Source organism: Panthera tigris, chromosome D1, assembly GCF_018350195.1.
Source record: "Panthera tigris isolate Pti1 chromosome D1, P.tigris_Pti1_mat1.1, whole genome shotgun sequence".
Classification (NCBI taxonomy): domain Eukaryota; kingdom Metazoa; phylum Chordata; class Mammalia; order Carnivora; family Felidae; genus Panthera; species Panthera tigris.
The window spans coordinates 102,283,504-102,427,682 of record NC_056669.1 but is presented as its reverse complement, the minus strand read 5'-3'; the positions used below and the strand labels follow the sequence as shown (position 1 = coordinate 102,427,682).

General features: G+C 38.7%; 8 protein-coding genes, 1 long non-coding RNA gene and 3 pseudogenes across 10 annotated transcripts; 6 read left to right on the top strand and 6 right to left on the bottom strand.

Moving 5' to 3' along the window:
* The first annotated feature begins 11,341 nt into the window (after window positions 1–11,341).
* On the top strand, window positions 11,342–12,283 carry LOC102952671 (olfactory receptor 5B2-like). The gene has a single exon (XM_007092673.2). It carries the CDS (start codon window positions 11,345–11,347, stop codon window positions 12,281–12,283), a length of 939 nt encoding a protein of 312 aa, XP_007092735.1. The 5' UTR covers window positions 11,342–11,344.
* Window positions 12,284–21,275: 8,992 nt separating this feature from the next.
* LOC102952392 lies at window positions 21,276–22,022 on the bottom strand (annotated as a pseudogene).
* An 11,208-nt stretch (window positions 22,023–33,230) lies between these two features.
* Window positions 33,231–34,159, bottom strand: LOC102952105 (olfactory receptor 5B3-like). Its single transcript, XM_015542258.2, is given in 2 exon segments — window positions 33,231–34,090; window positions 34,093–34,159. Coding segments are annotated over 2 exon segments (927 nt in total).
* Window positions 34,160–46,084: 11,925 nt separating this feature from the next.
* Window positions 46,085–47,023, bottom strand: LOC102951807 (olfactory receptor 5B3-like). Its single transcript, XM_007092672.2, has one exon. It carries the CDS (start codon window positions 47,021–47,023, stop codon window positions 46,085–46,087), a length of 939 nt encoding a protein of 312 aa, XP_007092734.2.
* A 5,256-nt stretch (window positions 47,024–52,279) lies between these two features.
* On the top strand, window positions 52,280–95,438 carry LOC102951528 (annotated as a pseudogene).
* LOC102968508 (olfactory receptor 5B2-like) lies at window positions 59,657–60,607 on the bottom strand. Its single transcript, XM_007092651.1, has one exon. It carries the CDS (start codon window positions 60,605–60,607, stop codon window positions 59,657–59,659), a length of 951 nt encoding a protein of 316 aa, XP_007092713.1.
* Window positions 76,584–77,531, bottom strand: LOC102968212 (olfactory receptor 5B2-like). The gene has a single exon (XM_007092650.2). The coding sequence runs from the start codon at window positions 77,526–77,528 to the stop codon at window positions 76,584–76,586; it is 945 nt and encodes a 314-aa protein (XP_007092712.2). The 5' UTR covers window positions 77,529–77,531.
* On the bottom strand, window positions 81,035–82,354 carry LOC102967922 (annotated as a pseudogene).
* Window positions 95,439–104,799: 9,361 nt separating the features above from the next.
* Window positions 104,800–120,440, top strand: LOC122231275. Of its 2 annotated transcripts, XR_006208462.1 has the most exons (7): window positions 104,800–104,981; window positions 105,333–105,406; window positions 106,213–106,341; window positions 117,957–118,014; window positions 119,214–119,275; window positions 119,791–119,863; window positions 120,240–120,440. It is a non-coding gene; the product is annotated as an uncharacterized LOC122231275 (long non-coding RNA). The 2 variants fall into 2 exon arrangements; XR_006208463.1 differs by lacking the exon at window positions 105,333–105,406.
* LOC102951225 (olfactory receptor 5B3-like) lies at window positions 114,676–115,614 on the top strand. Its single transcript, XM_007092671.2, has one exon. It carries the CDS (start codon window positions 114,676–114,678, stop codon window positions 115,612–115,614), a length of 939 nt encoding a protein of 312 aa, XP_007092733.2.
* A 7,345-nt stretch (window positions 120,441–127,785) lies between the features above and the next one.
* Window positions 127,786–128,739, top strand: LOC102950926 (olfactory receptor 5B2-like). The gene has a single exon (XM_007092670.2). It carries the CDS (start codon window positions 127,789–127,791, stop codon window positions 128,737–128,739), a length of 951 nt encoding a protein of 316 aa, XP_007092732.2. The 5' UTR covers window positions 127,786–127,788.
* Window positions 128,740–141,594: 12,855 nt separating this feature from the next.
* On the top strand, window positions 141,595–142,538 carry LOC102950621 (olfactory receptor 5B3-like). Its single transcript, XM_007092669.2, is given in 2 exon segments — window positions 141,595–142,276; window positions 142,279–142,538. Coding segments are annotated over 2 exon segments (942 nt in total).
* Window positions 142,539–144,179: the final 1,641 nt, after the last annotated feature.

Below are 144,179 nucleotides of genomic sequence, written 5' to 3'. Positions count from 1 at the left end.
TTAGGCATTCATCAGTCGATGGACATTTGGGCTCTTTCCATACTTTGGCTACTGTTGATGGCGTTGCTATAAACATTGGGGGGGTGCATGTGCCGCTTTGAAACAGCACACCTGTACCCTGTGGATTAATGCCTTGTAGTGCAATTGCTGGGTCATAGGGTAGCTCGATCTTTAAGTTTTGAGGAACCTCCATACTGTTTTCCAGAGTGGCTGCACCAGTTTGCATTCCCACCAACAGTGCAAAAGTATTCCTCTTTCTCCACATCCTCACCGACATCTGTTGTTTCCTGCGTTATTAATTTTAGCCATTCTAACAGGTGTGAGGTGGTAGCTCATTGTGGTTTTGATTTGTATTTCCCTGGTGATGAGTGATGCTGAGCATCTTTTCATGTGTCTGTTAGCCATTGGAATGTCTTCTTTTGCAAATGTCTGTTCCTGTCTTTTTCCTATTTCTTCACTGGATTACTTGATTTTTGGGTGTTGAGTTTGATAAGTTCTTTATAGATTTTGGATACTAATTGTTTATTTATTTTTTTTAGAAAGAGAGAGAAAGACAGACAGGAAGAGAGAGAGACTGAGAAAGAGCACGTGTGACAGGAGGGGCAGAGAGAGGGATATGAAGCGAACTCCCCACTGACAGCAGAGAGCCTAATGCAGGACTTGAACTCCCAAACTGTGAGATCATGACCTGAGCTGAAGGCCCACACTTAGCCAACTGAGCCACCCAGACACCCCTGCAGTGTCATCTTCTACAGGACAGTCATCTTCACATAACTTACAGTCAACCTCCAGGCATCCCATAGACACAGACAAGACAAAACTGCCTCCAGTGTTAGTGTTTTAATGATGTAGGATCCACAATAACCCGGCTTAAGTTCCTTTTTTTTTAAAGTAAATATTTATTTACTTTTGAAAGAGGGAGAGAGAGAAAGAGCGTGAGCAGAGGAGGGGCAGAGAGAGATGGAGACAGAGGATCTGAATCAGGCTCTGTGCTGACAGCAGACAGCCTGATGCAGGGTTTGAATTCATGAACCATATGATCATGGCCTGAGCCAAAGTTTGATGCTTAACCTACTGACCCATCCAGGCACCCCCATCCTCCCACCCTCCCTGCTAGTTTAACCTTCTTAGATCCTCCTGGCACAGTGTTCCCTGTCAGGGGCCACACTGTACTTTATTTCCTAGAATGATGTCTGCATCTCTTCAAAAGTATATTTTTGATTAAAGAGTAAATATTGTTAACATGAATGTAATAGCTTAACTGTAAGAGCTCACAGTGAACTTAGATATTTGGAAGACGTCATTTACAAATCAGTATTTTTTCTTTTTCAATAGTACTTTGGCTGTTCAGGGTCTCTTATGGTTTATATATACAATGGAATACTACTTGGCAACGAGAAAGGATGAATCATGCCATTTGCAGCAATGTGGATGGAACTGGAAGGTATTATGCTAAGTGAAGTAAGTCAGCCAGAGAAAGATATCAAATGTTTTCACTCATATGTGGATCTTGAGAAACTTAACAGAAGACCATGGAGGAAAGAAAAGGGGGAAAAATAGTTTCAGAGAGGGAAGGAAGCAAACCATGAGACTCTTAAATACAGAGAAGAAACTGAGGGTTGATAGGGGGGTGGTGGAGGAGAAGGGAAAATGAATGATGGGCACTGAAGAGGGCACTTGTTGGGATGGGCACTGGATGTTGTATGTCAGTGATGAACCACGGGAATCTACCCCAAAACCAAGAGCACGTTTTACACACTGTATGTTAGTCAATTCGGCAATAAATTACATTAAAATAAATAAATAAATAAATAAATAAATAAATAAATAAAATACATAAATAAATAAAAGTTACAAAACAGAAAAAAAATGAAAATTAATGAAACCGAAAGTAAAAAATAAATAAATGAAAATAAGTACTAAACAGATATGTCATCTGCAAATATCCTTTCCCATTCTGTAGGCTGCCTTTTAGTTTTGTTGATTGTTTCCTTCACTGTGCAGAAGCTTTTTATCTTGATGAGGTCCCAAGAGTTCACATTTGTTTTTGTGTCCTTGCCTCTGGCGATGTGTCTAATAAGGAGATGCTACAGCCAATGTCAAAGAGGTTGCTGCCTGTATTCTCCTCCAGGATTTTGATGGCTTCCTGTCTCACATTTAGGTCTTTCACCCATTTTGAATTTATTTTTGTGAATGGTGTAAGAAAGCGGTCTACTTTCATTCTTCTGCATGTTGCTGTCCAGTTTTCCCAACACCATTTGTTGAAGAGACTTTTTTTCCACTGGATATTCTTTCCTGCTTTGTTAAAGATGAGTTGACCATGTACTTGTGGGTCCATTTCTGGATTTTCTATCTGTTCCATTGATCAATGTGTCTGTTTATGTGCTAGTACCATCATGTCTTGATGACTACAGCTTTGCAGTATAACTTGAAGTCTGGAATTGTGATGCCTTCAGCTTTGCTTTTCTTTTTCCGGATTGCTTTGGCTATTCAGGGTCTTTCATGGCTCCATACAATTTTTAGAATTGTTTGTTCTAGATCTGTGAAATATGCTGGTGATATTTGATGGGGATTGCATTAAATGTGCAGATTTCTTTGAGTAATATAGACATTTTAACAATATTTCTTCTTCCAATCCATAAGCATGGAATGCTTTTCCATTTCTTTGTGTCTTCTTCAATTTCTTTCATAAGCTTTCTGTAGTTTTCAGTGTACAGATCTTTTACCTCTTTGGTTAGGTTTATTCCTCGGCATCTTATGGTTAATCACATTTGATTCATTCATATGTTCCATGTGCGTTATATAAACCTACATGCAACATAAACCTACATGAGAATGGGGGTGTACACAAGCCTGTGAATAAAAGTAACACAAGAGTTCCATTTACACACATGCATGTGGGAGGAGGAAATTTGTCAAAGAAGTATATATAGTGTGGCTAATGTTTGATGAAAAAAATAATCTAAAAAATCAATTGAGGTATCAGCATATAAATTTATGTCAAATCATATTATTTGTTGGCTTGAAAAATTGTTCTAAGAGTCCCAAATGCAGAAAAAAGTACTATAGTATTTTTTCAAATGAAGGTATGTATTTTTTAAGACATTACATTTTATGGAAAGCTACATAAGTATAGCATGTAAATGAATTGATATTTTCACCTTGACCGAGTCATTATGTAGAAACAGCATGTTCATATGATAATTTTCAAAAAGATAAATTGATCAGTGGAGAAGAACACTGAAGAGATAATACAGGTCTTGTTCCACTTATGTGTATATGACTACCAACTCCTCACATGTAATAAAAATAATGCACTAAGAATAACAAATCACACCTTCTCTGTCTGTAAATGCTTTGAAATGGTTATGGTCCCTCATTCATTTATACTTTAGTTGATCTGTACCATCTGGTATCACTCTCCCACTCATGGACTCCACATCATTAACACTGATTTTCTTGTTACTCCTTAACAACTCCACGCATGCTCCTACTTCAGGACCTTTGTGCTTGCTGTTTCCTTTGCTTGGAAGATTCCCTTGCTTCCTTCAGGCCTCTCCTTAAATGTTACCTATCCCATGGGTATGACTCCCTTTATAAAACGGCCACTTGGCTCCTCATGGACCTCACCTCAGCCTGGTCTCTTCTTCATAGTTCTTATTAACACTAATTTTTATCTGTTTGCCTGTTCATCTATATCTGCTAACTAAACTGTAAACTCCCCAAGAGTTCTGGTTTCATCTGCTATGTTCACAGCTCTATCCCCGGTACCTATTAATGTGTCTGGCTCAAGATATTTTTGTGAAATGGATGAACTAATTCTGTTGTGAGTACATTATGTCAATATGTTGGATCGTTGAGCCACTGATAATTATATCACATCACAAATAAATAATCATTCTAAGTATCATTTAGAACGCTTCAAGAGACATGGCTGCTTTCCTGCTGTGTGGAATATTTTTACCTATAATCTCACTCAGTGCTTGGACTCCCAATTTTGGATGAAAGGATGTTTTGGAACCCATTGCCATCCGAAACCGTCTCATATTTTTCCCTTAGGAATTGTCTTGTTAAGTGGCAGGTAACACAATAAAACAAATTCTATTTAGTAAACTGTAAAAACACCTAAAATAAGAAACTATTAAAATTTTAATATCTGATTTGATTTGGAAAATTACTTCACATATGCTGAATGTACAATTAACTCCAATGATTGTAAACATCTATTTTGAATGTAAACATAACCTGCATTCCATATCCCAGTGTGAAATGTAATTATTTGATTTTGGTTCTCCAGTTAGCTATAACAAAGTTACCCAAGGGTATTTGCATCTGTGTCTTCTCTTTCCATCTCTATGTAATCGGAAGCATTCAACATCTCAAGATTTATAAAACTGTGCTTGAATGCCTTAAGGTAATCATGCAGATAATAGTGGGATACTAATATACATTCCCGTCTGGCTCTGAGGGCTATGAAAACAGTAATGTGTCTCCTGCTGCAACCATTTTATTATTTTTTTTATTTTGAAATTTTTTTTGAATTCTAGAATATTCTAAATTTTCAAAAACTTAGACATATTCCTGTCAGTTCCTGTATACCCCATATATTCCTGCTTTAGTTTCACCTATTAATGTCTTGCTTTAGCCTGGTACTTTTTATCAAAACTAAGCGGCCAACTTGGGCATCACTGTTATCTAAACTTCAGATTTTACTTGGGTTTTACCATTTTTGTTTTTTCCAGTAACGTCCTTTTCTCTTCCAGGCTGTGATTCAGGATCGACATTGAATTGAGTTGTCATGGCTCCTTAGCTTCCTCTGGCCTGTGACAGCGTCTCAGTCTTCCCTCACCTCTCATGACTTGGACTGTTTTGAGGGGTACTAGTCAGATAATTTGTAGAGTGGCTTTCAATGTGCAGTTGTTTGGTTTTGGGTGTTTTGGGTCATGGTTAGGTAAGGAATATAGATTTTACGTCAAAATAGGAATTTCCCTTTCATCATGTTACGTCAGGGCTACGTGTTCACACCATGACTTGGCACACTGCCATTTATTACCTTCAATCACCTGGCCAAGAGAGTTTTGTCACGTTGCCAGCGTGAAGCCACTTTCTCCCTTTTTTATATTCTATTTCTTATAAGTAAGTCACGAAGACTACTTTAGACCCCAGCCAGTGGGGGGCTAAAGTTCACCTCCAGGAGTAGAGGGGAATATATAAATAAATTCTTTCAAACTCTTTGAAGGGAAAATCTGTCTCTCTTTTATCATTTATTTCAATCATTTGTGTATGTCAGTATGGGATCACATCTTTATTGTATACTTTGGGTTATAATTCAATGTTATGTTATTTTTTTTTTTTTTTGCTCAAATTGTTCCCTGTTTGGTCACTAGGAGCTCTCCCATTTGTCTTCTTTCCTTTTGACATGCCCCCATCCTTTTAGTTTTGAATACCTCTTTGTGTTGGAGCATTACAAGATTCCTCTTGCATTGACCCTGATCCAGTCATAGAATCAGTTATTTCTCCAAAGAGCCCTGCTTCCATTTATTAGAGAATAATATTTAGAAAATAAGATCCAGAAGCTGGGTAGGCTCATTGCTACTGAGATATCTCTTCTAGGTAATCTTAGAAGACAAAACCAGGATATATACACACATACGAATTTAGGTTTATTTACATATCTATATCCATTTATACCTGTAAGAAGCTAAATATGTCTGACTCTAATTTGGTTCTTTCCGGTCTTTCCCACTTGCTATGCGTGATTTGTTTTTCTTTATTCCTAGTTCACTGACAATTTTCATCATGAATGGATGTTGGATTTTGTCAGCTGCTTTTTCTGCAGCAATTGATATGATCATGTTTAATTTTATTCATTGGCATATTGATACGGTTGATTACATCGATTGATTTTCAAATGTTGGCTCAGCCTTGCATACCTGAAGTAATCACCACTTAGTCGTTGTGTATAATTCTTTTTATACACTGCTGGATTCAGCTTGGTAATATTTTGTTAAGGAATTTTGTATCTATGTTCATGAGAAATGTTTGTTTGTAGCGTTCCTTGCTGGTAATGAATTTATCTGGTGTTAGGATTAGGGTACTCTCCCTACCTCCGCTTATATTTTTTGTCATTTGCTGGTAAAATAACCTATTATAAGTTGTGTTTACATTTTGCTGAGTTGGCAAACCTGAGAACTGATCCAAATATGCTCCTCCTTCATGGCATTTATTTTTATTTTCACTCCCAGCCAAATGAGTTGGAATATTCCTCTGCTAGAACGAAGTTGATACAACACTGTTGAGTAAGTAGGCCAAGATAATAAGAGTAAGGAGAGACAAAGAAGCATGTCAGCTTTCCCCATTAGTTAACATATAACATCTGTAATTTAAGATTCTTGATGTTTGCCATGTTGTGTCAAGGGGTCTAGTCATGGTCCAGTTGGGAGTTAAAAGGTAAGACAATACAACTCAGGGGCTTGAACAAAAGTGGTAGTGGCTATCTGCTTTTCCTTGTTAGACTCCCTCCACAGTGACCATCCCGGCCTATCACATAGATATGGGTCGTATGTGGGGGAGAGAGATGATCTTGGATGTACACAATAGAAATCAACTCTGGTTCACTTAAGTATTAGAAAGATTTATTAGAAGAATAAAGGTGTGCTCACAAAACCAAGGGGAGTATTGGATAATTTAAGTCAAGAAAATCAGTGTTAAACATAGAAATCCAGAAGGCAGGAAACACAGGCAAGAGAAGACCCCTGGAACAGTTTCGTGAACATAGTTCCTCTTGAGCATCCACCCTTTCTGCCCTAGACACTACTCTCGATGGCTGCCATTATCACAACTGTTGAGCCCTTGCTAATGTCACATGCCACAACACCTACTGTAAATAAATTCTAACTATCCTAACTTCTTTCTGTACATTATTCATTGGATCCCTTTGGCTGAAATAAGTTCTTTTGCTACTGGCTGAGCAGTAAGCATGGTAAGTGAAATAACAATAACAGCTCTCAAATATACAGCTTCCGAGTACATTGACAGTGCTCTTAGTGCTTGGCTTATCTTAACAAATTTAAACCTCACGGCAACTTGATAAATAGGTACTAGTGTTATTCTCATATTACTTATGAGGACACTGATGCTTAGGAACCTTACTTAACTTGCCGAAGTTCCAGGAAAATTCGGGCAGAACCAGGATTTGCACGCATACCACCCTTTGGAGTCTTCTCTAGAAAGTCTCGTGAACATAGTGCTGTATAGTTTCCCACCACGTTTCACATTGTGGGCAGTTACCAAAAAATAGGAAGGTTTTGGGTAAAGGGCATCCAGGAAAATATCATATCTCAGCTTCCAGTGGCCATGTTATAGTTTCTATGTAGAAAGAGATCTGGTATTTTTTTGTTGAATCCCAGGTTATTCAACTTTGTCTGAAGTCAGTAGCCAAATTGAATATGCTACAGATGAATTCTTTGTTACCCTGCTTTGTCAGTTTAAGCAGCTATTTGAATTCCTCTATGTCTGACTTCTCAGTTTCCTAATTATTTACACACACTTCAATCCCGCTGTGGTAGTGTCTTTGGAATGAACTCACAGTGACTCCTAAGGCCTGTAAGGGATAAATTATGTCTTTTAGAGACAACGGATACTTTCAGAAATGAATGGAGGCTCCCTCACAAAAAAGTAAGACTTTGCAATTATTTTTTATAGTGTTTGGTGACGGTTTACTATGTACCAGGCTTTGTTTTTAAAACATGTAAATATTAATTTATATGCTTCTCATAACAAGTGTACGAAGTAAGCACTATTATCTCCATTATTTTTTATATTTTTATTTTTGTTTTTTAAATATTTATTTACTTTTGAGAGAGAGAGAGTGTGTGTATGAATGGGGGAGGGGCAGAGAGAGAGGGGGACAGAGGATCCAAAGTGGGTTCTGCGCTGACAGCAGTGAGCTGATACGTGGCTCCAACTCATCAACTGTGAGATCATGACCTGAGCCTAAGTTGGATGCTCAACCGACGGAGTCACCCAGGCGCCCCCATTGTCTCCATTTTATAAATGACGGAACTGAAGTGCAGAGGATTATATAACCTGTAATCCTCCTCACATGAATTTTAGGAAGTTGTGTGGCTCTGGGACAACACCAGCCCTGTAAGGCCCCACCCTGGTTTCCATGACCTCTCTCGTGAATCTGTCTGATTGCCATCAGGAAAGTTACTTCTGAATTCTCTTCTGAAGATGTTTACACTATCAAAAAGAAACAATCCCAAGTAATGTAAATACATATGCCTTAACAAAGTAGGCTGGGTCTCTAATTGCTTCTTATCCACATGAATTGAGTCAGAGGCTGTGTTTTCTCCCTTGGGTACCTATTCTCCTGAGAATTTCATGTATGTATAAATCCTTCTCGTTCTCCATCATTGACTTCTAACATCCCAACATTGCTCTATTGGCATCATTTTATTTTATTTTAAAAGCTTTTTTATTTATTTTGAGAGAGAGAGAGAGAGAGAGAGAGAGAGAACGTTCAGGGGAGGGACAGAGAGAGAAGGGGAGAGAGAATCCCAAGCTGGCTCCAAACTCGCTGCTGAGCCCAATGTGGGGCTCGATCCTACAACGGTGAGATCATGACCTGAGCCAAAATCAAGAGTTGGCTGCTCAACCCACTGAGCTACCCAGGCATCCCAACACCATTTTAGAGGGAACCATCTATGTGCCAAAGGCTCTTTGGTGCTCTTTTTATGAATCTGAATGTCAAAGTTTGTCCAAGTAAACTAAGTGGCCTTACTTCTCGGTCATATCACTCTGAGCCTGCAACAATGAGCAGGGATAACCCCCAAGCTAAAATGTTGTCTACAGTGGGTATGATGATTCTTTCTTGGAGTTGCTCAGTACTTGGTAGAGTCTGTTCAGAGACTTTTCCTATTTTTCCTCATGGCAGCCTCCCTGTGTGACAGGTTGGAGAATATTTTGTAATCCACCCCCCTCATAATTACCTGTTCTTTATATATCTCCCTGCCTCTAGAGAACTTCAATCTTTGTGACCAGACATTAAGAAAGGAGATCAACAAGATGCTTTCTTTCTTTTTGAGTGGCACTAGCAATGTGAAGATCATAAGTGAAGTTGTGTCACCTTCCTTGAAGGGCAAGGTAAATATTTAGCTCCATTCTTTGGTCTGCTTAGACTGTGGTATTAGAAGATTTGCTACGTAAAGTTACAAGGACAACACCTTCCCATGGATTTTTCAGAGTTTAACATCCCAGGTTTTAATATTCTCACACTTCCAGGCTGCTCATCTGGAGGCTAGATGTTACAACAACCTTCAGTGATTAGGAAAATGGCGATTTTTGCCAAATAGTAGCGGATGGTATTTTTCTCATCATTTAACATCCCTGCTTTTAGGAGAGCACTCAGACACTGGTGGACACTCAGTACGTGTTTGTTGAGGGGATAGGTGAAAATATTAATAAATGAATACAAGGATGAACGAGTGAATCTCGGAATGAACTGTTTATTGAGGCAGTTAACTATGCACGTATGTAGTACCTAGTCCTGTGCTCTTAAAACACAGTCTCATGTGCAACGTTGCACAGGCTATTCAGAGACCCTTGATCGAAGGTTTTAGACTTTTGTGGGCAAGTAGTGGTAGTGCCTGGCTACTCATTATTGCTGACATTATTGTTGTTAGCATTAAAAAGACATGGCCTACAGGACACATTTGCTATCTAATTGAAAAGACAAAATTTCAGCATCCTTTAGTATCTACTCCTTGGCTCTCATTGCCTTTCATCTCCTACATCTGCATCTCACCTCAGATTTCCTCTTCCTACCTTTCCCAGTGATCCACTGTGGGCCTGAGTTCTTAGCATGCATGACCTAAATGATGGCGTGGCCTAGAGCAGGTACATGGGAGACGGTGACAAGCACATGAATTAGGGATATATTTTGAAGGTAGAGATAACCAGTTGTGCTCATGGTCTACATGTGGAGTGTGAGGGAAAGAGAGCCAGGGCTGAATAATTCTGGCATTAAGGGATTCTTTGTCGAAGACTTTTTCAGGGTTGACCAGATAGATAGCTTGGATTCTGAGCATTGTGGAGCCTGTTTTATGATGAAATTATCCAGTTGGCTGAAATAATTGGTAGAACCTTCAGTAGATTCCTCTTGCAGAAGTCACGCCATGAAAGATGGCATCTCAACATTTGTACCTCTTATCATTCCTCATGGTCAGTCCCCAGTTTTTTGTTTTTAATATTTAAATTTTTTTAATGTTTATTTATTTTGAGAGAGAGAGAGAGAGAGCTTGAGAGGGGAAGGGCCAGATAGAGAGAAGGAGACACAGAATCTGAAGCAGGCTCCAGGCTCCAAGCTGTCAGCACAGAGCCTGATGCGGGGCTCGAACTCACGAACCACGAGATCATGACCTGAGCTGAAGTCAGACGCTTAACAGACTGAGCCACCCAGGTACCCCTGTTTTTAATATTTAAAAAAAATGGTATGTTTGTTTAAATAGATTTGAATTTAAGATATGAGGTCACTCACCCACATGTTTCTTTAGTAGTGTGATTCCAATTGTTCTGTTCTTTTTTCAACAGTCTTATATACATATTGCTAATAATATTATTATTTATTTAATAATGGTAAAACTTATGATGTATTGCACACTAACTATTAGGTGGTATTTTGGGTAATTCAACCATGTCAACTTGTTCAATTGTCCAAACAGCCTTGTGAAGTACTGTTATTGTCACTCTTGTTTGAAACTGACACACGGAAAGGCCATGACTTGCTCTGGGTTACCCGGCTGGCAAGTGGAAATGCCAGGATTTGAATACAAGACAGTTCACCCCAGAGACCACGTTCTTCACCAGCCCAATATACTGCCTCTTGAAATACTTGTGTTGTTTTCAAACTACCATTTTAAAAGAGTCTTGTAGTATAGTACAAGTTGGAAACACCATGCCCACTTAACTTTTTCAGATGAAGAAAATGAAGCTCAGAAACATTGATGTTGCTTTTCCAAGGGGTAGAATGAGGGTCACAAAAGACTTCAACCCACGTGAAAATAAGCAATGGCCATTTTGAAGATAACTGACTGGTCATTTGGAATATCTCAGTGGGGGTCAAGAGCTGATGAATATGTGTGTACCCTTACATATTGAAAGGTGGAGGTCAGAATATGCCAGTCTTGTGGTTGCTGGGAAGTCTGCACTGGTAATGGTATCATGGTCTGCTCATGTCATTTGGGTGACATGGGGGAGCTGTGAGCCATTTTCCATGCATAAGTATTTTATCCATCCTGCCTTCTTGTTTTCATAGGTGAACCACAATGTCAAAATAGTATCCATGGAGAACAGCACCAAGGTGAATGAGTTTAGACTCTTGGGACTGACTGACAACCCAGAACTGCAAATCTTTCTCTTCATAACATTTACTCTCATTTATCTCACCACTCTCATTGGAAATCTTGGGATGATCATGTTGATTCTGTTGGACTCCCGTCTCCACACTCCCATGTATATTTTTCTCAGTAACCTCTCTCTGGTAGACTGTGTTTACTCCTCAGCTGTTACTCCCAAGGTGATGGCTGGGTTTCTAACAGGGGATAAAATCATCTCCTATGGTGGATGTGCTGCTCAGATGTTCTTCTTTGTGGGTTTTGCTAGTGTAGACTGTTTCCTGCTAGCTGTCATGGCTTATGATCGGCATGCAGCGGTATGTAAGCCCTTACATTATACCACCACTGTGACCACCAGCTTGTGTGCTCAAATGGCAGTAGGCTGCTATGTCTGGGGTTTTATTGAATCTGCCATCCACACTGGATTCACCTTCAGCCTCTCCTTCTGCCATTCCAATGTGGTCCATCACTTTTTCTGTGATATCCCTCCAATCCTGGCGCTTTCTTGCTCTGATATCTACATAAATGAGATTGTGCTCTTTATCTTAGCAGCTTTCAATGTCTGTTTTGCCCTGATAGTAATCTTGACCTCCTATCTGTTAATATTCATTGCCATCCTGAGGATGTGCTCAGCCGAGGGACGGAAGAAAGCCTTCTCCACCTGTGCCTCACACCTCACTGCAGTCACCCTCTTCTATGGAGCTGTCACGTTCATGTACTTACAACCCAGTTCTAGTCATTCTATGGACAATGACCAAATGGCATCTGTGTTCTATACAATAATAGTCCCCATGTTGAACCCTATTGTCTACAGTCTAAGGAATAAAGAGGTAAATAATGCTTTCAGGAAAGTCACTAAGAAAATGAAGATTCTGTTCAACCCATAGACTAATTAGAAAGATTATAAAAATTGAATAGTTAATCAGTTATCTATTGTTGTGTAGCAAAATATTATAATGCCTAGTGGCTTAAAACAGTTTATTATTATGTCTCATAATGTTGTAGTTGGTGAGGCAGTTCTTTGCTGCTTTCACACAGGCTCATTCGTGAAGTTACAGGTCTTCTGGGTGGTCAGCTGAGCTGAAATGTTCAAAGATGACCTTACTCAAACGTTTCTAACTGTTGATTCTGGTTACTTTCTTCTCCTCATGCTCTTTCAGGATGTGAAAGCAGGATGGACCAGCTTTCTTACATAATATTTTCAGTGTAAAAATAAAGCTCAATGACTTCTTAAAGTTCAGACTCCTAACTCACTCATTTTCTCTACCACATTATCCTAATCAATGATGTCAAGGTTGGCCCCAATGCAAGCATGAAGAAAGACTCCACCTCTTGAAGAAAACAGCTGCAAAGAATTTGTGCCCAGAGTTAATCTACCACAACTAGAAATGAGGTTAAACTGCTACATCAAAATTTAGTGGCTTAAATACAATAGGAATTTATTCTCAAATAGTAATTTATTTGGAAACTAATGTAGCAGGTTGAAAATGAATCATCTGGACATGTTGCGTCTGGCTCATCTGGGGCCAAGTTCAGTCCACATAACCCTACTGTCTTCTAGAGTGTTCAAAGTCTGCCCTCATCACAACTATTTTATCTGCAGGAAAGGGGGAAGATATAAGTTGAAGGAAAAATAATTTGTTTTCAAGAAAGTGATATAGTAGGTGCCTGCATTATTTCTGAGTACATTCCATTCGCAAGGATTCAGTCATGAGGCCACAAAAACGACCAGCGAAGCCAACTTCAAAATTTAATCTCTAGCTGAAACTTAATGTGCTTAGCTGAAATCCCAATACTCTGGAAGAAGAAAAAATGTTTTTTGAGGAAAACCAACATTCCACCATGCACCTGTACCTGAATCTGAATGGCTAATTTTATCTTTTTTAAGAGTCCCTTTCTTTTTTAAAAAATAATTTTTTAACGTTTCATTTATTTTTGAGACAGAGAGAGACAGAGCATGAATGGGGGAGGGTCAGAGAGAGAGGGAGACACAGAATCTGAAACAGGCTCCAGGCTCTGAGCTGTTAGCACAGAGCCCAATGCGGGGCTCGAACTCACAGACTATGAGATCATGACCTGAGACAAAGTCAGATGCTCAACCAACTGAGCCACCCAGGCGCTCCCTTAAGAGTCCCTTTCTTGACCATGCCATCTAAAATAGTTTTTTATCTATTATCTGCTCTCGTCTTCTCCATAGATTTAAATAAATCTCTGAAATTATATTCTATTTGTTTAATTGCCTGTTTTGTTTTCTCCAAATGATACATTGTATCATATTCTTCCAAGTTGGCCAGATTGTTTGTATTATGTTTGAAATAATGAGATGGCATGATATGATGATGTGTTTAATGTGGAGGGTGAGAAAAATGGTAGCCTAGCTGCCTAAGCAACATGGATGAGAAGAGAGCATGAATTTCACTTGGGGCATAGAAAGCTTGAGATGCTTCTCAGATGTCCCCAGAAAGGCTTAGCACTGGAACGGAGATATAAATTTGAGTTTTTATCATGTGGATGGCATTTAGGCAGTAAGAATGAGAACATAGGTAAGAGAATGTAGGTTGAGAGAAACAAAGTGTTTCAAGGACGGACACCTGGAACTTTCTCAATGAAAGGACAAAGAAATGAGGAGCCAACAAAGGTGAGTGGTGTCCTGGAAACCAAGTGATGAGAAATGCATCAGTAGGGAACAGACGTGTCAAATCTGCTGGTAGATTAAACAATGTCAAGACTTAGAACTGGCAATACGTCATAGTGATATGAAGTTGATGGATGACTTTGAGTGGTTTTGGTTGGATGGTGGGGTGACAAATCTCATAATGGTGTACTCTACAATCTAGTCCATGATTTTTCTTTGCTTTACATAGTTTCTAAGTATTGTCCCAACCTGTATGATGGAGTAAATGCATATTGTCTTTTCCCAGAGCAGCTAGACAGATAGGCCTTTGACCTCTCAAATTTGAGAAGACAGAAGATGGACAGAGCTTAACAAGATGGCGGGAAGCCAAGGTTTTAGGAGAGAGTTGACTGGGAGATGTTTGACAGTAGATGATGCTTTATGAACCAGAGGGTCAGTTTTATCAAATCCTTACTTTGCAGCAGTTCATCATTCTGGGCTTCACTTCCCCTCCATGTTGTCTGAGTACAAGGTTACTGTGTATTTGGTTCTCTGGAAGAATGAAGGAGAATGAGTGGTGTATGTCACCTTGGGGAAAAGCAGTGTAGACACAGGAGGAGAGGAGGCATAGAAGGAGGTGTAGTGCTTGAAGTGTTGTAAACAAGTGAGACAAAGGCAAGGACTTGGAACAAGAACTGAGAGACACAAAGAAAACTTACGCGCACATAATCCCTACTCAAATATGCCTCAAAAATGTCTAGGAAGGTCCTTAGCCCCCTGCAGCTAGTTGTTATTTCATTTTCCAGTTAAAGGAAAGAAGGCTGGAGGATTTAGGGTCATTTGAGCTTCGATGGAGAGTGAAGTGGGCTCTTTTGGAGAAAGAGCTGACGACTGGATTCAGACTGGACTAGCACAAGAGGATCCTGGAGTGCCTTGTAGTCCCCGAAACTAAGAAGGAGCTCAGAAAATAGAAGGATTGAGCATCTCACAAGGAACCAAGAGTAAAACTGGAAGTGCCCTCAATGACCAAAGATGGAGCGATCTGAACAATAAAATAAATAATACAGTACAAATTGTACACCAAAGCACAAAGCAGATATATGTAAAGTCCATGCTGATGTATACAAACAACCAAATCTTTCTTATAAAAATAATCCCGAATAATATGGTCAGCCTTCCCCTAAGAGGTGGAGTGTAGTCCCTTCTACCATGAGTGTGGCCTGAACTTAGTGACTTGTTTCTAAAATATACAGAATGCAGGAGGAGAAAGGTAGCATTATACTGAAAAACCTGGCCAACATATCTTGTCTCAGTGACTAAGGTTAAGAACCTCAGTGACAAGTCATGTTAGTAATATGTGTCCCTTGATAGGATGTGATAAGAACGGCACTTCTTACTTTCTCAAACGCTGAACCTCTGTGTAACCATGACCCAAAAATCAGACAAACATAAATTGAAAGATCTTCTACAAAATCCCTGAGCAGTACTCAAACCTATTAAGGTTGTGAAAATCCAGGAAAGACTGAGACACTGTCACAGATCAGAGAAGACTAAGGGGACAGGACAATATATGCAATGTTATAGCCTGGATCAGACCCTGTAAGAGCAAAGTGACACTAGTTGAAAAGCAATAATCTAAATAAATCCTTGAATTTTAGATAAGATAATATATCAATGCTGGTTTCTTAGTTTTGACAAACGTATTAAGATAAAATAAGATGTTACCAATGGGAGAAACTGGGTGAGAGGTATATGGGACTTGTCTATAATATCTCAGCAAATATTTTGAAAATCTAAAATCGTTTTTGAAGTTGAAGATATTTACGTGGCACTTGCCAATCCCTCCAACCTCAAGGGATTTGGGCAGCTCCCCAGGCCTTTGTGGGAAGTCTAGGTTTGGCTCTTTTATATGCTAATTGCTCCTTTAAAAGAAGCTTTTTAATGGTGGGAATGCAAACTGGTGTAGCCACTCTGGAAAACAGTGTGGAGGTTTCTCAAAAAATTAAAAATAGAGCTATCCTATGACCCAGCAATAGCACTACTAGGAATTTATCCAAATGATACAGGAGTGCTGCTTCATAGGGGCACATGTACCCCAATGTTTATAGCAGCACTCTCAACAATAGCCAACTTATGGAAAGAGCCCTAATGTCCATCAGCCGATGAATGGATAAAGAAGATGTAGTTTATATATGCAATGGAATATTACTTGGCAATGAGAAAGAATGAAATCTTGCCATTTGCAACAACGTGGATGGAACTGTAGGGTATTATGCTAAGTGAAATGAGTCGGTCAGAGAAAGACAGATATCATATGATTTCACTCTTATGTGGAATTTGAGAAACTTAACAGAAGACCATGGGGGAAGGGAAGGGGAAGAAATAGTTTCAAGCAGAGAAGGAGGCAAACCATAAGAGAGTCTTAAATACAGAGAACAAACTGTGGGTTGACGGGGGAGGGGAGAGGGGAAAATGGGTGATGGGCATTGAGGAGGCCACTTGTTGGGATGAGCACTGGGTATTGTATGTAAGTGATGAATCATGAGAATCTACTCCCGAAGCCAAGAGCACACTATATACACTGTATATTAGCTAACTTGACAATACATTATATATTAAAAAAAAAAATGAAAGCCGCTTTTTTTTTTTCTGTGCCCAGGCATCCGGGCTGGTGTGGGCTCAGGTCCCGCTGAGGGGCAGTCCTGCTATGGCATCAGGACCCCGCTCTTGTCTGCGGTCTGAACTCGTGCTCACCAGCCTGTCTGACCAAGAGTTCCAGCAGCTCCCTTGCTATTTGGCAGGGCACTACAGCTAGAACGCCCATATTCTAGTTGCCCTTTTAAAGCACAGCTTTTTTTTTTAAGCTCCAGGGTTAATAAATATTCTCCTGGTCCCTCAGTGCCATCACTCCAAACCCCCACAGCAGTTCAAAGAATTGGGGTTGGGGGTTCTCTTCTTTACCATGTGATCCAATAATCCCACTAAGGATTTACCCCCAATAAATGGAAACACTAATTAGAAAAGATCTATGCACGTCTATGTTAAATGCGGCATTATTTACAATAACCAAGAAATGATAGCAACCCAAGCGTCTATGATAGAGAAATGGATAAAGAAGGTGTTGTATGTCCATACAATGGAGTATTACTCCCCCATAAAAAAGAATGAGATCTTACCACCTTTTTTAATTTTATTTTTTTTAAGTTTACATCCAAATTAGCGTACAGTGCAGCAATGATTTCAGGAGTAGATTCCTTAATGCCCCTTCCCCATTTAGCCCATCCCCCTTCACACCCCCTCCAGTAACCCTCTGTTTGTTCTCCATGTTTATGAGTCTTTTATGTTTTGTCCCCTCCCTGTTTTTATATTGTTTTTGCTTCCCTTTCCTTCTTCTTCAAAGGCTCATCTGTTTTGTCTCTTAAAGTATTCATATGAGTGAAGTCATCTGATATATTCTTTCTCTGACTAATTTCGCTTAGCATAATACCCTCCAGTTCCATCCACGTAGTTGCAAATGGCAAGATTTCATTTTTTTTTTTGATTGCCGAGTAATACTCCATCGTATATATATACCACATCCTCTTTATCTATTCATCCACCGATAGACATTTGGGCTCTTTCCATACTTTGGCTATTGTTGATAGCGCTGCTATAAACATGGGGGTGCATGTGCCCCTTCGAAACAGCACACCTGTATCCTGTGGATAAATACCTAGTAGTGCAATTGCTGGGTCATAGGGTAGTTCTATTTTGAGTTTTTTGAGGAACCTCCATACTGTTTTCCAGAGTGGCTGCACCAGCTTGCATTCCCAGTGATCTTACCACTTGTGACAACATGGATGGACCCAGAGGGTAGTATGTTAAGTGAAATAAATTAAATAGAGAAAGACAAATGTTATAAGATTTCACTTATATGTGGAATATGAAAAGCAAAACAAATCAATAAACAAACAAAAAGCAGAATCAAGCTGGGGCGCCTGGGTGGCTCAGTCGGTTAAGCGTCTGACTTTGGCTCAGGTCATGATCTCACGGTCTGTGAGTTCGAGCCCCGCGTCAGGCTCTGTGATGACAGCTCAGAGCCTGGAGCCTGTTTCAGATTCTGTGTCTCCCTCTCTCTCTGCCCCTCCCCTGTTCACTCTCTGTCTCTCTCTGTCTCAAAAATAAATAAACGTTAAAAAAAAAAGCAGAATCAAGCTTAAAAAATACAAAGAACAATCCGATGGTCGCCACAGGAAAGGAGGACGGGAGGGATGGGCAAACGGGTGGAGGGGAGTGGGAGATGCAGGCTCCCACTTACGGGATGAATAAGTCATGGGAATAAAAGGTACAGCATGGGACATACAGTCAATAGTATCATAAGAGCATTGCATGGTGACAGAATGTAGGTACACTTGTGAGCACAGCATAACATATGTAGTGGTTGAATCACTGTGTTGTACACCTGAAACGAATGTAACAATGTGTATCAACTATGCTCAAATAACAGAGCAAAAGAAAAAAAAATACATTTCAAATAACAATTGAGAAATGGCTCCAGAAGAGAAATCACCATTTTCATAGACTGTAGGGCCAGATATTTGTGAGACACTACTCTGTCCCACTAACACCAGCATGATCCTCATAGAACACTCAGACATGGTTTTGCAAGTCTTGAGAAGTTAAATACTTCTAATTATATAATGATAGGGTAGGCTTACAAGGATAAAAATTCCTTTGGGTACCTTTATAATAAAATCAAGCTCAACTGAAAGCCAAATAAAATACATAATTATTAGCATATTGAGGTAGTTTATATTTATTGTTGTAAAACATCTTTCTTACATTTTCAGTTGATGTTTCAAATCACTGGAGTTAGATGAATAATCATTATTTATTAAAGAATTTTTCAAATTGAATCAGGAAACTTCTTAAAAGGGTGCCCGGGTGGCTCAGTTGGTTAAGCGTCTGACTTTGGCTCAGGTCATGATCGCGTGGTTCATGGTTTCGAGCCCCACGTCGGGCTCTGTGCTGACAGTTTGGAGCCTGGAGCCTGCTTCAGATTCTGTGTCTACCTCTACCTCTGCCTCTCCCCTGCTCATATGCTCTCTCTCTCTCTCAAAAATAAAGATTAAAAAAAAAAAAGGACACTTCCATAGTCTCATCTTTTGTCTTTTTATGATGTACTAACTAGGTTTATTTCATGCGTTATTTTCCATTTGATGAGAAATTCCTAACAGAAAAGAATTAAGATGGTTTGATGTGATCCACCTGATAGTGTAATTTTTAAAAATTAATTTTTCCCGAAGTGTGAAATGCAGATACTGAGTGAAAGAATATAGGGGAAAAAAAAAGCCACATCTCATGAAATGCTCTAAAATTGCCTTCTAAAGAATTATCTAATGGGCAATAAACTATAATTATCAATGGTTCAAGTACATTTACTGTCAAATTCAAACAATTGTTTATTTTTTATTGCTTATTAATTTAATAAATGTTTTTTTGAGAAAGAACGAGCCAGGCCATAATTTATGTATTGGGGATGAAGTTGTTAGTAAAGAAGACAAAGCTGCTCTTTTTGTGCAACGTACCTTCTAGTAGATAGGTAAATGAATAAACAAATACACAAAAAAATAAATAAATAGAAATCGTTGAGTACTGATGAGAACCATGAAGAATAAAGTGAGTCGGAAACCATGTCCATGAGGGGTGGGGTGACAATGATATGGTAACATTTAAGCAAAGACCTGAGGGAAGTGAGGAAGCTTTTGGACCTTTGGCAACAGCTAGTACAAAGGCCCTGAGGTAGGAACGAGCTTGGTTTGTCCAGAGACAGCAGGGAACTCAGTGTGAGGGAAGGGGAGGGAGCAAGTAGGAGAGCCGCAGGACATGACACAGCTCATCTGAAACTAAAGTATCCTGGCGCGAGGGACACTAGTCATTTCATAGTATTTCCAGAGAGAAAAATAGCTCACATCATCATTACTCAGTGCGTTTATCTTACGCAGTTGAAAAGCTGGTAGTCCTACGCAGAAACATTGAGAAATTGCTTTATTGTCAATTGGTCCCCTTTTCTTATATCTGGTCTTCTCACTTTAAAAGTTACCAAGTGATAGGGGCCCGTGGGTGGCTCAGTCGTTAAGTGTCCGACTTCAGCTCAGGTCATGATCTCATAGTCTGTGAGTTCAAGCCCCGTGTCGGTCTCTGTGCTGACAGCTCAGAGCCTGGAGCCTGCTTCAGATTCTGTGGCTCCCTCTCTCTCTCTGCCCCTCCCCTGCTCATGCTCTGTCTCTCTCTGTCTCAAAAATAAATAAAAACATAAAAAAAAATTTTTTAAGTTACCACACGATCATACTTTTTTGTACCAAACGACTTATTCAAGACATAAATATTAGCACCTTTAGGATGTCATATCGCTCTGAAAAAAATATGCCAAGAAAAACCAAATATCTTTATTCAAAAGCTTTTCTTTTTCTTTCCTTTAATGTTTTTCTTCATTTTGGACCTTTAGAATGTTTTTTAAACTAGGGAAATAAAAACATGTTAGACAACAATTTATATTCTGATCCACAATTATTTTACCTTTTAAGTTAAAAACTAGCCATGCTCTAGGTACCTCCTTCAACAGATTTCCTGCTCTTATGTATATGTACACACAGGGGACCCTTACATGCACTTCACGGGTTTGAGCCACGTTTTACCGACACACTTGCATTGGCGTATGGTGGAAAAAATGTGAACCTATGAAAAAATCACATATAATTAATAGGGTTCACGGCATGCATGATCATTAAATATTTAATGTCCTCAGGGCTATTCTCATCCAGATATTATACAACTGAAGCAACTGGACATACTATCGTCTTTTTTAGTGACAGTTTTGAAGAGGAAAGTATCACAGCAGTAATTTACAGTGTGGGCTGCAAACTGTGAGTTAATGCTGGGAGAAGATCTGACAGGAGCGGATGACCATAGTATAGAGTGCAGATGTGATTTTGTCTGTGTCCATAGAATGATTGGACGGTGGGCTGGGAGTACATGAAAGGTGGCCATCCCACAGAAGATGGAGATGGTAGGGGCGCCTGGGTGGCTCAGTTGGTTAAGCGACCAGCTCTTGATTTTGACTCAGGTCATGATCTTGTGGTCTGTGGGATCGTGCCCTGTATCAGGCTCTGTGCTGACAGCTTGGAGCCTGTTTGAGATTCTCTCTCTCCCTCTCTCTCTGCCCCTCCCCCACTCATGCGCGCGCACTCTCACTCTCTCTCATTCTCTCTCAAAATAAATAAACTTTAAAAAAAGAAGACCGAGACTGTAGTGAGGTGAGAAGCACAGGTGGATACAGCCTTCAGGTGTCCCTCCGTTGAGGGGATCTTCAGGATAGTGATAAATATGAACAGGTAAGAAATCAAGAAAACCAGGAGAGCAAAAAGGAGGTTGAAGCTTACTACAAAGATAAGAGTCAACTCATCCACGTGTCTATCAGAGCAAGAGAGAGTCATGGCTACAGGAATAGCACAGAAAAAGTGATGGATCAGAGGGCGCACTTACAGACAGAAAATAGAACATGCCTCCAATGCCAAAAGAAGTATTCATAAAACTACAGATGTAGTAGTTATGGCCAGAAAAGCACACACACCTGTTATCAAGGTGGTGATGTAATGGAGGGTTCGTACACTGCTGTATAGGGGTCATAGGCCATTGAGGCCAAGAGGTCATTTTACACAGTAGGAAAGACTGCAAAAAAGAACATCTGGGCAGCACACGCATCATAGAGGACCTTGTCTTCCATAGGAGCCTAGCCATGACCTTGGGAGTGACTGTGGAGGGGTAACAAAAGTCCACCAGAGGCAGGTTACTGAGGAAAAAGTACATGGGAGTGTGGAGACAAGAGTCCAACAGGATCAATATGATCATCCCCAGATCCCAGTCAGAGTGATGAGGTAAACGAGGGTTAACAGAAAGAGAGGAACCTACAGTACTGGGTTATTGGTTAGTCCCAGGTGGATGAAATGAGTCACCTCTGTATTATTCTTCATGGATGTGATTTGAGAATCATGAACTGCTCTGCGGCAACAAGAGATTGACGAACAGAACGATCAACAAAGATAAGTTGCACAGAAATTGAAATGCATAAACATCATTTTATTAGAACTGTAACTTATTTTTGAATATTGTCCATTTCTTAGCATGGGAATGACAATGCAATTAAGTGATAACTTATCCGTACAAGAATAAACTTTTGTACAAGAAGGTTTATCACAGATCATCTTCCCAACTTCTTATTTTTGTATATGAGTACATTGAGTCACAGGAAGTGGTAAAGAGCTGTCCAAGGTCACATGCCAGAAATGGACTGAACTCCCAAATCAGACCTTTTGGGTCCACTAATAACTTCCACTTCAATAGTGTTTATGTGTATTCAATCCTCATTGATTGGTTGTTTTATCCATATATATCACAGGTATTTTGGCAACAAAGAGATTGAGTATTCAAGTTTACATGGTTATTGACAGAGTCATGTTTAGACTCATGCAGAATGGCTCCTCAGCTAAATGTCATCAATGAATTTGAATTTATTTTAATCTCATTCAATATACAGTTAATCATGGTGTCCATTCTTCCAAGCTTAATGCTTGGGGCTGCACAGTAGAGCAATCCACAAATACACGTGTATATATGCAGGGAGGTTAATGCAATATTAGAGACACATACAATAAACAAAGGCGAGAGAAGATACAGAATTGGGTGTAAAATATTGGGTTCTGGGCTCATGTGTATACATGCATTCACACAGAACTCCCACTTACCACCTGGGAGACGTTGGCCCTAAACCAAGTTTCCCAAGCCTCATTTTATCCACCAGTAAAGTGAAGGTGGTATTGGAACCTACCTCTGTGCTCCTGTGAGTGTTAGATGAAATAATCAGGACAAACAGTTCACGCGATATGGATACACAATATCAGCACCATCCTGATGAGTTCTATCCATAATATTACAATTAAGATGGAACAATGGGTATCTGTCGGTTTAGGAAGTTTGGTGGCAACGTGTGGGACTTCAAAGTGCAAGTGGGTTTTGACAGCTGACAGATTTACTCTGATTTGTATTTTGTCACACGCTATGTCTACTCAGATCTTTTGTTTCTTCCAGTACTTCTCACTCTGTCCTACGTCTCTCGTAGAGGTGGCTTTCTCACCCATTCTGTGTGAGAACACTTACACAGATCTCTTTTGCTTAATTTCTTCCTTTCAATCCACATTTTAGCTTGGGTCAAAAGATTCCTATTTTATCTTAGACTCATTCTTATTGTCATTATTGTCAGCTGTAGCCGGGTCGTAAATAATGAAGATCAAAAACCCATGTCTTGCGGGGTTGACCCTAGTCTGTAGATTGTATTTGAGGAAGCTCAATGTTTTAAATCTTTTTGTTTATATTTGAAGTCTTTGGAGGAATATCCACCATCTTCCTCTTGGGCCCTCCACACATTGCCATGTCTGGAGTTTATAATATTTTTGCTTGCAAACCCACAACTCGACAATAGTATAAGCCATAATTTCTTGTTTAGCATTTGTTATGTTTTGTGATGACTGGAATGTTCTTACTGGGCCCATGTAGATAATCCAGTATAAAATTGTTATCTCAAAATCCTTAACTTAGTACATACACAATACTTTTTACTATGTAAAAGAACATAATCCCAAATTCCAGGATGAGGATGTGGACGTACTGGGGAGCATTATTTTGACTGCCACAATGGGGATTAAAATAATATATAACAGGTAAATTGTCTAGAAAGTTAAAGATCGTTGAATCTGAGGGACCTTCACGTATCTCGTGGCCAATTTTCTGATTAAGTATAATGATCAGCAGAAGAGCAGAAAGAGTCATTACCTTGTCCAAGGTCACATATCTGGAATAAATCCATTTCCAAATCAGATTTCCAGGGTATAGCGACAGCCATAACACAGTGCTAAGGTGCTAGTTTATCTCATACATAGAGAGAAATCAGAAAAGACAACAGACAAAAAGGCAGGCAGACAGACATCACAGACAGAAAGATAGAAGATAGATGGATAACGAATGGAAGGAGGAATGAATGGGTGGATGGATAGATATAGTTAGGCAGACAGATATATATCAGAGGGTAGAGGAAGAGAGAGTATGTATACTCATGAGCACACACACACACACACACACACACAAATACCAGTTACAGTTAAGAAAATAGAGAATTCAAGAGGTTGTATGCTTTCCTCTTATTGTACATCTAGCATGGGATCGATTCAGATTCAAACCCATGTCTAACTTATCCCAATATCTATGGCTTTAGTCACCGCACTTGTCAGATTTTCCAGATGAGCAAGTCATGAGAGGGTAGGTTGTGGGAAAGTGATAGTGAAAATGGACTAGGAATCTTGGTAGCTTCGTAAAGATCCTTCTAGAATCTAAAGAAGTATCATTTCACCCTGTTTGGTTAGCTATCCCTTAAAGAACAAGTAAACACATAGTAAACAGGAGGAATTTACCACCTCCTCAATGAGAGTATCATCTATCATCAGGGTACTGTAAGCTCTGACAGTTGGTCTTTCTTTTTTTGTAACGCAAGGGCCTGATTTAGGCTTTGAGGCATCCACTTCAAAGACAGCTATCTCAATAAGCACATTGCCAGCCACTAGATAAAGAGCCAGCCTTCACCACCTCCCTGGCTCCTTGTTTTAAACATCTTGGTTGATTTAGATAAGCTACCAGTTGGAATTGGAAAAATAATTGTATTTTTCTCTTCCCATGCTCTAAATTCCCTCTCTCATAGTTTAAAAGAGTGAACGTGGAGAGGTGCCTAGGTGCCTCAGTCAGTTAAGCGTCCGGCTGTTGACTTTGGCTCAGGTTATGATCTCAGGTTCATGGGTTTGAGCCCCACATCGGGCTTTGTGCTGGCAGTGCAGAGTCTGCGAGGGATTCTCCCCCTCCCTCTCTACCTGCTCCTCTCCTGCTCACATGCTCTGTCTCTGAAAATAAATAAATAAACTTTAAAAAAATTATAGAAGAGTGAGTGAATCCAGGAAACCCAGGTTTCTACCCTCAACCACAATAAAAGCAGAACCCAGGTCTGCTCTCTCATTGTCTGTGACCCTGCTGTGTGGCCCCAGGTGTGCCATGTGATTTCTAGGACTTGAGAGTAATAAACCTTGTTTTTTATAGTTTCCTGAAGGTTACTGCTGAGCACATCTTGCAATCATTTGAAGAACCACAAGGGTCCATCCAGCCACAACATTTGGTTATCAATAGCCTGCAACCAGCACAAAACAATGGATTTTTGCTGTCCTTTTAGGGAAAGCAGCATGACATTTTATACATACTATACTCTCTGCTGACTAAAATCTTTTTGCATTTGAATCCTATACTTAAGCCAATGTTTCAGAAAAATTGTCCAAATAACTAGATACTCATGGAAGAGGTAGCTGCCATGCTGCTTCGGCATCAATTACGGTTTTCAGTAAAAGTATATATTAAATAGAGAAGCCTATCTTGTTCTTGAAAGGAAAGATACGACGATCCTGAACTGTGAATCTGAAATCAAAAATTCAGACCTAGAAGAATGTGTAAACAATTTTGGAGCATATCTCAAGTATCGGTCAAATGTTCCAAGGTACATGGAGAGATGAAGAAGGATCATGAACATGGAGCTAGGAAGCCTAAGTTCAAGTCCTACATCTACCATGGATTTTTCTGTGTTTATAGGAGTCATTTACCTTACCCTGAGCTCAGATTCCTTATTTGTGTATAGATAATGATAAAATTATTTCTCCCACAACTTCACGGAATTTTGTCTGTAAATAGTAAATGGAGATGGGTCTACAAAGACCTTAGTAAGGGTTATCCTTTCAACATAAAATAACATAATTATTATCTTAGGGTGCTTCCCCTGACTGTGGTTGCAGGGTCACTGCCAACACTCAGTTTGGGGAAAGACTGGTGTGTGTACTAAAAAACATTAGCATTCATTTTGCTAAATAGTGACCAAATCAGGGTCTGGTTCCTTTTACAATATTGTCATGTGGAGTCATGATATGATTTCAGATCCTAATTAATGGAAACCAGGAGAAAATTTGTAGGTGTGAAATTCCTAGGGGACAGGCCCGTATGAGGGCAATCACTTCTATCTAGGGAAGAAGCAATTAAACACAACATATAGTTTCTTCTGTTGAGTAACAAATAGTGCATTTGTGGTGATTTTTTTCTTCCCTCAACTTTATTAAGTTGTTATTCAGTACATGAGTAGTGGGTTCAATGCATTTATGTTTTCGTATTATTTATACTTGTAATATATTCTAAAAACATTTTCTTTTCTGTCTGCTATGATTATGCTCATTTCACTTTTCTCTTTTCTGTTTTTTTATTTCTGATAGTTAATTTAAGGCTACTGGATTTTTAGAGATTGATAAATAAAATCCTTGTTTTTCCTTCTTGTGCTTACAACAAACTGACAGTATGACACATAGGTCAGAAATATGGAGAGTAAAACGGACTTATTACTAACAACTTAATTCAAAAATTTGATTCTGATCTGTAGGCAGAGAGACCTTTTTTCTAACCTAAATTACTCTTTTCTGGCAACTATTATTGGTGCTCTATCCACATCCCCTTGGCACTCATCATCTATGTTCAGGCCAATCCTTATTATGAAAAAAATCAACATCTCTTAGACTAAAGGCTTTTACTGCAAAAGCATGTTCAGCCTGTGTGGGGAACATTTAATTTTTCTAGTGTCAGTGATCAATAACTGACACAGAAACAGAGTGATAAATACTCGATTCCTCATCTTTCATGTAGTATAACTCTGATGTAAGCTGTTTACAGTCTTCCAGTGGTTTCTAGTAGATCAAGCCTCTTCCACAGGTATCACCTATTGACTAATGAAGGTCTCTTCTTTCATCCATCCTTGACTCACTTTCCTACTACTTTATCAGTGCTTTCTGCTATTAACTCCCAAATAAACTATTTGAACTTAAATCACTGATTGTGGATCTTCTTCTGGGGAAGTTAATCTCATATGCATCTCAAGATTATAGGTATTTCTTACGAATGCTATTGCATTGTCTTTACCACATAAACAGAGCAGGAGAGGACAGAAGGTATCTGTCATGCAGATAAGCCAGTTCAAAAGAGAAAGCAAAAAGAACAAAATATGTTCTATTCCATTTTCCAAATTCCTTAATCAAGATAAATACTGCTGAAATGCTTTCACTATACAACTGCACATATATTTTTGTATATATACCAATGTCTGATTTTGCCATTAAACTCAAATCATAGTTCATCTAGGTATAAAAATCTGGACTCATATTTTTCCCTTGGAGTTTTGAAGCTATTAGTCCACTGTTTGCTAACTTTTGTTTCTTTCTGATGAGAAAATTGATATCAATATTATTATTACTTTGTATGTTTATCTCTCTGGCATCTGAAATGTTTTTCTTGTCTTTGTTTTTCTGCATAATAAAAGAATCAACAAAATGAAAAAGGAGCCTATAGAATGGGACAAACCATTTGCAAACTACATATCTGATAATGAGTTGGTATCCAAAATATATAAAGAACTCATACAACTCAATAGGAAAAAAATATAATTTTCCAATTAAAAGATGGTAAAGGAGCTAGACAACATTTTTCTAAAGAAAACATTAGAATGGTCAGTAGGTACACAAAAGTGTGGTCAACACAACTAATATAAAGAAAATGCAAATAAAAAACTCATTAGATATCACTTCACACCTGTCAGGATGGCTATTACGAAAAAGAAAAGAGATGACAAATATTGATGAGGACCTAAACAAAAAGGGAACACTTGTGCACTATTGCTGGTAATGCATTGGTACAGCCACAGTGGAAAACACTGTAGAAGTTTCTCAAAAAATTAAAAATAAAACTACCACATGATCCAATAATTCCCACTCTGGGTATATACTGAGAGGAAATGGATTCACTGCCTCATAGAGATGTCTGCATCGCCATGCTCACTCAGTATTATTTACAACAGCCAAAAAATGGGGTCATGGAAACAACCTAAGTGTCCTATGATGGATGAATGGATAAAGAAAATGTAGTATATATTTACTCAGTGGAATAGTATTCAGCCATAAAAAAGAAAAGAAATCCTGCCATTTGCAACAACATGCATGAAACTGGAGGGCATGATGTTAAGTGAAATATGTCACATAGAGAAAAACAAATACTGTATATCTGATTTATATGTGGAATCCAAGAAAACGGAACTCATAGAAACATAATAGATTGGTGGTTCCAGAGGTGGAGGTTGGGGAAGTCAGATGAATCCATGAAGGTTGTCAAAGGTACAAATATCCAATTATAAGATAAATAAGTACTAGGGATGTCATTTTCACTATGATAACTACAATTAACAATACTGTATTGAAGATTTGAAGGTTTCTAAGACATTAGAACTTCAAAGTTCTCATCACACAAAAAGAAATTTGTAACTATTTAAGGTGGTGGTTGTTAACCAAAATTATTGTGGCAATCATGCCCAATAATTATGTTGTACACTATAAACTTATATAATATAATATGTCAATTGTATCTAAATAAACTGGAAAAAACTGAAATCAGTCAAGGTAGTTAATCACTTTAATAGAACAGAGGGAAAAAACCACATAATTATCTGATTTATTAATTCAGAAAAAGTATTTGACAAAAATATCCAATGCCATCACCATAAAAACAACCAGAAATCTAATAATAGAAGTGAATGTCCTCAAAATTATAAAGAGAATTAATGAAAAACCCACTGCTAACATCTTGTGCAAATGTGAAACAGTGAAATCTTTCCCTGTAAGATCACATACTAGACAGGTATGCCTGCTTTCGCCACTTGTATTAAAAGTTGTACTGAAAGTTCTATCTAAAGCAATTACATAAGAATAAAAGAATTACATGATAAATGAATTGGAAAGGAAGAAGTAAAACCATGTAATTTTCAGATGTCATGATCTTACATAGAGAAAATCCTAAAAAATGTACAAGAAATTATTAGTCAATAAACTTATTCACTAAACAAGAATAAGTTGTGCTTACATACACTAGCAATAAATAATACCAGAAGAAAATTAAGGACAAAATTCCACTTACAATAGCATCCTTATGTTAAAATAAAAAGAAATTTAACCAAGGGTGAAACTGTTGTACACTGAAACTATGAAATGAATTGCTAAAATTCAAGGAGCCCTAAATAAATGGAAAGACATTCTGTGTTCATGAATTGGGTGATATGATACAGTTTACTGGCAATGCTTTCCAAAGTGATCTATAGCTTTGATGCAATCCCTGTCATACTTCTAATGAACACAAAGAGAAAGGCTATTACGAAAATTCAAATGGAATTTTAAGGGACCATCAACAGCCAAAACAATATTGAGAAGAAAGAACAAAGTGGGAGGACTCACCCTTCTGGATTTCAAAACAAATACAAATCTAAATTAATCAAAACAATTTGATACTGCCTCAAGGACGGAGACATAGATCAACTGAATAGAATTGAAAGACAAGATATAAACCCATATATCTATTGCTAATTGATTTTTAACAAAGGTGTCAAGTTCATTCAATGGGAAAAGAAATCTTCAACAAATGGGCTGGGACAGCTGGTTATCCACATGCAAGACTGAAGTTGAACTTCTTCTCACAGCATATATGAAACTCAACACAAAATGGTTGATGACTGAAATATGAGCGTTAACAACATAAAACCATTAGAAAATGTGAGAAAATTCCAGACCTTGGATTGGGCAATGGTTTCTTATGTATTACATCAAAAACACAAGCAACAAAAGAAAAAAGAGATGAGTTGAACTTCTTCCAAATTACAAATTTTTGTATATCAAAGTACACTTTCAAGAAAATGAAAAGAAAAGCTTAAGAATGGGAGAAAAATATTTGCAAATCACATTTCTGATAAAGGCGTAATATGCAGGCTATATAAAGGACTCTTACAACTCAACAACAGAGAAACCCATAGACTCGTTGAAAAATGGGTAAAGTACTTGAACAGACATTTCTCCAAAGACGATTTACTCAAAATCAATAAGCACATGGAAGTATGCTCAAAATCATTAGACATTAGGGAAAAATAAATCAAAACCATGAGATACCATTTCACACCCATTAGGATGGTGAAAACTAACAAATTGTGGCTAGAATGTGGATAAATGGGAACCCTTGTACATTACTGGTGGGAATGAAAAATGGAACATTTATGAAAAACAGTTTGATGTTCTTTGGGGTGCCTGGGTGGCTCAGTCGGTTAAGCGGCCTACTTTGGCTCAGGTCATGAACTCACAGTTCCTGGTTTCAAGCCCCACGTCGGGCTCTGTAGTGACGGCCTTTGTCCTGACAGCTCAGAGCCTGGAGCCTGCTTCAGATTCTGTGTTTCCCTCTCTCTCTGCCCCTCTCCCACTCATGATCTCTCTCTTTCTCTCTCTCTCTCTCTCAAAAATAAGTAAAAACATAAGAAAAATTTAAAAAAGAAGTCAGACATAAAAGATCACTTACCATATGATTCTATTTACATGAGATATCCATAATAGGTAAATTCATAGGTTATTGGTTCCTGGGGACAGGGATCCTTCATGGGTACAGGATCTTCTTTGCAAATAAAAAAAAAAATTCTTTTGGAATTAAATCGAGGTGATGGTTGCAGAATATTGTTAATGTGCTAAATACTACTGAGTTGCACAACTTAAAACACTAGATTTTGTTATGCTAATCTCACACACGTTAAAAAAGGCCAGGCAGAGGGAAATTAAACAGACAATAGGAGGAGAAAATAATGTGATCACAAAGGCAGAAACTGATGGAAATACCACTGAGGAATGCTGGCGGTCACCTGCAGATGAAATACACCAGGGACGGAGTCTCCCCTAGAGACTCCCAAGACTGAGATCTTTGTTTCATCCCAGTGAAACTGATTTCCAACAACTGGCCTCCAGAACTGAGAGAAAACAAATGTGTGTGGTTTTAAGGCCCCAGAGTGTGGTCATTTGTTACAGCAACCATAGGAAACTAATATAAAATCTTTATTGTCTTTGCTGTGTTCAACCACTGGGTTTTCAATTTAACGTGTTCCTGCAGCATGAGCTAGCTTACTTTGTTCTCTGTGTTCTGTTTTTACAAACAGATGATGAGTTTTTCTGTTCGGTGTCAGTTCCTCTTCTCATGCAGTTGTTCATTCCTTAAAATCTTTTACTGAGCCTCAGCTCTGAACTCTCAAGAGTCTTTGTTAGTGAACAAATCAGAAATTGTTCCCGGCTGCATAGAACTTTTATTCTAATAGAGAAAACAAATAAAATGAGTAAACACATAAAAATGAATAAACAATATTTTGACCACTGTTATGAAGAAGATGATAGAGATAAATATTTGTGCCCTTTTTTTCCCATGTAAATTTGTTCCTATACAGAATCACATTTCATTAGCTACTCTTGAGCTCTGTGGAATAAACATTAGTCTAGACTCTGAGAATACATATCTAGGTGAGATAACATCTGTGGGCTCAAAAGTCTTGCAATTCAGTGCTACAACTAAACCTATAAAAACAAAGCAATATAATTCGTAACTGTTTTAGTAGTTCTATGGAGAAGGTTGGCATTATAGATGATTGAAAGAGAGATAAGAAAAGGAGCAGAAGGGAAAGGATGCTCACATGTTTTGAGCAGCTACTCTGTTCCAGGCGCTGTGCTACAGTCTGGCTCATTCAGTGCCCGTTTAATAGAAGTCTGTGGGAGAGGCAGTAGTTTCCCCATTAGAAACTCAGAACACTTACATAACTTGCCCTACATCACAAAGTTTGGTTTGGAACAGAATTCACATTGGATTTGTTCTCTCTCCGAAACGTATGCTAAGTTGGCGCTAGCCATTTTGGTTACGATTTGGAGGCTGGTGAGTTTTCAAAAGAAATCATTGTAGAATCAAGTTATGTTGGAGAAATTTGATAGTTTTCTCAGCATAAATCCTCCCCACCCCCACAACATCGTCCAGATGATCTTCTGGGAAGCTCTCTGAATCTGTTAGGGTCAATAATACTAGCTGCCTAGCAAGCAAACTGCAAACAGCAGTGACATGACCATAGACGTCTTTCGTGCTTGCATATTGTTCCATTAGTTGTTCTGGGGGAACAGAGATTCAATTGACCTAGATTCTTTCCATTAGTGGTTTTGTCATTCTTGTGGTCTGAATCCTCTCCATCCAACTGGTAACAAAGAAAAAGAATGAACAGGACACAACCTGGGAAGTTTCATAGTCCAAACTTGGAATTAGCATATATGACCTGTACTCACATTCTGTAGTTAAGAACACAAGCACATGGTCACTACTAATTGTATGAAGGCAGAGGAATAAAGCCTATGCATTTTTCCAGGAGTAAAAAGGAAATAGTTTGGAAAAATAACTAACCAGTCTTTTCCACTGTAATGCTTATGATCATCAAATATCCATCTTATACTTCCTTCCACACAGGAAATTTATTATTCACCTCCACTAGGGAGATAACCTAATCCCAACCAACCAATATAGAAACACAATGTCCAAGAAGTTCATTCATTTTCTCCATCCAGTCCATGTGTGGCTCCTTGTTGCCTAGCAACTTATGCACTAAAAAGAAAACTTAGCTTGTTCCACATTCATACCCAATAAATAATGTTGGGTCTGAGTAAAGATAACCGGGGGAAAAGAAGCCTCCATTCAGAACATACAGTAATGGAAGACAAATAGGATTTCAGTTTAGAAACCTTATGGAATTGACATTACCAAGGCCCCTGATCCTGGTGATGGGATTTATTTCTCCATGAGACCCTGATTTTTTTTTCCTGGAGGAAACTCCATTATCCACTGTTTTCCTCAATACCCGGTCCAATATCTTAAATGTTTTTTTTTTCTTTTCCATTATTTTTTCTTACCATTTCTGAAGTACATCAAGGAAAAAAAAAAAAAACTATGTCCAATGCAATACTAACAAAGAAGTTTTCTTCATAAACTGCTTTGGTTAAAAAGAATTATCATATTTTTTCTGTATTTTGGATACCTGGATCTGTTACAAAATTAAAGAAATAAATAATATTAGAGTAAATTTTATGTTTTAATACCCTATATGGCCATGAACATTGAGTTATGGCATAGAGTAGATCTAAATGGGATAAAGTAACTTTTGTGGATTCTACATCACTACAAGACTAAACCTAGAGAATATTTTGCCCTCTCAACAACCTTCTTGATAGCATCTTGACCGCTTTGTTCCTCAAGCTGTTGACCACAGGGTTCAGCATGGGGATGACCATAGTATAGAACACAGATGCGATTTTGTCTGTATCCATGGAATGACTTGAACTTGGCTGTACATACATGATGATGACTGTCCCATAAAATATGGAAACTGCAACAAGATGAGAGGCACAGGTAGATAAAGCCTTTTGGTATCCCTCACCTGACTGTATCTTCAAAACGGTAATAAATATGAACATGTAGGAAATCAAGATAACTAGAACTGCAAAAAAGATATTAAAGCTTGAAATAAGAACAAGAATCAGCTCATTAGTGTCTTTATCTGAGCAAGTCAGGGTCATGACTGCTGGAATATCACAGAAAAAGTGATGGACTACATTGGACATACAGAAAGAGAGATAGAATGTGTCTCCAATGTCAATAGCAGCAGTCAGAAAAGCAAAGACATAGGAGCCTATGGCCAGACGAGCACACACACTCGTTGTCATGGTGGTGGTGTAATGCAGGGGTTTGCACACTGCTGCATAGTGGTCATAGGCCATTGAAGCTAAGAGGTAACTTTCCACAGTCGCAAAGAGAACAAAAAAGAACATCTGGGCGGCACACGCATTGTAGGAGATGACCTTGTCTCCTATAAGTAATCCAGCCATGACCTTAGGAGTGATTGTTGAGGAGTAACAAAAGTCTACCAGGGACAGGTTACTGAGAAAGAAGTACATGGGAATGTGGAGACGAGAGTCAAACAGGATCAGCACGATCACCCCCAGCTTCCCAATCAGAGTGACAAGGTAGATGAGGATGAACATTAGAAAGAGAGAACTTGCAGTTCCGTGTTATTGGTTAGTCCCAGCAGGACAAATCCTTTCACCTCTGTATTATTCTTCATGGATGTGATTTGCATATCACAAGATGCTCTGTGGCTCTGTGGCAAAGAAAAGGAACACAGTGATGAACAAAAACCAGTTGCACAATAATCGAAATGTACAAGCATTTTTTTTATTAGAGCAATATTTTTGTTCTTCAATATTCTTCATTTCTAAAGCATGGGCATGGCAACACAATTTAGTGATAACTTATCTCTAGACTAATACACTTTTGGATAGGATGGGTCCTTACAGATCATCTCCAACTTCTAGATTTTATAGATGAGTAAACTAAGTTACAGGAAAGGCTAACGAGTTGTCAAAGTTCATATGCCTGGAATCTCCTATTTCATATCTTTTAAAAAAATGTCTAATGTTTATTCAATTTTGAGAGAGAATGAGAGAGAGCAAGTGGGGGAGGGACAGAGAGAGGGGGACAGAGGATCCAAAGTGGGCTCTGTGCTGACAGCAGCAAACCTGACCTGGGGCTCGAACTCACAAACCACGAGATCATGACCTGAGCTGAAGTTGCATAATTCACAAATAAATACATAGTAGACACAGTGGACTAAATACAGCATTAGAAGCATGTACAGTCAACAAAGCCAATTCTGAACAGAAGGTATAGCATTGGATGTAAAGTATTTGACTCTGAGAAGCATGTGTGTGCAATCACATATCACCCCTACCATTTACTGGGAGACATTTATCCTAACTTAACTTCTCTAAATCTCTGTCCACCAGCAAAATGGCATTGGTAACTGCCTCAAGGGATTATCGTAAGAGTTAAAAGAAATGATGTATAGACAGAGTTAGCACAATGTGGGTGCTCAAGCCTGATGAGTACTAGCTATAATATTAGCATAGAACAATCATCTCCATGTTGATTTAGGAAAGTCAAGTGGCAGATGTCGGGGCTGGGTTTTAAAATCTGGTGGCCTTAACCTTTGATTTGCCATTTTTGCACATTCTGTCTATGAAAATATTTTGTTTCCCCCACATTTCTCACTCCGTGCTCATGGCTGGGTCAATCATTTTGTGTGAGAACCTGGGGATCTTCAAGTTTTCTTTTTCTTAATGTCTTTCTTGAGATCCACGTTTTACCTTGTGGTGGAGTACTCCCCTTTAACTTAGACTCATTCTTACCATCATTCCTATCAACACTTAGCTGGATCACAGACACTGAAGGGTGAAATTTCGTGGCACGGGGGTTAATACTAATCTGTAGATCTATTCATGAGGAAGCACAAATCTTTGTATTTTTAGTTGAAGCTTTGTGAAAGACATTCATTCTTTGGTAACCACTATTCTCTACCATCTTCCTCGTGGCTCCTAAACATATTCTTTTACAGATCTTCACCTTAAAGTATTTGTGTTTGTCAATACCTCATCCACATAGTAATATAATAGATTGTCATGATATCACACCTATATCTGTGGTCTATGATGACTAATAGTTCTCCTGAGGTTAGTAACAGCTTAAATTTCCTGCTTACATGTAGTGTATCTCATAGATCAAGAGACAAATATATGGATAATAGATTATACTGATGATGATGATGATGATGATGATGATAGGAAAATAGAAATAGAATAAGAGGAAGGGATATAATTGTGTAGGCATACTCATACACCATATACCTATAACTTTACATTTAAGAAAATGGAAGATTCGAGAAGTTATGTGTCTTCTTAAAATTCTACAGCTAGTATGAGATATTTAAGATACAGACCCATGTCTAACTGATCTTAATGCCTGTAGCTTTCATCACTGCCTTGTCAGATTTTCTAGATGAACAAATAGTAACAGAGTAAGTTGTAGGGAAATAATAGTGAAGAGTGTGTAAGGGTTTTGGTAGCTTCCTGATGATCTTTCTGGAGTCTAAAGAAGTATCATTTCACCTTGTCTGGTTAGTTATCCCTTCAGTGACAAGTCAACACATTACCACCTACTCAATCAGAATACCATCTATCACAGTTTTTTGCTATCCTCTTAAGAAATTACAATGCTGATGACAATGTTTTGCCTTTGACTCCTACACTTATGCCAATGTTCAGAAATAGTATCCAAGCAACCAGATAAGAGATCAATAACTCACAGAAGGTGTAGCCACCCTGCTGTTTCTGCATCAATCACATATTTCACTGCAAATGTATATTGAATCTAGAAGCTTACCTTGCTCTTGAAAAGAAGGGAAAGACAGTTCTGAATTGTGAGTCTGCAATCAGGAATTCAGCCCTAGAAGAATGTTATAAATAATGTAGGAGAAATTCTGTCTCATGTTCTGGTGAAGACATTCCAAGTTTCCTGAAGCATGAAGACATGCAGAAAGGAGCATTAACATGAGTCTCCTAGGAAGCCTGCATTTAACAATTGCATCTACCATGGATTTCTCTGGGTACGTGGAAATTATTTACCTTCTGCTCATCTCAGTTTCCTTCTTTGTGATAAAGAGATAATAAAGTGATCTCTCCCACATACTTTACAGAATTGTATCTGTGACCAGCAAGTGAGGGTGGGTGCATGAAAGACCTTAGTAAAGGCTTAACTTTTCAACATGTATCAATTTTGTTTTTATTTCAGGGTGTTCTCCCTGTCTGTCATTGCAGACTCACTGAAACTACCCAGTTGGGGCAGAAGCTGGTATCACCAACAGTTGTAGCTTTCAGTTCAATAAATTATGACCAAGTAGGCTGTGCTCAGAATCTGGTCCTTTTGAATAAGGGCTGGCAGAATCATGATGGGATTCCAGCATCTAATGAACAAGAACAAGTAGAAAATTATACAGGGATGGAACTCTTGGGCGAACCGAATCCCCATGAGGGCAATCACTTCTTTTCATTGTACTTACTAAGGAGGAAACAACTGAAGTGTGTGTAGGGACATAATTTGATATGTTGAGTAGCATATACGTTTATTGGCAGTCTTGCTGCCTTTTCTTCCTCTACCCCATTTAAACAATTCAAGTGCCTTTTACACACGTCAAGAGTAGCTTTGTCTAATCCATTTATAATTATTTTGATTTTTGATGTTTGACATGTATTTTTTTATTGAAGTATAATTGATAGACAATGTTAATTAGTTTCAGGTATACAACATAATGATTAACAACCCTACACATTATACTATGCTCACCACAAGTGTAGCTACAATGTGTCACCATACAACTATTACGATACCATCAACTACATTCCCTCTGATGTACCTTTTATCCCCATTTCTGAAAATTACTTTTGTTTTTTATCTGCCACATTTTGTATTATGTTTTTCGCCTTTCTGTTTTGGAGATGTGACCACTAAGTCTTAGAAATTGTAAATATTGATAAATAGCATCCAGGTTTTTTCCTTCTTGAGTTTACAAGGAACCAATATGGCACATGGGTCAAAGAGATGGAGATTAAATTCTGCCTTAATTCTGGGTGGTCAATTTGAAAGTTTGGTTCAAACCTGTAGGAAGATGGGTTGCTCTTCTCCAATTTACCCTTCTGTAGTCAGTGCTGATGGTGCTCTGCCCACATACCCTTGGTGCTCCTCACCGCTGTACAGGCCAACACTTACTGTGGGAAAAAAATGAATCTGACACTTGTATCTTTTTAAAGATTTATTTATTTAAATTCAAGTTAGTTAACATACAATGTAGTATTGGTTTGAGGAGTAGAACCCAATGATTCATACTTACATATAACACCGAGTGCTCATCCCAACAAGTGCCCTCCTTAATGCCCATCACCCAGTTAGCCCGTAACCCTACTCATCTGCCCTCCAGAAACCCTCAGTTTGTTCTCTGTATTTAAGAGTCTCTTATGGTTTGCCTCCCTCTCTGTTTTTATCTTATTTTTCATTCCCTTCCCCCATGTTCATCTGTTTTATTTCTTAAATTCCACATATGAGTAAATTCATTTGATATTTGTGTTTCCCTGACTGACTTATTTTGCTTAGTATAATACACTCTAGTTCCATCCACATTGTTGTCAATTGTAAGATTTCATTCCTTTAGATTGCTAAGTAGCATTCCACAGTATATATACACCACATCTTCTTTGTTCACTTGTCAGTCAATGGACATTTGGGCTTTTTCCATAATTTAGCTATCATCATAGCTCTGCTATAAACATTGGGGTGCAGGGGGCACCTGGGTGGCTCAGTTGGTTGAGCACCCTGCTTTGGTTCAGGTCATGATCTCGTGGTTCACGAGTTCGAGCCCCACATCTGGCTCACTGCTGTCAGCCTGTCAGTGCAGAGCCCACTTCAGATCCTCTGTCTTCCTCTCTCTGCCCCCCCCCCACTTGCACTTGCCCCAAAATAAGTAAATAAATACAAATTTAAGAAAAACATTGGGGTGCATGTGCCCCTTCAAATCAGCGGTTTTGTATTCTTTGGATAAAAACCTACTAGTGCAATTGCCGGGTCATAGGGTAGTTCTATTTTTAATTTCTTGAGGATCATCCATAACTGTTTTCCAGAGTAGTTGCACCAGTTTGTATTCCCACCAGCAATGCAGAAGGGTCTTTTTCTGCATCCTCACCAACATCTATTGTTGCCTGAGTTGTTAATTTTAGCCATTCTGACAGGTGTGAGGTGATATCTCATTTTGGTTTTGATTTGTATTTCCCTGATAAGGAGTGAAGTTGGGCATTTTTGCATGTGTCAGTTAGCCATCTGGATGTCTTCTTTGGAGAAGTGTCTATTCATGTCTTTTGCCCATTTCTTCACTGGATTATTTGTTTTTTGGGTGTTGAGTTTGATAAGGTCTTTATAGATTTTGGATACTAACCCTTTATCTGAAATGTCACTTGCAAATATCTTCTCCCATTCTGTCAGTCATCCTGCGACTTTGCTGAATTCCCATATCAGTTCTAGCAGTTTTCTGGTCGAGTCTTTCCAGTTTTCCATGTAGAGTATCATATCATCCGTGAAGAGTGAAAGTTTGACTTCTTTGCCAATTTATATGCCTTTTATCTCTTTTTGTTGTCTGATTGCTGAGGCTAGGACTTCCAGTACTATGTTGAACAACAGGGGTGAGAGTGGACATCCTTGTCATTCTCCTGACCTTAGGGGGAAAGCTTTCAGTTTTTCCCCAACAGGATGATATTAGCTGTGGACCTTTCATATACGGCCTTTATGATGTTGAGGTATGTACCTTTGTCCCTACTTTGTTGAGAGTTTTTATCAAGAATGGATGCTGTATTTTGTCAAATGCTTTTTCTGCATCTATTGAGAGGATCATGTGGTTCTTATCCTTTCTTTTATTAATATGGCGTATCACATTGATTGATTTGCAAATATTGAACCAGACCTGCATCCCAGGCATAAATCCCACTTGATTGTGGAGAATAATTCTTTTAATATACTGTTGAAATTGATTTGCTAGTATCTGGTTGAGAATTTTTGCATCCGTGTTCATCAGAGATATTGGCCTGTAATTCTCCTTTGGTCTTGGAATCAAGGTAATGTTGGCTTTGTAGAATGAGTTTGGAAGCTTTCCTCTCATTTCTATTTTTTGGAACAATTTGAGGAGAATAGGTATTAGCACTTCTTTAAATGTCTAGTTGAATTCCCCTGGGAAGCCATCTAACCCAGGTCTCTAGTTTGTTGGGAGATTTTAGATTACTGATTCAATTTCTTTGCTGGTTATGGGCCTATTCAAAACTTCTATTTCTTACTGTTTCAGTTTTGGTAGTGCATGAATTTCTAGGAATTTGTCCATTTCTTTCAGATTTCCCAGTTTGTCAGCATATAATTTTTCATAGTACTCTCTTATAATTGTTTATATTTCTGTGGTGTTGGTTGTGATATGTTCTCTTTCATTCATAATTTTATCTATTTGGGTCCTCTCCCTTGTCTTTTTGATAAGTCTGACAAAAGGGTTTATCGGTTTTGTTTATTCTTTCAGAGAAGCAGCACTTAGTTTCATCGATCTGTTCTACTGGGTTTTTTGTTTGTTTGTTTCTATATCATTTATTTCTGCTCTAATTCTGATCTAATCTTTATTATTTCCCTTCCCTTATTATTATTTGCTGTTCCTTTTCTAGCTCCTTTAGGTTAGGTTGTACATTTGAGACCTTTCTTACTTCTGGAGATAGGACTGAATTGCAATACACTTTCCTCTTAGGATTGCCTTTGCCGCATCCCAAAGGGTTTGGACTGCCTTTTTTTCTTTCATTTTTCTTTGCTTCCATATATATATTTTTAAGTTTATTTATTTATTTTGGAGAGAAAGATAGACACCTTACAGGAATGGCACAGAGAGAGAGAGAGAGAGAGAGAGAGAGAGAGAGAGGAGACTGATGTAGGGTAGAACTCCCAAACTGTGAGATCACGACATGAGCTGAAATCAAAAGCTGGACACTTAACTGACTGAGCCACCCAGGCACCCTGACTAGTATTTCTTTGTCTGGGTGTACCAGTTTAATAACCATTCATCCAATGAAGGACATCTTCATCACTTCAAGACTTACCCATTATGAATAAAGCAGCTATAAATATCTATGTGCAGATTTTGAGTAGATGGAAGTTTTCAGCTCTCTTGACTAAAGAACAAAGAGAAATTGCAAGATAATATGGTAAAAGTATGTTTACTGTTTTTTAAAATATTTATTTTTTATTTTTGAGAGACAGAGAGCAAGAGAGAGTGTGGGAGGTGCGGGGGCGGGGGGGGGGGGGGGGGGGGGGGAGGGAGGGGACAGAGGATCCAAAGCGGACTCTGTGCTGACAACAGAGAGCCCGATGCAGGGCTCGAATTCACAAATTGTGATATAATGACCTGAGCCGAAGTCGGACACTTAACCGACTGAGCTACCCAGGTGCCTCATATGTTTAGTTTTGTAAGAAACTGACAAACAGTCTTCCAAAGTAGCTGTACCATTTTGCTTTCCCACCAGCAGTGAATAAGAGTTCCTGTTGCTCTATATCCTCTCCAGCATTTGGTATTGTCAAGGTTCCAGATTCGGGCCATTCTGATAGGTGTGCGGTGGTATTTCACTGATTTTTTTTTAATGAGGTATAATTCACATACAACTTTAGCTTTAGGCATAGAACCTAATGATTCGATATCTGCATACATTGTAAAATGAGCATCACTAAAAACCTAGTGAACCTCCATCATTAAACATAGTTACAGATTTTTTTCTTGTTTTAAGTTATATTCCCTCATGACATATGCTGTGGATTATCTTTCCATATGCTTATTTGTCTTCTGTATGTCTTGTTTGGTAAGGTGTTTGTTACGGTCTTTGTCTTTTAATCAGCTTGTGTTTTTTTTGTTTTTTTGTTTTTTTTTTACTTATTGTTAAGTTTTAAAAGTTCTTTGTGTGGGTAACAATCTTTTATCAGATGTGGTTTTTGCCAATATTTCCGCCAGTCTGTGGTTTGCCTTGTCATTCTCTTGAAGATATCTTTCATAAGCAGAAGTTTTTAATTTTTATGAAGTCCAGGTACTCAATTGTTTTCGTTCATGGATCGTGCCTTTGGTGTCATCTCTAAAAAGTCATTGCCAAACCCAAGGTCATCTAGGCTTTCTTCTGTTGCCTTTCAGGAGTTTTATAATTTTGTATTTTATATTCAGGTCTATGATCCATTTTGAGTTAATTTTTGTGTAGGAGGTAAGATTTGTGTGTAGATTCACGTTTTTCCATGAGGATGTCCAGTTATTGTAGCATCATTTGTTGAAAACGTTATCTTTGCTCTTCATTGGATTGCCTTTGCTCCTTTATTACAAATTAGTTGAATATATTTATGTAAGTCTATTTCTGGGCTCTCTATTTTGTTCCACTGATCTATTGGTCTATTCTTTTGCCTATACCTCACTGTCTTTTTTTTTTTTTTTTTATTTATCATGATAAGTGTACTCTTAATCCCCATCACCTGTTTCACCCACTCTCCCCCCAACCTCATCTCTGGTAACCATCAGTTTGTTCTCTGTACTTAAGTGTCTGTTTCTTGGTTTGTTTCTCTATCTTTTTTCCCTTTGCTCATTTGTTTTGTTTCTTAAATTGCACATAAGAGTAAAAGCATATATTTGTTTTTCTCTGACTGACTTATTTCACTTAGCATAATACTTTTTAACTCCATACATGTTGTTGCAAGTGGGAAGTTTTCATTCTTTTCTATGGCTGAAAAAATATATATACATATACCAGTTTGTTGTTAACCACTCATCAGTCAATGAACATTTGGGTTGTTTCCATAATTTGGCTATTGTAAATAAAGCTGTAATACCTCATCATCTTGATTATTAAAATTTTATAGTAAGTCTTGAGGTTCAGTAGTGTCAATTTCTAATTTTGTTCTTTCCCTTTAATATTGTGTTAGCTCTTCTGGGTCTCTTACCTTTCTCTATAAACATCAGAATCAACTTGTTGATATTCACAAAATAACTTACTGGGATTTTGTTTGAGACTGCAATGAATCTATAGATAATATTGGGAGAAATGACATCTTGACAACGTTGCGTCTTCTTATCCATGAAAATGGAATATCTCTCCATTTACTTAGTTATTCTTTGGATTTACTCAACAACATCAGAGTTTTGTAGTTTTCTTCATTAGATTATGCATATATTTTCTGAGATTTATAACTAAGTATATCCTTTTTGGGGTGCTAATAGAAAAGGTTTTGTATTTTTTATTTCAACTTCCACTTGTTCCTTGTCAGTATATAGGAAAGTGATAGAATTTTGGGTATTAACCTGGCAGCATACAACCCTGCTATAATCAATTAGTACCAAGAGGGTTTTTTATTTGTCTATTATTTCAGATTTTTCTGCATAGACAATCATATCACCTGTGAACAAAGACAATATTTATTTCTTCCTTCCCAAAGCCTCCATATTGTGTGATTCCATCCATATAACATAGGGTTGGAAAACAAAAAAGCTCAGTGATTTCCAAGGGTTGGAGGAGTAAGAGTGGCTGTCTATAAAAGGAATGGAAATGGAAATTTTAGGATGATAATATATTCTTTAGGGTACTGAGCTGATGAACACATGACTCTGTACTTGTTAAAACCCATAGAACTGTACATAGCAAAGGTAAAATTTAATATATGTAAATCAGGAGAATCAGCCAGGAGCACAGGAGAATCCCAGAAGTGAATATAGACTGTGAAAAAAAAATCTAAATGTACTACAAATGTATGAGTTAACCTCACTGAAGGGAGACAAGGAAAGAAATGCATTAACTTAAGTAATGCTGGAAATCAGTGTGTTGATCAGAAACTGCAAAGCTAAAAATAAAGGAAACTATTTTAAAATGTTGTACTTTACTTACTATTGTATATGTGCATTTAGTAAAGTATATGTTTCTCATGGGGGGGATGGGCTAACAATTATGGAACTGCTCTACTTGTTAATTTGTCACACAAATAAATGGATAAATGAGATTGTTGAGACCCAAGTTTCTCACTATTATAAATGGAAATTATAGATAATACAGGGGAAATGTTAGATAAACAGATTAGAATCAGAGGCATCAGTATGCACTAATGTTCAGTTTAATATAGATACGAATGATAGGTAGGGGAAATAGTATAATTATGAATGGATACAGACTAATATGCTGCCTACTTCTGTCAACAAAAAGACCTAGAAGAAGTGGAACTCCAGTATCAGCAAGCACACTCAGCATCCAAGTCTTGGCTTTTAAATACCATTCTCTAGTAAAATAATTAAGGAGTCTTAATAGAAATCGTCAATTCTGTGTTAGGGGCAGAGAAAATACAAGATGAGCCCAGAGCATCATGTAATACCATAAAGTTAGGACGTGCTAAAAACACAAAAGAATGAACCGATGTCAAAGGGACACAGGAGTTAACTGAAAGAGTCTTGGATGGTGAAAGTGGAACAATTTGAACAAAAATAAGTAACCTTGTATTGGTTGTTATGTAACATATAAAGCCAATAAATGAGAACACATTCAGATAAATAAATGATTGGGCAAGTAAATAATTGAGGGAAAAGAAGCAAATATTGTTTTTTTTTAATTTTTAAAAAATGTTTATTTAGTTTTGAGACAGAGAGAGACAGAGCATGATTGGGGGAGGGCCAGAGAGAGAGGGAAACACAGAATCCGAAACAGGCTCCGGGCTCTGAGCTGTCAGCACAGAGCCTGACGAGGTGCTCAAACTCACAGACCATGAGATCATGACCTGAGCTGAAGTCGGACGCCCAACCGACTGAGCCACCCAGGGACCCCGCAAATATTGTTAACAGAAGAACTTCAAATAAGTTATTTAAATATTGCCCTCTCCAGTATGTGGAGCTTACTGCTCCAACACCTGGAGTGTGAGCTGAACTTTGTGACTTATTTCTTTAAAATAGACCTTAGAAAAAGGGAGGAAAAGTAACTCCACAAAGGAGAAACCTTGCAACCTTCATGGATGACATATGATCAAGGTTAATGTTATCAGGGATAAATCATCTTGATAGCATGCACCCTTGATACGATGTGATGAGAAGAACATTTCACCTTAGTGGTAGTACTCTATGAAAACTATAATCCCAATCTCATCATGAGAAAACATCAGAAAATCACTACTGAAGGACATTTTATGATATACCTGATGAGTACTCTTCAAAGCTGTCAAGACCATCGAAAACAGGGACAGAGAGTTTGTTATAGACCAGAAGAGACTAACGAGGTATGACAGCTAAATATAAGAGGAAAAGGATGCTACTAATGAAATCTGAATTAAAGTCTGAAATTTCAAAAATAATATGGTGTCACGCTTGGTTTCCTAGTTTTACAAATTTGCCAGGTAATATGAGATTACATTGTAGGGGAAACCAGCCAAGAGCTGTATTAGTTGCCTATGGTTGCTATAACAAATGACCGCAAACTTGGAGGCTTAAGTAATATGTATTCATTCTTTCACAGTCTAGAATCCAGAAATCCAAAACCAGTTTTCCTGGACAAAAGTCAGTGTATTAGAAGAGCCATGCTCCCTCCATAGGCTCTAAGACAAAATCTATTTCTTGCGTCTCCCATTTTCTGGGGACCACTGTCATCCACGGTTTGTGGTCACATTACTTCAATCTGTTTTCAAGGTCACATTGTCTACTCCTCTTTTACCTGTGGTCACATCTCTCTGACTCCCTATGTATACATGGCATTTCCTCTATGGTCCACACAGAAAATCTGGGATAAAATCCTTCAGTTAACCACATATGCACAGTCCTTTTAGAGCATATAAGGTAACTTTTGGAAGGTTCTAGGAATTAGGTTGTGAATGTCTTTGCAGGCCATTATCCGGACTGTCACAGAGTTATACTGAACATTCTACACTGTTTTGAAAATTTTCTGTAACTCTGAAATAGTTCTAAAATTAAATAATTATTCAAAATAATAATTAGAAATGTTTTCAATAGGAGAAGCCTCACCATAAACATAGAAGTGAATGTTTGTGTTATACTACACTGCCCTCACATAGTAGCATGAGAATATTAGTATATTCAAGCACAGTCTTACAAATACCAAAATAATAAAGCTTCCTAGGAGTCTTAGAGCATAATTCAAATAAAGAGGTGAAAAATATTGGACATAAATTTCTATTCTAATACATAAATTAAAATTTTAAATCATTATTATTAAAACCTAGCAACATTCCATTTAATTCTGGGAAATTTCCTACTCCAATGTGTGTGTATCCTCATGGGCACATGCATGCACTTCTGTTCACGGTCTCATTTGTGCCCCTATTTTATGTGTTTCTGCATTAATGTGGTAAGGAAAAAATGCATGTAGAGTAAGTGAATAAACCCATATCTTTACTAAGTTTTTGACAAGGAGGCCCCAAGTCATCTTAACCATTCTTGTTCAGTATTGTATTTCGTATATATATTTTCTTTTTTCAGGACAAGAGGTATTGAATAAGTAAGGATACAATTTCAGACTCTTAATTTCACTGTGGTCTTAACAAAACTAGATTCATTTACATTGTACAATGTTAAAAATCACAATCTTAAAGATAATTTTGCCTCTGAAATGACCTTCCTGAGTGCACTCTTAACCTCTTTGTTCCTCAGGCTATAGACCACAGGGTTCAGCATGGGGATGACCATGGTGTAGAACACAGATGCCATTTTGTCTGTGTCCATGGAATGGCTGGAACTGGGCTGTAAGTACATAAAAATGAGTGTCCCATAGAAGATGGAGACTGCAGAGAGGTGAGAAGCACAGGTAGATAAAGCCTTCTGATATCCTGTAGATGAGTGCATCTTTAGGATGGTGATAAATATGAATATGTAGGAAATCAAGATGACCATGAGAGCAAAAAAGCTGTTGAAGCTCACTACATAAACAAGAACCAGCTCACTGACACGTCTATCAGAGCAAGAAAGAACCATGACTGCAGGAACATCACAGAAAAAATGATGAATCACATTGGACATACAAAAGGAGAGACTGAACGTGTCTCCAGTGTGGATAGAGGCATTCAGGAAACCACAGGTGTAGGAACCTATGGCCAGACATGCACACACACCTGTCGTCATGGTGGTGGTGTAATGGAGGGGTCTGCACACTGCTGCATAGCGGTCATAGGCCATTGAAGCCAACAGGTAACTCTCCACAGTGGCAAAGGCTGCAAAAAAGAACATCTGAGCAGCACATGCATTGTAGGAGATGACCTTATCTCTTATAAGTAATCCAGCCATGACCTTGGGAGTGACAGCTGTAGAGTAACAAAGGTCCACCAGAGACAGGTTACTGAGGAAAAAGTACATGGGAGTGTGGAGACGAGAGTCCAACAGAATCAACGCTATTATCCCCAGGTTTCCAACCAGAGTGATGAGGTAGATGAGGGTGAACACGATAAAGAGGGGAACCTGCAGTTCTGGATCACTGGTTAGTCCCAGCAAGATGAACTGAGTCACTTCTGTCCTGTTATCCATCAGTGTTGAGAACCACAAACGCTATGGCAATGAGAAGGAAGAAATGGGTGATAAACCAAGAGACTTATATTGAAAAGTGTATACATACAGTATGTGTTATTTCATTAGAGCAGTAGCTTGTATATCAAGTTTCTCCAGATAAAAAAAAATTAGCTTGACAACAAAAGTCAGCGCATTAATGATGTGTAGATTTGCAAACTGTTGAATCTGAAGTATGGAGCATCTCTTCAATTCTGAAGTTTTAGAAATCTGTAAACTGAGACGTAGAGAATTAAATAACTTGATCAAGATGGCTCATCCAGAAGGAATGTCTGGCCGTTCACTTCCCCCAAGCCTAGTGAAAGCAGGTACTTGCCCATGACTCACCCACCAGGAACTGCTGCAGACCCTGTAGAGGTACAGACGGTCCCCAACCTACGATGATTCGATTTAATGATTCTTCCACTTTACGATGGTGCAACAGTGACACACGTGCGATAGAAACCATACTTCAGATGGTTATTTTTCCAGGTTAGCGATACCTGGTACAATCTTCTCTCCTGGCGCAGAGTAGGGGCAGTGAGCCAAGCTCCAGGTCGGCCAGGCAATCATGAGGGTCAACAACTGATGCATTTCCAACCATCCTGTACCGACACAGGCATTCCGTGTTTCACTTTCAGTACCATATTCAATAAATTACAAGAGATATTCAATGCTTCATTATTAAATAGGCTTTGTGTGAGATCATTTTTGCCCATTGGTGCACTAATGTAAGTGCCAGGAACATGTTTAAGGTAGAAAAGGCTAAGCTATAATGCTCAGTGGGTCATATGTAGTAAATGAATTTTCTCTCTTTTTTTTAAAGGACTAAGTGTTGTGTGATCCCATCTTTTTAGTTTTATCTATTTAAGTCATCTCCACACCCAACATGGGAACTCACAATCCCGAGATCAGGAATCTCATGGTCTTACAACCGAGCCTTCCAGGAGCCCCAGTGAATTTTCATCTTATGATATTTTCAATGTGCACTGGGTTTATTGGCATATCAGCAATTGGGACATAACGCCATTGTAAGTACAAGAGTTCTGTGTATTCGTTACATCTTCTCAAGAACATTATGAGTTTTATTTGTTATTCCTTGCATTTGACTTATGATACACAGAGGGGTGTCTGGCTGGCTCAGTCAGTAGAGCCTGTGACTCTTTCTCTCAGGGCAGTAAGTTTGAGCCCCTGGGTGTAGAGACTATTTTTTAAAAAATCTTAAAACAAGTGGAAAGAAAGTAAATTATGATGCACAGAGGTTGAGTAACTTTTTATATTTAAAATGAGTATTAATTGACAAGCCGTGCTTTGGACCCCAGCCAACTTTTGAACCCACACTATTCTTGAGGTGATAGTCTAAATCATGTTTAAATCAAGTTGAATTGAACTCAGTGCAATTGCTCATTGTCTCCATTCGTCCAAATGCATTGTTTGAGGTTCCCCAGTGAAGTATCAAGAGACACATGCATAGTGCATGAGGTGGTCTACCTGCAGCCCGAAGGGCCAGGACAGCCAGCAGAGGCAACCTGAGGGGAAGGCACAGAATCGCATGGACCTTGGGCTCTAGGATGAGGTGCATATCAGCCCTTGTAACACTTACTGACTCACGAATCCCAACTTACCTGAGCCTCCTATTTCCACCTGCAAACAAACAAGACAATAATGAGACCACATTATAAGAATTAGGAGCATTAATCCTTAGAATTAAATGAGGTAATGCCTAAAAATACAGTAAAATCAGGCGTGCATGATGTAAGAAGTCTCTTCAATTTGCCTTTTCTCACACATGAGGGCCTCGAAGATTTTCTGCGATCTCCAGGGTTTCTGTCTGTCTTTCCTTCATCCATGTGATTGGCTGCCCCAACAGTTCCATGCGAACCTTCTCGTGCCTCATCTCTTCCTTGAGATCCATACAGTACCTTGGATGAGAGTCCCTGTGGCTGTCACTCCGTCTCTCATGCCTGCCATCTCATAGCAGAATCAGAGATCAAGGGTTAGTGGTTCCTTGTTTGTGGTCTCTCTTCAACCTGCAGCTCTGTTTTGGTGGCAAGTACCACGTTGTAAAATATTTCATTTGAATCTTTTCTTCCATAAGAACAGTACTGTAAATCTGTTCACTTGACTTTGAAGCCTTGAAAGGGCGTCTCTCCTCTGCTATTAACATCTTCCTTCTAAACTTTGGCAATTTCCCTGTACAAGCCTGTGTCATGTGGACATTGTTTGCCAACCTTAACACACGTACCTACTTGGAGCCTGTACTACATTCTATAAGCAATAATAAAGGCTTTATATGTCAAATGTGTGTGCATACAGGAGCTAGTATTATTATGCCTCCTTCACCATTGTGGAGCGTGAGGATTTGAGAAGTTACGCGATGCTCTAAAATACACAGCTAGCATGGGAAAGAGTCAAGATTCAAGAGTTAAATCCACTTTCTGTGTAATCAAAAGGCTCTGCTTTTAGCCATTCGCTGTCAACATCTGTGGTTGTACTGCTGACGATAAGCTTGAAATTATAGGGAAAAGTTATAGGGAAATTATAGGGGATCTTGTTAATTCATATGAGGGATTTTGTAGTTTAAAGGTTATTTCACTCTTGCTCTTGCTTGTTTGTGTCCAATGAGAGGCCAGCATTGAGTGACCAGGATGAAATCACCACTCGATCAGAGAATCATCTGTGGCTCTTTCGTTCATATCTTTAGCAAAGCAGAACGATGTTCCTTAAGTATCAATAAACTCCCTTCTGAAGGAAATTTTGACATGTATATGCCAGTCTCACCTCTGTAGTTTGGAAAAACATTGAAAAGATCGATTTCTGTTCTCGAATAACTCGAAATAAGCAGAGCTGCCCTACTGCTTTGCATGGATTACACTTCTCATTAAAAATGTTTACGGAATATGGATACTTACCGTGGGCAGGAAGAGCCAATGTTGCGTAGTGGGTCTGAATCAGAATCTCAGCCGTAGAATAATGCATAAATCCTACTACAGGAGCTCTCTCAGGACATGGTCATAAGGCTCCAAGGTCTCCGAGGCAGGGAAAAATGGAGGAAGGAACATTAACGTGGTTAATTTCTGAACCTACCATGCATTCCTTCTGTGTCCTTAGAAAAATCACTGACTTTCTCCTTATTTGTAAAATAAAGATGATATGATTCCCTCTGACATAATTCAGACTTATGTCTGTAAATAACAAGCAGGGAGGGTCTGTAAAGCATCTGAGTAAGAAATTATCATTTTTAAAGTCAATCGATGTGATTTTTCTCTTGGGGTGTTTCCCCTGAATGTGGTTGCAGGCTGACAGAGAATTCCACGATAAGACTTCTGTGCACTAGCAAGTTTAACATTCACATGAATAAATGATCACCAAATGGGTTCAGCATGCAGACTGGTGCCTCTACAATGATGTCATATGGAGTCATCTTGGGATTTCATTGGCTAATGCATGGGGACATGGAAAGAATTATAGAGACACAGGGACTTCTGGGAATTTCCCCTGGGAGAACATTTCTGGCACCTCATCCCACTTTCCCAGGACAGAAGTAATTAAACTGCCTTTGGGGGCCATGCTGGTAATTTTCACTGAACACACATATTTTTGTATTACTTGTTAGTCCTTATTATTTTTGTAGGTTTATAATTATGTATTATTTTTCATGCAATAATATCCATAATCCCAGTGGGTAGTTGTAAGATTCTGTCAAATTTACGACAAGTGAGCACTAGCACCTAAAGAAATTCATGGGAACTGCTTTTGGTAAACCCATTCTCCTACCCACTGTCCCAGGCAACCTATAAACTGTTTTGTCTAAATAAATTTGCCTTGGCAAGCGTATCCTAACTGTAATTCTAAACTATGTACTCTTTGAGTCTATAATCTTTCACTTAGCATTTGAGACCCATCTCTGTTGCTACCTGTGACAAAGGGCAATATTTTTTACTGTAGAGTAGTATTTAACTGTATGGTCATTACCGATTGTTTATCCCTCTCTTCAACTGAGGTACATCTGTGTTGGTTCTAGTGTTTGGTGATTATGAATAAAGACGATCTATGAGTAGGCATTTTTCCAAAGAAGACCCATAGATGGCCAACAGACACAAGAAAAGATGTTCAACATCACTTTTCATCTGGGAAACGCAAGTCAAAACCACAATGAGCTACCACCTCACACCTGTCAGAATGGCTAAAAGTGACAACACAGAAAACAACAGGTGTTAGAGAGGATGCAGAGAAAGGGAAACCCTCTTACACTGTTGGTGGGAGGCAAACTGGCGCAGCCGCTCTGCAAAACAGTAGGGAGTTTCCTCGAAAAGTTAAAAAATAGAACTACCTTATGATTCAGCAATTGTACTACTAGCCATTTACCCAAAGATTACACAAATATGGACTTGAAGGGCCACAGGCACACCAATGTTTACAGCAGCCTTATCAACAATAGCCAAATTATGAAAAGAGCCCAAATGTCCATCGACTGGTGAATGGATAAAGAAGATGTGGCACATATATACAATAGGACATTACTCAGCCGCGTCAAAAAGAATGAAATCTTGCCATTTTCAATGATGTGGATGGAGCTAGAACGTATTAGGCTAAGCAAAATAAGTCAGAGAAAGACAAATACCATATGATTTCATTTATATGTGGAACTTAAGAAACAAAATATATGAACATAGGGGAAAAAAAGAGAGACGCAAACCATAAAACAGATTCTTAACGATAGAGAACAACCGGGGGCTGCCGGAGGGAGGTGGGTGAGGGATGGGCTGAATGGGTGATGGGTATTAAGGAGGGCACGTGTTGGGATGAGCCCTGGATGTTCTATACAAGTGACGAATCACTAAATTCTACTCCTGAAACTAATATCACACTGTAGGTGAACTAACTGGAATTTAAATAACTACTCAAAACAAAAACAAACAAGAGACATGATCTAAACCTTTACCTAACCTTTTTTCTTTCAATGAAGAAACACTCGTTTTATTTTTTATTGAAGCATAGGTGGTACCCAATGATACACTGGTTTCAGACCTACAATATTGTGATTTGACTGTGATTTGACATTATGCTCTGCCACAACTCTAGCTCCCATCCATCACCACGCCACCCTTGTAACACTGTTTACAATACCACTGACTGTATTCCCTACGTAGTAGCTTCCTTCTCCTGGTTTATTCATTTCCTAAGTGGAAGTCTGTATCTCCCATTTCCCCTTTGCTCACTTTGCCCTTCCCCCCCATGTGTCCCCGCAGGCAACCACCGGTGTGTTCTCTGGATTTATGGCCCTGTTTCAGCTTTTTGTTTGTATGTAACCTCTCTCTGGTGGACCCCGTTTACTTCCTAACTGTTACTACCAAGGCTGGGTTTCTCACAGAGGATAAAGTCAACTCCTCTGGTGACTGTGTTGCTCATGTGTTCTTCTGTGTGGCTTTTGCCAGTGTAGACTGTTTCTTGCTAGCGGTCTTGGCTTACGATCGGCCTGCAGCGGTACGTAAGCCCTTACATTATACCACCGCTGTGACCACCAGCTTGTGTGCTCAAATGGCAGTAGGCTGCTATGCCTGGCGTCACCCACCCTGGATTCACCTTCTGCCTCTTCTGCCATTCCAATGTGGTCCATCACTTTTTCTGTGATATCTCCCCAATCTAGGTTCCTTCCTGTTGTGAGGACTACATAAATGAGATCGTGCTTTTTATCTTAGTAGATTTCTAAGTTTGTTTTGCCCTGATAGTAATCTTGACCTCCTATCTGTTCATATTCATTGCCCTCCTGAGGATGCGCTCAGCTGACGGACAGAAGAAAGCCTTCTCCACCTGTGCCTCACACCTCACTGCAGTCACCCTCTTCTATGGAACTGTCAAGTTCGTGTACTTACAACCCAGTTCTAGTGATTCTACAGACAATGACCAAATGGCACCTGTGTTCTATGTAATTAGAGTCCTCATGTTGAGCCCTACTGTCTACAGTCTAAGGAATAAAGAGGTGAATAATGCTTTCAGGAAATCCACTAAGAAGATGAAGATTCCGTTCAGCCCATAGATTAATTAGAGAGATTATAAAACTGAATAGATAACCAGTTCTCTATTGTTGTGTAGCAAAATATCACAATGCCTAGTGACTTAAAACAACAGTTTATTATTTCTCATAGTTCTGTGGTTGGCAGGGCAGTTCCTTTGCTGCTTCCACACAGGCTCATTCACGTCTTATGCACAGTCAGCTGGGCTGAAAGGTTCAAGATGGCCTTACTCACGTTTCTAACTGTTGATTCTGTTTATGCCCTACCTCTTCTCCACAGAAGGATGGACCTTTCTTTCATCCTCCAGAGGATGGACCAGCTTTCTTACATAATATTCTCATTGTAAAAATAAAACAGAATGGTTCTCAAAACACAGACTCTTAACACACTATCCTCTATCATATACTAATTAGTGGTATCAAAAGGTTGGCCCCAATGCAAGCATGAAGAAAGACTCCACCTCTTGAAGAAAACAGCTGCAAAGGATTTGTGCCCAGAGTTAACCTACCACAATTAGAAATTAGGCTAAAGTACTGTAACAAAGAAAGCCAAACTACAGTGGCTTAAATACAAGAGCAACTTATTCTCAACTAGTGGATGCGAATCCAGCAGGATATATATGAATTATCTGGACATGACGTGTCTTGTTCATTCTGGGGCCAGGTTCAGTCCACATAGTCTCTATCTACCATCTCCCAGAATATTGAAAGTCTTTCCTCATCATAACTATTCTATCTGCAGGAAAAGAGGAAGAGATGGATTGAAGGAAAAACAATTTCTTTTCAAGAAAGTGATATAGTAGCTGTATGCAATACTTCTGAGTACATTCCATTGACAAGAATTCAGTCATAAGGCCACAAAAATGACCTGGAAAGCTAACTTCAAAATTTAATCTTTAGCTGAAAGTTAATGTACTTAGCTGAAATTCCCATACTTTTGAAGAAGAAAAGAAAGTTTTTTGAGGAAAACCAGCATCCCACCACACAACTTGTACCTGAATCTGAATGGCTAGCCTTGTCTCCAAAATTGGGTCTCTGGCTTGTGTTTGCCCTTAGTGTAAGGTCTTTTCCTAGACCTCACATTGCTTTATTAAGAGCCCTTTTCTTGACCACATCATCTAAGATAGCTTTTTATCTCTTATCGACTCTTACTTTTTTCATAATTTAAAATAAGTCTATGAAATTAATATTTTATTTGTTTGATGGCTTTTTTTGTTTCTTCCAAATCATATAAGGTATTTTATATTGATCTAAGCTGGTCGGGTTGTTTTTATTATGTTTAAAATAATGAGATGACATGATATGATGGTGTACTGGATGTGGAGTGGGAGGAAAATGGTAACCTAGCTACCTAAGCACTAGAAGGACTACTATGTGAGGTGTGACAGGCATGAAAGCAAGAAGTTTGGGTGAGAAGAGGGCATGAATTTCACTTGGGGCATACAAGATTTGAGATGCCTCTCAGATACCACAGGGAAGGTTTAGGACTGGAATCGTATAAATTTAGAGTTTTCAACATGAGAATGAGAACATAGGTAAGAGAATGTAGGTAGAGAGAAGCTAAATGTTTTCAAGGACTGGCATCTGGAACTTTCTTAATAAAATATCACCAAGATGAGGAGCCAGTGAAGGTGTCCTGGGAACCTAGTGGTGAGAAAAGCATCAAGAGGGAACGGCTGTGTCAAAGCTGTTGGTAGGTCAAGCAATATCAACACTTAGAACTGGCAATATGTCATAGTGATATGAAGTTGGTGGATGACTTTGAGTGGTTTTGGTGGGATGGTGGGGTTACAAATCTCATAAATGTTTACTCAACAATCTATTCCATGATTATTCTTTGCTTTACATAGTTTCTAAGTATTTTCCCAACCTGAATGATGGAGGAAATGCATGTTGTCTTTTCCCAGAGCATCTAGAAAGACAGGGTCTCGAGACTTTAAACTTTGAGAAGAGAGAAGATGGGTGGAACCTAACAACATGGTGGGAACAGAGGGTTTTAGGAGAGAGCTGGCTGGGAAGAGATGTTTGACAGTAGATGATGCTTCATGAACCTGAGGATAAGTTATATCAAATTCTTACTTTGCATCAGTTCATCATTCTGGGCTTCACTTCCTGTCCATTTTGTCTGAGTACCAGGTTACTATGTATTTTGTTCTCTGGAAGAATTAAGGAGAGTGGGTGGTTTATGTCACCCTGGGAAAAACAGTGTAGAGACAGGGAGAGAGGAGGCACAAGAAGTGGTGTGGTGCTTGAAGTGAGGAACAAGTGAGACAAAGGCAAGGACTTGGAACAGGAACTGAGAGACTAAAAGAGAAGTATGTGCACACAGTCTCTACTCAGAGATGCTTCAAAAACCATTTAGGAAGGTCCTCAGCCTCCTGTTATTTCATTTACCAGTTATAGGAAAGAAGGCTGGAGGGTTTGGGGTCATTTTGAGTTCCAATGGAGAGTGAACTGGGCTCTTTGGAGAAAGGGCTGATGACTGGGTTGGGACCAGAATAGCACAACAGGAGCCCAGAGTGCCTTACAGTTCCAGAAAGTAAGGAGGAGTTCAGAAAACAGAAGGATTGAGCATCTCACAAGGAACCAAGAGTAAAACTGGAAGTGCCCTCAATGACCAAAGATGGAGCGATCTGAACAATAAAATAAATAATAAAGTACAAATTGTACCCCAAAGCACAAAGCAGGTATATGTAACTCCACATAGATGTAAATAATAAACAAACAAAAAAATTTTTTTCCTGTAGAAAAATTCTAAATTACATGTTGAGACTTCCCCTAAGAGGTGGACAATCCACATTGACTGTGGCCTGAACTTAGTGACGTGATTCTAAAGTATAGAACTTGCTGGTGGAAAACGATAGCATTATACTGAAGAACCTGGAAAACATATCTTGTTTTGGTGATTAAGGCTACTATCCCCAGTGACAAGTCACGGTAATATGTGTCCCCTGATAAGGTGTGATGACAATGGCAATTCTTATTTTTCTGAAAACCTATAATCCTGACCACACACACGAAAAAATCAGACAAACACCGATTGGAAAACCTTCTAAAAAACAAAAATTGGAAGACCTTCTACTTCTGAGCTGTTAAGGTCGTGAAAATCCAAGAAGGACTGAGACACTGTCACCAATCAAAGGAGATTAAGGAAATGGGACAATATATTCAGTGCTGTATTCTGAATCTGTAAGAGCAAAATGACATGAGTTGAAAAATAATAATCTCAATGAATTTTTTAAGTTTAGATAACAGAACTGTATCAATGTTGGTTTCTTAGTTTTGACTAATGTATTATGATAAAATAAGATGTTAACAACAGGGGAAACTGGGTGAGAGGTGTAAAGGACATGTATTATATAATACCCCAGCTAATATTTTGAAAATCTAAAATCGTTTTCAAATTTCAGATATGTTTAAAGTAATTATTAAGAAATGGTTCCGATGGGGCGCCTGGGTGGCTCAGTCGGTTGAGCGTCCGACTTCGGCTCAGGTCATGATCTCGCGATTTGTGAGTTGGGGCCCCGCGTGGGGCTCTGTGCTGACAGCTCAGAGCCTGCAGCCTGCTTGAAATTCTTTGTCTCCCTCTCTCTCTGCCCCTCCCCTGCTCATACTCTGTCTCTCTCTGTCTCTCAAAATTAAATAAATGTTTAAAAAAATTTTTTTTAAAGAAATGGTTCCAGAAGAGAAACTATTTTCATAGACTTCAGAGCAGATACTTGTGTTGCCCCGCACAGACCCCACTAATGTCAACATATCCCTCTTAGGACATTTATGCACCGTTTTGCAAATCTTGAGAAGTTGCATGCTTTTAAAATTATAGAGATGGGAAAGGAAGATGGGTAAAAATTCCTTTGGAAGGCTTTGTTATAAAATTCAGCTCACTTCTAATTAAAATAAAATATGCACTGACCATAGATTATATTAGCATATTGAGGTAGGTTATGTTAATTGTAAAATATTGTCATGCTTACATTTTCTATGGATGTTTAGAATCATTGGAGTTGATTGAATAATCATTATTTATGAAGGAATTTTGCAAATTGAACAGTTAGGAAACTTTGCAGACTCATATTTTGTGTTATTATAATTTATTAAAAACAATTTATTTCATGCATTTTCATTTAATGAGAAATTCCTAATAAAAAAGAATTAAAATAGTTTTATATGATCTACTTGATAATGTGGTTTTCAAAAGGTTATTTGTGCAAAAGAGTGAAATGCAAATAGTGAGTGAGAGAATATAGAAAAAAAAGCAAGCACATATCCTAAAATGCTCTCAAATTCTTTTTTAAAGAATTACATAATGCATTACCAAGCTTAAATTAACAATTCAGGAAACAACAGATGCTGGCAAGGGTGTGGAGAAACGGGAACCCTCTTGCACTGCTGGTGGGAATGCAAACTGGTGCAGCCCTCTGGAAAACAGTGTGGAGTTTCCTCAAAAAATTAATAATAGAACTACCCTATGACCCAGCAATTGTACAACTAAGAAATTATCCAAAGGATATAGGAGTGCTGACTCATAGAGGCACTTGTACCCCAATGTTTATAGCAGCACTTTCAACAATAGCCAAATTATGGAAAGAACCTAAACGTCCATCAACTGATGAATGGATAAAGAAGATGTGGGACGTATATACAATGGAATACTACTTGGCAATGAGAAAGAATGAAATCTGGCCATTTGTAGCAACGTGGATGGAACTGGGAGGTATTATGCTAAGTGAAATACGTCAGTCAGAGAAAGACAGATAACATATGTTTTCACTCATATGTGGAACTTGAGAAACTTAACAGAAGACCATGGGGGAAGGGAAAGGGAAAAAAATAGTTACAAACAGAGAGGGAGTGAGGCAAACTATAAGAGACTCTTAAATACAGAGAATAAACTGAGGGTTGATGGGGTGGGAGAAGGAAAGGGGAAAAAGGATGATGGACACTGAGGGCGCTTGGAATGAGCACTGGGTGTTGTATGTAAGTGATATATCATGGGAATCTACCCTCCAAAACCAAGAGCACACTGTATACACTGTATTTTAGCCAACTTGACAATAAATTATATTTAAAAAAGAATTACATAATGAATTATTATCTATAATTATCAGTGGCTCAAATATATTGACTTCTGGGATCAAAGCTTAATTAATTTATTCATTAATTTAACAAATGTTTATTGAGAAATTATTATGAACAATTTAAGTATTGGGGATAACGTTGTTAATAAAGAAGATTCGCTGTCTTGTGTGGTGTATGTCCTAGCTGGACCAGTAAACAAGTAAACAAGCTAACAAACAAATAAATAGAAATTGTTGTATGGAAACCAATTTGACAATAAATTTCATATATTTCAAAAAAAAAAGAAATTGTTGAGTACTGATCAGGACTATGAAGAATAGAGCAAGTTGAGAACAGTGTCCATAGGAGGTGGGAGGGCTGTGATATGCTAATATTTAAACAAAGACCTGAGGGAAGTGAGGAAACTTTTTGAACATCAGCAAGTATAGCAAGTACAAAGGCCCTGAGGCAGGAGGGAGGTTGGATTGTCCAGGAACAGCAGGGAACTCAGTGTGAGGGGAGAGGAGGCAGGGTATAGGAGAGGGGCAAGACATGACATAGCTCATCTGAAACTAAAGTATCCCTGCCTGAGTGTCATTAGCCATCTCGTAGTATTTTCAGCAGGAAGATAGATAACATTATCCTTACTCAGTGCCTTTATTGTTTTACAAAACATAAGAAGAGATAAACAGAAAAATTGGAAAAATCTCTTGTAATATACAGACCGACTTTTCTTTTTCTGGTCTTTTTGCTTTTGAAAATTGCCCTGTGACAAATCTGTTTCTAACAAACACTAAAGACAGAAGTATTGATTCCTTTAAAATATTGTATGCATGTAGCTCTGAATAAAATGTGCCACAAACGTATATATTTTTATTTCAAAATTTATGTCATGTCTTACTTCATTTGGGACCTTTGTTTTGCCACCTTCAGTCATTTTTCTTCTTATTCAAGTATAATTAACATACAGTGTTATATTAGTTTCAAGTGTACAATGTAATGATTTGACAATTTTATACATTTCTCAGTGCTTATCAAGGTAAGTGTACTCTTAATCCCCATTTTGGACTCTTGAAAAAATTTCAACTACAGAAATAACGTCAGACATAAATTCATATTCTAATATTTAAATTGACTATTTTAACTTTTCTATTAAAAGCTAGCCACACTACATTTAACTCCTTTAACTAATTCCCCACTCCTGTGTGCATCTGCACATATGGGATTCTTCCATATGCTTCTATTCATGGATTTTTGTGTGCCATGGTTTACATATAGAGATGCATTGTTATATGGTAAGGAAAATAATGAACATATAATTAATAAGTTTTACTACAAGCAGGGCCCCCAAATTTTTAAGATTCCCATTGGCCATCCTCATTTGGATATCATGTATTTGGACATATACTTCTTTTTCCAGATGATAGACTTTTGAACAAGAGATCGTATTGCCTCAGTAATTTAGGTGGAGTGGGGGGCATTAAAATGTGGCTAACTGCATGTTGGAAATCTGAGAGGATTTACACAGATCATTGTGCATGCTACGACTTTAGTAGAAAGCCTAGAGACAGTTTTGCCTTCTCACCCACCGTCTTGAAAGCGGTTTTAACTTCCTCGTTTCTTAAGCTATAGACCAGGGGGTTCAGCATGGGAATAACCATAGTGTAGAACATGGATGCGATTTTGTCTGAGTCCATGGAATGGCTGGAGGTGGGCTGGGCGTACATAAAGATGGCTGTCCCATAGAAGATGGAGACTGTAGTGAGGTGGGAAGTGCACGTGGATAAAGCCTTCTGATAACCCTGAGTTGAGTGCATCTTCAGGATGGTGATAAATATGAGCAGGTAGGAAATCAAGATAACAAAGACAGCAAAAAAGATGTTGAAGCTTGCTACCACAATAAGAATCAGTTCACTGACATGTCTATCAGAGCAAGATAGAGCCATGACAGCTGGAACATCACAGAAAAAGTGATGGATCAGATTGGACTTGCAAAATGAGAGACTGAACGTGTCCCGAATGTGGATGGAGGCATTCAAGAAACCATAGATGTAGGAACCTATCGCCAGACATGCACACACCCTTGTCGTCATGGTGGTGGTGTAATGGAGGGGTTTGCACACTGCTGTGTAGCGGTCATAGGCCATTGAGGCCAAAAGGAAATTTTCCACAGTGGCCAAGGCTCCAAAAAAGAACATCTGGGCAGCACATGCATTGTAGGAGATGACTTTGTCTCCCATAAGGAGCCCAGCCATAACTTTGGGAGTGACAGCTGTAGAGTAACCAAAGTCCACCAGAGACAGGTTACCGAGGAAAAAGTACATGGGAGTGTGGAGATGAGCGTCTAAGAGAATCAAAACAATCATCCCTACGTTTCCAAACAGCGTGATGAGGTAAATGAGGGTGAACATGATAAATAGAAGGATCTGTAGCTTTGGATCATTGGTTAGTCCCAGCAGGATGAATTCAGCCCCTTCTGTGTTGTTCTTCATAATGTTGTTTGGGAACCACAATATGCCCTGTAGTGATGAAAATAAAGGAAGAGAGTCATAAACAAAAAAGCAAGTGAAGTGAAATTGAAAACAGATACATAGAAAGATAGATACACAGAAAGATAGATGATAGATGATAGATAGATAGATAATCTAGATAGATATCTCAATGGTAGATTGGTAGGTAGATAGATGATAGATGTGCATTATTTCTTTACAGCAGTAATTCTTCATATTATTCAGATCTCAAGTGTGAGCTTGACAATGAAATGTAATGCATGAATTCTCTATACAGTCACACATTGCTAAAACTGAAGGATCTTCATGGATCGAGTCTCACTTTCTAAATTTTGTAAATTTGTAAACTGAGATGTGAAGAGTAATGTCTTGATCAAGATGGCAAGTCTGAAATCAAATATATCTGTCATTTCAGTTCCATGGATCATTGAATGTTTATACCTGTATGTTGCTCTAGACAGAAACTACTCTAGACACTTTGTGTGTATTCATTCATTTTTTTCAACAACCCTATGGGATTGGCTAGTTCTTTATTACCCCCATTTAACTTGTGAAGCACAGAGATTAAATCATGTATTTAAGTTTACAAAATTATTACTGCCAAAGCCAAGTTTTGCACCCAAGATTGGTTCTTCAGTCCACTGGTCTTAATTTAAGTAAAATTGAACTTAACTCAATTTACACATACTCATTGACTTCATTATTCCAAACTCAGTGTTCGAGGCTTTCTACTTAAGTAACCGAGATGTACAAGCATAATGGATGTAGTGGGGTAACTTGAGCAGTAGGGCATGTATAGCCAGAAGAGGCAATTCTGAGGGCAAGGCACAATGTCAGGTGTAGAGCTGAGGCTCTAGGAAGTGGTGCCTATCAACCCTATCATTTACCACCCAAGAAACATTGATTCCAACGTCAGTACCAGGACCTGATTTCTTCCATACACACAGTGCAGATTGTAACGAGATCTACTCCAAGATATTGTTGAGTGATACAAATGAGATAATGCATTATAAACAAGGGGTAAAATGTTGGATGTTTAGCATGGCCTGACCAATGTTACTGTAGTATTATTTCTAGGACGGAATGATAACCTTTTTGTTTGGGAAAGGTGGGTGGTGATTTGAGGGATTCAGGTGTGGATGAGTTCTGAGGCCTTGTAGCCTCTCCTTGGTTTCCTTTTTCTCACACACTTGGTCCGCTGATTATTTTGTTCCTTCCAGTGTTCCTCAGTCTGTCCTCTGCCAGCTCAAGTTCTGTTCTAGTCATTCCAAATGAGCCATTCTTTTGCTTAATTTCTTTCTTAAAATCCACATTTTAGCAAGAGTCAAAAGAGTGTCTTTTCTTAAACTCCCTCTTTCTTCCATTACTATCATCTCATAGTTGAATCACCAAGATCAAGGGTTGAAAGGTCCCAGTTTTTGACTGCCTTGAGCCTGCAGGTCTGTTTTGGTGGGGCGCTCCACGTTTTTAATTTATGTGATATGTTCTTATGTAGGAACAGTGTCTTAAATCTTTTAACTTTGAATTTGAAGCCTTTAGAAAGACATCTGTCCTCAACTAATCACTCTCTACCATGCTCTCCTGATTCTATCACATCCTCACTCACCAAACCTAGACCCTGAGGTCATTGTGTCTGTCAAGCTTTGACAATCATAACATCTCAGAATAGGACATGTTCTACAAACAGTAAGAGCTATATGCATATACATTTCTATTCGTGCATGTGGACATATATTTATGCATGTGTTTGTATATATGTGTAAAAATGTATCATTTCATTTAAATTCACTGAGATGTTGTGAGGTCAGTGTAATTGTTATTCCCCCTTTATCTTTTGAGAGGTTATGTAAAGCTCTACAATTACATAGCTTGAATGAGGAAGATTCAAGATTCAAATGACCCTGTGACCAAGTCAAAAGCCTGTGCTTTTAGTGACCTTATCATTGGCCTCTGTAGATGTGCTAGCAATATTAATAAGGACCAGATAATGCTGGAGAGATTACAGCGGAGTACTAATCTTGTTAATTGAATTATAACACTTTGTAGTTTATAGAGAGGTTATTTCACTGTCTTCTGTTTTTTTTAACCTCCAGTGACAGAACAGAGATAGTAAATAAGATGAATTTAAAAGTTACTGAATCAGGGCATCACTTAACTTTTTTGTTTGGCTGATCTTTTTAAAGAAAAGAGTTGATGTTATTCCATAGATATCACTAAACTCCCCATTGATGGAAATTTTGATACTAAAATCCCAGCCTCAGCTCACTGCTTTAGGAATAATGTTCAAATCATCTATTTCGGTGCTCAAATAACCCATAGTAGGTAGAGCACCCCATGGATTTTGCATGAATTATACTTCTTACTAAAAAAAAAAATACACACAACATAGAAGCTTACTTCGCTGGCGGAAAAGAAGGGACAGGCAATCCTGAATAGTGAGTCTGAAATCAGACTTTTTGCTATGAAATAATGCATATATACTGTTGGAGATGTTCTCTATCAGGTACTAGTGAAAATTCCAAGACTTCTAAGACAGGTAAAATTGGAGGAAAGATCCCAACATGGAGTCACAAACATGATCCAAGTCCTAAACCCACCCTTAGTTCTGACTACGCTTTTGGAGCAGCCGCTTGTTCTCTCCCTATTTGTAAAATAAAGGATAAAATCACCTCTCCTACATAATTCACAGAATTGTGTGATGATGAGCAAAGGAGGGAAGCTCTAGAAAACACCTTGCTGAGGGGTTCTCACCTGGAACTCAATATCATTTCCATGAGGAGATGTTTTCCTTGGCCATGATCGCAGGCTGGAAACAAATTCTCAGGTCCAAGGTCAGGGAGGAAGGTCTGCATGTACCAGCAAGGATAACAGTCAGCTGCATAAATGATGGCCAGAGGGGCGTGGCACATGGCCTGGTCCCTCTGAAATGATGTCATGTTGAGTCCTACTGGGATTTCAGGGGCTATCTCATGGAATCAGGAGGGAGTGAGATAGACACGGAGTTCTCCGTGCATGTCCCCCAGGAGGGTGTCTGTAGATCTTATCCGCCTTCTTAGGGAGAAGCAATTAAACAGCCTGTGGGGACCTAATTGGATCTGATCAGGGTGCACACCTGGTTTTGTGTCACATGTTCTTATATTTCACCCCTTCTCCCACCTGCTGCCCCTGGAAACCACGTAACGGCTTGTCCATGTAATTTTGCCTTTGCAATAATGTCCTGTAAGTTGAGTCCTAGTGTGTGTAGCCTTTGTGTCTGGATTCCTTCACGTAAGATGTATCTGAGATTCATCCATATTGTTGCCTATATTAATTTCCTAAGACTGCTCTTAAAAAGTACCACAAAGGGGGCGCCTGGGTGGCTCAGTCGGTTGAGCGTCCGACTTCAGCTCAGGTCACGATCTCGCGGTCCGTGAGTTCGAGCCCCGCGTGGGGCTCTGGGCTGATGGCTCAGAGCCTGGAGCCTGTTTCAGATTCTGTGTCTCCCTCTCTCTCTGCCCCTCCCCTGTTCATGCTCTGTCTTTCTCTCTGTCTCAAAAATAAATAAACGTTAAAAAAAAATTAAAAAAAAAAAAGTACCACAAAGAAGGTGGCATTAACAACAGAAATGTATCGTCTCACATTTCTGGATACTAGAAATCTGAGGTCAATGTGTCAATGGGGTTGGTTTTGTTGGTTACTTGTGAAATCTGTAAGGAAGAATTTGTCTCATATCTGTCCCCGAGCATCAGGGTGATGTCCTGGCGTTCGTTTTCATTCCTTGGTCTGATGACCATTCTGACCTCTGTCTTCCTCTTCACTTGGTGTTCCACCTTTGTGCCTGCATCTGTCTAAATATTCCATTTTTTAAAGGGGCACGAGTCCTATTAGATTTGGGGCCTACTCTACCCCAGTGGGACCTCATCTTAAGTAAGTAAATCTGCAACAATCCTATTTCTATACAAGATCACATTTCGGAGTACTGAAGGTTAGGAATTCAACAGATGAGACACTGAACTGGACTTCGGACTTCTCAGAAGGGTATTTTGTTACTTAAATTGTTAAACCTGTGTTTCTATCAGGGGATGTAGATTTGGACTTTCTATTCCTTCTTCCTGCTAATCTTACTCTGCTCATTTATTTTTTGTATTTTGTTCATAAATACAGTAAATCCTTGGTTTGTGAGCATGATTCGTTCCAGAAACATGCTTGTAATCCAAAGCACTTGTCTGTCAAAGCAAATTTCCCCATAAGAAATAATGGAAACTCAGATGATTAGTTCTACAACCCAAAAATATTCACATAAAACTGATTGCAATACCATAATATAATACAAAATAATTTTTAAAAATACAAAATATAAGCATAAATAAAGAAATTAACCTGTGCTTACCTTTGAAAACCTTCGTGGCTGAGGGAGACATGAGAGAGGAGGATTATTGTATAGGACGACTTTCACGATCATTAACTGATGTTGACTACAGTACAGTATTAATAAACTCTTGTCATATACTGTATTTAATATAACTGGCAATAAGACAGCAGAGGAAAGGGTCTATACCTTCAAGCAGCCTGACCAAAACCAAGCAAAGCATTCCTAAGCTTACTCTTGTATGGAAAATCAAAGAACTGTCTATAGGTGCTTTGAAGTGACAAAAATTACACCAGTTTGGGGCACCTTCCAAAGTTCTGAAAAATAAATAATTTTTGCCAAACACCACAGCATGGGACCCAGCATCCAAGCATGAGAGACGATCACCCACAATCTCACAGCGGCGGGCGAGAGAGAGAGAGAGAGAGAGAGAGAAGAATCATTGGCTCAGTTGTGTGTGATGTTCGGCATCATGTACTACTCATATTGCAAGACGTCGTTCATTTACCAAGTTAAAATTTATTAGAAAGGTTTGTTCGTCTTGCAGAACACTTGGAGAACAAGTTACTTGCAATCCAAGGTTTTACTGTAGTATACTTTTTTACACCGAACAATAGTTGACACACAATGTTACACTAGTTTCAGGCATGCAACCAAGTGACTAGAAAAGTCTGTATGTTATGTGCTCACCACCAGTGTAGCTACCATCTGACCCCATACAATGCTATCACAACACCTTTGACTATATTCCCTATGCTGTAACTTTATTCCTTATGCTGTACCTTTTATACATTCCATAACTGGAAGCCTGTATCTCCCACTCCCCCTCACCCCTTTTTCCCATCCCTGCCTACCCCTTCCCTCTGGAAACCATCTATTTGTTTCTTGTATTTATGGGTCTGCTTCTTTTTTTGTTTGTTTGTTCATTTGTTTCTTTAGATTTCACATATAAGTGCAATTGTATGGTATTTGTCTTTCTTTGACTAACTTATTTCACTGAGTGTAATACCCTCTAGGTCAATCCATGTTGTCACAATGGCGAGATCCCATTTTTTTTTATGGATAAATAATATATATATATATATATATATATATATACATATATATACATATATATATATATCACTTCATCTTTATTCATTACTCTATCAGTGGACACCTGGATTGCTTCCAGATCTTGGCTATTATAAGCAATGCCACAACAAACATTTTTTTGAGGAAGTGCTATAGTTCCTGGAAGTGGGTGCACTAATTTGCATTCCCACAAATGGTATATGAGGGTCCTTTGTCTCCACATTCTTGCCAATACTTCTTATTTCCTGTCTTTTTTTTTAAATGAAAAATATTATTTATTGAGTTATAATGGACATATAATATATTAGTTTCAGGTGTATAACATAGTGACTTGACATTTGTATATATTGCAAACTGATTACCACACTAAGGCTAGATATTGTCTGTCACCATACAAGGCTAATACAATATTATTGACTATATCCCCCATGCTGCACATTATATTCCTATGACGTATTTATTTTATAACTGGAAATTTGTTTTTCTTGATCCCCTTCACCCTTTCCCCACTGATGCCCCCTAAGTCTTCTTTCTCTCTGTCAACCCCAATCTATTCTCTGCATGAGTCTGGGTTTTTTGTTGTTGTTTTACTTGTTTTGTTTTTAAAATTCCACATATAGGAGGATCCTGGGAAGATGGCGGCGTAGGAGGACGCCGGGCTCACCACATCCTGCTGATCACGTAGATCCCACCCACACCTGCCTAAATAACTCAGAAAACTGCCAGAAGACTAGCAGAATGGAGTCTCCGGAGCCAAGCGCAGACGAGAGGCTCACGGAAGAGGGTAGGAAGGGCGGAGAGGCGGTGCGTGCTGCACGGACTGGCGGGAGGGAGCCAGGGCGGAGGGGTGGCTCCCCGGCCAAGCAGAGCCCCTGAGTCTGGCTTGCAAGAGCGGAGGGGCCGGACAGAATGTGTTCCAACAGCAAGCGGGACTTAGCATCTGGGAGGTCATAAGCTAACCTCTCTGCTCAGAGAGCGGAGGGCTGGAGGACAATGGGAGGGAGAGTTGTTGAGCCCCAGACGACAGAGCTCAGCTTAGTGGGGAACAAAGGCGCTCGCCAGCACCATCTCCCTCGCCCATCCCCCAGCCAAAGTCCCAAAGGGAACCAGTTCCTGCCAGGAAACTTGCTTGCAGCCGCAAACACCCAACGCTGTGCTTCTGCGGATCCATCCCTCTGGCGGGTCTGACTCAATCCCCGTGCTGCAGGGCCCCTCCCCAAGTGGATCACTGAAGGATAAGCGAGCTGAGCCTGCTCCTCCCGCCCCCGTGCACCTTGCCGATCCACCCCAGCTAATATGCCAGATCCCCAGCACCACAAGCGTGGCAGTGTGCAAGTAGCCCAGACGGGCCACACCACCCCACAGTGAATCCCGCCCCTAGGAGAGGGGAAGAGAAGGCACACACCAGTCTGACTGTGGCCCCAGCGGTGGGCTGGGGGCAGACATCAGGTCTGACTGCGGCCCCGCCCACCAACTCCAGTTATTCAAGACAGCACAGGGGAAGTGCCCCGCAGTCCTGCACCACTCCAGGGGCTATCCAAAATGATGAAATGGAAGAATTCCTCTCAAAAAAATGTCCAGGAAATAACGACAGCTAACGAACTGATCAAAAACAATTTAAACAATATAACAGAAAGTGAATTTAGAATAATAGTCATAAAATTAATTGCTGGGCTTGAAAACAGTATAAAGGACAGCAGAGAATCTATTGCTACAGACATCAAGGGACTAAGGAACAGCCAGGAGGAGCTAAAAAATGCTATCAATGAGGTGCAAAATAAAATGGAGACAACCACGGCTTGGATTGAAGAGGCAGAGGAGAGAATAGGTGAACTAAAAGATAAAATTATGGAAAAAGAAGAAGCTGAGAAAAAGAGAGATAAAAAAATCCAGGAGTATGAGGGGAAAATTAGAGAACTAAGTGATGCACTAAAGAGAAATAATATAAGCATAATTGGTATTCCAGAGGAGGAAGAGAGAGGGAAAGTTGCTGAAGGGGTACTTGAAGAAATAATAGCTGAGAACTTCCCTGATCTGCAGAAGGAAAAAAGCATTGAAATCCAAGAGGCACAGAGAACTCCCTTCAGATGTAACTTGAATCGATCTTCTGCATGACATATCATAGTGAAACTGGCAAAACACAAGGATAAAGAGAAAATTCTGAAAGCAGCTAGAGATAAACGTACTCTAACATATAAAGGGAGACCTATAAGACTCGTGATCGATCTCTCTACTGAAACTTGGCAGGCCAGAAAGGAATGGCAGGAGATTTTTCAATGTGATGAACAGAAAAAGTATGCAGCCGAGAATCCTTTATCCAGCAAGTCTGTCATTTAGAATAGAAGGAGAGACAAAGGTCTTCCCAAACAAACAAAAACTGAAGGAATTTGTCACCACTAAACTAGCCCTACAAGAGATCCTAAGGGGGATCCTGTGAGACAAAGTACCAGAGACATCGCTACAAGCATGAAACCTATGGACATCACAATGACTCTAAACCCATATCGTTCTATAATAACACTGAATGTAAATGGACTAAATGCACCAACCAAAAGACATAGGGTATCAGAATGGATACAAAAACAAGACCCATCTATTTGCTGTCTACAAGAGACTCATTTTAGACCTGAGGACACCTTCAGATTGAGAGTGAGGGGATGGAGAACTATTTATCATGCCACTGGAAGTCAAAAGAAAGCTGGAGTAGCCATACTTATATCAGATAAACTAACTTTAAATTAAAGGCTGTAACAAGAGATGAAGAAGGGCATTATATAATAATTACAGGGTCTATCCATCAGGAAGAGCTAGCAATTATAAATTCTATGTGCCGAATACGGGAGCCCCCAAATATATAAAACAATTACTCACAAATATAAGCAACCTTATTGATAAGAATGTGGTAATTGCAGGGGACTTTAACACTCCACTTACAGAAATGGATAGATCATCTAGACACATGGTCAATAAAGAAACAAGGGCCCTGAATTATACATTGGATCAGATGGACTTGACAGATATATTTAGAACTCTGCATCCCAAAGCAACAGAATATACTTTCTTCTCGAGTGTACATGGAACATTCTCCAAGATCACATACTGGGTCACAAAATAGCCCTTCATAAGTATACAAGAATTGACATCATACCATGCATACTTTCAGACCACAATGCTATGAAGCTTGAAATCAACCACAGGAAAAAGTCTGGAAAACCTCCAAAAGCATGGAGGTTAAAGAACACCCTACTAAAGAATGAATGGGTCAATTAGGCAATTAGAGAAGAAATTAAAAAATATATGGAAACAAATGAAAATGAAAATACAACAATCCAAACGCTTTGGGATGCAGTGAAGGCAGTCTAGAGAGGAAAATACATTGCAATCCAGGCCTATCTCAAGAAACAAGAAAAATCCCAAATACAAAATCTAACAGCACACCTAAAGGAAATAGAAGCACAACAGCAAAGACAGCCTAAACCCAGAAGAAGAAGAGAAATAATAAAGATCAGAGCAGAAATAAACAATATAGAATCTAAAAAAACTGTAGAGCAGATCAACGAAACCAACAGTTGGTTTTTTGAAAAAATAAACAAAATTGATAAACCTCTAGCCAGGCTTCTCAAAAAGAAAAGGGAGATGACCCAAATAGATAAAATCATGAGTGAAAATGGAATTATTACAACCAATCCCTCAGAGATACAAGCAATTATCAGGGAATCCTATGAAAAATTATATGCCAACAAATTGGACAACCTGGAAGCAATGGACAAATTTGTAAACACCCACACGCTTCCAAAACTCAATCAGGAGGAAATAGAAAGCTTGAACAGACCCATAACCAGCGAAGAAATTGAATCAGTCATCAAAAATCTCCCAACAAATAAGAGTCCAGGACCAGATGGCTTCCCAGGGGAGTTCTACCAGACGTTTAAAGCAGAGATAATACCTATCCTTCTCAAGCTATTCCAAGAAATAGAAAGGGAAGGAAAACTTCCAGGCTCATTCTATGAAGCCAGTATTACTTTGATTCCTAAACCAGACAGAGACCCAGTAAAAAAAGAGAACTACAGGCCAATATCCCTGATGAATATGGATGCAAAAATTCTCAATAAGATACTAGCAAATCGAATTCAACAGCATATAAAAAGAATTATTCACCATGATCAAGTGGGATTCATTCCTGGGATGCAGGGCTGGTTCAACATTTGCAAATCAATCAACGTGATACATCACATTAATAAAAGAAAAGATAAGAACCATATGATCCTGTCAATTGATGCAGAAAAGGCATTTGACAAAATTCAGCAACCTTTCTTAAAAAAAACCCTCGAGAAAGTCGGGATAGAGGGAACATACTTAAACATCATAAAAGCCATTTACGAAAAGCCCACAGCTAACATCATCCTCAACGGGGAAAAACTGAGAGCTTTTTCCCTGAGATCAGGAACACGACAGGGATGTCCACTCTCACCGCTGCTGTTTAACATAGTGTTGGAAGTTCTAGCATCATCAATCAGACAACAAAAGGAAATCAAAGGCAAAAAAATTGGCAAAGATGAAGTTAAGCTTTCACTTTTTGCAGATGTCATATTATACATGGAAAATCCAATAGACTCCACCAGAAGTCTGCTAGAACTGATATATGAATTTAGCAAAGTTGCAGGATACAAAATCAACGTACAGAAATCAGTTGCATTCTTATACACTAATAATGAAGCAACAGAAAGACAAATAAAGAAACTGATCCCATTCACAATTGCACCAAGAAGCATAAAATACCTAGGAATAAATCTAACCAAAGATGTAAAAGATCTGTATGCTGAAAACTATAGAAAGCTTATGAAGGAAATTGAAGAAGATATAAAGAAATGGAAAGACATTCCCTGCTCATGGATTGGAAGAATAAATATTGTCAAAATGTCAATACTACCCAAAGCTATCTACACATTCAATGCAATCCCAATCAAAATTGCACCAGCATTCTTCTCGAAACTAGAACAAGCCATCCTAAAATTTATATGGAACCACAAAAGGCCCCGAATAGCCAAAGTAATTTTGAAGAAGAAGACCAAAGCAGGAGGCATCACAATCCCAGACTTTAGCCTCTACTACAAAGCTGTCATCATCAAGACAGCATGGTATTGGCACAAAAACAGACACATAGACCAATGGAATAGAATAGAAACCCCACACCTAGACCCACAAACGTATGGCCAACTAATCTTTGACAAAGTAGGAAAAAATATCCAATGGAAAAAAGACAGTCTTTTTAACAAATGCTGCTGGGAGAACTGGAGAGCAACATGCAGAAGGTTGAAACTAGACCACTTTCTCACACCATTCACAAAAATAAACTCAAAATGGATAAAGGACCTGAATCTGAGATAGGAAACCATCAAAACCCTAGAGGAGAAAGCAGGAAAAGACCTCTCTGACCTCAGCCACAGCAATTTCTTACTTGACACATCCCCAAAGGCAAGGGAATTAAAAGCAAAATGAACTACTGGGACCTTCTGAAGATAAAAAGCTTCTGCATAGCAAAGGAAACAACCAACAAAACTAAAAGGCAACCAACGGAATGGGAAAAGATATTTGCAAATGACATATTGGACAAAGGGCTAGTATCCGAAATCTGTAAAGAGCTCACCAAACTCCACACCCGAAAAACAAATAACCCAGTGAAGAAATGGGCAGAAAACATGAATAGACACTTCTCTAAAGAAGACATCCGGATGGCCAACAGGCACATGAAAAGATGTTCAACGTCGCTCCTCATCAGGGAAATACAAATCAAAACCACACTCAGATATCACCTCACGCCAGTCAGAGTGGCCAAAATGAACAAATCAGGAGACTATAGATGCTGGAGAGGATGTGGAGAAACGGGAACCCTCTTGCACTGTTGGTGGGAATGCAAATTGGTGCAGCCGCTCTGGAAAACAGTGTGGAGGTTCCTCAAAAAATTAAAAATAGACCTACCTTATGACCCAGCAATAGCACTGCTAGGAATTTACCTAAGGGATACAGGAGTACTGATGCATAGGGGCACTTGTACCCCAATGTTTATAGCAGCACTCTCAACAATAGCCAAATTATGGAAAGAGCCTAAATGTCCATCAACTGATGAATGGATAAAGAAATTGTGGTTTATATACACAAAGGAATACTACATGGCAATGAGAAAGAATGAAATATGGCCCTTTGTAGCAACATGGATGGAACTGGAGAGTGTGATGCTAAGTGAAATAAGCCATACAGAGAAAGACAGATACCATATGGTTTCACTCTTATGTGGATCCTGAGAAACTTAACAGAAACCCATGGGGGAGGGGAAGGAAAAAAAAAAAAGAGGCTAGAGTGGGAGAGAGCCAAAGCATAAGAGACTGTTAAAAACTGAGAACAAACGGAGGGTTGATGGGGGGTGGGAAGGAGGGGAGGGTGGGTGATGGGTATTGAGGAGGGCACCTTTTGGGATGAGCACTGGGTGTTGTATGGAAACCAATTTGACAATAAACTTCATATATTGGGGAAAAATTCCATATACAAATAAAGTCATACAGTATTTGTCTTTCTCTATCTGACTTATTTCACTTAGAATAATACCCGCAAGGTCTATCCATATTGTTGCAAATGGCAAAATTTCATGCTTTTTAATGGCTGAATAGTATTCCATTATATATAAATTACATATTATCCATACACATCCATACACACACACCCCACACACATCTTTACCTATTTATCCATTGGTGAACACTTAAGTTGTTTCCATATCTTGGCTATTGTAAATAACGCTGTTATGAAAAGATTTTTTTCAGGATAGTGTTTTTGTTTTGTTAGGATAAATAACCAGTAGTGGGATTCTGGGATCATATGGTAGTTCTATTTTTAATTTTGTTGAAGAACTTCCATACTGTTTTCCATAGTAGCTGCACCGATTTACGTTCCCGTAAACAATACACAAAACAAAAGTGGTTCACTTTTTTCCATACCCTCACCTACATGTGTTGTTTCTTGTCTTTTTGATAAAGCCAATTTAACAGCTAAAGATGTTATTTAATTATGGTTTGGGTTTGCTTTTCCCTGAAGATTGTGATGTTGAGCATCATTTTATGTGCCTGTTGGCCATCTGTATGTCTTCTTTGGAAAAATGTCTGTTAAGATCTTCTGCCCATTTTTTGATTGAATTGTTTATTTTTTGTCATTGAATTGTATAAGTTCTTTACGTACTTTGGATATTAAGCTTTTGTCAGATATATAATTTGTAAATATCTTCTCTCATTCAGTACATTGGCTTTTTGCTTTGTTGATGGTTTCTTTCACTTTTCAGAGCTTTATAGTTTGGTACATTTCTGTTTGTTTATTTTTACTTTTGTTCCCCTTCCCTGTGGAGTCAGATCCAAAGGAACATCACTAAGACTGATGTCAAGGAGCTTACTGCTTATGTTTTCTTTCTTTTTTTTTTTTAAAGGATAAAAGCATATTTATTCATAACATTATTTTAAAATATTTTGGAGTTCTTGATATGGGGCCTGATTAATATTTATGATTTAAAAGTTGTATTTTATAGTGGGGAGCAAACCTGGAGTGAGCAGAATGTTCTCCAAGTCAAATTCTTGGATAACTAGAGAATTCTAATATATTGATGTACATGCAAGTATATTTATTGAAAACTAATCATACCGTAGCTCTTGTCTTTGAGGCTCTAGTATATTTCTTTTTTTTAAATTTTATTTCTTATTTTTAAAAATTTACATCCAAATTAGTTAGCATATAGTGAAACAATTATTTCAGGAGTAGATTACTTAGTGCCCCTTACCCATTTAGCCCATCCCCCCTCCACACCCCCTCCAGTAACCCTCAGTTTGTTCTCCATATTTATGAGTCTCTTCTGTTTTGTCCCCCTCCCTGTTTTTATATTCTTTTTGTTTTCCTTCCTTTATGTTCATCTGTTTTGTCTCTTAAAGTCCTCATATGAGTGAAGTCATATGATTTTTGTCTTTCTCTGCCTGACTAATTTCACTTAGCATAATACCCTCCAGTTCCATCCACGTAGTTGCAAATGGCAAGATTTCATTCTTTTTGATTGCTGAGTAATACTCCTTTATATATATATATATATATATATATATATATATATATATATACCACATCTTCTTTATCCATTCATCCACTGATGGACAGTTGGGCTCTTTCCATCCTTTGGCTATTGTTGATAGTGCTGCTATAAACATGGGGGTGCATGTGCCCCTTCAAAACAGCACACCTGTATCCCGTGGATAAATACCTAGTAGTCCAAATGCTGGGTCATAGGGTAGTTCTATTTTTAGTTTTTTGAGGCACCTCCATACTGTTTTACAGAGTGGCTGCACCAGCTTGCATTCCCATCCTGTCTTTTTTGCTTTGAAAATATAATTTTCAACAAATAGTGCTGGAACAACTTGACAACCACATGCAAAACTGAATCTAGAAACCTACTTTACTTACACCCCACACAAAAATTAAGTCAAAATGGATCACAGGCCAAAATGCAAAATGTGAAACTAAAATTCCTAGAGGATAACATAGGGGAAAAAACCTAGATGTCCTTGGGTATGGTGAGTACTCTGTAGATACAACAATAAAGTCATAATTCATAAAAGAAATAATTAGTGCTCACTTTGGAAACACATATAAGAAAAGAAATAATTAATATACTGGACTTCACCAATGTTAAAAACTTTTGCTCTGTGACGAACAATGTCAAGAGAATGGGAGAACAATCTACAAACTGGGAGAAAATACTTGCAAAGGACACATCTGGTAAAGGACTATTATGCCAAATATAAAAGGGACTCTTAAAACTTAATAAGAAAACAAACAACTGGATTTTTAAATGGGCCAAAGCTTTAACAGACACTTCAACAAAGAAGATATACAGATGGTAAATAAGCATTTTAAGAGATGATCCACATCATATGTCATCAGAGAAATGCAAATTAAAACACCAATAGATCTCACTATACACCTATTAAAAATGGCCAAAATCCAGAACACCACAAACATCAGTGGTGGCGGAGCAAAAGGAACTTTCATTCATTGCTGGTCAAAATGAAAAGTGGGACAGCCACTTTGGAGGACAGTGTGGACATTTGTTAAAAACCTAAACATACTCTCACCATATGATGCAGCGATCATCGTTATTGGTATTTACCCAAACGAGTTGAAAACTTATGTTCACACAACAACTTGCACACGAATGTTTACAGCACCTTCATTCATGATTGCCCAAACTGGCAGCAACCAAGATGTCTTTCATTAGGTTAATGGATAAATGAAAGGAAAGACATGGAGGAATTTTAAATGCATACTACCGCATGAAAGAAGCCAATCTGAGAAGGCTGGTTTCCAACTATATGATTCCAACTATATTAAACTCTGGTAAAGGCAGAACCATGGAGACACCTGAAAGATCAGCAGTTGCCAGTGGTTTGGGGGTGGGGGTGGGGAGGATGACTAGGCAGAGAACAGGTGATTTTTAGAGCAGTGAAAACACCCTGTATGATGCTACAATGACAGATTCAATTCTTTATACATTTGCCTAAAGCCATAGCGTATATACCACCAAGACAGAACCCTAAGGTAAGTTATAGAATTTAGGTGATTCTTTTGTCTTTTTGAAAATTATAATGTGAACTTGTTGATTCTGCAAAATGACTCAGTCAAGACAGAGATTCATTTAGATTTGATATGTATGTACCTCCCAATGAAATGTGCCAAAACAGTACATACTTTCATTTAAAAGTACATGATTCTGCTTCTACTCAGAATCTTAAAACAGTTGTTCAATAAAAGAAATATTTACAATTAAATATGACTTTATATTTAATACCTCAATTAACTACTTAAATTATTTTTATTCAAAACTTGTCACACTCCATTTACCTCTGACAAAATTTCTACTCCAATGTGTATGTGCCTATATGGGGCATATACATGTGCTTTGTTCTTGGGCTTGTTTTGAACCCTACTTAACATGTATGTTTGCGTTGGGTAGAAAAAAATATAAGTACAACAAGCGAATAATTCAAATATCATTAGTCAAGTTTGACAAGTGGGTCCCCAAATTTTTAATGTTTTTATTAACATTCCCATTCAGGAATTACATTTCTGAACATGTTTTTTTTAAAGTTTATTTATTTATTTTGAGAGAGAGAGACTGCCTGAGAGAGAGAGAGAGAGAGAGCCAGCAGGGGAAGGGCAGAGAGAGAGAAGCAGAAGAGTGAGAAACGCAAACAGGCTCTGTGCTGACAGCAGAGGGCCTGAGACAGGGCTCAAACTCACGAACCGTGAGATGATCACCTGAGCCAAAGTCAAACACTTAACCAACTGAGCCATCTGGCATCCCTGAATATGTTTTCTTTTTGCCAAACAATAGACTTTTGAAGAGAGAAGGATGTCGCTTCAGAAGTTTAAATGCAGCATGGGTCTTAAAAAGTAGCTCATTGCATGGGGAAAGTCTGAGTGGAATTAAACAAGGTTATGCACGCTGTAATGTTAAATTCCCAATCCTGTAGAAAAATTTGCCTTCTCCACCACCTTCTTGAATGCACACTTGACCTCTTTGTTTCTCAGGCTATAGACCACAGGATTCAGCATGGGGATGACCGTAGAATAGAACACGGAAGCCATTTTGTCTGTGTCCATGGAATGGCTGGAACTGGGCTGTAAGTACATAAAGATGACTGTCCCGTAGAAGATGGAGACTGTAGTGAGGTGGGAAGCACAGGTGGACAAAGCCTTTTGGTGCCCCTGAGCTGACTGCATCTTCAAGATGGATATAAATATGAATAGGTAGGAAATCAATATAACCAGAAGAGCAAAAAGGGCATTAAAGCTTGACATAAAAACAAGAACCAGTTCACTAACGTGTTTATCAAAGCAAGAGAGAGCCATGACAGCTGGAACATCACAGAAAAAGTGATGGATCAGATTGGACTTACATAAAGACAGACTGAATATGTCCCCAACATGGAAAGAGGCATTCAGAAAACCACAGATGTAGGAGCCTATAGCTAGAGAAGCACACACACCTGTGGTCAAGGTGGTGGTATAATGGAGGGGTCTGCACACTGCTGTGTAGCGGTCATAGGCCATTGAGGCCAAGAGGTAATTTTCCACAGTGGCAAATGCTACAAAAAAGAACATCTGAGCAGCACATGCATTGTAGGAGATGACCTTGTCTCCCATAAGTAATCCAGCCATGACCTTGGGAGTGACAGCTGTAGAGTAACAAAGATCCACCAGAGACAGGTTACTGAGGAAAAAGTACATGGGAGTGTGGAGACGAGAGTCCAAGAGAATCAGCGCCATCATCCCCAGGTTCCCAACCACATTGATGAGGTAGATGAGGGTGAACATGATAAAAAGGGGGATCAGCAGTTCTGGGTCACTGGTTAGTCCCACCAGGATGAATTGTGTCTCTTCTGTCCTGTTATCCATCAATGTGATCAGGGAATTATGAGATGTCTTGTTAAAGAGAAATAAAGGAGAAAACAAAAAGAAATTCTAAAGACATTGAAATGTATAAATACCACGTGCATTATTTCATTAATAATTTGTACTTCAGAATGATCCTGGTCTAATGTTAAGGGATTTACATATAAATATGTGTGTTAGAGTGTGTGTGTGTGTGTGTGTGTGTGTGTGTACAATGGATAGTATTATTTTAATTTTACCATTGAAGGAATTAGGGATTTGAGGAATTATGTGATATTTTACAATGATATCACTAGTATGAAAAAGATTCAAGTTTGAAACTCAGTTTTGACCTAACCAGAATCTGTGCACTTTTAACTCCTTCACTTGGAATATTTAAAGGTGGCAATAACAATAAGGATGAGATTAGGGAGAAAAGGTTACACTGCAGTTTGATCTTACTAAATCACTCAATTCCCTTTGTAGCTTAAAGAAGAGTCACTTCACACTTTCTTTCACCTCCAATGAGAGACCATCTGATAGTGAACAAAATGAAATTACCATATACTCAAGTAGAGCATCAACTATCTTATTTTTTTAAGGGAAGCCACAGGGTATTTTATAAGTATCATTAAATCCCCTGCTAATGGAATTTTGAATTTATACTCCAGCTTCAACTTACTATTTTAGAAAAAATGTTTCAAAACATCAATTTCTCTGCTCAAACAACTCATAGCATGTTTAGCTTTCATACTCCTTTTGTGTGAATTACACTTTTCACTAATAATGTATATGGAATATAGTGGCTTACCTTGCTCCTTGAAGAGAAGAGACAGTCAGTCTTCAATAGTGAGTGTGAAATTCATGAGAAAATCATCCAAGAAATAACCCACACAAACTGTAGAGAAGCTATATGTTCGGTAGCGGTCAAAAGTTTCCAAGTTCTCCAAGGCAGCAAAAAATGAACTAAAACACACCAACAAGGACCCAGGAACCTGGGCTCAGATTCTGAATCTACCATTGATTCATGCTGTGCCCTTGGAGAAGTCACTTACCTTCTCCTTATTTGTAAAATAAACATAGTAAAAATACTTCTCCCACATATTTTACAGAATTGTGTCTGTAAATAGCAAATAAGGGAAGGTCTATAAAATAACTCAGTAAGGGGCTACCATTTTAAAGCCACTCAATACAACTTTTGTCTTGAGGTGCGTTCCTTGGTCATGGTTGCAGGCTGACAGCAACTCTTCAGGGAAGGAGAAGGCCTGAGGGCAATGATGCCCACTGACATTCAGATGAATGTAGGATGATCATGGAGCCCAGTGTGCAATCTGATCTCTCTAGAATGATGCTATGTGGACTGTTGTTGCTATTTCAGAGGCTGATATAAGGGCACCAAAAATGAGTTATTAAGATATGGGGCTCAGGGGAAGCTCTTTCAAGAGCATCTATGGCTCTTCATCCCACCTTCCTACGGAAGAAGCAATTAAACTACCTACGGGGACCTCGCCACATGTATTGAGTGGGTATGCACAGTTGTCATTACTTGGTATTTCTTTTTTCCCCTGAATATATGATTTAGCTATTTTCAGCCTACAATGGGTCATATGGGGACATTCCACACCATCTTTGAAGACTTTCTGTAACTCTAAAAAAATTATACATTCAAATAATTAGATTTCAACAAGAGAAACATCCCTATAAAGAAAAAAAGTGAGTCTTGTAATAGGCTACACTGTCCCACAAGTAGTAGCATGACATTTCTGTACATTGAAGAAAAATTTTACAAATATGGAGATGTTGCAGCCTGTAATTAGACAGAGACCAAAAAATGGAGCCATGAGTGCACATTCCCAGAGGTAGCTTCGGTATAGAATGGGGCTCCCTGTGGGACAAATTAAATGCATAAATGTTGCGCATTACTTTGGGACTTTGAAAGTACGTTATGTTTATTACTGACAGTTATTTTCTGGTTTATCTTCTATAAGGATATTTTGAACCATTTCAGTTAGGTGTATGTTCCAGAGTGCATGAAGTAATTTTCCAAATTAAATCATGTAGCAAATTTTATATAATCTCCTCTTAATGTATTTCTGTAATTTACTAAATAGCATTTATCTTGTGCTTCCTTGACACCTTGCAAGCCATACTTCTGAGTAAAAATTATAAAATGGTTTGAGGTCACACAGCTGTTGAGATTTCCAGGCGATCATGCCAAAAGTGACGGCTGCAAGCACTGAGTGAGAACGTAGATGAAAATATTTCAGCAAAGTGGAAAATAAGCTATAATACAGGAAATGCTCTAGGAGCATATCTAGACAGTTGCTACAGAGAATTCCCAAAGACTCAAGGACCTAACATATGGTCCAATTGGACTCAATTTATTCATTTGTTAGATAATTATTTATTGAGAATCTACAACGAGTCACATACTCATTTTGGTATTGGTGATCATGTGGTAAATACAACGGATAAAGTCACTGTTCTTATGGAGTTAGGTTCTAGTTAGGAGAGATAGTTCACAAAGTAAAAGGCCGATAACTATACAACAGGCAAGTGTTTGTAAGGGTGACAAAGAATAACGCAGGGTGAGAAGTTGGTGTATGCGGGAAGGAGAAAGTGACGAATTTTTAAAGGTAGGCAGAGAAGGCCTCTAAGATTAAGGAGACCCTGAATGGACTAAGAGAAGATTTCTTTCAGAAGGAACAGCAAGTACAAAGACCCTGAGGTGGAAGTGTATTTGAGTTGTCCAGAAATACCAAGGAAATCACTGTGGATGAAGTGAGGGAGAAGTCTGGGAGAGGGACAAGAGATGTCCTAACAACACTGCAGTATGAAAAATAGGAAACATTAGCCATTTCAAAGCATTTTTAGACAGAAAAGTGTGCATTCTTGATAGTCTCTGTTCATTTTTTTAGCATTATGAGAGTTTGAGGTTACATGTGAATAACGGAAAATGTGTTTATTTCCCTCCATTTTTTGTGTGTGTGGTCTAGATCTTTTGTCCTTTTAAAAAGTGTAATGTGAATATGTTGACTCTACAGAATGACTCAGTCAAGACAGAAATATAACTCTTTTTATTCTTTTAAAATTGTTAACATTTTTATTTGTTTTTGAGAGGCAGAGAGAGACAGAGCATAGGCAGAGGAGGGGCAGAGAGAGAGGGAGACACAGAATCCAAAGCAGGCTCCCGGCTCTGAGCTGTCAGCACAGAACCTGACGCAGGGCTCAAACCCATCAACTGTGAGATCATGACCCGAGCTGAAGTTGGACATTTAACTGACTGAGCCACCCAGGCGCCCCAATACGACTCCATTTAAATGCGATATCTATGTGTCTTTCAATAAAATGTGCCAACAAAGAAAATACTTCTATTTAGAATTACGTACTTTTTCTTCAGTTAAGATTTTACAACAGGAATTCAGCAAAAGAAACAAATATTATTAGACACAAATTTATATTCTAACCCCCAAATTATTTAAAATCATTTTATTCAAAACCACTGACACTTCGTTTACCTCTGCCAAATTTACCACTGTCATGTGTATATGTCCTCAGAGTCATAGAGGATGTGTGTATGTGTCTCTGCTCATAGACTCGTTTTTCCCACTGATTTACATGTATGTTTACACAGGCACGTGGTAAAGAAAATGCATGTGGAACAAGCGAATAAAACAAAAGCCATTAGTAAGTGTTTTGAGAAGCAGGACCCCTGGCTTTTCATGGCTTTTTTTGAGCCATACTAGTTCAAGTATTATATGTTAGACATACTTTATTTTTACAAGACAGCAGGCTTTTCAAGTGTTAGGGATATAACATGAGGAATTAAATGCAGGGTAAGTCTTAAAAATATGAATGGGATAAACCGAGAGAAATGAAACTAGATTATTGTGCATAATATAATATTAAAATCCCAGTATGAGAGATGATTTTGCCTTTTCCAAAACTTTCTTGAAAGCATTCTTGACCTCTTTGTTCCTCAGGCTGTAGACCACAGGGTTCAGCATGGGGATGAGCACAGTGTAGAACACGGATGCCATTTTGTCTGTGTCCACGGGATGGCTGGAACTGGGCTGTAAATACATAAAGATGACTGTCCCATAAAAGATGGAGACTGTAGTGAGGTGGGAAGCCCAGGTGGACAAAGCCTTTTGGTGCCCCTGAGCTGACTGCATCTTCAAGCTGGTTATAAATATGAATAGGTAGGATAGGATTATAACGAGAAGAGCAAAAAGACATTAAAGCTTGACACATACACAAGAACGACCTTACTAATGTGTTTATCAAAGCAAGAGAGAGCCATGACTGCTGGAATATCACAGGAAAAAGTGATGGACCACATTGGACTTACAGAAAGAAAGACTGAACGTATTCCCAACCTGAATGGATGCATTCAGGAGACTACAGATGTAGCAACCCATGGCCAGAAGAGCACACACACTCATCGTCATGGTGGTGGTGGGATGGAGGGGCTTCACACTGCTGCATAGAGGTCACGGGCCGCTGAGGATAAGAGATAACGTTCCACAGTTGCAAAGGCTGCAGAAGAGAACGTTTGAGCAGCACACGCATTATAGGAGATGACCTGGTCTCCTATAAGGAATCCAGCCATGACCCTGGGAGTGACAGCTGTAGAGTAACCAAAGTCCACCAGAGACAGGTTACTGAGGAAAAAGTACATGACAGAGTGGCAATGGGAGTCCAGTAGGATCAGTATGATCATCCCCAGGTTCCCCCAAACACTGATGAAGTAAATGAGGGGTGAACACAATAAAAAGTGGAATCTGAAGTTTTGGAGTATTGGTCAGATCCATCAGGATGAAATCTGTCACTTCTGTATTAGTGTCCATGGGAATTACTAAATTTTTTGTAGTAATGAGAAAGAAAGGAATATTTGGTAAACAGAAAATAGATGGCACTGAAATTTATTTATTTATTTATTTATTTATTTATTTATTTATTCATAAGTATGTTTATTTATTTGAGAGAGACAGAAACAGCACAAGCAGGGAAAGAGGCAGAGAGACAAGGAAAGAGAATCCCAAGCAGGCTGTAAGCTGCCAGCACAGAGCCCTACACAGGGCTCAAACTCAGAGAACTGTGAGAGCATGACCTGAGCTGAAACCAAGTCAGATGCTTAACCAACTGAGCCACCCGGCCCCCCTGCACTGAAATTTAAATATATAAATACACCATTTATTTCACCATTTAATTATGGCAATAATTTATTCTTCATGATTCTCTGATATAAAGCATAGATTTGAACAAAAAACTTAGGACTTAGATAAATGATCTATATGGTTACATACTGTTGAAGCCAAAAGATCCTTACAAGTCCCATAGCCAACTTCTTACTTGTGCAAATGCACAAAGAGAGGCGCAGAAAGAGGTTATGATTTATCCAAGGTCACATATTTGCTGTACCAACATTTCCTAAGTCAGATTTCCTGAGTTTATTGACAGCTAACATTTATACAGTGCTCACATCAAGTACACGCTTATGTCTAATGTTGAAATATGCTTAATCCTCTCAACAAACTCACAAATGACTAAGTGTTTGTGCAAGTCTACATCAGTATCAACCAATAGAGTCAAGCCTTGGACCCAAGCAAAGTGATTTCCTAGACCCAGGCTCTTAACTGAAGTTTAATTGAATTTATTTTAACTGAGTTCACATTTATTCATTGTGTCCATTAGGCCAAACTCAGTACTTGTAGGTGTTCAGTAGAATAGCTATGTATATACAAACTAGATGTACTGGGATAACAGCACAACTACAGTAGAGGCATGTACAACCAGGAATTCCAGTTGAATTCAATTCTGAAGAAGGTATGGTATTGGGTGTTAGAGCTTGGGCTCTGAGAAGAGGTTCATAAGCATTCAGAAAGCAGCCCTACCATTTTCAACCAAGGAGACATTGGTCCTAACATAACTTCCTTGAGCCTCATTTTCTTTATAAAATGAAGATGGTGGGGCACCTGCGTGGTCCAGTTGGTTAAGCCTCCAGCTCTTGATCTCAGCTCAGGTCTTGATCTCAGGATGGTGAGTTCAAGCCACGCTGGGCGTGGAACCCCCTTAAAAAAATAAATAAATAAAGATGGTAATGGGATGATTCAAAAGGGATTTTTTACAAAATCTAAATGAGGTAATTCATTTTTAAAAAGCACAATGTGGGCATTCATCACAATCCTGATGAATTACTACATTATTATTAGGATGGAACAATGGTCTCCATGTTGGTTAAGGACAGGTGGGGGTGGGATGCAGGGCTTTAAGATGTGGAGGCAGTATGAAGTCTGGCAGCCTCCAGCCTCTTGTACAGTCACAGAGATGGAGAGCTGAAGAGTCATGGACCAGGAATTTCATTCTAGTCTGCAGATCTGTTATGTGGTCAGCTCCATGGTTTTGCTTTTTAATTTTTAATTTGACCTTGGAGCTTTTGGTAGCATGTCCATTCTCTGGTAACTACTTTTCTCTATCTCCTCTCTACCTTCTATTTCCTCCTGGCCATTTTGCAACTTCACTTTACATTCCTGTCCCTAAAGGCACTTGTGTGTTTATAAATTTCTAACATACATGATAATATAACCTACAACTTTTAAAGCAAATAGAATGTGCTGCATTCTATGACCACTAATAAGGGAATGACATATTCAGATATAGATATGTTTCACTTTAATCTTCATGATAATATTAAACGTCAGTTGGCACTAGTATCCCTATTTTACAAATAAGAAAAGAGGATTTGAGAAGTTACTTCCTAAAATTACGTGTCTAAGAGGAAGCAGCTCTGAGAATCAAATGTATCTATGATCTATTTTACAACCTACGCACTGAATGACTGCTCTGTCGACTTTCCTAGACGTCAGGAAAAGGGTGAGCTTCGGGGGTAAAGAATATTAAAGTGGAGTACAGATCTAAATAATCTCATGAAGATCTGTCTGGCATCTAAAGAACTGTCCAATCAAACTTTGCTTGTGAACCTCCCCTACAATGACAGGAAAAGATAGAAAATGGGAGGAAATTACCTCCTGCTCAATCAGAGCATCATCCACCTTCCGTCTTTGCCCATCCTCTTTAGGAACATAACAACGTTTCATAAGTGCCACTGAGCTTCCTACTAACGGAAGTGGTTTTTAATTGGACATAAAGTCCCAAGCGTTTCAGAAAAGATGTTCATGGCATTTTATTTTGAGCTCAGATAACTCATAACATCAGCTTCACTACTACTTTTACATGTATTACACTTCTCACTAAAAATGTGCGTGAAATACAAAAGGTTACTTACCTGGTCCTTGAAAACAGGCGATGGAAATCCTGAATGTTTAGTCATTGATCTGAAACTCTGCGGGGGAAGAATGTAGCAATCCCATCAACAAAGCTCCCTCCCGGAAGCTAATCAAAAGGTGCCCTTAGAGTTGTCCCTTACCTGATGTCAAACTTAATTTCTTTATTTGTGAAATAGAGTGTTATTAACACATGGGCATGATTCGCAGGACTGTGGCTGTGAATAGCAAATAAAAAGGCTATAAAACAACTCAGTAAAGGGTTATCGCTTGGACTGCATTCAATACAATTTTCATGCTAGGGGTTTTCCTGATGATGGTTGCAGACTCACAGAAATTCCACAATTTGGGGGAAGATCAGCATGTGTACTAACAACCATTCGCATTCACACAAGTAAATAAATTACCCAGATGCCTTGGTATATAGTCTGTTCCTTTCAAAATGATGTCAGGCGGAAGAACCATGTTGGGATTCTAAAAGATAATAATGAATAAGAACCAGAAACCTGGAGATCTCAGGGGAACAGGCCCTTGTGAGGGCAGCTCTAGGACTTTCTCCTACTACTTAAGGGAGAGGCAATTAACCATCTGTGAATACCTAGCTTAACGTGTTGAGTGAACACACAGATGCATTTACATTATTATTATTTTTTTTTTTTTTGCCATTTCTTCCTCGTTTTCAGTTTAGGCATAATTCACTTACAGCAAATTTCATGCATTTTTGTGTATAGTCCTGAAAGTTGGTTAAATGCGTATGATCGTGAGCCACCAACACAATAAAAATAAAGACTAGTACCGTCTGTCCTCGAAGGTCCCTGTGTTCCTTTGTGGTGAAGCCCTCCTGCCACCCTCAGATCCTGAAACTGATTTTGTTCTTGAGACTTTTCCTCTGGAAAAAATGTCATATAAATGAGGTCATACACTATCTAATTTGTTGAGTCTGGCTTGTTTCACTCAGCATAAGGTGTATATGAGATTCATCCATTTCTTGCACATATCAGTGGTTTGTTCCTTTTTATTGTCAAGTAGTATTCTATTATGTGGACATAACCACACCGTCTATTTCTAGATTGTATTGATTACAGTTAGATCAGCTATAAACATTTGCATACAGAACTGTTGTATAAACATAGGTTTGAGTAAATACCTTGAAGTGAGATGGTTAGCAGATATGGTAGATTTATGTTTAACCTTATCAGACATTGCCAAATGATTTTTTAAAGTTTATTTTTATTTTTGACAGAGAGAGAAAGTGGGGGGGGGGGGCGGAGGGAGAGCACACAAGTGGCGGAGGGGCAGAGAGCGAAAGAGAGAGACAGAGAATCTGAAGCAGGGTCCAGGCTCTGAGCAGTCAGCACAAAGTCTAGCATGGGGCTCAAGCCCATGAACCATGAGATCATGCCTGAGCAGAACTCAGACACTTAATCTGCTGAGCCACCCAGGTGCCCAGCTGAACAATTTTTTTGAGTAATGTGCCATTTTGTATTTCCATTGGTAGTCCATGATAATCTCAATTTCCTCATGTCATTGCCAAACCTTAGTACTGTCTACCCCAGGGTAGAGTATTGCTGACAGAACAAAGAGCCTGAATGAAAATTCTAAGGCTGTGAGAAATTATGTTGGTTATGGAGCAAGAGAAGTCCATTAGCCTCACAACAGCATGTGGCAGAACTATTGCAGAAGGGAAAATCACAGCTGCCAAGAGCTGTGATACTGTTTGGGGAAAATAAGGGACAAGTCAAACATTAAAAAGGGATATTCAGGAAATGATACAGGGGCTTTGTAAAGCTCTGACATATTTCTGGGTATGCACATGTAGTATGCAGGTAAAAACAGAGCTGATGCCAGTTACTTATTCCTGGCTGATCTTATGGTTCCCCGCCAAGAAGAAAGCAAAAACCAGGGAAGATTTGTCAACTGCCCAAACTTTGAATAAATTACCCAAACCATTCCCAGAACCTTCCTTCAAAATGGGTCTAAGAAAAACTTCCGCTGACCACTGATACAGTGGCTACCCTTAAGAGCACAGGCTTATAAATAAGAACAAGGGTTGAAAAGATTGGGCTGAAACTTCAAAGGCTACACACAGAAGGGAAACAGACTCTAAAATCAGTGTAGTTCGATCAATGAAACAAGAATGAGTATCAAACAACAACTCTGGGAATGGTCAGAATTCAAAGTTTCTATACTATGTGATCTGAAGGGCCCATTTTTTCAGCCAAAAAAAAAATTGTAAGGCATGAAAATAAGGAGAAAAATGTGGTCCAAACAAAGGGGAGAACAGTCAATAGAAACTCTCTGAGGGAGGTCAGATATATTCAAAGAACTGAAGAAAACAAGGAGAGGAAAATATGATGCCAGTGATTCATCTAATAAAGAGTAGCAATAAACAAGATGAAAGTTATAAAAAAGGAAGAAGCTGTAATTTTGGAGTCCAAATTTTAACTGCATCAAAATTCAATTGTTTTTCCATATCAAGCAATGCCATGAATACAAGTTTTAAAAACACAAATCACAAATTGGAAGAAAGTGTTTGCAAATACAATAGCCAATTTAAAAGTTCATTTTGAGACTGTAGACATCTCGCAACTCAATTATGAGAAAACAAACATTTCGATTAAAAAGCGGGGAAAGGTTTGAAGAGATGTGCTAACAAAGAAAGCGTATGAGTGCTAAGAAGCACATGAAAAGATACAAAATATCAATAACCATAAATACGAAAACCAGAAGGAGACACCAGTTCACACACATTTGTATGGCTGCCATTGAGTAAACAGATAATAACAGATGCTTGTACAGCTGTGGTAAAGGAGAGTCCTCTTACCTCACTGGTAGTATTTGAAGTTGGGGTTACTGGAGAGGCTGGAAAATTGGGACAAACTCTTGGTAGAATAATGAGGTCGAATAAAATCCTCTGCGGTCTCATTATACAAAAAAAGCAAATAACTACTGGAGGAAGGAAGTCTGTTTCAGGCACAAAGACAATATCACTCACAAGATATATCTGTCTTTAGAAGGTAAAGGAGTGAGGTGCTAGGGCACTGCTCTGGAAACTTCTGAAGATATTAAGGACAGAAGACTTTTTATTTTAGTTTTTGTATATTTTTAGTGTTTACTTATTTTGAGGGAGAGAGAGAGAGCACAAGCAGGAGAAAGGCAGAAAGAGAGGGAGAGAGAGGATCCCAAGCAGGCTCCACACTGTCAGCACAGAGTCTGATGTGGGACTCAAACTCACTACCCACGAGACCATGACCCAAGCCAAAATCAAGAGTCAGATGCTTAACTGACTGACCCACCCAGGCACCCCCATGAAGACTTTTTAAAGTTCCAATCAAAATTCCTGGGAGGAAGCAGCTGAAATTCTAGTGATTATAACGACTCTAGAAGCTCAGTGTATCTAAGGGATAAATTTATCCTCTCCATCCACTGCAAGTGTGGGTCCTTTCAATCCAATAGCTTATGAACTAAGAAGAAAAGTTAGCTCATCCCGTATACACATCCAATATATAATATTGAACTAGGGTAAAGATAATAAGGAAAAAGCCACCAACTCATTCATAAAAGTGAACAAAGGAAGACAAAGTTAATTCCAGAATTTTGCTGAGTTGACAAAGGCCCTTCCACCATGAGGATGATAGATAATTCTTCATTATATCTTGATTCTTATTTTTGTGACGAACTCTATTTGCCATTCTTTTTCCTAGAACCTCGTTCAGTTTTTTGGAAATTGTTTTCTTACCCATTATTCTTTATTTACAACTTGTGAAGTGATTTTGAAGGGTCTGTTCTCCTTGAGGAACATCATTTGGCAGACTTACTTCCACCCATGCAATTTTTTAATTTCCACAGGTGGTTTAAGACTTTTCAATGAAGGCATAACCTTCTTAGAGATGCAGCTCCTTAAAAAACCTAGATGTTTCTTATCTGTTTGCTCCCATATTCTAGTCACCACACCCCAAATTATTTTCTAGATATAGCTCTCTAGATTATTTTATTTATTTTCCTCCTTACTCCTGTATCTTTCTCTCTTAACTTAATAATGCCTGTGATTTTAAGGGACACATGGATGCTGATGTTTATAGCAGTGCCATCAACAATAGCCAAATTATGGAAAGAGCTCAAATGTCCATTGACTGATGAATGGATAAAGAAGTTGTGGTGTTTATAATACCATGGAATATTATTCAGCCACAAAAAAGAATGAAATTTTGCCATTGGCAATGACATGGATGGAGCTAGAGAGTATTATGCTAAGCAATATAAGTCAGTCAGAGAAAGACAAATACCATATGATTTCTCTCATATGTGGAACTTAAGAAACAAAACATGAACATAACGGGGAAAAAGAGAGAGGCAAACCATAAAACAGACTCTTAACTAAAGAGAACAAGCTGAGGATTGCTGGAGGGGGGGGCAGGGAATGGGTTAAATGAGTGATGGGTATTAAGGGAACTTGTTGTGATGAGCACTGGGTGTTATATAGAAGTGATGAATCTCTAAATTCTACTCCTGAATCTAATATTATGCTATATGTTAACCAACTGGAATGTAAATAAAAACCCAAAACTACTAAAAATACTATAAAGAAAGGAAGAAAGAAGGAAAGACTATGGTTGACATATTGTTGGTGACTAATAGATTGTGGTTTAAAATTACAATGATTTTTACTTGCTTATGTGGTATCCAAAATTGGATGCTGACCAAAGGGGAGAAAGAAAGGACGTTATGGGAAAAAGTAGTAAAGTTTGAATAAACTCTGGACTTCACTTACCAGTAAAGTACCAACGTTGGATTCTTTGCCTTGAAAAATGCAACATGATAATGTAAGACAATAAAACTTTAGGTGCAAAGTTTTGAGGGAAACTAGGTGAGTGGATATCCAGGAGTTTTTGGTGCTACCTGTGAAACTTTTGTGTAAATCCAAAACAATTCCAACATTAAAAGTTTATGAGAGCTCTCTCCCCGGTCTCTCACCGCTGCGTTGGTGCAGGTAGGGGATTGAGCTCGAGCTAGCTCGAATAAAGGCTCTTTTGCTTTAAAAAAAAAAGCTTATGAGAAATAATTTAAACAGTGGGCTCTCTAGATGGCATACAAAGGGCTCAACAGAACTTCTCTTCAGTGAAACAACATCCTCACTGGTGGAAATTTTTTTTAACCCCAACAATTTGAAATCCTTTGAACCTGTCTTAAGGACATACAGCAAATGGAGAAACATGTGCTTGAGGAGATCTGCTCAGTCTCCTAAGAACAGCATTGTGGCATTTAGGCCATGATCCACTTCCATCACCTTCCCCAGCTCTGTGCGGTAGAAGTTACGTTACAGGCAAATGTGTCCAAGAAGGCAGGGGTACTTTCTAACTCCAGGTTCCATTGTGGGCTACAGTATCATTCTCTGCAGGGTGGGACACAGGCATCTCTCATTCTCTCCACGTCCACATTGCAGAAGCATGATTCCCAATGAGCAAGGCTGGGAGAGGGGGGCAGAGGCTGTCATCTCCCATCCAGTTAATAGGGTAAAAGCTTTGTCCAACATACAGAAGGCTGAGAGTTTAGGGACCCAATGGCCTCTGCCTCAATTTGTTTGTTGGGTAGTGATTTCACATTGGGAAGGACAGGCCAAGAAACCCAGGGCTATGGTCTTCCCCCTAGCACTTGCTTAAAGAAGAAGAGTAACATTCTGGGAGAGCTGGATCCTGTCTCCTCCTCCAGTCCTAGTACAATGGCACAGAGTTTCTATTCAGAGAGTAGGCAGTCAATGAAGACAAGAACTCTGAAGCTTTGCCTGAGGTGAATGACTTTATTTAGAGCAGGTGAGAAGTTCATGCCTAAGAGTATTATGGAAAACCATGGAGCATTTGGTGATAAGCAATTAAAAGAGGGTTGGAAAATTTCATGATACTGGTAGCAAAACATAAAATGGCAGAGCATCCAGTAGATTTCAAGAGAGAACAGGAGCAAGAGATAGTCAAGAAAAGTCCTCCTAAAATCATACTCATGCTTAAGGGTCCTGAGGGATGAATACATACCTTACATTGCATCCACTTAAGAGTCATAAAAGCAGGATGCAGAGAAAATGCAAAAGCTTTACCAAACCACACAGTAATCCATAAGCAAAGAGCCTTGAACCCTTAGCACACTTGAGCACAACCTTCGACTAAACACTGGATGAAGAATAAACTACTGTAATCCAGGTATAACTCTAAAGGAGTAGTGTCTGAAAAAAGTCATGCTTATCCCTGTTGATCTGGAAGACGTTGTGCATTCCCAAGGTCACACTCCCTGGAGAGTCATAGGAAGGAAAATTTCTAGTCCCTGGATGAACGTAGGGCAAAATTATAATGTCGCTGAACTGTGAAAGCCATATCCAACACACAGAAACATCCAATGGTAAAATGTGAAAATTGGTGTCTACCTGATTCAGGAGATTTAAGAACAATTTTTTATGTGGAAATGGTGCATGAGTCCCAAGAGTAATCCATAGGCAGGCAGGCTAAAAGATAAATAGGGGAAAAGGTAGGGTCAAGGACATCAGAACCCGCATACTTCAGGGGAAATAGATACACTTTGCTGAATTAGTTCTGCAAGTCATTAGCCACATAAATAAATGACTGGAGAGTGAGATTAGCAGGACAGAGGGATAGGAAATCAATATCCACGTTCCCTGACAGAAAAACAAATTTAACACTATAAGTAACGAAACACCCTTATGAGAAGTGCAAAGTCCAGATCGATGTCTTGTGTGTTGAAATCTCAACCCTGAGTACTTCAAAGTGTGTTCTTATTTGGAAGTAGGATTGTTGCAGATTTACTTATTTAAGATGAGGTTCCACTGGGGTAGGGTGGGCCCCAAATCTTATAGGAGTCTAATAGGACTCCCTTTAAAAAGGGAAAATTTAGACAGATGCAGGCACAAGGGAATAACACCATGTGAAGAGGAAGACAGAGGTCAGAATGATCAGCAGACCAAGGAATGCAAACGAACGCCAGCACATCACCCTGATGCTCGGAGACAGATATGAGACAATTTCTCCCTTACAGAATTCTCAAGCAACCAACGGAACCAACCCCATCGACACATTGACCTCAGATTTCTAGCATCCAGAAATGTGAGACGATACATTTCTGTCAATGCCACCTTCTTTGTGGCGCTTTTTAAGAGCAGTCTTAGGAAATTAATATAGGCAACAATATGGATGAATCTCAGATACATCTTACGTGAAGGAATCCAGACACAAAGGCTACACACACTAGGACTCAACTTACAGGACATTATTGCAAAGGCAAAATTACATGGACGAGCCGTTACGTGGTTTCCAGGGACAGCAGGTGGGACAAGGGGTGAAATATAAGAACATGTGACACAAAACCAGGTGTGCACCCTGATCAGATCCAGTTAGGTCCCCACAGGCTGTTTAATTGCTTCTCCCTAAGAAGGCGGATGAAAGCTACAGACGCCCTCCTGGGGGACATGCATGGAGAACTCCGTGTCTATCTCACTCCCTCCTGATTCCATGAGATAGCCCCTGAAATCCCAGTAGGACTCAACATGACATCATTTCAGAGGGACCAGGCCATGTGCCACGCCCCTCTGGCCATCATTTATGCAGCTGACTGCTATCCTTGCTGGTACATGCAGACCTTCCTCCCTGACCTTGGACCTGAGAATTTGTTTCCAGCCTGCGATCGTGGCCAGGGAAAACATCTCCTCATGGAAATGATATTGATTGAGTTCCAGGTGAGAACCCCTCAGCAAGGTGTTTTCTAGAGCTTCCTCCTTTGCTCATCATCACACAATTCTGTGAATTATGTAGGAGAGGTGATTTTATCCTTTATTTTACAAATAGGGAGAGAACAAGCGGCTGCTCCAAAAGCGTAGTCAGAACTAAGGGTGGGTTTAGGACTTGGATCATGTTTGTGACTCCATGTTGGGATCTTTCCTCCAATTTTACCTGTCTTAGAAGTCTTGGAATTTTCACTAGTACCTGATAGAGAACATCTCCAGTAGTATATATGCATTATTTCATAGCAAAAAGTCTGATTTCAGACTCACTATTCAGGATTGCCTGTCTCTTCTTTTCCGCCAGCGAGGTAAGCTTCTATGTTGCGTGTATTTTTTTTTTTTTTTAGTAAGAAGTATAATTCATGCAAAATCCATGGGGCGCTCTACCTACTATGAGTTATTTGAGCACGGAAATAGATGATTTGAACATTATTCCTAAAGCAGTGAGCTGAGGCTGGGATTTTAGTATTAAAATTTCTATCAATGAGGAGTTTAGTGATATCTATGGAATAACATCAACTGCTTCCTTTAAAAAGATCAGCCAAATTATATACCTTCTCATATCCTCAGGTGTCTTAATGGTAAAGTGGGAATAATCAAAATTCTACTTACCTCAGGATGAATTTAAATGAAATGGTATATTTTATACATGTATATTAACACATGCATAAATATATGTACACATGCATACATAGAAATATATATGCATGTAGTTCTTACTCTTTGCAGGACGTTCCATATTCTGAGATGTTATGACTGTCGATGGTTGACAGACCTAATGACTTCAGGGGCTAGGCTTGGAGAATGAGGATGTGAAAGAATCAGGAGAACAATGGTAGATAATGATTTGTGAGGGTAGTTGTCTTTCTAAAGGGCCTCAGATTATAATTAAGATTTAAGACACTGTTCCTACACAAGAACATATCACATAAAAATTTTTAAACATGGAGCTCTCCACCAAAACAGACCTGAAGACTCAAGCTAGCCAACAAACCAGGACTTTTCAACTCTTGATCTTGGTGATTCAACTATGAGATGATAGTAATGGGAGGAAGAATGAGTTTAAGAAAGGACACTCTTTTGACTCATGCTAAAATAAGGATTTTAATTTCTGTGATGTTGGCTGTGATCTGTCCTCTTTCATTTGTGAGTTTTGTCTATTTGGGTCCTTTGTCTTTTCTTTTTGATAAGCTGGCTAGGGGTTTATCAATTTTGTTTATTCTTTCAGAGAACCAGATCTTAGTTTCATTCATCTGTTCTGTGATTTTTTTTTGTTTCCATATTATTTATTTCTGCTCTAATCTTTATTATTTCCCTTCTTCTGCTGGCTTCGGGCTTTGTTTGCTGCTCCTTTCTGCCACCTTTAGGTTTAAGGTTAGGCTGTGTATTTGAGACCTTTCATACTTCTTCAGATAGGCCTGAATTGCAATATACTTCCCTCGTAGGACTGTCTTTGCTACATCCCAAAGGTTTTGGACTGTTGTACTTTCATTTTCATTTGCTCCCATGTATTTTTTTAGTTTCTTCTTTAATTTACTCATTAACCCATTCATTATTTAATAGGATGTTCTTTAACCTGCGTGTATTTGAAGCCTTCCAATTTTTTTCTTGTGATTGATTTTAAGTTTCATAGCCTTGTGATCTGAAAAAATGTATGGCATGATCTCGATCTCTTTGAACTTAGTGGGGCATATTTGTGACCCAGTATGTGATCTGTTCTGGAGAATGTCCCATGTACCCTCAAGAAGAATGTGTAGTCTGATGCTTTAGGATAAAATGTTCTGAATATATCTGGTAAGTCCATCCAGTCCAGTGTGTCATTCAAAGCCATTGTTTCCCTGTTGATTTTCTGCTTGGATGATCTGTCCATTGATGTAAGGGGGATGTTAAAGTCCCCCACTATTATTGTATTATTATCAATGAGTTTCTTTTTTTATTTTTAAAAGAAATTTATTTTTTAATGTTTATTTATTTTTGAGAAACAGAGAGAGACAGACAGAGTGCGAGGTGGGAAGGGGCAGAGAGAGAGAGAGAGAGAGAGAGAGAGAGAATCCAAAGCAGACTCCAGGCTTTGAGCTGTCAGCAAAGAGCCCAACACAGGGCTCGAACTCACAGACTGTGAGATCATGACCTGAGCTGGTGTTGGGTGCTTAACCGACTGAGCCACCCAGGTGCCCCATCAATGAGTTTCTTTATGTTTGTTATTAATTGATTTATATACTTTGGTGGTTGAAGATGTGGGGATAAATATTTACAATAGTTAGGTCTTCTCGATGGATAGATCCCTTAATTATGATACATTGCCCTTCTTCATCTTTTATTGCAGTCTGTTTTAAAGTCTGGTTTGTCTGACATAAGTATGGCTACTCCAGCTTTCTTTTGGCATCCATTAGTATGATAGATAGTTTTCCATCCCCTCACTTTCAATCTGCAGGTGTCTTTAGGTCTAAAAGGAGTCTCCTGCAGACAGCATATAGATGGGTCTTGGTTTTTTTTTTTTTATCCATTCTGATACCATATGTCTTTTGATTAGAACATTTAGTCCATTTACATTCAGAGTTATTATTGAAAGATATGGATTTAGTGCACATCCTGAAGATGTGCTCAGGTGAGGGATATCAGAAGGCTTTGTCCACCTGCACTTCCCACCTCACTACAGTCTCCATCTTCTATGGGACAGTCCTCTTCATGTACGCCCAGCCCAGCTCCAGCCATTCCACGGACTCAGATAAAATTGCGTCCGTGTTCTACACTGTGGTAATTCCCATGCTAAACCCCCTGGTGTATAGCCTAAGGAACAAAGAGGTGAAAAACGCATTCAAGAAGGTGGTTGAGAAGGCAAAATTGTCTCTAAGCGTTGCCTCTTAAAGTTATAAGATCCACAGTGACCTGTGTTGTTCTTCTCAGATCCCCAATAGGCAATGATTCACATTTAAAAAAATCAAAGTATAATTAACATATAATGTTATATTAGTGCTGGTGTACAACATAATGATTCAACAATTATATGCTACTTAGTGCTCACCACAATAATTGTAGCCACCATCTGTCACCAAACAACATTATTACCATCTTATTGGCTGACTATATTCCCTATGCGGTAGTTTTCGTTTCCATGACTTACTTATTTTGTAAGTTTATTTTGAAAGTTATTTATTTATTTTGGAAGTTTATTTATTTTGGAAGTTTAACTCTTTTTTTAAACGTTTGTTTATTTTTGAGAGAGAGGTAGAGTGCAAGTGGGGGAGGGGCAGAGAGAGAGGGAGACGCAGAATCCGAAGCAGGCTCCAGGCTCTGAGCTGTCAGAGCAGAGCCCGACGCGAGACTAGAACTCACAAGCTGTGAGATCCTGACCTGAGACGAAGTCGGAGGCCCAACCAACTGAGCCACCCAGGTGCCCCTGGAAGCTTAACTCTTAATCTCCTTTATCTCTTCCATCCATCCTCCTATCCACCTCCTCTCTTGGCAACCACCAGATCCCTACATTTGAGTCTGCTTTTTTTTTTGTCGCTTCTTGTCTCTTTTTTTTTTTATCATTTGTTTTGTTTCTCAAATTCCACATATGACTGAATCCACACATGACATATTATTGGCCATACTGCACCTAGATTACTGGAGTGATGTCATTTCTTATTCAAACGTCTCTCATCTGGAAAAGAAAATGGTATGTTCACATATGTGATACCTGAACAAGGATGGCCAAAGGGGCCTTAAAATTTTGGAGCCCTGTTTTTAATCAATCTTATAACTTTATGTCTTATTTAGTCTACCATGTGGCAATGCATACCTCTATGTAAATCGTGGCACACATAAGCTCATGAAGAGAAGCATACGCAAGAATCCCATATGTGCACAGACAAAAAGGAATGGGGAATTTGTTAAAGGTGTTGGATGCAGTGTTTTCTAGTTTTAAAAAGTTTGAGTAGTAAATTTAGATATCAGAATATAAATTTGTGTCTGACATTATTTTTTTCTCTAGGCGAAAAACTATTGGGGCACAGGGCGGCTCACTTGGTTAAGTTTCCATCTCTTGATTTTGGCTCAAGTCATGATCTTATGGTTGTTGAGCTCAAGCCCTGCATTGGTCTCAGCCTGATAGTGTGCAGTTTTCTTGGGATTCTCTCTCTCTTACTCTCTCTCTTCCCCTCCACTGCTCGTGGGTGCGCACGCTGTCTCTCACAAAGTAAATAAATAAACTGGAAAAGAAAGAAAAACTATTTCAAGAGACCAAAATGAAGAAAAACATGACAAAAATTTTAATTTAAATCCAAATTAGTTAACATATAGTGTAATAATGATTTCAGGAATAGAATTTAGTGATTCATCATTTACCTGTAACACCCCAATGCTCATCCCAACAAGTGCCCATCACCCATTTAGCCCATCCCCCCACCCGACACCCTTCCAGCAACCCTGAGTTTGTTCTCTGTATTTAAGAGTTTCTTATGGTTTGTCCCCCTCTCTCTTTTTATCTTATTTTTACTTCCCTTCCCCTATGTTAATCTGTTTTATTTCTTAAATTCCACATATGAGTGAAAGCATATGATGTTTGTTTTTCTCTATTTTACTTAGTGTAATACACTAACTCCAGTTCCACCCATGTTGTTGCAAATGGCAAGATTTCATTCTCTTTCATCGCTGAGTAGTATACCACATCTTTTTTTTTTTTTTTATCCATTCATCTGTCGATGGACATTGGCGCTCTTTCCAATTTGGCTATTGTCAATAGTACTGCTATAAACATTGGGGTGCAATAACATAATTTTTTAAATAAAGTTATATGCTTTGGGGGCACGTTTATTCAGATCTATAAACATACAATATATCAAAGGAATTAATTTTTCTATCTTCAGGAGCGTGTGGTAGAAATAGGATGGTCACAGGATCATTTTCAAAAGCAAGAAGACCAAAATACAAGGGAAGAAAATGGTCAGTGGATAGTAAAGACATTTTAAAAAATTTTCCGTGTAGGGCTACCAACTTTTCAACTTTGTAAGATAAATACACTGAGTATGATAGTGTTATCTATTTTTCTGTCTGGAAATACTATGAGATGGCTAGTGCCCCTCCGTTAGTTTCATATGAGCTACATCGTGTCTTCTGCTCCCCTATTCGCTCCCTCCTCTTCACTCACACTGAGTTCTTTACTGTTGTCAACGCTCAGAAAGCCCCCTCATTTCCCTCGAGTCTTTGCTTAAATGTTACGGTATCATAGTCACCCCACCCCCATGGACACTGTGCCCAATTTACTTTATTCTTCATGGTTGTGATCAACTATTTCTATTTATTTCTTTGTTTATTCATTTCTCTATCTACCTAGAATGTACATTGCACGAGAAGAGTGGATTTGTGTTCCTTGCTACAACTTCATCCCCAATAATTGAGTTATGGCCTGGTTTGTACTAATTTCTCAACAAACATTGGTTAAATTAATGAATAAACTACTCGTTTGAGTCCAGCAGTAACTATGTCTGAACCATGGATAACTATAGTTGATTACTCATTATATAGTTCTTTAGAAAGGAATTTTAGAGCGTTTCATAAGATGCCGTTTTCTTTTTTCTTTTTTTAACATTCTTTCATTCTCTATTTACATTTCCCACTTTTGGACAATAACTTTTTGGAAACCACACTGTCAAACAGATCATATAAAAACCATTATAATTCTTTTGTATGAGGAATTTCTCACTAAATGAAAAATAACACATGAAATACATTACATTTAATGAAGTGTAATAACAAAATCTGATACTGCAAAAAGTTTCCTAACTAACTCAATTTGCAAAATTTCTTGATAAATGATGATTATTCAATCAACTCCAATGATTCTAAACATCCACAGAAAATGTAAGTATGGAAATTCTTTACAACAATATTACATATCCTACCTTAATGTGCTAATATAATAGATAATAATGGTGTATTTTATTGGCTTTTAGGAGAGATATTTTTATAAGAAACCTACCAAAAGGAATATATACCCACCTTCCTTTTCTATCTCTATAATTTCAGAAACACTCAACTTCTCAAGATTTGTGAAACTGCTTGAATGTCCTAAGATGTCTGTGTGGTGCAACAAAAATATCTGGCTCTGCTCTCACCGCTGTTGTTTCACATAGTGTTGGAAGTTCTCGCATCAGCAATCAGACAACAAAGTGAAATCAAAGGCAAAAAATTGGCAAAGATGAAGTCAAACCTTCACTTTTTGCAGACGACATGATACTCTACATGGAAAACCCGGCAAACTCCACCAAAAGTCTGCTAGAACCCATATGTGAATTCAGCAAAGTCGCAGGGTACAAAATTAATGTACAGAAATCAGTTGCATTCTTATACACTAATAATGAAGCAACAGAAAGTCAAAGAAACCGATCCCATTCACAATTGCACCAAGAATCATAAAATACCTAGGAATGAACCTAACCAAAGATGTAAAAGATCTGCATGCTGAAAACTATAAAAAGCTTATGAAGGAAATTGAAGAAGATACAAAGAAATGGAAAAACATTCCGTGCTCATGGACTGGAAGAATAAATATTGTTAAAATGTCAATACTACCCGAAGCAATCTACACTTTCAATGCAACCCCAATCAAAATTGCACCAGCATTCTTCTTGAAGCTAGAACAAGCAATCCTAAAATTTGTATGGAACCACAAAAGACCCCTAATAGCCAAGGTAATATTGAAGAAGAAAATCAAAGCATGAGGCATCACAATCTCAGACTTTAGCCTCTACTACCAAGCTGTAATCATCAAGACAGTATGGTATTGGCACAAAAAACAGGCACATAGACCAATGGAATAGAATAGAGACTCCAGAGTTGAACCCACAAATATATGGCCAACTCATCTTTGACAAAGCAGGAAAGAACATCCAATGGAAAAAAGACAGCCTCTTTAACAAATGGTGCTGGGAGAACTGGGCAGCAATATGCAGAAGAATGAAACTAGATCACTTTCTTACACCATTCACAAAGGTAAACTCAAAATGGATGAAGGACCTGAATGTGAGACAGGAAACCATTAAACCCTAAAGGAGAAAGCAGGAAAAAACCTGTCTGACCTCAGCTGCAGCAATTTCTTACTTGACACATCTCCAAAGGCAAGGGAATTAAAAGCAAAAATTAACTATTGGGACCTCATCAAGATAAAAAGCTTCTTCACTGCAAAGGAAACAATTAACAAAACTAAAAGGCAACCAATGGAATGGGAAAAGATATTTGCAAATGACATATCGGAAAAGGACTAGTATCCAAAATCTATAAAGAACTTACCACACTCCACACCCAAAAACCAAATAATCAGTGAAGAAATGGGCAGAAGACATGAATAGACACTTCTCTAAAGAAGACATCCAGATGGCCAACAGACACATGAAAAGATGCTCAACGTCACTCCTCATCAGGGAAATACAAATCAAAACCACACTGAGATACCACCTCACACAGGTCAGAGTGGCTAAAATGAACAAATCAGGAGACTATAGATGCTGGCGAGGATGTGGAGAAACGGGAACCCTCTTGCACTGTTGGTGGGAATGCAAACTGGTGCAGCCACTCTGGAAAACAGTGTGGAGGTTCCTCAAAAAATTAAAAATAGACCTACCCTATGACCCAGCAATAGCACTACTAGGAATTTACCCAAGGGATACAGGAGTGCGGATGCATAGGGGCACTTGTACCTCAAAGTTTATAGCAACATTTTCAACAATAGCCAAATTATGAAAAAGCCTAAAGGTCCATCAAGTGATGAATGGATAAAGAAGACGTGGTTCATATATACAATGGAACACTACTTGGCAATGAGAAAGAATGAAATCTGGCCATTTGTAGCAATGTGGATGGAACTGGAGAGTATTATGCTAATGAAATAAGTCAGGCAGAGAAAGACAGATACCATATGTTTTCACTCTTATGTGGAACTTTAGAAACAACAGAAGATCATGGGAGGGGGAAGGGGGAAAATAAAAGTTACAGAAAGGGAGGGAGGCAAACCATAAGAAACTCTTAAATACTGAGAAGAAGCTGAGGGTTGATGGGGGGGTGGGGGAGAAGGGAAAGTGGGTGATGGGCATTGAGGAGGACACCTGTTGGGATGAGCACTGGGTGTTGTATGGAAACCAATTTGACAATAAATTATGATATATATATATATATATATATATATATATATATATATATATATACATGTATACACACACACACACACACACACACACATCAGTCAGTGCTACAGAAGCTAAACATGAGAGAGGCATGGTCTGCCTGGGGTCAGGGATCATCTGTGACTTATTTACTAAGTGGCCTTTTTTTTAAAGGACTTTTGTTTAGTAAATAAACTAAGGTTGGCAAATAAATAAATGAATGAATGAATAAATAAATAAATAAACAAAAAAAATTTAAGTTCTCTGAAAGAATACACTCAGATTGGTTTTATTTCTTTCTTACGTGTTTGTAGAATTTGCTGGTAAAGATATCTATACTTAGAATTTTTTTGGAGAAAAAGTTTGAATTTCAGATCCAATTAAAAAAATACAGGGTTACTCAGATTTTCTAAAAAAAAAAAAAAATATATATATATATATATATGTATATGTATATGTATATGTATATATGGATATATCTGTGTCTGAAGTCTATAAAAATGGTAGGTCCTTTTCTGGAACCATTTCTTAATAATTACTTTAAATATATCATTACATTGAAAAAGGATTTTAAAGTTTCAAAAAAGTTTCTGAGATATTACAGACAAGTCCTACATACCTCTCACCCAGTTTCCCCTAATGGTAACATCTTCCCTTATCATAATACATTAGTCAAAACTAAAAAGCCATCATTGATACACTACTATTCTCTAAAATTCAAGAATTTACTTAGATTATTATTTTTTAACTAATATCATTGTGCTGTTACAGGGTCCGACCCTGGATACAACACTGCATATATTGTCCTGTCTCATTAGTCTCCTCTGATCTGTGACAGTGTCTCAGTTCTTCCTGGATTTTTCACTACATTAATAGCTTTGAGAAGTACTACTCAGGTATTTTGTAGAAAGTCTTTCAATTTGCGTTCACCTGATCTTTTTGTCATGGTTACACAGAGGTTTGGTCTTTGAGAAAGAGTGACAAGTACCATTCTTATCACCTCCCATCAGGGGACTTATATTACCTACATGACTTGTCACTGAGGATCTTAATCTTGGTCATCTAAACAAGATATGTTTTCTGGGTGCTTCAGATAATGTTACCTTTCTCCCCCTGCAAATTCTACACTTTAGAAACATGTCACTAAGTTCAGGTCACGGTCATGGTGGAAGGGACTACACTCCACCTCCTAGGGGAAACTTAAATATATTATTTAGGGTTTTTCTATAAGAAAACTTTATTTACTTACTTACTTAATTTCTTACTTACGTCAGTATGTACTTACATTGATCTGCTTTAAAATTTGGGGTACAGTTTGTACTATATTATTTATTTTATTGTTCAGATCACTCCATCTTTGACCATCGGGGGCACTTGCAGTTTTACTCTTGTTTCCTTGTGAGCTGCACCATCTTTCTGTTTTTTGAACTCCTCCTTACTTTCTGGAACTATAAAACATTCCAGGCTCCTGTTGTGCTATTCCGGTCCCAATCCAGTCATCAGCTCTTTCTCCAAAGAGTCCAGCTCACTCTCCATTGAAACTCAAATGAACCCAAACCCTCCAGCCCTCTTTCCTTTAACTGGAAAATGAAATAACGACTAGCTACAGGAGGCTAAGGACCTTCCTAAATTTTCTGAGGCATCTTGGGGTAGGGATTGTGTGCACATAAGTTCTCTTTTAGTCTCTCGGTTCCTGTTCTAAGTCCCTGCCTTTTTCTTACTTGTTCATCACTTCAAGCACCACACCTCCTCCTGAGCCTTTTTTTCCCCTGTGTCTACACTGCTTTTCCCCAAGGTAACATAAACTACTCATTCTCCTTCATTCTTCCAGAGAAACAAATAAACAGTAACCTTGTACTCAGTCAGAATGGAGGGGAAGTGAAGCCCAGATCGATGAACTGCTGCAAAGTAAATATTTGATATAAAACTGACCTTCAGGTTCATGAAGCATCATCTACTGTCAAACATCTCCTCCCAGTCAACTCTCTCCTAAAACCTTGGCTTCCCACCATGTTGTTAGCCTCTGTCCATCTTCTCTCTTCTCAGAGTTGAAAGTCTCAAAGCCCTATCTCTCTCGTTTCTCTGGGAAAAGACAGTATGCATTTACTCCATCATACAGGTTGGGACAATACTTAGAAGCTATGTAAAGCAAAGAAAAGTTATGGACTAGATTGTAGAGTACACCGTTATGAGATTTGTCACCCCACCATCCAACCAAAACCACTCAAAGTCATCCACCAACTTCGTATCACTATGACGTATTGCCAGTTCTAAGTCTTGACATTGTTTAACCTACCAGCAGATTTGACACGTCTGTTCCCTACTGATGCATTTCTCATCACTTGGTTTCCAGGACACCACTCACCTTTGTTGGCTCCTCATCTCTTTGACCTTTCATTGAGAAAGTTCCAGGTGTTGGTCCTTGAAACACTTTGCTTCTCTCTACCTACATTCTCTTACCTATGTTCTCATTCTCACGGTTTAAATACCATCTACATGCTGAAAATTCCAAATTTGTACCTCTGCTCCAGTGCTAAACCAAAATAAGCAATTAAACAAATAAAATGTAATTTAAGAGATTTATTTAAATATCTGAAGAAGATAAGAGCAGATAAGAGATAAAAAGCTATTTTAGATGGTGTGATTGAGAAAAGGGCTCTTAATGAAGCAGTGTGAGATCCAGGAAAAGGACTTTCCACTAGGGCAAAAACAAGCCAGAGACACAGTTTTGGAGACAGAGTAGAAGTTCAGATTCAGTTCCTAATTGTGTGGCAGTATACTGGCTTTCCTCAAGGAACATTTTTTTAAAATTCCAGACTATTGAGATTTCAGCTAAGCACATTGCCTTTCAGGCAGAGGTAAAATTTTGTGGTTGGTTTATCATTGATTTTTTTGTGGTCTTATGACTGAACTCTTGCCAGTGGAATGTACTCAGAGGTAATGTGACCAGCTATTATATCACTTTCTTGAAAAGAAATTATATTTCCTTCAACCCATCCCTTTCTCCTTTCCTGCAGGTAGAATAGTGATGATAAGGACAGAATTTCAACACTCTGCAAGATGATAGAGAGAGGCTGTGTGGACTGAACTTGGCCCAGAATGACCGATGGGTGCCATGTCCAGAGAGTTCATATTTATCCTACCCCAGGTATCCACCATTTGAAATGAATTGGTATTGTATTTAAGCCACTGTGTTTTGGCTTTCTTCGTTATAGCAGTTTAATCTAATTTCCAATTGTGATAGATGAACTATGGACACAAATTCTTTGCAGCTGTTTTCCTCAAGAGATGGAGTCTTCCATGCCCGATCCATGCTTGCATCGGGGCCAGCCCTTTGACATCATGGATTAGGATGATGTGGCAGAGAAAATCTTGTGTGAGTTTGGAGTCGGTTTTACTTTCACACTGAAAATATTATGCAAGAAAGCAGGTCCAACCTCTGGAAGACGAAAGAGCATGTGGAGAAAAGGGAGAGAATAACCAGAATCAGCGGTCAGAAACGTGAGTAATGCCATGTTGAGCCTTTGAGCCCGGCTGACTGTGCAGCAGATATGCAACCGCATGAGTAAGCCCACGTGCAAGTAGCAAGTCGCTGTCCCTGTGCTGAGAGCATCCTCAGGATGGCAAGGAATGTGAACAGATAGGAGGTCAAGATAACTATAAGGGCAAAACGGACTTAGAAATCCACTAATTAAAGAGCACAATCTCATTTACGTAGATGGCACAGCAGGAAAGAGCCAGGATCGAGGGGCTATCACAGAAAAAGCAGTGGACCACATCGGAATGGCAGAAAGAGAGGCCGAAGGTGACTCCAGTGTGGATGGCAAATTCAGCAAGCCCCAAACGTACCTGCCTACCGCCATTTGAGCACACACGATGGTGGTCAGAGCGGCGGGTGCCAAGTAAGCGCTGACACTCTACACACGACAGCTACCAGGAAGCCGTCTACGGTGGCAAAAGCCAGAAGGAAGAACCTCTGAGCACCGCATACGTCATAGGAGATGACTTCCTCCTCTGTGAGAAGCCCTCCGTCACCGTAGGAGTGACAGCGGAAGACTTAACACATTCCACCAGACAGAGGTTACGTACGAACAGAAAGCTAAAAGAGACCCATGTATACAGAGAACAGACTGGTGGTTGCCAGTGCCAGACTGGTGGTTGCCAGACTGGTGGTGCCAGAGCCATGTGGGGGAAGGGCAAAATAGGTGAAGAGGAGTGGGCGATTCAGTCTTCCAGGAATGGAATGAATATGTCACAAGGATAGAAGGTGCAGCCCAGGGAATATAGTCAATGGTATTGTAATGGTGCTGCCTGGGGACGGACGGTAGCTACAATTGTGAGCAGAGCATAATGCATAGAGTTGTCAAATCACTGTGGTGTATGCTTGAAACTAATGTAACATTTTGTGCTAACTACATTTCCATTAAAAAATAAGAATTTTTGCCATGAAAACAGACAAACAAAAAAACTTGAGGCAGATGTTTAAATCAGCTTTATTTGTAATCGCAAAACACTAGCACCAACACAAATGCTCTTCAAGTAAGAATAAGATAAACCATCAGTAACAACCAGATAGTAAAATTCTACCCCGCAGTAAAAATATTCTCCTTTGATACAGGAAACGATACAGATGGGCCTCAAATGCTGAGTGAAAAATTATAGACCTACGCAGTACATGTTCTAAGATTAGGGGTAAGGACACTCTAGAAAAGGCGACTTTATTTGGACAAAAGAGTTTATGGGTTTCCAGGGGCAGTGAGTGGGAGAATGGGTTTACACAGAGAGGTTTGTATGAATTTTTTTAGGTGATAGTGCTTACTTGACATGAACCTGACAATATCCCTAAAACTATATGCTAAGATTGTGGATGTTACTGTATGGAAATCATGCATTAATTATAAACTGACAAAAATAACAAGTAATACAAAAACGTGTGTGTTCAGTGAAAATAACCAGAGTGGCTCCCACAGGCTGTTTAATTGCTTCCATCCTGAGAAGGTGGGATGAGGTGCCAGAAATGTTCTCCCAGGGGAAATTCCCAGAAGTCCCTGTGTCTCTATAATTCTCTCCACATCCCCGTGCATTAGCCAATGAAATCCCAAGATGACTCCATATGACATCATTGTAGAGGCACCAGTCTACATGCTGAACCCATTTGGTGATCATTTATTCTTGTGAATGTTAAACTTGCTAGTGCATAGAAGTCTTATCGTGGATTCTCTATCAGCCTGCAACCACATTCAGGGGAAACACCCCAAGAGAAAAATCACATCGATTGACTTCAAAAATGATAATTTCTTGCTGAGATGTTTTACAGACCCTCCCTGCTTGTTATTTATAGACACGAGTCTGTGAATTATGTAAGAGGTAATCTTATCATCTTTATTTTACAAATAAGGAGGAAGTCAGTGATTCCTCTAAGGACACAGAAGGAATGCATGGTAGGTTCAGAAATTGAACCATATTAATATGCTTTCCTCCATTTTTCCCTGCCTCAGAGAACTTGGAGCCTTATGACCATGTCCTGAGAGAGCTCCTGTAGTAAGATTTATGCATTATCCTATGGCTGAGATTCTGATTCAGACCCGCTAATCAGCACTGGCTCTTCCTGTCCACCCAGAAGACAGGTAAGCATCCATATTCCGTAAACATTTTTAACGACAAGTGTAATCCATGCAAAAGCAGTAGGGCAGCTCTGCTTACTTCGAGTTATTCGAGAACAGAAATCGATGTTTTCAATGTTTTTCCAAACTACGGAGGTGAGACTGGAGTATACATGTCAAAATTTCCTTCAGAAGGGAGTTTATTGATACTTAAGGAACATCGTTCTGCTTTGCTAAAGATATGAACAAAAGAGCCACAGATGATTCTCTAATTGATCGAGTGGTGATTTCATCCTGGTCACTCAATGCTGGCCTCTCATTGGGCACAAACAAGCAAAAGCAAGAGTGAAATAACCTTTAAACTACAAAATCCCTCCTATGAATTAACAAGATCCCCTATAATTTCCCTATAACTTTTCCCTATAATTTCAAGCTTATTGTCACCAGTACAACCACAGATGTTGACAGCGAATGGCTAAAAGCAGAGCCTTTTGATTACACAGAAAGTGGATTTAACTCTTGAATCTTGACTCTTTCCCATGCTAGCTGTGTATTTTAGAGCATCGCATAACTTCTCAAATCCTCATGCTCCACAATGGTGAAGGAGGAATGATAATACCACCTACGTATACACACATGCATTTACAGATAAACCCTGTATTATTGCTATAGAATGTAGTATAGGATCCAAGTGGACAAGTGTGCTAAGGCTGGCAAACAATGTCCACAATGTCTAATGTTGGCAAGTAATTCCCCTATTGTACGGGAAATTGTCAAAGTTTAGGAGGAAGATGTGAGTAGTTAGCAGAAGAGGGATGCCCTTCCAAGGCTTCAAGTTTAAGTGAACAGATTTATAGTACTCGTCCTATGGAGGAGTACTGACTATCCCAGCTCCTCAGGCTCCAGGTAGCCCACCGTGTGCACCATGCCTGTGTCTCTCAGACACTTCAGTGGGAAACCACAAACTGATTTTGGACCAGTAGAGACAATGAGCAATCGTAAGTTGAGTTAAATTCAATTTCATTTCAATACATTTTAGACTGTCATCTTAGGAACCATTCAGTGTGGGTTCAAAAGTTGGTTCAAAGCATGGCTTGTCAACTAATATTCATTTAAATATAAGAAATCGGGGCCTGAGGGTGGGTCAGTCTGTTAAACCTCCAACTTCAGCTCAGGTCATGATCCCATGGTGCACGGGTTCGAGCTCCGCCTTTGGGCTCTGTGCTGACAGCTTAGAGCCTGGAACCTGCTTCGGATTCTGTGTCTCCCTCTCTCTCTGCCCCTCACTTGCTCACACTCTCTCTCTCTCTCAAAAACAAATAAACATTAGGCCTTTTTTTCAATAAATAAATATAAAAAATTACTCAATGTCCTGTGCATATTTATTTATTAGAGAGAGAGAGCACAAGCAGGCGAGGGGCAGAGAGACAGGAAGAGAATCAGCATGGAGCCTGATGCAAGGGCTCAATCTCATGACCAGAGCGAAAATCAAGAGTCAGACACTCAAGTGACAGCAACCCAGGAACCCCTTGTGCATCATAATTTATTTATTTATTTTTTTTTCTTTTTTAATATATGAAATTTACTGTCAAATTGGTTTCCATACAACACCCAGTGCTCATCCCAAAAGGTGCCCTCCTCAATACCCATCACCCACCCTGCCCTCCCTCCCACCCCCCATCAACCCTCAGTTTGTTCTCAGTTTTTAACAGTCTCTTATGCTTTGGCTCTCTCCCACTCTAGCCTCTTTTTTTTTTTTTTTTCCTTCCCCTCCCCATGGGTTTCTGTTATGTTTCTCAGGATCCACATAAGAGTGAAACCATATGGTATCTGTCTTTCTCTGTATGGCTTATTTCACTTAGCATCACACTCTCCAGTTCCATCCATGTTGCTACAAAGGGCCATATTTCATTCTTTCTCATTGCCACATAGTACTCCATTGTGTATATAAACCACAATTTCTTTATCCATTCATCAGTTGATGGACATTAAGGCTCTTTCCATAATTTGGCTATTGTTGAGAGTGCCGCTATAAACATTGGGGTACAGGTGCCCCTATGCATCAGTACTCCTGTATCCCTTGGATAAATTCCTAGCAGTGCTATTGCTGGGTCATAGGGTAGGTCTATTTTTAATTTTCTGAGGAACCTCCACACTGCTTTCCAGAGCGGCTGCACCAATTTGCATTCCCACCAACAGTGCAAGAGGGTTCCTGTTTCTCCACATCCTCTCCAGCATCTATAGTCTCCTGATTTGTTCATTTTGGCCACTCTGACTGGCGTGAGGTGGTATCTGAGTGTGGTTTTGATTTGTATTTCCCTGATAAGGAGCGACGTTGAGCATCTTTTCATGTGCCTGTTGGCCATCCGGATGTCTTCTTTAGAGAAGTGTCTATTCATGTTTTCTGCCCATTTCTTCACTGGGTTATTTGTTTTTCGGGTGTGGAGTTTGATGAGCTCTTTATAGATTTTGGATACTAGCCCTTTGTCCGATGTGTCATTTGCAAATATCTTTTCCCATTCTGTTGGTTGCCTTTTAGTTTTGTTGGTTGTTTCCTTTGCTGTGCAGAAGCTTTTTATCTTCATAAGGTCCCAGTAATTCACTTTTGCTTTTAATTCCCTTGCCTTTGGGGATGTGCCGAGTAAGAGATTGCTACGGCTGAGGTCAGAGAGGTCTTTTCCTGCTTTCTCCTCTAGGGTTTTGATGGTTTCCTGTCTCACATTCAGGTCCTTTATCCATTTTGAGTTTATTTTTGTGAATGGTGTGAGAAAGTGGTCTAGTTTCAGCCTTCTGCATGTTGCTGTCCAGTTCTCCCAGCACCATTTGTTAAAGAGACTGTCTTTTTTCCATTGGATGTTCTTTCCTGCTTTGTCAAAGATGAGTTGGCCATACGTTTGTGGGTCTAGTTCTGGGGTTTCTATTCTATTCCATTGGTCTATGTGTCTGTTTTTATGCCAATACCATGCTGTCTTGATGATGACAGCTTTGTAGTAGAGGCTAAATTCTGGGATTGTGATGCCTCCTGCTTTGGTCTTCTTCTTCAAAATTACTTTGGCTATTCGGGGCCTTTTGTGGTTCCATATGAATTTTAAGATTGCTTGTTCTAGTTTCGAGAAGAATGCTGGTGCAATTTTGATTGGGATTGCATTGAATGTGTAGATAGCTTTGGGTAGTATTGACATTTTGACAATATTTATTCTTCCAATCCATGAGCAGGGAATGTCTTTCCATTTCTTTATATCTTCTTCAATTACCTGCATAAGCTTTCTATAGTTTTCAGCATACAGATCTTTTACATCTTTGGTTAGATTTATTCCTAGGTATTTTATGCTTCTTGGTGCAATTGTGAATGGGATCAGTTTCTTCATTTGTCTTTCTGTTGCTTCATTGTTAGTGTATAAGAATGCAACTGATTTCTGCACATTGATTTTGTATCCTGCAACTTTGCTGAATTCATGTATCAGTTCTAGCAGACTTTTGGTGGAGTCTATCGGATTTTCCATGTATAATATCATGTCATCTGCAAAAAGCGAAAGCTTGACTTCATCTTTGCCAATTTGGATGCCTTTGATTTCCTTTTGTTGTCTGATTGCTGATGCTAGAACTTCCAGCACTATATTGAACAACAGCGGTGACAGTGGGCATCCCTGTCGTGTTCCTGATCTCAGGGAAAAAGCTCTCAGTTTTTCCCCGTTGAGGATGATGTTAGCTGTGGGCTTTTCATAAATGGCCTTTATGATCTTTAAGTATGTTCCTTCTATCCTGACTTTCTCAAGGGTTTTTATTAAGAAAGGGTGCTGGATTTTGTCAAAGGCCTTTTCTGCATCGATTGACAGGATCATATGGTTCTTCTCTTTTTTTTTGTTAATGTGATGTATCACGTTGATCGATTTGCGAATGTTGAACCAGCCCTGCATCCCAGGAATGAATCCCACTTGATCATGGTGAATAATTCTTTTTATATGCTGTTGAATTCGATTTGCTAGTATCTTATTAAGAATTTTTGCATCCATATTCATCAGGGATATTGGCCTGTAGTTCTCTTTTTTTACTTGGTCTCTGTCTGGTTTAGGAATCAAAGTAATACTGGCTTCATAGAATGAGTCTGGAAGTTTTCCTTCCCTTTCTATTTCTTGGAATGCTTGAGAAGGATAGGTATTTGTCGGGAGATTTTTGATGACTGATTCAATTTCTTCGCTGGTTATGGGTCTGTTCAAGCTTTCTGTTTCCTCCTGATTGAGTTTTGGAAGAGTGTGGGTGTTTAGGAATTTGTCCATTTCTTCCAGGTTGTCCAGTTTGTTGGCATATAATTTTTCATAGTATTCCCTGATAATTGCTTGTATGTCTGAGCGATTGATTGTAATAATTCCATTTTCACTCATGATTTTATCTATTTGGGTCATGTCCCTTTTCTTTTTGAGAAGCCTGGCTAGAGGTTTGTCAATTTTGTTTATTTTTTCAAAAAACCAACTCTTGGTTTCGTTGATCTGCTCTACAGTTTTTTTAGATTCTATATTGTTTATTTCTGCTCTGATCTTTATTATTTCTCTTCTTCTGCTGGGTTTAGGCTGCCTTTGCTGTTCTGCTTCTATTTCCTTTAGGTGTGCTGTTAGGTTTTGTATTTGGGATTTTTCTTGTTTCTTGAGATAGGCCTGGATTGCAATGTATTTTCCTCTCAGGACTGCCTTCGCTGCATCCCAAAGCGTTTGGATTGTTGTATTTTCATTTTCGTTTGTTTCCATATATATTTTAATTTCTTCTCTAATTGCCTGGTTGACCCACTCATTCGTTAGTAGGGTGTTCTTTAACCTCCATGCTTTTGGAGGTTTTCCAGACTTTTTCCTGTGGTTGATTTCAAGCTTCATAGCATTGTGGTCTGAAAGTATGCATGGTATAATTTCAATTCTTGTAAACTTATGAAGGGCTGTTTTGTGACCCAGTATATGATCTATCTTGGAGAATGTTCCATGTGCACTCGAGAAGAAAGTATATTCTGTTGCTTTGGGATGCAGAGTTCTAAATATATCTGTCAAGTCCATCTGATCCAATGTATCATTCAGGGCCCTTGTTTCTTTATTGACTGTGTGTCTAGATGATCTATCCATTTCTGTAAGTGGGGTGTTAAAGTCCCCTGCAATGACCACATTCTTATCAATAAGGTTGCTTATGTTTATGAGTAATTGTTTTATATATCTGGGGGCTCGGGTATTTGGCGCATAGACATTTATAATAGTTAGCTCTTCCTGGTGGATAGACCCTGTGATTATTATATAATGCCCTTCTTCATCTCTTGTTACAGCCTTTAGTTTAAAGTCTAGTTTGTCTGATATAAGTATGGCTACTCCAGCTTTCTTTTGGCTTCCAGGAGCATGATAAATAGTTCTCCATCCCCTCACTCTCAATCTAAAGGTGTCCTCAGATCTAAAATGAGTCTCTTGTAGACAGCAAATAGATGGGTCTTGTTTTTTTATCCATTCTGATACCCTATGTCTTTTAGTTGGCGCATTTAATCCATTTACATTCAGTGTTATTATAGAAAGATATGGGTTTAGAGTCATTGTGATGTCTGTATGTTTTATGTTTGTAGTGATGTCTGTGGTACTTTGTCTCACAGGATCCCCCTTAGGATCTCTTGTAGGGCTGGTTTCGTGGTGACAAATTCCTTCAGTTTTTGTTTGTTTGGGAAGACCTTTATCTCTCCTTCTATTCTAAATGACAGACTTGCTGGATAAAGGATTCTCAGCTGCATATTTTTTCTGTTTAGCACACTGTAGATATCGTGCCAAGCCTTTCTGGCCTGCCAAGTTTCAAAGGAGAGATCAGTCACGAGTCTTATAGGTCTCCCTTTATATGTGAGGGCACGTTTATCCCTTGCTGCTTTCAGAATTTTCTCTTTATCCTTGTATTTTGCCAGTTTCACTATGATATGTCGTGCAGAAGATCGATTCAAGTTACGTCTGAAGGGAGTTCTCTGTGCCTCTTGGATTTCAATGCCTTTTTCCTTCCCCAGTTCAGGGAAGTTCTCAGCTATAATTTGTTCAAGTACCCCTTCAGCACCTTTCCCTCTCTCTTCCTCCTCTGGGATACCAATTATGCGTATATTATTTTTTTTTAGTGTATCACTTAGTTCTCTAATTTTCCCCTCATACTCCTGGATTTTTTTATCTCTCTTTCTTTCAGCTTCCTCTTTCTCCATAACTTTATCTTCTAGTTCACCTATTCTCTCCTCTGCCTCTTCAAGCCGAGCCATTGTGGTTTCCATTTTGTTTTGCATTTCGTTTAAAGCGTTTTTCAACTCCTCGTGACTGTTCCTTAGTCCCTCGATCTTTATGGCAAGAGATTCTCTGCTGTCCTGTATACTGTTTTCAAGCCCAGCGATTAATTTTATGACTATTATTCTAAATTCACTTTCTGTTATATTATTTAAATCCTTTTTGATCAGTTCATTAGCTGTTGTTATTTCCTGGAGATTCTTCTGAGGGGAATTCTTCCGTTTGGTCATTTTGGAGAGTCCCTGGCGTGGTGAGGACCTGCAGTGCACTTCCCCTGTGTTGTGGTGTATAACTGGAGTTAGTGGGCGGGGCCGCAGTCCGACCCGATGTCTGCCCCCAGCCCACTGCTGGGGCCACAGTCAGACTGGTGTGTGCCTTCTCTTCCCCTCTCCTAGGGGCGGGATTCACTGTGGGGTGGCGTGGCCCGTCTGGGCTACTTGCACACTGCCAGGCTTGTGGTGCTGGGGATCTGGCGTATTAGCTGGGGTGGGTAGGCAAGGTGCACGGGGGCTGGAGGGGCAGGCTTAGCTCGCTTCTCCTTAGGTGATCGACTTCAGGAGGGGCCCTGTGGCAGCGGGAGGGAGTCAGATCCGCTGCCGGAGGTTTGGCTCCGCAGAAGCACAGAGTTGGGTGTTTGCGCGGAGCGAGCAAGTTCCCTGGCAGGAACTGGTTCCCTTTGGGATTTTGGCTGGGGGATGGGCGGGGGAGATGGCGCTGGCGAGCGCCTTTGTTCCCCACCAAGCTGAGCTCTGTCGTCCGGGGCTCAGCAGCTCTCCCTCCCTTTGTCCTCCAGCCTTCCCGCTTTCCGAGCAGAGCTGTTAACTTATGACCTCCCAGACGCTAAGTCGCGCTTGCTGTGGGAACACAGTCTGTCCGGCCCCTCCGCTTTTGCCAGCCCGACTCGGGGGCTCTGCTTGGCCGGCGAGCCGCCCCTCCGCCCCGGCTCCCTCCCGCCAGTCCGTGGAGCGCGCACCGCCTCGCCGCCCTTCCTACCCTCTTCCGTGGGCCTCTGGTCTGCGCTTGACTCCGGAGACTCCCTTCTGCTAATCCTCTGGCGGTTTTCTGGGTTCTTTAGGCAGGTGTAGGTGGAATCTAAGTGATCGGCCGGACGCGCTGTGAGCCCCGCGTCCTCCTACGGAGCCATCTTCCTTGTGCATCATAATTTAAATGACCGTAATAACAAATTAAACTCATGATGTTCTTGAGAGGATGTAAGGAATATACAGATTTTCCAGGACTTACAATGAGCTTATGTTTCAATAACTCCATGGTAAGTTGAAAGTATGGTAAGTTGAAAATTTACTTAATACACCTGACTTACTGAACATCATAGCTTAGCCTCTCCTACCTCAAACATACTCTGAGCACTTACATTAGTCTACAGTTGCACAAAATCATCTCACACAAAGTCTGTTTTCTAATAAATATCTCATGTAATGTACTGAAAGTGAACCACAGAACGGTTGCCAGTGTCTGGGTTGTTGACCCTCATGATTGCGTGGCTGACTGGGGGCTGTGGCTGGTGCCAATGCCTAGCATCATGAGAGTCAAGCCTCACATCAGTGGGCTGGGAAAAGGTCAAAATCCAAAAGTCACAGTTTGATTTCCATCGAATGTGCGTCACTGTGGCACCATCGTAAAGTGGAAGAATCATTAAATCGAATCATCGTAGGTTGGGGACCGTCTGTACCTCTACAGGGTCTGCAGCAGTTCCTGGTGGGTGAGTCATGGGCAAGTACCTGCTTTCACTAGGCTTGGGGGAAGTGAACGGCCAGACATTCCTTCTGGACGAGCCATCTTGATCAAGTTATTTAATTCTCTACGTCTCAGTTTACAGATTTCTAAAACTTCAGAATTGAAGAGATGCTCCATACTTCAGATTCAACAGTTTGCAAATCTACACATCATTAATGCGCTGACTTTTGTTGTCAAGCTAATTTTTTTTTATCTGGAGAAACTTGATATACAAACTACTGCTCTAATGAAATAACACATACTGTATGTATACACTTTTCAATATAAGTCTCTTGGTTTATCACCCATTTCTTTCTTCTCATTGCCATAGCGTTTGTGGTTCTCAACACTGATGGATAACAGGACAGAAGTGACTCAGTTCATCTTGCTGGGACTAACCAGTGATCCAGAACTGCAGGTTCCCCTCTTTATCGTGTTCACCCTCATCTACCTCATCACTCTGGTTGGAAACCTGGGGATAATAGCGTTGATTCTGTTGGACTCTCGTCTCCACACTCCCATGTACTTTTTCCTCAGTAACCTGTCTCTGGTGGACCTTTGTTACTCTACAGCTGTCACTCCCAAGGTCATGGCTGGATTACTTATAAGAGATAAGGTCATCTCCTACAATGCATGTGCTGCTCAGATGTTCTTTTTTGCAGCCTTTGCCACTGTGGAGAGTTACCTGTTGGCTTCAATGGCCTATGACCGCTATGCAGCAGTGTGCAGACCCCTCCATTACACCACCACCATGACGACAGGTGTGTGTGCATGTCTGGCCATAGGTTCCTACACCTGTGGTTTCCTGAATGCCTCTATCCACACTGGAGACACATTCAGACTCTCCTTTTGTATGTCCAATGTGATTCATCATTTTTTCTGTGATGTTCCTGCAGTCATGGTTCTTTCTTGCTCTGATAGACGTGTCAGTGAGCTGGTTCTTGTTTATGTAGTGAGCTTCAACAGCTTTTTTGCTCTCATGGTTATCTTGATTTCCTACATATTCATATTTATCACCATCCTAAAGATGCACTCATCTACAGGATATCAGAAGGCTTTATCTACCTGTGCTTCTCACCTCTCTGCAGTCTCCATCTTCTATGGGACAGTCATTTTTATGTACTTACAGCCCAGTTCCAGCCATTCCATGGACACAGACAAAATGGCATCTGTGTTCTACACCATGGTCATCCCCATGCTGAACCCTGTGGTCTATAGCCTGAGGAACAAAGAGGTTAAGAGTGCACTCATGAAGGTCATTTCAGAGGCAAAATTATCTTTAAGATTGTGATTTTTTAACATTGTACATGTACACTAATATAGTTTCATTAAGACCACCGTGAAATTAAGTTTCTGAAGTGATATCTTTGCTTATTCAATGCCTCTTATCCTGAAGGAAAAAACATATGTCCGGAAATGTAATAACCTGAACAAGAATGATTAAGATGTCTCAGTGTCTGGGTGCCTGGGTGGCTCAGGCATTAAGCATGTGACTTCTGCTCAGGTCATGATCTCAGGGTTCTTGAGTTGGAGCCCCAGATCGGGTGAGCTGGAGCCACATCTTCGGTGAGCTTGAGCTCCACTTAAGTGAGCTCTGTTTCTCTTTCTCTGCCCTTTGCTCACTGGCTCCCCATCTCTCTCTGTCAAAAAAAAAAAAATCACCTGGGGCCTACTTGTAAAAGCAGGTATTGATTTATTCATTTATTCTACATGAATTTGTTTCTACCACATCAATGCAGAAACACATAAAATAGGGACACAAATGAGACCATGAACAGAAGGGCACATATCCTTATGTGCCCATGAGGATACATACACATTGGAGTCGGGAATTTCCCAGAATTAACTGGAATGTTGTTAGTTTTTAATAATAATAATTTAAATATTTAATTCATGTATTAGAATAGAAATTTATGTCCAATATTTTTATTTCATTAGTTGAATGCTGTTCAAAGAGTCCTAACTTAAGAATAACTTTGAGAATATACTTAAAGTAATATACTACTAAATGAGTGTATCTACCCTAAGGGGGCACAGCTTATTTTCTGCTTTGCTGAAATATTTTTATCTCACTCAGTGTTTGTACTCCAAAGTTTGGGCACAATGATTTCCTGGATCCCATAATCAAGTGAATCATCTGAAACAATTCTATAATTTTTACTTTGAAGTGATGCCTCATTAAATAGGAAGTAACGTATCAAATAAATACTCTTTAGTAAATCATAAAAAGACATTAAATTTAAAATTATTTGAAGTGTTGGAACACCTGGGTGGCTCAATCGGTTCAGTGTCCAACTTTTGATTTCGGCGCAGGTCATGATCCTGGGTCGTGGGATCAAGCCCTTCACTGGGCTCCACACAGAATGTGGAGCCTGTTTGAAATTCTCTCTCTCTCTCTCTCTCTCTCTCTCTCTCTCTCTCTCTCTCAAAAAAATTATTTAAATGTTAGTATCCCATTATATTTGAAAATTACTTCATATGTATGAAATATAATTAACTGAAATGATTCTAGATATCTACATAGAAATATATACGATAATATCTGTCAATAATAAAGATAATGTACGTTCAATATGCTAGTATAATGCACAATATTTATATTTTTAATTTTGATCCTCAGAAAGCTTTATACTATAAAAATCTACCCACATAAATATGTACCCTCAACTAATTTGTTACCTCTAGATAATAAGAGGCTTTGATATTTCAATATTTGTAAGACTGTGCTTGAATATACTAGTATTTTCATCCTACTATTTGGGGGCAGTGTAATATAACACAAACATTCACTTCTACGTTTATGGAAATATTTCTCCTGTCAAAAACATTATTACCTAAATTTTTATAATTATCTTAAATAATTGTTTCATTTTAGAACTATTTTAGAGTTACAAAAAATTTTCAGAACAGTGCAGAATGTTCAATGTAACCCTGTGGCAATCTGAATAATGACTTGATCCACGTCCTAATTTCTGGAATCTTCCAAGGTTACCTTATATGGCCTAAAAGGACTATGTAGAGTTGATTAACTTAAAGATTATATCCCGTATTTTCTGTGTGGACCAGGAAGGAAATCCCACGTATAATTATAAGAAGTTTGACCACAGATAAAAGAGTAGACAATGTGACATTGGAAATAGATGAAGTGATGTGACCACAAATCATGGATGACAACAGCCATCAGAAAATGGAAGAGGAGAGAAATGGATTTTGTCTTAGAGCCTATGGATGGAGGGTGGCTCTTCTAATACACTGACTTTTGTCCAGAGAACCTGATTTGGACTTTTGGATTCTAGACCGTGAAGGAATTAATATGTGTTGCGTAAGCTTCTAGGTTTGTGGTCATCTGTTATAACAGCCATAGAAAATGAATACAACTCTCACCTAGTCTCCTCTAAAAAGGAATTTTATATTACCATGGGGCATTTGTAACACTAGGAACCCAAGCTTTGTATATATTAATTTTACTCTGCCATGTAGGGTTTTAAGGGTTTTAACAAATGCAGAGCATTGTGTTCACCAGCACTGCCCTATCACTTCTCAGCCTTTTGGCTAAGATCAAGTGTCATACCAGCACTGTACCATGGAGAATACATTATAATTCTAATATTTCCCTTTCCATTTCTGTTGTAGACTGCCAGTCCCTACTCCTTCATCTGTGGAAACCACTGAGCTTTCCTCCATCCCTACGGTACGTGAATGGAATCTCATGACGCGGAGACTTGGGAAGGAATAAATAAAAACTGCTTTTTGTTCACAGGTGACATGAATGCCTACGTAAAAAATAGGAAAAAATAGGAGAAAAGAACCCTCCTGGGACTAATAAGTGATTATAGAATGATTGTCGGATGCAGGGCTAATATACTAAATTTGATCACTTTCTTATATACTGAAATAAACAAACAGGAACTGAAATTAAAAACATGAGGCCTTTCCTATTAGAAGCCCCCAAATCAAATAGTTATAAATCTAACAAGATAACTAAATAAAAAACTACCAAACTTTAGGGCATGGCTCAGTTGACCAACCGACTCTTGATTTCAGCTCAGGTCATGATCTCACAGTTTGTGAGTTTGAGCCCCGAATCGGGCTCCATACTGAAGACACCAAGACTGCTTGGATTCTCTCTCTCCCTCTCTCTGAGCCCCTACCCTGCTCATGCTCTCTCTCAAAATAAAGAAATAAACTTAAAAAAAAATTACCAAACTGTGATGCTGATGTTGTTGTTTGTTAATATGGCATTGGACATAGTTATTTCTCTGATATATTTCAAAAGAGGTTAAAAAAAATAATGGATTAAAAAAAACATTTAAGAGATTGGACCAGGTACTAAGGAAACTAATAGAAAATGGAATTTTTTCCAAAAAGAAAAATCAGGGTCTTATAAAGAAATATACCCCATCACCAGGGTTGAGGGGCCTTCAAAATGTCGATTCCATAAGATTTCTAAATTGAAATCTGTGCGCCTTCCATTACTATCTATTCTGAATGGGAGCTCCTTTTTTCCCATTATCTTTACTCTAGTCCAATTTTATTTATTGGGAATGAATGTGGAAGAAGCTAAGTTTTCCTTTTAGTGCATAAGTTACTAGGCAACAAGGAGCCACACAAGGACTGGGTGGAGAAGACCTTTCAACCTCTCCAATAGCCTGGACATTGTGCTTCTATATTAATTAGTTGGGGTTTAGGTTGTCTCCCTGGTGGAGGTGAATAAGAAATTTTCTGTACGAAAGGAGGTTTAAGATGAATATTTGATGATCATAAGCATTACAATGGAAAAGACTGGTTGGTTATTTTCCCAAACTATTTCTTTTTTACTCCTGGAAAAAACATAGGCTCTGTTCCTCTGCCTTCATACAATTAATTTTGACCATATGTTTGTGTTCTTAGCCATGGAATGTGAGTACAGATCATACATGCTGCTTCCAAGTCTGGACCACAAAACTCTCCAGGTGATGTCCTGTTCATTCTTTTTCTTTGTCACCAGCTGGGTGGAGAGGATTCAGACCACAAGAGGTGACAAAATTAATAATGGAAAGAATCAGGGTCAACTGAATCTCTGTAGAGATTCCCCCAGAACAACTAATGGAACAATATGCAAGCACGAAAGACGTCTATGGTCATGTCACTGCTGTTTGCAGTTTGCTTGCTAGGCAGCTAGTATTATTGACCCTAACAGATTCAGAGAGCTTCCCAGAAGATCATCTGGACGATGTTGTGGGGGTGGGGAGGATTTATGCTGAGAAAACTATCAAATTTCTCCAACATAACTTGATTCTACAATGATTTCTTTTGAAAACTCACCAGCCTCCAAATCGTAACCAAAATGGCTAGCGCCAACTTAGCATACGTTTCGGAGAGAGAACAAATCCAATGTGAATTCTGTTCCAAACCAAACTTTGTGATGTAGGGCAAGTTATGCAAGTGTTCTGAGTTTCTAATGGGGAAACTACTGCCTCTCCCACAGACTTCTATTAAACGGGCACTGAATGAGCCAGACTGTAGCACAGCGCCTGGAACAGAGTAGCTGCTCAAAACATGTGAGCATCCTTTCCCTTCTGCTCCTTTTCTTATCTCTCTTTCAATCATCTATAATGCCAACCTTCTCCATAGAACTACTAAAACAGTTACGAATTATATTGCTTTGTTTTTATAGGTTTAGTTGTAGCACTGAATTGCAAGACTTTTGAGCCCACAGATGTTATCTCACCTAGATATGTATTCTCAGAGTCTAGACTAATGTTTATTCCACAGAGCTCAAGAGTAGCTAATGAAATGTGATTCTGTATAGGAACAAATTTACATGGGAAAAAAAGGGCACAAATATTTATCTCTATCATCTTCTTCATAACAGTGGTCAAAATATTGTTTATTCATTTTTGTGTGTTTACTCTTTTCATTTGTTTTCTCTATTAGAATAAAAGTTCTATGCAGCCGGGAACAATTTCTGATTTGTTCACTAACAAAGACTCTTGAGAGTTCAGAGCTGAGGCTCAGTAAAAGATTTTAAGGAATGAACAACTGCATGAGAAGAGGAACTGACACCGAACAGAAAAACTCATCATCTGTTTGTAAAAACAGAACACAGACAACAAAGTAAGCTAGCTCATACTGCAGGAACACGTTAAATTGAAAACCCAGTGGTTGAACACAGCAAAGATAATAAAGATTTTATGTTAGTTTCCTATGGTTGCTGTAACAAATGACCACACTCTGGGGCCTTAAAACCACACACATTTGTTTTCTCGCAGTTCTGAAGGCCAGTTGTTGGAAATCAGTTTCACTGGGATGAAACAAAGATCTCAGTCTTGGGAGTCTCTAGGGGAGACTCCGTCCCTGGTGTATTTCATCTGCGGGTGACCGCCAGCATTCCTCAGTGGTATTTCCATCAGTTTCTGCCTTTGTGATCACATTATTTTCTCCTCCTATTGTCTGTTTAATTTCCCTCTGCCTGGCCTTTTTTAATGTATGTGAGATTAGCATAAAAAATCTACTGTTTTAAATTGTGCAACTCAGTAGTATTTAGCACATTAACAATGTTCTGCAACCATCACCTCGATTTAATTCCAAAAGACTTTTTTTTATTCACAAAGAAGATCCCGTACCCATGAAGGCCCCCTGTCCCTGGGAACCAATAACCTATGGATTTAACTATTATGGATATCTCATGTAAATAGAATCATATAATAAGTGATCTTTTATGTCTGACTTCTTTTACTCAATTCATTGTTTTTGAGGCTTATCTGTGTTGTAGCATGTATCAATGCTTCATTTCTTTTTATGGCTGAACAATACCCCAGTGTACATATATACCACATCTTTTCATCCATTCTCAATTGGTAGACATTTGGATGGTTTTCACCTATTGGCAATTGTTAATAATGCAGCAGAAATATTTGTATTCACGCACAAGTGTTATTTGAGGACCTGTTTTCATTCTTGGGTGATATTACTAGGAACAGAATGGCTGGTTTATACGATAATTCTATGCTTACCTTTTGAAGACCATGAAACTGTTTTTCACAGCAAATGTTCCATTTTTCTTTCCCACCAGCAACGTACAAGGGTTCCTATTTACCCACATTCTTGCTACAATTTGTTAGTTTCCATTTTCTTTTACACACCATCCTAATGGGTGTGAAATGGTATCTCATGGTTTTGACTTACTTTTCCCTAATGCCCAATGATTTTGAGCATACTTCCACGTGCTTATTGGCTTTGAGTAAATCTTCTTTGGAGAAATGTCTGTTCAAGGACTTTGCCAATTTTTCAATGGGTCTATTGGTTTCTCTGTTGTTGAGTTGTAAGAGTCCTTTATGTAGCCTGCATATTACAGCCTTATCTGTAATGTGATTTGCAAATTTTTTTCTCCCATTCTTAAGCCGTTCTTTTCATTTTCTTGAAAATATACTTTGATATACAAAGGTTTGTAATTTTGAAGAAGTTCATCTTATCTCTTTTTTCTTTTGTTGCTTGTGTTTTTGATGTAATACATAAGAAACCATTGCTCAATCCAAGGTCTGGAACTTTTCTCACATTTTCTAATGGTTTCATGTTTTTAGCTGTCATATTTCAGTCATCAACCATTTTGTGTTGAGTTTTATATATGCTGTGAGAAGGGATTCAACTTCACTCTTACATGTGGATATCCAGCTGTCCCAGCCCATTTGTTGAAGATTTCTTTTGCCATTGAATGAACTTAGCATTTTTGTCAAAAATCAACGGACAATAGACACATGGGTTTATTTCTTGTCTCTCAATTCTATTCACTTGACCGACGTCACTATCCTTGAGGCAATATCAAATTGCTTTGATTAATTTAGATTTGTATTAGTTTCGAAATCCAGAAGGGTGAGTCCTCCCGCTTTGTTCTTCCTTCTCAATATTGTCTTGGCTGTTGATGGTCCCTCAAAATTACATTTGAATTTTCGCAGTAGCCTTTCTCCTTGTGGTCATTAGAATTATGAGAGGGATTACATCAAAACTGTAGATCACTTTGGAAAGTATTGCCAGTAAACAGTATCATATGACCCAATCCGTGAACACAGAATGTCTTTCCACCTACTTAGGCCTTCCTGAATTTCAACAATTTATTCTGTAGTCTCAGTGTATAACACTTTCATCCTTGGTTAAGATTATTCCTCTGTATTTTAACATAAGGAGGCTATTGTAAGTGGAATTTTTTCCTTAATTTTCTTCTGGGATTGTTTATTGCTAGTGTATGTAAGCACTACATATTTTTGTTCGGTGAATAAGTTTGTTAGCTAATAGTTTCTTGTACATTCTTTTGGATTTTCTCTATGTGAGATATCATCTGAAAATCATATGGCTTTTCTTCTTCCTTTCCAATTTATATGCCTTCTAACTCTTATTTTCTTATGTAATTACTCTAGATAGAACTTCCAGTACAACTTTGAATGTAAGTAGTGAAAGCAGGCATCCTTGCTTAATATGTGATGTTACAGGGAAGGATTTCACTCTTTCACATTTGAGTATGATGTTAGTTGTGGGCTTTTCATTAGTACTCTTTCTACTTTTGAGGAAGTTCACTTCTATCAGATTTCTGGTTGCTTTTATGAAGGCACTGGAGATTTTGTTAAACGCTTTTTCTGAATTAATAAATCAGATAATTTAATGTGTTCTTTCTCCTCAATCTATTAAAGTGGTTAGTTACCTTGAGTGATTTCAAATTTTGTTTTTTCCAGCTTTTTAAGATATAATTGATAAATCACATTATATAAGTTTAAGATATATAACATAATTATTTGAAATGATGGCAACGATGTTTGACTAACATCTATGACATCACATAGTTACAACATTTTATCCTGAGATGAGCACTTTTAAGATCTAACATCTTAGAAACTTTCAAGTGTACGTATTAGTATTGTTAATTATAGTAATCGTGGTGTATGTCACATCCCTAGTACTTATTTATCTTATAACTAGATATTTGTACTTTTAGCCACCTTTACCTGTTTTCTCGATTGTTCAACTTTTACCTCTGGAGCCACATGAGTGCCTAGGGGATTTGGATAGAACATCAGCTGCATTGGCTACAACAAAGTAATTCAGGATGGAAAAGAAACCCATCTGTCTACATACCAGAATCAAATTTTTGAATGGCCTTAGTAGTATTAAAGCTGAATGTACTCTCCATATTTTTGGCCTATGTGTAATATTTTTGCTTTGTTGTAAACCCAAGAAGGAAAACAGAATTTCATTTATCAATCTCTAAAATTCCAACAGTCTACAATTTAATTACAAGTAAAAGAATGGAAAGGAAAAAAATAAAATAGATGGCATACAAGAAACAAAGTAAGTTTTTATAATCTAATATAAATATCAATAATATAAAAATGTGAATGTATTAAACCCACTAGTTATGGACTGAGACAGCTTAATAAAATTTGGGGAAAGAAAGAAAATTACCACAAATGCATCTATGTGCTACTCAACAGAAGAAATTATATCCCTGTATACAATTTAATTGCTTCTTCCCTAGATAGAAGTGATTGCCCTCATACGGGCCTGTCCCCTAGGAATTTCACACCTACAAATTTTCTTCTGGTTCCCATTCATTAGGGCCTGAAATCATATCATGACTCCACATGACAATATTGTAAAGGGACCAGACTCTGTGTAGACTCTTTTGGTCACCATTTATCTAAATGAATGCTAATGCTTTTTAGTACACACACCAGTGTTTTCCCAAACTGAGTGTTGGCAGTGACCCTGCAACCACAGCCAGGGGAAACACCCTAAGATAATAATTATATTATTTTATGTTGAAAGGATAACCCTTACTAAGGTCCTTAAAGACCCACTCTCATTCACAGACAAAATTCTGTGAAATCGGGGGACAAGTAATTTTATTATGTCTATACCACAAATAAGGAAACTGAGCTCTGTGTAAGGTAAATGACTCTTCTAAATACACAGAAAAATCCACGGTAGATGCAAGACTTGAGCCTGGGCTTCCTAACTCCATGTTTATGATCGTTTCTTCATCTCTCCATGTACCTTGGAACTTTGGGACCAATACCTGAGATATGCTCCAAAATTGTTTATACATTCTTCTAGGTCTGAATTTCTGATTTCAGACTCAGTTCAGGATTGTCTTTTATTTTTTTTCAAGAGCAAGGTAAGCTTCTCTGTTTAATATATGCTTTTAGTGAAAAATGTAATTGATGCAGAGGCAGCGAGGCAGCTACCTCCTCTGAGAGTTTTTGAGCTCCTATCTAGTTGTTTGCACACTTTTTCTGAAACCTTGACTTAAGTATAGGATTCAAATGCAAAAAAAAAACAAAAAACAAAAAACAAAAAACAAACCACAAACCACAACATTCTAATCCTCAGAGAGTAGGATAGTATTTACGAAATTTCGTGCTGCTTTCCTTAAGAAGATAGCAAAAATCTATTGTTTTATGCTGGTCCAAGTCTGTTGGCAACCAGACTTGTGGCTGAACTGACTCTTGAGGTTCTCGTTATGACTGCAAGACCTGCTCAGCCGTAACCATCAGGAGACTTGAAAGAGATAAAGTTTATTATTCACAGATCCTGGAAACCACATGGCATTCCTGGGGCCACACAGCAAGGTCATGGATAGGGAGAGAGAGCAGGTCTGGGTTCTGCTTTTATTGGTGTGGTGGATGGACACCTAAGGTATCTGGGTTCACACTTGAGTGGTGAATTTAAAGCATAAAAGAGGAAATTTAAAGCATTGTAAGAGAAAAACAAGTGGCCTGGGATGGTAGATTATTGAAATCCACCAAGATCTCTAAAACCAAGGAGTCTGGGAGGTGAGAAGCTAACTCTTTATCTAGTGGCTGGCAATGTGTTTATTCAAGATAGACATCACCTGATTGGCTCAGTCGGTAGAACATGTGAGATAAACATTTTTTTTCTGAGATAGACATCTTTGAAGTGGGTGTCTCTCTGGGTGGCTACCTAGGCAATCAAACCATAAATCAGGCACTTGCATTAGAAAAAAGAAAACCTTCTGTCGAGGCTTACACTGCAACTATGATAGATGGTAAGATTGGGTAGGTGGTAAATTTCTCCTGTTTATTATGTGTTGACTTGTTATTGACGGGATAACTAACCAAACAGGGTGAAATGACACTCCTTCAGACTCCAGAAGGATCATCATAAAGCTACCAAGATCCTTACTCCAGTTTTTCTGTAATTTCCCTACAACCTGTCCCTTTATTACTGGATCATCTAGAAAATCTAACAATGCAATGATTCAAGCCACAGGCATTAAAATCAGTGATATATGGGTTTTAATCTTAACTCAGACTAGATGTAGAATTTTAAGAAGGCATGTAACTTCCAAATCCTTCATTTTCTTAACTGTAAATTAGGGTGTGTGTGTGTGTGTGTGTGTGTGTGTGTACACAATTTATGCCTTTCCTCTTCTATATCCATCTACCCATTCATCCATCCATCCATCCATCCATCTATCCCTTCTTGATCCATCCTCTATATTCCTGTCTTTGGTGTCTCTCTGCCTGCCTACTTGTCTGTTGTTTCTGATTTTTTACCTGTGAGATATACTGGCACATAAACACTGGGTTAAAGTTGTTACTAATTCCCAGAAATATGATCTGGGAATGGATTTATTCCAGATATGTGACCCTGAATAAGTTAATACCTCTTTCTGTTGATAATTATATACAATCAGAAAGTTGGCCACGAGATCTGTGAAGGTGTCTCAGCTTCAACAGTGTCTAACTCCCTACATAATTTACCTATTATGTATTCTTTTCATCCCCACTGTGGCAGTCAGAATAATGCTCCCGTGTATGCCCACATCCTAATCCTGGAATCTGTGCTTATGTTCTCTTACATGGTAAAAGGTATTGTGCACATATGAGTAAAGTTAAGGATTTTGAGATAACAATTTTATACTGGATTATCCACATGGGCCCAATAAGAGCATTCCAGTCATCATAAAACATGACAAATGCTAAACAAGAAATTATAACTTGATACTATTATTGAGTGATGGGTTCACAAACACAAATTCCTTAAATTCCAGACATGCAATGTGTAGAGGGGCCAGAAAGAAGATGGTGGAAAATAGTAGTTACCAGAAAATGGATGTCCCTCAACACTTCAAGTATAAATAAAAGGATTTAAACCATTGTGCTTGCTCAAAAACAATCTACAGACTAGAGTCAACTTCACATATATGGGTTTTCACCCCTCAGTGTATATGATCCAGCTACATGCTGACACTAATGACTGTAAGAATATGTCTAGGATAAAATAGGAGTCTTTCAACCCAAACTAAAATGTGGGCCAAAAGGAGAAATTAAACAAAAGAGGTCTGTGTGAGGGTTTTCACACAGAATGCGTGACAAAGCCACGAACACGGGGGATATAGGACAGAGTGAGAAATACTGGAAGACACAAAAAATCTAGGTAGGCATAGTGTGTCAGAAAACTCACATCAGAGTAAAGCTGCCGGATGTCAAAACCCACTGGCACCTTGTTCCATCCTAATTATAAGATTATGAATAGAACACATCGGGATGGTGCTGAATACCCACATCGCATAATCTGTGTGTCCTGATTATTTCATCTAACACTCACAGGAACACAGAGGTAGGTTCCAATATCACCTTCGTTTTACTGATGGATAAAATGAGGCTCAGGAAACTTCATTTAGGACCAATATCTCCCAGGTGGTAAGTGGATTTCTTCTGTGTGAATGCATGTACACATTAGCCCAGAGGCCAATATTTTACACCCAATTCTGTACCTTCTTTTGCCTTTGTTGACTGTGTCTCTAATGTTGCACTAATCTCACTGCATATATGTACATATATTTGTGGATTGCACTGCTCTGCAACCCCAAGCATTAAGTTTGGAAGAAAGGATACCATGATTAAGTGTAAATTGAATGAGATTAAAATCAATTCAAATTCACTGATGACATTTAGTTTGGGAGCCGTTCTGAATGTGTCTAAAGAAAGGCTCTGTCAGTAACCAGGTAAACTTGAATACTCAATCTCTTTGTTGCCAAGTTACTTATGATATATATGAGCATAATAACTAATCAATCTAATGGGGATATGGAGAGGAATGAATAAATACACATAAACACTATTGAGGTGGAAATGATTAGTGAACCCAAAAGATCTGATTTGGGAGTTCAAACATTTCTTGGCATGTGGCCTTAGACAGCTCTTTACCCTTTCCTGTGACTCAATTTACTCATATACAAAAATAAATTGGGAAGACGATCTGTGATGAACCTTCCTGTACAAAAGTCTATTCTTTTATGGATAAGTTATCACTAAATTGCATTTGTCATTCCCATGCTTAGAAATGGAGAATATTCACAAATAAAGTATGGCCATAATAAAATAACGCTCATGCTTTTCAATTTCCATGCAACTTTTTTTTATTGATCATTCTTTGCCACAGAGCATCTCGTGATTCTCAAATCACATCCATGAAGAATCGTACAGACGTGACCGATTTCATCCTGCTGGGACTAACCGATAACCCAGAACTGCAGTTTCCTCTCTTTATAATGTTCATGCTCATCTACCTCGTCACTCTGATTGGAAACCTGGGGATGATCGTGCTGATCTTGCTGGACTCTCGTCTCCACACTCCTATGTATTTCTTCCTCAGTAACCTGTCTCTGGTTGACTTTTGTTACTCCTCAACAGTCACTCCCAAGGTCATGGCTGGGCTCCTAATGGGAGACAAGGTCATCTCCTACAATGCATGTGCTGCCCAGATGTTCTTTTTTGCAGTCTTTGCCACTGTGGAAAATTACCTCTTGGCCTCAATGGCCTATGACCGCTATGCAGCAGTGTGCAAACCCCTCCATTACACCACCACCATGACGACAGGTTTGTGTGCTCGTCTGGCCATAGGCTCGTATGCCTGTGGTGTCTTAAATGCCTCTATAAACATTGGAGACACCTTTAGTCTCTCTTTCTGTGTGTCCAGTGTGGTTCATCACTTTTTCTGTGATATTCCAGCTGTCATGACTTTGACGTGCTCTGATAAACACAAAAGTGAGCTGATTCTTGTTTTTATCTCAAGCTTCAATGTCTTTTTTGCACTTTTTGTTATCTTTATTTCCTACCTGTTCATATTTACTACCATTCTGAAGATACACTCAGGTGAGGGATACCAGAAGGCTTTATCCACCTGTGTGTCTCACCTCATTACAGTTTCCATATTTTATGCGACAGTCATCATCATGTACTTACAGCCAAGTTCCAGCCATTCCATGGACACAGACAAAATCACATCCGTGTTCTACACTGTGCTCATCCCCATGCTGAACCCTGTGGTCTATAGCCTGAGGAACAAAGAGGTCAAGAATGCATTCAAAAAGGTTGTTAAAAAGGCAAATTTTTCTCTAGGTTTTGTCTTAATGAAGTAGAAACCACAGAAAGCTATTAAATCCTTATTAGATTTACTCCATGCCACGACTCAAATGTTAAGGACATTTGGGGTATTAGAAAAAATATTGGTCTAATATTATTTATTTTTGTTGAGGAATAAGTCCAACCCTCTAAAATACAAAAAAAAAGTAATGGTTTTTAATAAAGTTTATTTCATGATGAAGTATGTGCTTTTGTTGGCACATTCCATCCAGAGGCAAATAATGATAGCAACTCAACAAATTAAAGCTTCAGTCATTACTGAGTGATTTGGAAAGAAAAGAGTATATTCACGTGGAAGTTTGCCAAAGAAAATAAGCATGTTAGAATAAAAGATGTAATTACATTATTTTTACCTTTATCTTTTGAGTACCAACTCTTCACATTTTGTCTTAAAAATTGCATTAAAGGGGCATCTGGGTGGCCAAGCATCCGACTTCGGCTCAGGTCATAAACTCATATTTCGTGAGTTTCAGCCTTGCTGTCAGCACGGAGCCCACTTCGGATCCTCTGTCTCCCTCTGTTACTGCCCCTCCCCCGCATGCTCTCTCCCTCTCAAAAATAAACATGCAAAACTAAAATTAAAAATGCATTCAAAAATAATAATGGTACTTGGGGTTTTTTTTTTGGTAATAAATGCTTTGAAATGGTTAATGCCACTCATTAACTTGTACTTTAGTGGAGTAATCACTCATCCACCTCATTCACCCTTGTACTGGAAATACTGGACAGCCCCAATCTTGCCTTGTCTCGGTATTAGCTATTTTCTCCATGGGCTATTTCTACACTTATTTCAGAGTGCTGGTTAAATGTTACCCACTGAAGGAGTCCGTAGACGCCTGCCACGAGAACTTTACAAGATAGTGACTCCTTTTCCATGGATTTTTTTCCCTAATCCTGCTCTATTTTTCATAGGCATTATCAACATTCAACTCTTACGTTTATTTATTTCATTTATTTCCCTCGAGTGCATGGAAAGTCCTTTTAAGCAATAGCTTTGTATGGTTATTTCACTGAAAATAAAGCTTTGAGCCTTATTAAAAAATAACTTTTCTGAGCATCAAAACAACTCCAGAAATTCCAAGTTATATAGGTGAAAGCGAGTCACAAAAACTCACTTCGAGGGGGGAACACCACCAATATCAACCTGATAATGATCTCAGCTCTTGTAGAAAATTAGCAGTCTCAAAAACTCGCCACCTCTAACAGCAAATAATTCTTCCTCTTTTTAAATTTCCCTAACTGTTCACTTGCCTACTTGCAGCCAACCAATCAGTGACAAATGTACCTGAAGACCAGTTAGAACATCTCCCCCACTTCCAAAAGCCATATCTTAACAAAGCACCTGCCAAATATACACTGGCTCAGTATTTCTTCATTTCACTCAATGAATTTACTCTTTAATAACACCCTTGAACTCCTGCTGAAATGAAATTTACTGGAAATGGGTTTTTTTTTTGATGCAAGTTCACGAATAAACTACTTTTGTTAGTGTTGTGTGTGACATAGTTTTGTGTTTGATATGTTTCAGAAGTGGCAATAAAGAATAATGGGTAAGAAAAAAAACATTCAAGTGGTTGGAACAAGGAACCAAGGAAAACAGTGAAAAATCGAATTATGCCTAGAGAAAAAAAAATCAAGTCTCATAAAGAAATATTTCCCATCACCAGGGCTTTGTAATGTCAATTCAGCAAGATTTGTGAACTGTCTGGTATGTCTTCCATTACTCTCTGTTATGAATGGGAGGGTTTTTTTTTTTAACCTGGTCTAACATTATTTGCTGGGTATGACTATAGAATGAGGTCAATTTTCTTTTTATTTTGTAAGTTGTCAGACCATAAGGAGCCATTTCTAGACTCGATGGAGAGGCTATTTAATCAATTCGTTAGGCTGGATGTGGAACTTCTCTGGCGATTTTAGGGTCTATGGATTTTAGGTTGTCTCCCTGGTGCAGGTGCATAAAGTGTCCTCTGGATGGAGGAAATGTAAAACGGACATTTGCCGATCAAAACATTATAATGGAAAATACAATTAATTGTTTTCCCAGCAATTTCTCTTTCATTCCTGAGCATGTAGCTAGTAGGCTCCATTTTCCAGCTCTCAAGAAACTGAGTTCCTGGGATTGTGTTCCCGTGACTGAAACGTGAGCGTGAGTCATGTGCTCCTTTCAAGTTAGTCTCCTGAAACTTTCCGTGTGATCTTCTGCTCACTGTCAGTCTTTGTCATCGGCTGATAGAATTCATACTGCAAGACATGGGAAAACCACTAAGCTGAGAGACTCTGGGTCACTGAACCACAGGATGATTTCCCATAGAACAACAAACTGAACAGTATGTAAGCAAAAACGTCTATGACCATGGCACTGAAATACTGGAATCTGCTTGTATGGCAGCTGGTATTATTCCCACTAACGAATACAGAACATTTCCTGTAAGTCGATCTACATGCTGTTTGAAGTAAGTCAGAAGTGAGGGGCTATATGATGAGGAAAACTGTCAAACTGCTCTAACACAATTTAATGCCACAATCATTTATTTGTGAGCCCTCAACTCAATCTCCAAATCGAAACAAAAATGACTAGCACACATAAAATTAGCACAAGTGTTAGACAGAAAATAGCTCGACATGAACCCTATTCTAACAAGCTTTTCTTATTTATTTATTTATTTATTCATTCATTCATTCATTCATTCATTTACTTTTAATATGAAATTTATTGTCAAATTGGTTTCCATACAACACCCGGTGCTCATCCTAACAGGTGCCCTCCCCAACAAGCTTGTCAATATAGGACAAGCTAATCAAATGTTCTGAGCTTCCGTTGGGGCAAATAATGCCTGCCTCACACAATTATATACTGATTAAGCTAGAACATAGTGCAATGTCATAAACAGAACAAAATGTTCAAGAAATGTTTCCTTTCCTTTCCGTTCCATTCCCTGCCTTTTTAAATTTCCTCCTCTATATTGTCAATCCTTTCCATATAACTATTGAGACACTTATTAATCGTATTGCTTTGTACTTACAATTACTGACTTTTGTCTGTTCCATCTATGTGATGTATTGCACTTATTAATTCGCATATGTTTAACCATCCTTGAATCCTAGGGATAAATCCCACTTGATCATGGTTTATGATTCTTTTCATGTGCTGTTGAATTAGGTTTACTAGTATTTTATTGAGAATTTTTGCCACTATTCATCAGGGATAGTGACCTGTAGTTTTCTTTTTTTGTAGAATGCATATCTGGCTTTGGCAGCAGGATAATGCTGGCCCTGTAAAATTTGGGAGTGTTCCTTCCTCTTCAATTTTTGGGACGAAGCTGAGAAATACTGGTGTTAATTTTTCTTTAAATGTTTCGTAGGAATCACCCATGAAGCCATCTGTTCCTGAGATTTTCATTCTTAGCAAAGTTTTGATTACTGGCTCTTACTTGTTAATGATCTGTTCTGATTTAAAAATTGTTTTTTTATCATTTAGCCTTGGAAGTTCATAGGTTTCTAGGAATGTATCCATTACATCCAGGTTGTCCAATTTGTTGGCATATAGTTGTTCATAGTAGTCTTTTATTAGCCTTCGTATTTCTATGACATCAGTTATAATGTCGTTTACAAATTTATTAACTTGACTCTTTCTCTTCTTTTCTTGGTAAGTCTAGCTAAAGGTTTGGTATTTTTGAGTATCTTTTCAAAAAACCAACCTTGTAATTACATAGATTTTTTTCTATTATTTTCCTTTTATCTATTTCATTGTTTCTGCTCTGATCTGTTATTTCCTTTCTTCTGCTAACTTTGGGCTTAATTTGTTCTTGGTTTTCTATTTCCTTGAGGTATAAAATTATGTTGTTTATTTGAAATTTTTAAAACGTCAGAATGCATTGCTATAAACTTCCCTCTTAGAATAACTTTTGCTGCGATCCATACATTTTAGTATATTGTGTTTCCATTTTCACATTTTCAAGATATTTTTTGATTTCCCATTTTATTTCATCGTTGACCCATTAAATGTTCAGGACTGTGTTGTTTAATTTCTACATTTGTGAATTTTCCAGTTTTCTTCCTGTTATTGATACCTAGTTTCATGCCACTGTGGTTGAAAAGATTTTTGATCTGATTTTAATCTTTTTGACTTGCTAAAACTTGTTTGCGACCTAAGATAGCATCTATCCTGGAGAATATTCAGTGTGTACTTGAGAAGAAGGTATATTCTCTTCCTGTGGGATGTGGTGCATTGTATATGCCCATTAGGTCCATTTGATCTAAAATATAGTTCAAATCCAAAATTTCCATATTGATTTTGTCTTGATATTTATTCAGTTGTTGAAAGTGGGATACTGGAGTCCTTTACTATCATTGTATTGTTGTTTATTACTCCCTTCAGATTTGTTAGTATTGTTATGTTTCCTTAATATATTTAGGTGCTCTGAGGTTGGATGTGTGTGTGTGTGTGTGTGTGTGTGTGTGTGTGTGTACAATCATTATATTCTCTTGATGAATTGATGCTTTTATAATTATGTAATGATTATTGGTTTCTTATTACTGTTTTTGACATAAAACCTATTTTGTCTGATATAAGTATAGTTACCTCTGCTCTCTTTAGTCTCCATTTGCCTGGAATATCTTTTTGCATCCCTTCTCTTTGAACTTATGTGTGTCTTTGAAACTGATATGAGTCTCTTGTAGATAGAATATGCTTGGGTCTTGTAGGGTTTTTTATTCATTCAGACATACTATATCTTTTGATTAGAGAATTTAATGCATTTATATTTAAAGGTAAGGACTTACTATTGCCATCTTGTTATTTGTTTGCTGAATGTTTTGTAATTCCTTTGTTTCTGTCTTCCTTTGTGAACTGATAATATTTCTGTTGTGATATATTTTGATCCTTTGTTCTTTTTCTCATTTGTTTCTACTATAGGTTTTTGTTTTGTGGTTACTCTGATGCTGACTAGAACACTCTATAGGTACAACATTCTATTTTAAGCTGGTTTCAATTTAACTTCAATTGCACACAAAAAGTCTACTCTTTAATTCTCCCTTCCCATTTTATGTTTTTGATATCTCTCTTTACATCTTCTTATATTGTGTGCCTATTAAGAAATTATCATATGGGGCGCCTGGGTGGCTCAGTCGGTTAAGTGGCCGACTTCGGCTCAGGTCATGATCTCGCGGCCGGTGAGTTCGAGCCCCGCGTCAGGCTCTGTGCTGACCGCTCAGAGCCTGGAGCCTGTTTCGGATTCTGTGTCTCCCTCTCTCTCTGATCCTCCCCCGTTCATGCTCTGTCTCTCTCTGTCTCAAAAATAAATAAACGTTAAAAAAAATTTTTTTAAAAATAAAAATAAAAATAAAAAAAAAAGAAATTATCATAGCAACAGCTATTTTCATACTCTTATTTAAAAAGTTAAGGGGCACCTGAGTGGCTCAATTGGTTAAGCATTTGACTCTTGGTTTCTGCTCAGGTCATGATCTCACCGTTCGTGAGTTTAAGCCCCATATCAGGCTCTGTGCTGACAGTGAAGAACCTACTTGGGATTCTCTTTCTCTCTCTCTCTCTCTCTCTCTCCCTCCCTCTCTCCCTGCCCCTCCCATGTTTGTGCTCTCTCTCTCTCTCTCCAAATAAATAAATAAACTTAATTTATTTGAATATTCTGAATCTGACCATGCACTTGCCTTTACCAGTGCATCATTTCTTTTTATCTGCTTTCATGTCACTAATTAACACCTTTTTATTCCAGCTTGATGGATTCCTTTCAGTATTCCCTGTAAGGCAGTTCTTGTGACTTTGTTTGTTTGGGAAAGACCTTATCTCACCTTCATTTCTGAAGGACAACTTTGTTGGGTAAAGTATTGTTGGTCAGCTATTTCTTCTTTCAACACTTTGAATGTATTATCCCACTCTCTCCTGGCCTGCCAGGTCTCTGCTGAGAATACCCTGATAGGCTTGTGGGGATTCCCTTGTATGAGATCATTTTTTTCTCTTGCTGCTTTAAACATTCTTTCTTTGTGATTTTAGACAGGCTTATAAACATATGCTTGGAGAAGGCTACTTTTGTTTGAAAATTTGAGGTGATCTATAGCAGTGGAGGTCAGTGACAGGAATTGGGCCAGCACTATGCAGGTGCACAGCTTGAAGGGGCTCAAGGTCATGATCTCACAGTTCATGGGTTCGAGCCCTGCATCAGGCTCTGTGCTGACAGCTCAGAGCCTGGAGCTTCCTTCGGACTCTGTGTCTCCCTCTCTCTCTGCCTTCACCCACTCATGCTCTCTCTCTCTCTCTCTCTCTCTCTTTCTCTCAGAAATAAATAAACATTTAAAAAAATTTTAAAGATATTAATTTTTCTTTTTCATTTTGGATTCCTTCTCTTTCTTTCTTCTTTCTTTCTTTCTTTCTTTCTTTCTTTCTTTCTTTCTTTCACCCTAATTGCTCTGGTTAGACCCACCAGTGCAATTTTGAGTGGAAGTGGTGAAATCAATATCTTTATTTTGCACTTTAACTTAGGGGAAAGAATTCTACCTTCCATTTTTGAATAATAATGTGGTTTCCTTCATAAGTGCCCTTCATCAAGTTGAGGAATTTTCACAGTATTTTAGATTTCTGCATTTTTCTTTTTATAATAAAAGTAGTTAGAGTTCGTAAAAAGCTTTTTTTAAGTTTATTTATTTATTTTGAAAGAGAGGGAGAAAGTGGGAGAAAGAGGGAGAAAGAGGGAGAAAGTAGGAAAGGTGAAGAGAGAGAGAATCCCAAGCAGGCTCCACACTGACGGTGTGGAGCCAGCATGGGGCTCAAACTCACAAACCCATGAGATCATGACCTGAGCTGAAATCAAGACTCAAAGGCTTAACCCACTGAGCCACTCAGGAGCCCCTGTCAGAGGCTTTTTATAAATCAATGAGATGATCATATTCTTTTTTTTTTAACGTTTATTCATATTTTGAAAGACAGAGAGAGACAGAGCGTGAGCAGGGGAGGGGCAGAGAGAGAGGGAGACACAGAATCCGAAGCAGGCTCCAGGCTCTGAACTGACAGCACAGAACTTGACTGGGGCTCGAACTCACAAACTGCGAGATCATGACCTAAGCCAAAGTCAGACGCTTAACCGACTGAGCCACCCAGTCACCCCGAGGTGACCATATTCTTTTCCTTGATTCTGTTTAGTGGCTTATGACATTGGTTGCTTTTTGCATATTGAACCATCCTTGTATTCCTAGGATAAATCCTATTAAGTCCTGCTATACAATTATATTATTAGGTAGCTGGATTTGGTTCACTGACATTTTGTTGGTTATTGTTGCATCTATATTCATAAGAAATATTGGCCTGTAGCTTTCATTTCTTATAATGTCTTTATCTGGCTTTCTTATTGAGGTAATATTGACCTCACAGAATGTGGTGGTGATATCCTACTTGCTGTTTCATGGGCTACTTCAATGTAAAGATACATTTTAAAAATCCAATTTGGGGAAATTCTAGCCTTTATTTCTTCAAATACTCTTTCTGCCTCTTCTTTCTTCTCTCCCTCTGGAACTGTCATTATGCAAATGTTGGTACACTTGATGGTGATCCACAGGTCTCTTAAGCTCTGTTCGGCTTGTCTTCGTTCTTTTTTTTTTTCTGTTCCTCACACTGATTAACTCATTTGAAATATTTTGAAATTTGCTAATTCTTTTTTCTTCCTAATCAAATAATGATCAAACTCTCAGTAAAATTTTCATTTCAGTTGTATTTTCAGCTCCAGAACTTATATGTAGTTCTTTTATGATCATTTCTGTATCATTATTGATATTCTCTAAAGCTGAGACATAATTATCCTGGATTCCTTTAGTTCCTTCAGTATATTGAAGACAGTTGATTTAAAAATCTGTGTCCAGTACAATTTTTACTGTGTCCAATAAGTGTAATGTCATGCTTCTTCAGGAAGTTTCTGTTAATTTCTTTTTTTTCCCCCTGTGGATGGGATATACTTTCTTGTTTCTCTTCATATTTCAATTTTTGTTGAAAACTGAATATTGTGAATATATAGTGTGCTAACTTTGGGAATTCAGATTCTTCCAACTCAGGTTTTTGCTTTTATTGTTTTGTTTGTTGTAGATAGTATTTGTTTGTTTCATGAGTTTTCTAAACTATTATTATTGACTATATGCTTTGTGTGTGGTGTCTCATGCCTCTGTTGTAGCTTGAGGTCACTTACCTGCTTGTCACCTACCTGTTTCCATAAACACTATAGATGAGTCATTTTCATGATTTGACATTTATTTGGTTGTTATACCTTTTGGCATTTTCCATATATCTGAAACCAAGTTTCTTCTGATAGTTTGGCTTATTTTTTGTTTTTGTTTTGTTTAGCTAGCGTTTCTGTGGAGTTACAGACCCTTGGAATCCTTACTCTTCCACTTTTTGTGCCTTTCTCTCATAAAGACACTGGATATTGCCTTTAGGGTCCGAAAATGAACCCATGATAATCTACCAAGTTTATGCCCTTAAGTTAACCATAATTGCAAAGTCTTTGCTATATGGAAAGCGTAACACATTCCAGTTGACAAGATCTCATGTTTGGCAGTGACTATTCAGTGTACTACAGATTTGTTTCCCACATATGATAGTACAAGTTCATAACACAGGTTGTCTGGGAAGGGGTAGGTTCTCTCCATGTCAACACTCAAAAAGACAGTTAGGTAGTTTCTACTTAATTAAATGTATACTTACTATCTGACCCAGCAATCTAACTCAGAGATAATTACCCAAATGAAATTAAAATCTAGTTCATGAAAAAATAGGCAAATGTTTAGATATACTTTATTCCTAATTCTGAGATACTAGATGGGACACAAGTGTCCCCCAACTGGGAAACACATAAATAACCTGTAATGTCCATATAATGGAATATAACCAGCAATGAAAAAAAAATTACTACTGATATATTATGGGTCAAATTGTGTCTCCTAAATTTTATATGTTGAAGTCATAACTCCTAGTACCTCAGAAGATGATCTTGCTCAAAAATAGGGTCACTACAGATGTAATAATTAAGATAAGGTCCTACTGGAACAGAATGGGTTCCCAAGTCATTATGACTGGTGTCTTTATAAAAATGGAAAACTTGGGGAGACATACACACAAGGACAACACCATGTGAAGATGAACACAGAGATCAGGATGTGATAGCAGAAGACAAGGGATGCGAAAGATGGACAGCAAACCACCCAGAAGCTAAGAGAAAAGTATGAAACAGATACTCCCTTACAGCTTTCAGAGAGAACCAACAGAACCACATTGCTAGCAGCTTGATCTTAGATTTCTAGCCTCCAGAAATGTGAGATAATAAGTTTCTGTTATATAGGACATCCAGTATGTGGTAACTTTTTATGACAGCTCTAGGAAATTAATATAGTTAATATGGATGGGTCTCAAATGCACCATGCTAACTGGGAGAAGCCAAAATCAGAGTCTACATGTGCTAAGATTCTCTTTAAATGAACTTCCTACAAAAACAAAGCAATATGGGCAGAAAATGGTTTAGTAGTCACCTTAGGGCAGGAAGAGGGTTGATGGCAAAGAAGCTCAGAGATTTTGTTCAGATGATGGAACTCTTCTATATTGTGTTTGTGTTAGTGGTGGTGTGACTGGATAAATTTGACCCAGTTTGAACAGTTGTTCAATAACTACAATCTACTTTAATTAGAAAGCAGGGGGATGCCTGTGGCTCAGTCAGTTGAGCATCCGACTTCGGCTCAGGTCATGATCTCACAGTTTGTGTGTTCGAGCCCTGCGTCAGGCTCTGTGCTGACAGCTCAGAGCCTGGAGCCTGCTTCTGATTCTGTGTCTCCCTCTCTCTCTGCCCCTCCCCTGCTCATGCTCTGTCTCTCTCTCTCTCTCTCAAAAATAAATAAAACATTAAAATTTTTTTTTTTAAAATTAGAAAGCAAGGAGACAGAGAAAACAAGTAATATAAAAACATGTGTGCACCCTCAACATATCCAATCAAGTCCCCATAGGAAAGCTAATTGATACTTTCTTAGAAAAGTGAGATAAGAGCTACAGATGCCCTCCTGAGGGACATCCCCAGAGACTTTATGTCTCTGTAATTCCCTCCTAATCCCCATGAAATAGCTTTTAAAACTCCCAGTATGTCTCAATGTGATCTCATTTCAAAAGGAGCAGACATGTGCTGAACCCCTTTGGCCATCATATATTTGTCTGAATGTTAGTAGTCATTAGTACATACACTTTCCTCCCATCGCCAAATCCTCACCTGAGGATTTGTCATGAACTTCCAATGATGGCCAGGGAACACGCCTCAAGATGAAAATTATATTCATTGACTTTAGAATGATAGCCCCTCGGACAGGCATGTCATAGAGCCTGTTTCACAGACAAATTTCTCGAATCATGCGGGAGAAGTAATTTTCTGCTTCATTTTAGAGATAAGAAGGTACACAAAGATTGCATCGTGGATTCGGCACTTCAACATAGGTTCCTGGCTCCATGTCGCATTCTTCCCTTCATCTTTATTTACCTTAAACATGTTGGAACTATTTGACTAGTACCTGGTAAAGACTATCTCTCACAGTATGTGTGCATCATCCCATGGCTGAATTTCTGATTCCAAGCTAACTCTTCAGGATTGACTGTTCCTTCTTTCCCAGCTGCAAGGTAAGCTTCTATGTCCTATATACACTTTCAGTGAGAAATGTAATTCAGGCAAAACCAATAGGGCATCTACACATACTATGAATTATTTAAGCACAGAAATAAATTTCTTTTTTTAATATGAAATTTATTGTCAAATTGGTTTCCATACAACACCCAGTGCTCATCCCAACAGGTGCCCTCCTCAATACCCATCACCCACCCTCCCCTCCCTCCCACCCCCCATCAACCCTCAGAGTATTCTCAGTTTTTAAGAGTCTCTTATGGTTTGGCTCCCTCCGTCTCTAACTTTTTTTCCCCCTTCCCCTCCCCCATGGTCTTCTGTTAAGTTTCTCAGGATCCACATAAGAGTGAAAACATATGGTATCTGTCTTTCTCTGTATGACTTATTTCACTTAGCATAACACTCTCCAGTTCCATCCACGTTGCTACAAAAGACCATATTTCATTTTTTCTCATTGGCACGTCTAAAGCAGTGGTTTGAGGCTAGACACATGTATCAAGACTTCCATCCGTGGGGAGTTTACTGATCATTGTGAAACATTATCATGCTGCTCTCCTAAAAGAGATTTTAAAAAAGATGGATAGGTGTGCTCTGATTGAGTAGCTGTTAATTTTATCTTGTTCACTATCTGTTGAAAGAATTAAGGAGGACAGCAGTGAACCAATGATTAGCAAGGGACAAATGTCCTTCTAAAGACATCCAAGTCAAATGAAAAGATTAAAAATACGATTCCTACACAAGATGACATTCAAGTAAACAATTTCAAAACATGTAATTGGCCAAAACACATATCTTCAGGCTAAAGACCAACAAACTAGGAACTTCTACCCAGTGATCCCTGCAATTCGACTGTGGGATAAAAATAAAGAGAAAGAATGAGTTTAAGAAAGGGGACAATTTCAACACAAACTAAAACATGGATCTTAAGAAAGAAATGAAGCAAAAGAATGGCTCCCATGAGGTAGCCGAAACAGCCACTCATGTAGGCAGAGGACAGACAGACTGAGAAACACTGAAGGCACAGAAGAGCCCAGGAAACCAACCGAGTGTGTGATATAAAGCATATTGAAGAGGGATGCCAGCAGACCACTCAACCACGCTGAGCTTGTGTGTCACCCCAGACCTTTCTTAAGCCAACAGAGAGGCTATCATCCCATCCTACTAAGAATACTATCCCTTACACTAATCAGGTTCTACTAAATACTCCTCATTTTGCTCACTTTGATTTTTATATTATTATATACTACCTCATTTAATTCTTACAGTGGTCTTACAATAATACCTTGAGTGAAGTCTCATTACTATTTTCATTTTGTAGATGAAGAAAACTGGGAGTTAGGTTCGGACTAAAGACTCCTCAGTGGTGAATGCTAAGACTGACATGAACCTGGTCCCAGAGCCCAAGCTTTATACTCAATGCCATGCCCTCCCCAGACTGCCTTTGCTGGTTGTCCGAGCCCCTACTGCTACAGTGATGATACCACATGCACCATGGACGTATCTCTTGGTTCTGTCACTGTGAAACCCCAAACACTGAGTTTATGACAGGGGAGAAAGACTGATCATGAATTAAGTTAAATTCAATGTGATTTAAATTCAGGTGAGACCAGTGGACTTGGGAATCACTCCACCCGAGCACTAAGTTTGGCTTTGGCGATAATAATTTTGTAAACTTAAATATACATTACTCAAGCTCTGTGCTTCACACGTTAAATGGGGATAACGAGTAATCAATCTCATAGATTTGTTGAGAATAATAACTGAATATTCATACAAAGTGTCTAGAGCTTTTTCTGGCACATAAGGACCATAGATATAAGCATTTGCTAGGCTGAGAAAAACCGAATTGATATATAGATTCATTCAAGATGATTCATCATAATCAAGAAATTACATTTTCTACACCACTGTTTACAAATTCACAGAATTGAAAAGTTGGAAAATAATTCATGGATATCTTTCAGTTTTAACAATGTCAAACTCTACAGATAATTTGTGCCTTAACTTTTATTGTCTAGTCCATACTTTAAATCTGGAGAAACCTGTGAGTAAAAATTATTGCTATAATGAAATATTGTGTACATATGTGTGTGTATACACAAACAATATGGAATGAATTTCACTTCAATCTCTCATTTGTTTATGACTTTGTTTCTTTATTTCTTCTCGCTACAGGGCATCTTGTGATTCCCAAAGAACACCATGAAGAACAACACAGAAGTGACTGAATTCATCTTGCTGGGACTAACCAGTGACCCAGAACTGCTGGCCCCCCTCTTTATCATGTTCACCCTCATCTACCTCATCAATGTGGTTGGAAACCTGGGGATGATGGCGCTGATTCTCTTGGACTCCCGTCTCCACACTCCCATGTACTTTTTCCTCAGTAACCTGTCTCTGGTGGACTTTGGTTACTCTACAGCTATCACTCCCAAGGTCCTGGCTGGATTACTTATAAGAGACAAGGTCATCTCCTACAATGCGTGTGCTGCTCAGATGTTCTTTTTTGCAGCCTTTGCCACGGTGGAGAGTTACCTCTTGGCCTCAATGGCCTATGACCGCTATGCAGCGGTGTGCAAACCCCTCCATTACACCACCACCATGACGACAGGTGTGTGTGCTCGTTTGGCTATAGGCTCCTATGTTTTTGGTTTTCTGAATGCTTCTGTGGATGTTGGAAACACATTCCACCTCTCCTTCTGCAAGTCCAATGTGATCCATCACTTTTTCTGTGATATTCCTGCAGTTGTCTCTCTCTCTTGTTCTGATAGACATGTCAGTGAGCTGGTTCTTGTTTTGGTAGCAAGCTTCCACATCTTTTTTGGTCTTTTGGTTATTTTGATCTCCTACCTGTTCATATTTATCACCATCTTGAAAATGCCCTCAAAGAGGGATACCTGAAAGCTATATCCACCTGTGCCTCTCACTTCACTGCAGTCTCCATCTTCTATGGGACAGTCATGTTTATGTACTCCCAGCCAACCTCCAGCCATTCCATGGACACGGACAAAATTGTATCTGTGTTCTATACTATGGTCATTCCCATGCTAAATCCTGCGGTGTATAGCCTGAGGAACAAAGAGGTCAAGAATGCTTTCAAGAAGGTTGTTGAGAAGGCAAACCTGTCTCTAAGCTTCACCTCCTAGGGTTGTAGAATCCACAGTGACCTACCTTCACTCCTGTCTGATCTTCTCCCTGCATTAACTCGCAGTTTACAGCCCACATTGCACTTAAATTACTGCTGTGATACTTTCCTCTTCAAAAGTCTCTCACTAAAAAAGAAGATAAAAAAGAAGATAATCCAGTCGTGTAATATCTGGATGAGAATAGCCATGAAGACCTTAAAGTGTTTAGAGCACTCTTGTCATGAACCGTAATTATATGTGATTTATTCACCTGTTCACATTTTTTCCACCACACGCCAATGCAAGTGTGTGTGTAAAACGCAGCTCAAACCCATGAAGGGAAGTGCATGCAAGGGTCCTCTATGTGCACATACACTCAAGAGGGGAAATTTGTTAAAAGATGTAGCTGGAGTATGGCTAGTTTTTAATAAGAAAGTCAAAATAACTGTAGAGCAGAGTATAAATTAATGTTCAGCATTTTTAATTTTTTTTTCTAGTTTAAAAAAACAATTCTAAGAGTCCAAAATGAAGAAAACCATGACATGGATTTTTTAATAAAAGTATGTGCTTTTTTGTTGGAACATTTTTTTTTCAGAGCTATATATCTGTAAAATCTTGAAGGAGTTCATCTTTATGTCTTCAGAAAGTCATTTGGTAGAAGAAGTATGGTGACATGATAACTTTCAAATGCAAGAAGACCAGAGTATCAGAAAAGGGGATCGAATGATAATAGAGCAGTTTCTCAATTTTTCTGTAAGAACCCCAACTGTGTAAGATACATGCACTGAGTAGTGATAATGTTAGCTATTTTTCTCTCTGGAAATACTATGAAATGGCTCGTGTCTCTCACACAGGGATACTTTAGTTTCCTATGAGCTACGTCATGTCCTGCTGCTTTCCTACTTCCTCCGTCCTCCTCCCTCACACTGAGCTCCCTACTGTCCCCGGACAATCCAAACTCATTCCTGCCTCAGGGCCTTTGTACATGCTGTCGCCAATGCTCAGAAAGCTCCCTCACTTCCCTCAGGTCTTTCCTTAAATTTTACTGTACCATAGTCACCCCACCCCTATGGACACTGTTCCCAACTTACTTAATCCATCATAGTTCTAATCAGTACTCAGCTATTTCTATTTATTTGTCCCTTTTTTATTCACTTACCTTTCTAGAGTGTACACTGCCTAAGAAGGGTACCTTTGTCTTCACCACTAACAACTTCATCCTCAACATACAGCCTGTTTCACACTAATTTCTCAGTAAACATTTGTTAAATTACTCAATCAATTAATTAAACTCTGAGCCCAACAGTTGATATATTTGATAATATGGCTCATTACCTATTATATAATTCTTTAGAAAAGAATTTTAGAACATTTTATAAGACATAACTAGTTTTTCTTCTATTTTCTCACTCACTACTTATATTCCCCACTTTTGGAAAAAGTCATGTTTTCAAAACTATATTGCCAGATGGATAATATATAACATCTTTTAAATTAAAATTATCTCATGAAATGGCAAAGAATACATGAAATTAATTCTACCTACTAAATCACACAAAGTATATATACTTTCTCAATTAATAGAGCTTTAGAGTAAGTCATGAAATCAGGTAAGGAGTATATTTCAACTTCATTCTTTTTAAATACTACTTTAAGTATTCT

Coding starts and splice junctions, on each gene's coding strand:
- LOC102952671 (XM_007092673.2), top strand. CDS start 11,345: ATGGAGAACAGCACCAAGGTGAATGAGTTTAGACTCTTGGGACTGACT.
- LOC102951807 (XM_007092672.2), bottom strand. CDS start 47,023: ATGGATAACAGGACAGAAGTGACTCAGTTCATCTTGCTGGGACTAACC.
- LOC102968508 (XM_007092651.1), bottom strand. CDS start 60,607: ATGAAGAACAACACAGAAGGGGCTGAATTCATCCTGCTGGGACTAACC.
- LOC102968212 (XM_007092650.2), bottom strand. CDS start 77,528: ATGGATAACAGGACAGAAGAGACACAATTCATCCTGGTGGGACTAACC.
- LOC102951225 (XM_007092671.2), top strand. CDS start 114,676: ATGGATAACAGGACAGAAGTGACTCAGTTCATCTTGCTGGGACTAACC.
- LOC102950926 (XM_007092670.2), top strand. CDS start 127,789: ATGAAGAATCGTACAGACGTGACCGATTTCATCCTGCTGGGACTAACC.